At 33.7% G+C, this 144,179-nt stretch overlaps 2 protein-coding genes across 3 annotated transcripts in view; both read right to left on the bottom strand.

The window, feature by feature from the left end:
* The window catches only part of LOC140441347 (uncharacterized), a 278,993-nt gene extending 224,500 nt beyond the window's left edge, over positions 1-54,493 (bottom strand). Inside the window, exons 1-2 of the mRNA XM_072532010.1 lie at positions 54,207-54,493; positions 2,834-2,883 (exon numbers count right to left, since the gene is read on the bottom strand). The gene's annotated coding sequence lies outside the window, so the exon portion shown is untranslated. The remainder of the gene's footprint in view (positions 1-2,833; positions 2,884-54,206) is intronic.
* Positions 54,494-86,447: 31,954 nt separating this feature from the next.
* Positions 86,448-141,344, bottom strand: Amnionless (amnion associated transmembrane protein). 2 transcript variants are annotated; one of them, XM_072531012.1, is made up of 9 exons: positions 141,209-141,344; positions 127,277-127,519; positions 109,956-110,222; positions 105,273-105,455; positions 101,426-101,629; positions 101,191-101,371; positions 96,911-97,112; positions 87,099-87,262; positions 86,448-87,058 (listed from the first exon to the last, which is right to left on the bottom strand). In XM_072531012.1, exons 1-8 carry the CDS (start codon positions 141,255-141,257, stop codon positions 87,119-87,121), a joined length of 1,473 nt encoding a protein of 490 aa, XP_072387113.1. In that variant the 5' UTR covers positions 141,258-141,344; the 3' UTR covers positions 86,448-87,058; positions 87,099-87,118. The 2 variants fall into 2 exon arrangements, with proteins under 2 accessions (XP_072387113.1, XP_072387112.1); XM_072531011.1 differs by having other exon boundaries at positions 86,448-87,262.
* Positions 141,345-144,179: the final 2,835 nt, after the last annotated feature.

Raw genomic sequence — 144,179 nt, 5'->3', positions numbered from 1 at the left:
TACAGTTCCAAACATTTTAACACCATATTCACATAAAATTGTTAAACCACAGGTTTTTATATCTGTACCTCGGAGGACAACACTATGTCCATTTTTTCAATTTTGACAATTTTACAGACTAATAATTAACTTTTATAACTTTATTTAAAGGAATAGAGCACTAGGTCCTAAACCATTTGCTGATAAAGAAAGTGACCTTTAAAAGAACACCAAGTCCATTTTTTACTTTGAGGGATAAAACACCATGTGGACTTAATGTTTTGTCCCTCTACGCATGTGAATTACCGCCGCGCATATCTCTATGATGAGAGGTAGACTGTTAGTGATCTAATAATAATACTTTTGCTATTTATGGTGTGTTTACAGTGGTTTGTTACTAATAATAAGAACAATGAACCATAATTCTCTTAGGAGAAAGATTCTTGAAGTACCTACTAAAAAGTTCTGCGAATTCTTCTACTGCATTTACAGGTAAGCTACCTTTTTGCTCATTATTTTTAAATTATTAAAAAACATAACCTCAAAAGGATAATGTAGTGATTTGATACCAACCTTAGACTAGCAATATTATTAAATCTTTTACAACCAATATTATACGCCTTGTTTAATTTCAGAATCAAATAATACACCAAGCAATGATGTTTTAAATGAAGAGCATATTATTAGAGATGCCTTGAGTTGTGATAATGAAGATCAGTCTGATATAGAGAAAAGTTCTGATAAACTATTCGTAGTGGAAATGAAATAAGATCTGCATTACTAAAATGGGCAGATACCGTCATTCCTGACAGTAACATAGAAGAAATCATACTACGGTCTTACAAATGTTACGGCCAGAATAAAAATGTTGGCATTAATACTTGTTTAAAAAAGTAAAAATTATCATCCAGAAGTTTCTACTAAAGAGTAATACCCACATGGAGGCGGACACTGTCCATGCGCTGATAGAGCGAAAGAGAAAAAACTTAACATTTCTATTTACACGCCCTGGGACTGGCAGCCGTTAGTCAGATAAACCTCAATGAAATATACCGTACATACTATGGAATAGAAGAATTTAAAAATTTAAGGTCTTTTTTTAAGGACATTAACAAACAACAAGTTCTTCTGTCAAACTGTGTTTAACTGCAAGTTAAACAAAACAGCATTGGAACTATGTTTTTAAAAAGTAATTTTCATGACGAAAACCAGGAAATTGACCTTGTTAGGTTTCACCTAACATAAGGCGTTAAGGCGACACCTTACATTGCCAAAAGATTTGCAACTGGTATCACAAAGTCCAATACTTATATCACAACAAAAGTATAACGATCTATTGGCATTACTGTCAAATGTTCCTACATTTTGCCATGATTTTTATCAAAACTTAAAGCATACCTACTAGTAATACTAATAGTGACTATCGAGAAGGAGACTTACTTGAGGATGACTGAGTGGTTTGTACCTAAAATGTCATTTTTACATAAATATTTGTATTTGTAAAGGTAAATTGTATGGTTAAATAAATTTTGTCAGTAAAAGTCAAATAGGATTGTAGTTGTTATTGAATACCCAATACTAATTCTTACAGTACAATAACTTTATTAGATGGATACAACACCATGTCCGTTAAAAGAGTTAAAAAACACAGGAACAAATTTGTTTTTAATTCCAACAAATGTATTATGTAAATAACAATAAACAGAATGTTCTAGTAAAATATTGTTTCAATATCTTAATAAAGAGCTGCAGCAATAATACTTTTTGGTGAAAAAAAGTTTAAAACTGCTCTCCTGTAAAGTTTTAAAAATGAACATAGTGTTGATTCCTTCCGAGGTACAGATATTTGCATTTATTTTTTTTGTAACTTGCATAATAACTGCCTTTTCTAGGTTTTCTCTCTCTTTGTAGCAAACACTACTTATTTGGCTTCATTATCACTGCCTAATTACTTAAAGAGCTGGTTACACTTCGTAAATACGTATACACAACAAGTTGTCGATACGACTGTTGACGTCACACACCGTAGCCTCGCTGCGAGGAGCCGTTTTTCTAGCCTCCATCAAAATTAAAATTAAAAATTGATTTATCTTAAAAAATATATATTTTTAAACAATTTCATGTTTACTATATTTTTATGTATTTTATAATCTATTGAAATTATTTGAATTTAACTATATTTAAAAATTTGTGAACATCCCTATTAGCTGAAAATGAAATTGTCTCGGGCGTGCATGACACAACGATGAGCAGAGCATTTTCGGGAGGCTGGAACACACACAAGAACACCAGGAAAAGGACGATATAGAGCTACTTCCCAGGAAAATCATATTTTTTTGAGCTTCAATGATCCGTGAAACAGAACTTATAACAGCCGTAGTGTAAATGATTGGATTAGAAAAGCTTCAAGCTGTTATCATGGCTAGAGGGACAACACTCGATATTAGAAATATAGTCAAGTGCGTGGGACTGATGCATTTTTGTTTTGAGTCGAAGTTGAAATTCTTCAAAAAATGAAAATTCATTCGTAATAAAAAAAAATAAAAGTACTTTAACCCCGTTTTGTTAAATAAAATGTAATTTTTCGATTGTCCGATATAGTTAAAAGTAGATTTTCCCTTTTAATTTATTAAAAGTAGAGTTTTTCGTCCATTTTAAAAGTCATAAACACAACCCTTAAAACCAAATGGTATATTAGTTATTTACAGAAATTTAGTTAATAATTATTAATCAAGAATAAAATTGATCAAATTAAGGATATTGTAATACAGTCTATATAAATATCGTATTGAGATACTATCTGGAATATTATTTTTAACTAGAAGAATAAGCCTTTACTACTGTGAAAACTTACCTCGTCCAGATTTTCAAATCACAACCTTATGTTAGCAATTTTCTGCGGATCTGAAAAAAAATATGATAAATATAATATAAACATAAATAAAAGCATGTGGACAAAAATATACAATTTCTTATAACGTGGAACTTCCCTAGATTTAAATATCTGCAAATAATAATAGTCTCCCATTTTAGGGGATCTGCATATATGCATATCTGCAAATATTAAGTCTTAAAATTTAGCCATCGTTATGAATAAGTCACACTGTTAAGTAAAGCGATTTATGTGTATTAAGAAATCGGATAGGTGTAAACACTCCGCTGAGCTGAATTTGCAGGTGGATTGAGTAACTTACAAACTACCACACTCTCGTAAAAAGAACATTGCAAAAAACAACCGATGTACAGACTGAAAACCGAAGACGAACAATGTAAAAGAAACGGATAATGAATGTAACGGATACATAGAATGTACAGGGGATATTAAAAAAAATAAAAATCAATAGGTACATATGTGCAATATTCTACATGAAACTACATGAAACGTAATGGTCTAAGACATCTCCACAAGCGCAGAACATAAAATCGCATAGTCATGTGTAACACTGTGTGGTATGACACTTTTGTGCTGATACTTTACGGTGCGTCATGTGTATTGACACCGCGACAATAAAGTGTCATGACACAGTAACACCGTCGTAGCACCACGAGTGTTCCCAAGCAATGCAATTCACTGCAATAGTGCGATTTGATACAACAAAAAGAGACAGTGTGTTGCTTTGTGTCCTTTGTTCTCAAAAAGGTTTTATTTGTGAAAAGATCAACTCTCGGCCAGAGTCTCGCACAGCTATTAAGTAAATACAAAACAGATGTTACAGCTTCTTCATCTGTTTTTTACAATAGCTGACCTTATTTCGATGGTTTAGCAAAATATTGTTTTGTAAGAATATATCCAGTCTCTTTATTTAGATTATTTTTTATGGGCCACTCACTTGAATTAGTGAAATAAAATAACAGTTTATACTCAGGATTATTAATGTTTTGACCAAAATCAATTTTAAAAAGAACATTTTTATTGAAGCTTGAGATATTACAAAAGTTTGTAAAAATAAATTTAAATATAAGTAATTACTAAATAATTTTAAAGTATTTAATAATCACAGATCAGACATAGAATATCTTTGTAACTCATTTATTAAATTTAATATATTTGACATTTTCACTACAGATGTATAAGGTGTATCTAATTTCAATAAATTTTTATGCACAAATATCATGCTTCATATATTGTGGAATAGAGTACTTAGGTATTCCATTTAATAAAGGATTAACAATATAAACAGGTTAACACAATAAAAGAAAGATTTAATTTTTGAAATTATGATGGCTTATAGATTAGTATTTATAAATGAAAAGTTTTTAATCAAAAGTACTACACTCAAATATCAACAGCACCCTCATTTGCCAGTATTTCCAAGTTTTCTCTATTAACTACAATGTTATGTAAAACTGAACAACCTGTTAGGTATTATTCTTTGAACAAAAGGTAACTTGCATCTCATTCCACATGTTAAAATGGTAAATCTCTTTAAAATACCAAAAGCTCTGTCATTCACAATTCTTGACGCAATTTGTGATAGATTATACAGCACTTCGAACTGCTGTCTGAAGATTCTACAATGGTAGTTGAGAACTGGATATTCACTATTTCCTAATCATCAATAATTGTCCATAAATTCCCTATTTTATATACTCATAATATGCAAAAGTATTTAACAACTCATAAAATAGCTACTTCTAATAATTGCACTTTCATATTGTACGACAAGTATTATGGGTTATGGTGCCTATTCTTTAAATGAGAAAATAATTAAATTCAATGTTTTACTCTTTTCAATGATCTTATTTTAATTCTTATTATAGAATCCTATAATACTTAAGAAATACAATTTATAGTTTATAGATTATTTTTATATATACAAAATTATTTAATGTCATTCGTCAAAATAAAAGAATAAAATATGTGTTTGCACACACTGAGTTGATACAATAAGCTGCGCCAGTGTTGCTGTGTCAACATCCAAAAATTTAGTGTGTTACCCATGGTATCACTCGCATATAAACCATATGACTCTGAGTTATCAAGGAAAACATGGGCACATCCAAATAGGATCCGTACATGCCATGGCAAATGTGTGGATCTGCTACACAAATAAGGGAAGCTAATATCTCCCATCTGCAAATCAGACGGTACAACATGTATTTAAGGAGTGCTAAATCAGAGCCTATGAAGGCAGTCGCGAGAATTTACTGTTAACTAGGAAACAGGCTATTGAATATCTAAATAAGTTAAATTTTTGTTTGTGAATTTTACTTTTTAGTTTTTTATATACCTATTAGAAGTTTATGAGGTGAATATAAAGCCATACGATAAACAAAATAAATACGTAAAAATTCCAAAAATTCTGCATTCGATCTTGACAAATGCACCAACTTTCTTAAATATATAAACAGCTAAAATAGATAAAAAGAAATAAGTATAGTGAATTACCAACAAGGGAACACCAACCACATTTTTGTGATCCGTGTTACTCTAATCCGTGTAACACAAATTCAATTTCAAGTATAACAGAAATCCATAAGTCAAAATTTATGGTAACACCAACTACCGAAACCGCTAGAAATCATCCTCTAGACACATTCAAAGACAAAATTTCTTACAATAACTGATGCATATTCAAAATATGAGCCGGGACGGGACTGACGCCTTATCCCGCGGGATGTCCCGCAAAAATTGCACTTTTATTATTATCCGAATGATTTGGTAAAGTTATTATCTGCATTAAGTTATGTAACGTAACAATATTTAACGAAATTAAAAGGTTTTCTGTATTAATATTTCATTTTGATAAAACATAAGTTTGATTTATTGCGATACACGCCTGGTATGCAAAAAATTTATTCGGTTTATGTAGGTCCTCCTAATAAACCGCCACCCGACTTTACAGCGCTACCACCCTAAACAAGAAAAAGAGACAATTATATAAAAAATATGAAAAAACAGCCTCAACCTGAAAGCAACAAACAAGGAAGTTGGATCTTCTTCTAGGTCCTTAGTAGCGAGGATGATCTCAAAATTTGTCACTACAAAAAACGGGTGGGCCTTGACGACGAAGTGGATCGATCTAGTAGAAGTACGAGAAGATAGAAACGTGGACATCTTATCTTGGTGGAAAGACAACCACGATAAATTTCCTAGCATGGTTTGTTTGTTTGATGAAATAACAAATTATTTGTCAACTTTATCAACTTCAGATACTACAAAATCCTTCACACGTTTTCAATGCAGATGAGACTGCATTATTTCTGAACCCAAAAGGCGAAAAGGTACTGGCTCGTAAAGTGAAAAAAGTAAAGTTCATGAAAAAAGTGATTGCCAACAGGTTAATGCTGATGAAAAAGAATGCATGACTGTTTTGATAATTGCAAATGCTGATGGCAATTTTACTCCTGCTATGATTGTATATAAATATAAAAAAATCCCCACAGAGGTTGCCTATAAAGTGTTAACAGGTTGGTCGATGGGCAAATCTGATAGTGGCCGGATGAATGGAGAGCTATTCTTCGAATACATAGCAAATATCTTTCATCCTTGGCTACAAACACAAAACATACAGACACCTTGTTGTATTATTTATTGACGGTCATACTAGTCATTTAACACTGTATATATACCAGTGAATTTTGCAGTAAAAATGGAATAATACTCATAGCATGACACCCCAATTCAACTCATATTCTCCAGCCACTTGACGTAGGATTTTTTAAGCCTACTATGGAAACAAGGTGGAAAGCAAGAGTTCACCAGTGGCGTGTAGATAATATTCAATCAACTAATTTAAGAAAAGCTGATTTACTTGAAAATTCTACAGCATCAACAACTGAAGATGCAGTAATAGCTTGTTCCACGCCAATAAAAGCTCCAGTGAACAGTAAGAAAACGAATAAATATTTTGTTGGCCATATAATCAATATTTCTGGTGACGAGGAAGATTCAGATAATGTTGATTATGAGATCTCCTTTCCTCAAACACGAAGAGGATGGAAAATTTAAGTGGCCTACAAATGATATAATATTTAAGCTACCGCAATCTCAGTTAGATAGCAGAGAACGAATATATTTTAACTTTGACTTTATCGAATATAATATGTAGACTTAGTGTGATTTGTGTTATTATTCTTCATATTTTTATATTAGTTTAAGTATTCAATGTTAGGAAATCTAGTAAATCATGATGATTTACTCTTCTTTAAAAATGTATTTGAAATTTAATAACCATTTTTATTTATATGTCTAATACATTTCTTAATAAATAATAATATACTTACTTAACTTTGAAAAATATAATTTCTATTATATGATGTCAACTACTATAACTTCTAATTATCTGTTATCTACAACTTTACATGTCATTTATTAGAACACTTGTCAACTATTGAACCCCATGCATTTATTTTCTAAGAACCTAATAAAAAAAATTCAATTATAACTAATGATATCTGATAGTTCTAGAAAAAAGTATTTTGTCTGAAGAATATCTTGGTAAAAAATTAACAAAGAGATTGGAATTTTGTTTAAATTATATGTATTTCAAGTTGTGTAATTTATTTAAGTGTCAATTACTCCACATTTACCTTGTACTTTTTTGTTCAAGTTTAACTTATGACTACAGTGTCTGTCCAATTAAGGCGGTACCAATAGGACTTTTTTTATTTTTATTTTTATGAAAAAAATTCTTTAAAAACTTCTGTATTTTCTAAAATTTAAAATACAATCATCAAATATTATTTTTTTTTTCAGTCATGTACGCAGTTTATTAGAAAATATAAATTTAATGAAGAGTAAAGTACATAAATTTATTTTTAACATTATCGACAATCGTTATGCAGACAATTTTATTTTAATTACAAACTACGGTTTATATTATCCACAGTTGGCACATAAGTTAAAGGAAAAAGATTATGATAAACAGTCTGAATTGTGTGTTGATAGATGTGTCATTTATTTTATTTGATAAATTCTAATTACCGATTAGAAGTTTGGTGTTAAAAATTCATTGGTTTGTCAGTGCATCCTAGATTAAATATCGATGTATAGACAAATTGTAAATTAATAGGAAATTAAAGAATATATAAAAATAATAAACACATTATCAGTAATATAATTTAACAAGAGCTGTAGAGGTCCACCTGATACAACTCAACAAAACCTGAAAAAGAAAATAATGAATGTAAACTCTGAAATATTACCCCCCATAACCGGAGAAGAAATCGAAAAAGCAATTAGAGATATGAAAAGAAATATGGCTCCGGGAGACGATGAAATTCTAATTGAAATGTTAAAAGAAGGAGGGGAAAAGATAAAAGGCTACCTAAAGATACCTTTCAATAAATGTTTGTTTGATGGACAAATAACGCAAGAGTGGAACAAGGAAAATACAATTCTGATATATAAGAAAGGAAATATGTAGATCAAAATTAGCTAACAATAGACCAATATCTCTCTTGTCACAAATCTATAAAACTTTCACTAAGGTGATCACAACTAGATTAAACAACAAAGTTAATGCATACCAACCAGTTGAACAGGCAGGATTTAGAAAGGGGTACAGCACAACCGACCACCTTCACACCCTTAAAATATTGATAGAAAAGACCAATGAATACAACCTTCCAATATACCTAGCGTTTGTTGACTATGAAAAAGCGTTTGACAGCATAGAACTATGGGCAGTGGAAGAAGCGCTAGTTAATTGCCGAATAGATTCACGGTACAGGATGTTAATCCACAATATATATCAAAATGCCACTATGAGAATTCAGCTAGAGAGAGATTTACAAACTCCATTAATTAGAATTTGTAGAGGTGTCAGACAAGGGGATACAATCTCACCCAAACTATTTACTCTGGCGTTGGAAGACATTTTTAAATCTATAGACTGGGACAATAAAGGGATTTGTATAAACGGGAAATATTTAAATCATCTAAGATTCGCCGATGATGTACTCCTGATAGCAACAACTATGGAACAACTACGAATAATGATTTCAGACCTAGAAAAAACATCTCTTGAGAAAGAACTAAAAATGAATCTAAAGAAAACTAAAATAATGACTAATACAGAAGACAGATCAGTAATTACCATAGGTGGAACAAACATAGAACACGTCCAAGAATATATTTACTTAGGACAAGCTATCAGAGCAGACAAAAGTAACCAGACTAAAGAAATAACCAGAAGAATAAGAATGAGGTGGGCTGCATTCGGAAAACTCTCATATACTATCAAAAACCAAAAAATACCTTTAAAATTAAGAACGAAGGTATTTAATGCATGCGTCCTACCTGTTCTGACATATGGCATATGACATATGTCCACGTCCAGACGTAGACGTGTACCAAGAGCAACTTAGATAGAATAAAGAAAACTCAAAGAGCTATGGAAAGACAAATGTTGGATGAATATCGTTGGGAGATAAAAAGAGGAACGAGTGGATAAGATGCAAAACCGAAACAACAGACGCTGTCGAACATGCATTGAAATTAAAATGGGCTGGGCATAACGCAAGATATCAGGATAAAAGATGGAATAAAGAAATTGGCCGCTGGAGATCATATACTGCAAAAAGGTCGAGAGGTCGACCGCAAATGAGATGGAAAGATGACATTGAGCAAAGCGCAGGTCCAAACAGAAGACAGAGACAAATGGGAGAGGCCTATATTCAACACATGAATAGATTTTGGGCTATAGATAGAGATAGAAAATTTAATAATATTACTCAAAAATTACGCATAGAATTCCAACATTCCATTTGAAATAAAAAAGCTTACCGCCATTTGTAGTCTAACCAAAAGTAATAAATAATAAAAAATATTAAATTAAAAGGTGGAGCCTCTTTTACCTCCTCCTCCTGGTCTAAATTTTCAGAAATATTCGACAATAAAATATTGGAAACTTCTAATTGAATTGTCGAGTGAATGATCCTGTATAATATATCGTCTGAAACAGTATAAACGGGAGAAACTCAAAACAAATAGAAATTTTTAGGAAATGGTGCCACATGTTTAATTGTTTGTGGGACAGCGGGACGTCCCGCGGAGCACTGAACGGGACAGATAGAAAAGTGCGGGGCATTGGGCGGGACAGATGGAAAAATGCGGGACACGGGAGTCCCTCTGTCCCTGAAACCCTAGATCAGACCAATGACTTCATACAAATTCTTCAATTAATCAATGCTGTCCAATGTCAAAGTGTTCCCGTTACTGGCACTATGATTATCCAGAAGATAACAGATGCACAATACATTGCTATCCTCTCAAAGGCTACCACCTTTTAAAAGATTAACTACTAAAGAAAAACTAATATTACCAAAAGTTAAAGCTACTACTCTCCCCAAAAGACATTTAATAGTCAAACCTTTGAAATTTGACAGAATTCCTTTAGACGAACTAAACAAGTGAACACAAGACGAAGAAAGATTCCAGTCTATCCTTCCAAAAAAAACGGGCAAGGCTGCATGGGCTCCTTCAATATATATCCTGGTTGCAATTTATAAATTAAACATAAAAAAGTCAAAGAAAAGACGAGCAGTTTGTTAAGACAGCCGAGTCTGCAAAAATGATCTACTTTTGGAATGGAGAATTCGAATAAGAGTCATCGAATATATTATACAGGTTAGGAGCCGTTCAAGTATTACGTAAGCAGATTTATTTATCCCCCAGCCCCGTGTCAGCAAAAGTAAGCAAAGCTCTTACCCTTCCCCCAATGTTACGTAAACATTGTTATATGCATTTTTCTTTTAATTACTTTAAACATGACGATGATACAGAGACAGTTTTTGGTTATTTCTAATATTTCTGGTAGGTACTCATACCTAAAATGGCTTTATCACTTACCTTGGGAAAAACGTAGTGGATCGGATTTATTCTCAATTAATAATATCAAGTTCTTTGTCGGCCACACTTCGTTAACTAACTTCTGTATATTTTTTACTTTCATATTTGCATGAGCTTTTTTAAAACTTTCGAATTGTTGGTATAACTTGAATTTGTCTAGTTGAAACCATATCTTAATTAAACAATTCAACTTTGGCGAAAGTGGATAAATGGTAGCACAAATATTAACTTGCTTTGCTTGCAATGCAATACGTCAAATCGTCAATCGTATCGAAACGGAACGAACAATAGATTGACGGAAACAATTTATACTAGTGATACTAGTGAGTAGAGTGCGGTAATTCCCCTACTTTGTTCTAAGCGATTATTATGTTATGCAGACGACGCCGCATTAATCGCCGAGACAGAAGACGAGCTCCAAAGATTAACACACATCTTCAATACAACAGCCACGAAATAAAATATATGATAATATCAGCAGAAAAAACCAAATGTATGACAACGTCTAAATACCCACTACAATGTAAAATTGAAATTGATGGGAAAATAATAAAGCAGGAAGCAAGGTTTAGATATCTGGGAATAGATATAATTAGTTACGGAGATGTTGAAGAAAAAGTACGACAACAAAGTTTAAAAGCAAGTAGGACTGCGGGATCTCCTAATGACACAATCTGAAAGAACAAACACCTAAGACAAGACACAAAAATAAGAATCTATAAAGAAGCAATTCGACCTATATTAACAATACATTAGTAGAATGGCAGAGGATAGGGTAGTACGAATAGCACGAGATAAGTCACCAAATGGACGAAGAAGTATTGTCATACCAAGAAAAAGATGGTGCGATAATTTTAAACAATTTTTGAGGCTAATATTGGAGAAGAATCAGGCTTTAAAGCCTACATACAAGAAGGAAAAAGGAAGAAAGGTACTAAGTGAGTACCTAAAAGAATATTATTTGTGCATGAATTCCCAAAAATGCGTTTCGTTTTTTCAAGCATAGACAATGTTGGGTTGCAATATGTGTAAAAAAGTAAATAACTACTCCTGATGTAATCACCATCTCGACCACCCGCCCCCATGTCATCAAAAATAAAGACTCCCGCCCCCATTTAGTGCTTACATAATAATTAAACAGCTCCTTAGTAGTAGGAAAACAAAAAAATACTATTAGCATTGATAGCACAATGTTCATGAGACAGACAGCTCATTTACATTTTATGTTGTTTTATTGTATTCGCAGTTTGTTAAGATGGTCATATTGTTTTTATAAATCATTGTAAAAAACTGACTCAAGAAGGTATCAAAATTTATAATTTTTCTGCTTTGAACAGTCCTGTATAAAGGCCGTTGTAATCTTCTGCCATAAAAACTGTGGTATAATGCATTTCCAAACCGAATATGATTTATTTCTCTGTATAAATTCTGTGCCCAATAACATCGTATAACGGGATTAAGCAAAGCCAATCTTTTTGAAAGTTAATAACTTACGTCAACAGTCCGGTTGCTTCGTCGAAATCTTGAGAATCTCCTGATATTGTTCTCGTCTTGTTAAATACCCGATAGAGAGGTATAAATACATCTTACGGTTCGTGCATCGTGCATCTCGACCAACCGGCTAGAAACCATGCAATGCGGTGGTAGGTACAATGAAGATTTTTTATGTAATGGGGAGAGAAATCTTTTACTTTCTACAGTGTATATTCTGTTAAATAAAAGGATTGAAACAAATAATCTTTATACATTTTGTTATAAATCATAGATCCAAAACGCAGTCGTGTCCCAAAATATATAACTAGATGTTTCAAAATTGTCTCTAACTTACAAAATTATAGGTACTTATAGTCTTTCACAGAACTGTAGATGCTATGGGGCAAATTCGATACATCTTTTTGCGAAACATTTCTGATTTCTACCACCATTTTTTCTCCTTGACTGAATATAAATGGTTTTAGCCATCTTTTATATCTTTATCTCCCTATATAAATAAACTTTTATGAAAATAATACCAGAGGATCTTAACAATAAGTTTTGAAAAGTAAGTGGTATTACACCTGTTGATTATAAAAAGTTATTCAGTTCGAACTTCGTAAATGGGTTAGCAATGATTCAAACATAGTACAGAGATTTAATGTAAACAAACAATTTAGTTCAAGTATAATAACCCTCGGAAACGATCAACAAAACAAAACCTTCGGAGTACTTCGGAAGACAGTTATCGATTTTCTTTACTACTACTAAGATCAAATATGGATCAAATCAATAATAACACCTGAATTAATAATTCCAGAAATATGTAACAACAAGTTGGTGGTTAGAACTCAGGTACAGAACTCTTCACACTTAGCATGCGCAAAATCAAGAGCAAATTTCTAAACGTGCATTTAAATCAAAGCCAACATAAACGAACGAACGAATTCGTAGGTGTTTGTTTGGTCATTTATTCTCAAAGTAGGAGCACAGCATAAGGAACAATTTGGAACATTTTTGCTGTGGTATGATTATGATTGATGATGCGTCAGCAATGTCTGATATAGATGAAGATGTAATTATTAGCACTGCTAGTTTAACAGTAATTGCAGGACTTCCCGAAAAAAAGAAGAAGAGAATGTGGTGTTTAATTTTCTTAAAAAAGAGAAAAAAGAGGGGATGATGCCTTGTTAAGTGATTTAACGACTACCAATTTGTTCCAAGAAATTTTGTTCCAAGCATCAGTTTTTTTGTTTATTGTTTTATATAATTTCGACTTCGAATTCTATAGACATTCTTGTTTCTAGATAACTCTATTAATTAAAGCGTCTTTTCATTCGTCCATTTCATATTGCTACAAAATTATTTACGCATACGAGTTCTCAGTACTACACAACCAATAGCCCTCTCAAACTAATTTGTAAATAAATTAGTATTATCATTCGCTACAGTACATTCAACCAACTTACACCTCTAAACGATTAATCCAATTCGCTGAAAACCTTTCGTTGTAGTAAAAGGCACGGTAAACTGCACTGGAGTTCTCTATAATCTTTTTAATTACTTACTTTGTTTAGAATATTTTTGCCTGTATTATCAGTTAGAGTAAACTTGTGTAAAATGAGGAACAAAAATTCAAATGGAATTTTAAATATTATTGTTTATTTGGCTAATAATGAATGTATAAATATAATGGTTAACCTGCTGTACAATTATTTTGTAAATAACATTATCATAGTGTACTTACTGATTATTTAAATTTATAAATCACCATCATCGTTACTAAATGCACTACCGCTATCATTATGTAAATCTATAATCACTGGATTAATTTCACTAATTTTATTTTCTCGGATCCGCCACTCTTCTATTAATTTTTCACATTTATTTACAGTTTTGGCCCATATTTCTTAAGTTGCAGTTTTAAGAACTTCTTGACACATTTCCCTAACTGCATCGTCACTGTATCCACTGCATCCAACGTGATTATGATAATACGTTTTACATATACCCCAGATGTGTTCGATGGGATTAAACTGAAGTGATGCGGCGGTAACCGTAGTACATACTTGATGTCCATATCTTGATACAATTTGGTCAACTATATAAACTGTTGGTTTTTCATTGCGTTTCGAACTTTCCAGTAACTCTGATTTGAAGGCGTATTCCGGAAAGTTATTATTTTTAACTAATCAATTTTTTATGCTCGGTACGTTCCACGACTGTTTTGGTTGATTCTCCAAAATCTCCGAATGGTAAGGTGCATTATCTAAAACTATAACTGATAGTTCGCTCAGATTAGGTAACAATTTCTCCTCAAGCAATTTAACAAACATATCTGCATTCATGTTTTCATTGTAATCAGCAGATTTTGATTTTGAAGAAAAAATCAAATCTACGTTTTCTATAAAGCCTTCTTTCCCTGCTGCATGAAAAATGTGTTTGTTGCTTTCACTATCTGTGTGTTTTATTGATTTTATGTTGTCGTCTGGCCAAATTCTTTTAATTCCACCCTTTGCAAATATCCATGTCTCATCTAAGTATAGGAATGTTACATTTTCAGATTAAAGTCTAGTATATTCTCTCAAAAATTTAATTCTTTTGTGAACCACACTACTCCTTTCGCATAAAAGTAACCTATTATTTTCTTTTTTGAATTTAAATCCTAAATCTCTCAACACTTTCCAAAGGCTAGTCCTCTTAATTTCAGAAACTTGTCTTTCTCTTAGTTTGGCCAGTAAAGTATATAAACTGACATGTTGATTGTTTTCACGTATTCGATACAAAATATTGAGAATTTCAAATTTTTAATTGACATATGGTCAATCTAACCAGCACTATTTAAATTAACAAAATGTTCAAGTTTACTCCGAAGTATTTAAAAAAAAATTAAAAGTGATATTTTAGTACTTTGTATATCTACTTTGAATATAAATTATCCTTAGCACGGTAGTATTTGTTTCAGAAAAAAATTATTAAACAAGTAGGTGAAAGAAATTTAAGTTATACAACAACATTATGCAAAAATACTATTTATTACAAAAATGTAACAAAATATGCAAAACTATGAACAACGGGTTAATGACACATATATTTATTTTATACCTAAAATTTAGCAAGTTAAACATTATGGAGAACACCAGTGCAGTTTGCCGTGCCTTTTACGGCAACGAAAGGTTTTCTGCGAATTCCGTTAATTGTTTAGAGGTGTAAGTTGGTTGAATGTACTGTACGTTATATCCACTATTCCCACCGAACACCGATTTCTTTTGATGATTCGCTGATTTACCGACATCGGTTGGAACATGTCCGAACACGAATAGCTTCGTTCGGTCGTGTTTTTTTTTAACGAACGAATTCTTTCGTTCGTTTGTGTTCGGTTTGATTTAAATGCACCTTAATATAACAAGTGACGCTACCAAGAAATGAATTGTGTGGAACGGTGCTGCTTGCGCAATTGTCAAAGAAGATAATAGATTAATTGCAACTAAAATTTAATCAACAGTACTTCTGGTCTGATTCAACAATTACTTGATAACTAATTACTACATAATAGTTTTGTTCGCGGAGACAGTCTCTGACTGGTTTCCGACTGATTCGCATGCGCAGTTCTATTTTCAAGCGTTCGCGGTGTTAAAAATCCGAGTCCCTGACAGAGAGTACGATGTTCGCGGGGTGTTTCTAACTGGTTCATAATCGGTTCATGATCAGTCCATTTGGTTCATGAATTAGAGTGTGGATTTTTAGTTGGCGCAAGCGCAAACGCTATAGAAACTGAAATTGTCAGATTTTTGGTTTGTTTTTCTTTCGGTCAATCCTCAATACCAATAAATTTTTTTTTGTTGAAACGTGGGAATAGAGTCTTTACGTTCTACTTCTTTAAATAAATATAACGAAAACTTTCATATTTTAGCGATAAAATAAATAAGATTAAAAAGTAAGTATTTAACATTTGATTACTAATATAAAAAATATACATACAATATATAAATAATAATAAATATGGAACTAAAAACAGTACACATATTTATCGGCTTTAAAATAAAATTGTGTTGAAACTTCTGTATTCTCCTTGTTACTCCTGTAAATATAAACAACAACAAAACAACGTATTAATTTTTGGGGTTACAAACAGTCAGAAGCGTCCGGAAATCGTTCGCGGAGAATTGACAGTTTAAAACTAGTATCTAATCGCGCCAGCGCACAACATTAAACCCGGATCGGTCCGAAATTTATCCAAAACTAGTTAGGGACTATCTCCGCGAACAAAACTAATATATAGCTGTGGTGGCACCGTTCAGAGTGACTAGAACGGGACTCACTCAATAGTCAGCAAAATACATTGTATAAAATCAAAATTTACCTAAACAAAGAACGGTTGCAAGTGAGTGAGTTGTACAACAATCAGTCAAATTATAACTTATTTACACATTTTGCATACACTTACAAAGACCAGATATTCTTCGTTTCATAAGAAATTACAAAATATCAAAAAAAAACCAACAGCACAAATGGGAAACTTAATCCCTCCAGAATGATATAAACACGCATGCTATCAAAATAATAAAAAGATCTGAATTTCCAAGTGAATATGCCAATTTCCGGGAAAATAAATCAATACTTAATAAATTTACGTTATTATCACTGAAACCCTTTCTGTATAATGAAGGCATAATAAGGTCGAATAATGAATTCGAACTTTAATTTAGACAAAAAATCCAGTATTCTTACAATTCATATTTAGAGTTGAATGCCTTTGAAGGCAACTAAGAAAGATTGACAATATCATTTTAAAGTAATCTACTTTAAAATGTATAATATAGGTATGGTTCTTCTCAGAGCCTTCTTTCAGTACGTCATTAATTATGACGCCATATAATGTATTGGATGTTTCGAGAATTATTTCATGTAATTGTTTATTAATTTTATTGTTTATTTATAATCGTATATAATACAGGCCAGTAGCGCACCTAGAATTTGTCTCTGGGGGGAGGGGTTTTGGTTGGTCACCAAAATTTTTTTTATGAGGTTACCTCCATTTTGAGTCCTTAAAATGTGTAAGTAACAGTGTCGGAATAGGGTCCTGGGGGGGTTAACCCCCAAAATCCCCCCCTCGGTGCGCCACTGATACAGGCACAGTTAGTTCGTTTTCTAGTTATACAATTAAATAATTTGCCGTAATTTTTTGTAAAACACAAAAAAAGACTGTTTTCAAAAATGTTTATTAGGTAACTAATATAATTATTTCAGGAATATCAAGTAATGATATAATTGAAACAAAAAAAACGGGATGTGGCACTCTGGGAGTGACCGAGGAGAGGAAGAATAGCTTTCTTATCGTCTAAGCAAGGAGCGTTTTAATTTACTTTAATTGATTTTCCATTTCTATTCGATTTGATAATCGACTTCTTTCAATAATCGATTCGATAATCAATTCGATATTTTTTAATCTGAATTGTCAATAGGAATAAGTCAGATAAAATTAAATTATTTTAATTTTACAAAATGTCTTTAATTTATTAAAGTTTTTTAATTTGGGAAAAATTTCCGATATGGAAATCACAACGTCAAAATAAACTTAATATAAAGTAAAATAATTGTGGCTTATTCCCAATACAAATAGTAAATTGAATTTTAATTAAAATAATTAGGGTGTTTTCCAAATACCTAATATAAAATATTTATTGTGAAACATGCAAAAAAATAGTTTCAGCACCATATTAGTGAAACGATTGTATATGCAACTATGTGGTATGGAATTGCAAAATTGAATAAATATTAATGAAAAATGGTATTTCCATGACGATCTAGTTAAGTACTGATATACGCAGTTTGTTTGAAATAGCATAAAGAATCTTTTTTTTTTTTGATGAATAATTATTGGCTTTTTACTGGTAACGAGGTATCATTTTTGGTAATTACTGTTTTTATGGAAATAAGTCACAATGGAAGTTTAAAATAAGTTTATTGACGTTTCAATTTCCACTTCGGAAATAGTTCTCAAAATACAAACAATACATTAAAAAAAATTGTTTTTTGTTACTTGGTGAAAAATTCTTCTAATAATTTAATTTTATCTGACTCATTTATATTGACAATTCAGACATCCTAAGGTGTCAAAAAAGTGGGATTCAAAAATGAGTTCATTGAAATGTGGGTAATATTATTGCTCAGAATATCATAAGCGCAGCGTATTTCTAATGAAACCGTTTTAAGATCAATGGATACAAATAGAAAAATGTTCAAAATTGTTAAAAGTCGAGTTATTATTAATAATGGAGAGTACTGGGTAAGATCGAAGAAAAAAGGGTTCCAGGCAGGAGATATTATTCCTGCCTCAAAAATGTGAAAGTGGACCGATTTAAATTAACAATAACTTTTAAGGATCGCTCATAACCACGAAAGATTTGCCGAAATTGTAGCCATCGTTCTATGAAGAAGACGGCGTCACAAGAAGACGCCCTTTGCGCCTGTAAATTTTCTTATTATTTGTGCCTATCTTATTATTTGTTTGACGTTTGGACCTCCGCATTAGACGACGTTTAAAATTTTAAAAGTATTTTGAAAACGGCTTACTTTAGAAGTTGGCATGTCAAAAAATATTTTACTCGAAAGATTATAATAGATATATATTCTTGTGGAATAAATTCTTTAACCACCTAGAAGTTATGATCGTTTATAGCAATATTTTGTCTGTCTTCATTTTCTTTTAGACCGATATTTAATACAGCTTCTTCAAAGCTCAAGAAAATATCCTTAACTTCTAATGTTGATTGTGCTACTGCATCTACGTCATCGGCAAAGGCGAGAATGATCTTTGGTTCTTCAGCAGCTCTAGTTTCTTCTATTTCCTTATATTCGTTCAGCATATTATTTTAGTCACATGTTTAATATGATCGCTAGAACTTTGTACGCAGATACTATTTAAAAGAGTTATTGCTCTGTAATTTGTGCACTCATCTCGATCGTCTTTATTATAAATAGACACTGGTTGTAAACTGATTTTGTTTACAACCCTGTAATTTTCAAAACAGTATATTTCCCTTTGTTCATAACTGTACTCCACCCTGTGTGTCATTCCATCAATAAACTGTAACGGTACTTACTAAACCCCGTTAAAAATGACCTGTTCCCGACATCGGCGACCGACGGTCCGAAGAAAAACCCTCGGCTTGTCTGTTAGAAACTCTCGCGGAAGAAACTTTGTGCTTGAATAACAAAATTTGTGATTTGATTTTGAGAGCGTGTCTCTCTCTCAAGTGTTTAGGAATAAGAAAATTTGTCTCCGCGATTGTGAAACTAATAAATTTGTGTAACCACGTATATTGTCACATATAGTACTCACTAGGTTGTGTTACCTATAATACGTTAAGAAATAAAAGTTAGTTGTAAGTTACTAGTATTCTTTATGTACCATAGAAAAATAATACAGTCCACTTAAAAACCCAAAGAATACCGGCGGTATAAGTTAGTTGAAGATTGAAAGCACGTGGAATCACACATAATTCCACCCCTAACGCGTATTTTCTCCAGACACTATAGTTTCTCTGTTTCATTCGTCTAATAATATATTCTGTGCTCCTATTTGTTTCATTCAGCAAGTTCATTTCTTTTGTGTAATTGTGGATCTCCACATTTTATTAATTCCGCTGCTACTTCATCTTGTCCCGCTGTCTTTCCGTTTCAAGGTCTTTAATTTCTTTTTATACGTCTTCTTCTGTAGGACTTTCAATTTCTTCATTTTGTTGTATTTTTGATCGTTCTTCATCGTCATAGTATGTTTCTTCTCTTGTATATAACATTCATAACATTAAAATAACTTTGGTTCCTCTTTTTTTGTTCTTAAGTCCTGTTTTGATGCTAGGATTGTTTTTTGTTGGTTTTACTTTTTTGTAGGTAGCACTGTTTACTTTATAATTTTTTCTCTCTTTTTTAATATCCCGTAGCTTCTCATTTAACAGTCATTTTTTTTTCTTTTCACTTATTACATTGGCTTTGCTTCTGGTTTTTTCATATTCTCCTCTTTTTGGAATGTCACTCTCGAGCAATGTTTTATTGCTTTCGCTGTTTAGCACTACTTTGCATGCTGTTTCGTTTATTTTGCTTTTTAACTCTTGCCATATTTTGTTTATGTTGTTCAAATTCTTCTCTTATTTTAGGCGCTTCTAATGCTTCTAGGTTCTATTTCTTAGAGTTTGTTTTGGCTTGTTATCTTTTTTCCATCTGAGCTTATTCATTTTTATTGTGACAAAGAAGTGGTATGTGTACTCATAAGATCTTGTGTCTAGCGTTTCTGAAATAATTCTTTTGTTGATTTGGTCGATTGGATTTTCACTGCTCTTAGATGGATATCTCCAGGTTGCGTTATGTGTTTTTAGAAACTCCAATTTTATTGATAGAAATGTCATGTTTACCGTTTCCTCGAGTCGACAGATTATATGCCGTTGTCATTTATTCTTTGGTATATAGGTCCTTTTCCATTTTCGACTACGAGTAGATATTTGAGGTATTCTCATTTCGCCAGTTGGGCGTTGGCATCTCCTACTATTATAAGCATTTCTTTCTTTAGTATTTCGTCAAATACATTACTTTTTTACTAACAAAATAAACATGTAATTTTAATTACAATAGAGGTAGTTTATTGTAGTTGTAGTATTGTAGAATAATAAAAATGATTCAACTGCGTCACTTTAAAAAGAGTTATTGTAGTTAAAGTTTTGATATTGATAACAAATATACATTCTTCTTCACTAAAAATCAGTTTCATGATAGCATGAAATTAACTCGTATATCTAGGTAATATTTTATAGAAGAAGATATGCTACCAACTGCTTTCACCTCGTTTAGGAGCATTCATGTTCGTTGCGTTTACTTCGTTCACCCTGTACATTATAAAAAGTGTAGGTGAATGTAAAATGTTAAGTAACTTATGCATTTGAAATTCCAATAGGTTTCATCCTTATCGTCCTCTAACATTTCAAATGCCGCGAGCTCCAAGCAACAACGATGTTGTGACATATTTATTGCGCCAATATACACTGCAAAAACAGTGATAAACTGATACATAAAATTATTTTATGTGACCTAGATGTTTTTGTTTCAGGAATGACCTGCAGAGAGACATTAAACCTAAACATAGCGATTAACGCAACAAATGGTTTTGTTACTTTTAATAACACTAAACTCATCAATAGAAAATAAAGCAGGTATCACTATAAATCAAGTGAAAGCTCCAAAGAGATCAACAAGAATTTATGAGCTCTTATTAGAAATACGTATAATAGGCGAGCTAAACATTTAATCAATGTGTTATTTTCCAATAAAATAACTAAAGAGGTTTTAATTAAGTAAATTCGAGAATCGAATTTATTTAATTAAAACACAACACTTACCAAGAAGATTTACCGTTTTACACATTGAAATTTTAAGCGACGTCATACAACAGGATGAGTCATCATCTTTCCTTTTATCTGCTGCAATGCAAAATTAAAATTAAAATTCCCTGAAATTATTAGTGTCAAACAAACAATGAAATGAGTTATCCAAAATTCTGCGGCTACACTGACCAAAAGTAATCGAAATCACGTGCTGTTCAGGCAGGGGTTATTCGACTTTCGGAAATAGTGCATTCGGTCAGTAGCGGCGAACAGAATATATTTCTACTTATAATATTAAAAATAATATATTCAGAACTTTAGTTTCTAAAATATGTTTTTCGTTACCATTAAAATAATTCATTCATTTCAACAAATATTTTATAGTATTAATGCCTAATATATTCCTTCTCAATAAACATCATAATAATTTATAGACTTTACGTTATAATGTTTTAAGTTAATGTGTTTTTTTAGGCTTTGAAAATTTTTGTATTGTTTTCATCGTTTACTACAAAGTGTAAAGATTGTATATTTATTTATATACTGTTTATAAAAATGATAAGACGTCACCGCGCTTTGGAATACACGTAAAGGCGTCGGTTCCCCTGAGCTAGTGTGCATCGATACCACAAACCAAACTTTCGCCTAGCTATAGGCTCTTTTTTACCTTCATTACTAGCAGATCTATTCACAGAAGAATTTGAAACAAATAATGATTACAAACAAGATCTAGAGCCCACAATATGATGGATTTATGTAGATGATGTGTTAATCACAAAGGAGGATGCAGGATATGTATCCTCAGACTACAGAAAACAAACACATACCAAGAGATAATTGAATTATGATTTATATCATAATACAAACATTAAAAACGAGATCATCAAATCATTATGACAGAGCCCATAATACTTATGTGTTCCAGAGAGAAGGCTATTCTAATCATCTATATAATAAAATGATTATCCTTGTCACTTATAAATGAGGAATATCATAAAACAGAAATAAAACAACAGAACATTAAAAAAGATTAAAATTACGATTTAGAGTGCCATTTATGTTTTTTATGTGCTTTATTATTGTACTTCGACCGATGTCATGACTAAAGGCTAAAGTTCTATACTAAAATCGCAATCAAGATGCATTATAAATAAAAAAAACCAAGACACTTGAATGTTACGAGAAACATTCCCGAATCATGATTTACAATGTATAAACTTTGTAAATCATGATTTGGGATTTTACAATGCATATCCGTTGTAAATCATTATTTGAGAGTGCTCCTTATAACATTTAACGTGTCTTGGTTTGTTTGTTTCTAGTGCATCTTGATTGTGATTTTAGTATAGAACTTACATATGGATTGTCTTGCGTATTTATTAGCATGTCTAGTTGTAAATTTGCTGACACTCTTTTTCGCATAAAAAAAGCGATTTGTAATATTTTCAAATTGATTAAATATTGAATATATAGCATGCCTCGTTAAATATTCGAATCATCAAATCACATCCAATAAAAATTAAAATTTTAAAATTTGTTTTATCACTTTATTTTCTTGTCATTGCTTAATTCACTTGCTATGAATAAACTATATGTCAAACAGTAAGTAAGTATTCGTAACTATCAACTTCGCATGAATATCTAGATAATAACCTAAAAATAAATTAAATTGTGCTAATGATTATATTTTTGAGTTTATAATTCAAAATAGTATATTAAAGTATAAGTGGATATTGAGGTCTTTAAAACACGCGCGATTTTCAAATAGAGCAAGTGTTTTAAAGACCAGTTATCCACGAATACTTTACGCGATTTTTTTTTATTGGTACACTTTGAAATCATGAAATCATCACTACAAACAATTAAAATAAGAGCTAATAATGTAAAATGGTTAAATTTGTGATGTACATGTACATTAGTATACCTTTCGTTATTATGCAAATAAGAAAAACAAAAATTAATTTGCAATCTGTCACATCAGATTAATTGTTATTACGGTTGTATATTGCTTAAAAGAAGAATGAGAGGAATGTTTCAAACATTATTGGGAATGCCATTAATGATAGTATTGTACAACCCCATTGGCTTCCGAGAATGTCGGTAGTAGTAGTAAGTATTAATTTGAACAGCATTTCCTCTGATTTAAAAAACGGAAGTATAAATATTTCAAACATACCAACTGTACTTTTCACATTCATTTAAAAGATTAAGATTTCCAAATATTTGAATAAAGCTTTTGAAATATTAATTTGTTTTAATATTTTATTTGTTTGACGTTACAAGTTATATACTCCTGTCAGGTGAGATAAATATTTAAAACTGTTGATGTTGCCATGGTAACTTTAAAACAGGCGCATTTTTGAGTTGAGTTGAATTTAAACACGCTACGGCGTACTTTAAATAAGCAAAATGGGATACAAATAAAAAAGCCATTATTTATTATAAACTAGTATTTATTTACTATTTATTAAACTTAATTTAATATTTGGTTCTAATATGGACGAAGAAACTTGGTGGTGGCACAATGAAGTTCAACAGAAGGTTAGGGAGAAGGGAGAGATATGACAGGTCTAAAAGAGACGATAACATGGATATGTTAGCAAAGAAAGAAACAAAGGGCGCTGTAGCTTCTGCCGAGGAAATATCGTCTGCACAGATTTATGAAGAGTTGAAAACACCCGAAGGGATTAAAAGGTTATACAGCATCACTAAAAGCAAGGGACAAGTCATCAAAGGACTTGACACGTGCGGTAAATTATGAGAGCTGATGGAAGAAAGTTTAAAAATGAAGAAAATGAAGAACACCAGATAGCCCAGAGAAACAAGGTATCTCCGTGATTTTGACCCGGCCAGGTATCTTTATAATTTTTTGAGTTTTATGGACATCGATAATCCAAAACTCTATGTCTCCTGCAGTGGGTTCGGTGGACTTTTTACATTATTAATAATTTAAGGCCAAAAATGAATCAATTTAAGAATTGGAACCAATTTTCGTCTACCAGTAAAAAGTATAGCGTTTGGAACAAAGTTGGAAGTAATTATTTGATAAAACACGTTTAAAGCGTCGATTTTTGAATATTAATTTACTAATTTGTTGCTTATAAAACTAAGAAGAACCTTAGAATTATTAATTTTCAATATTAATAACTACTATTGTAAAAATAAACCTACAGTCGTCATATTATGTGAAAAGATCTTATAGTGTTAAAATGTGGTTAAAAAAGTGACTCATCTAGTACTTTAAAAGTTAGTTCATTTGTTTATCGCAAACACTTTTTTGCAATAGCATGACTCAGAAAAAAATGAACCTACAATGATTCTACGGATAACATAAGCAAAAGTTATTCTATAAATTTTTACCATTAGAAAAAACCATTTCCAACATTACTTACTTACTTACTCCGTGGTGTTACAACCCTTCTTGGGTTTTAGCCGACTCGACAACATGCCTCCACTGTTTTCTGTCTTGAGCAACCACCATCCAATTCTCCACGCCCATAGTGCTTAGGTCTCCTGCTATATAATCTCGCCAACCGGAGACGAGGGCGTCCGCGTGGTCTCCTTCCAGTTGGGACTTCCTCCCACACCAGTCTTACTGTTCGTTCGTCAGAATGTCTTCTGAGGTGTCCTGCCCATTGGAGTCTTCTGGACTTTATTTCGTTTATGATGTTGGCGTCTGGGTAAAGTTCTTCGAGCTCTTTGTTAGTTCTTATCCTATATTGTCCTGGTGCTTCATCCAGCACAGGGCCAAAGATCTTCCTTAGGATTTTTCTTTCCCAAACACATAGTCTCTCTTCGTTTGCCTTTGTTATCGTCCACGTTTCGCTTCCATACATCACAACGGGTCGTATGATTGTTTTATAGACCTGTATCTTCGTACGTCTTGTTGTTTCGAATTTATAAGGTTTTGGAGGGCAAAAAGACATCTGTTGCCGGCCTGGATCCTGTTGTTTATTTCTTGTGATCCGTTATTGTCTTCAGTTATTGTTGTTCCAAGATACTTGAATTCTCTAACGCGCTCAAAGTTAAAGTCATCGATGGTGATGTTCTGACCGAATCTCGCGAAAGTCTCCTTTATCCTTAATCGTGTGTTTCCTATTAGATCGATATCGTCTGCAAATGCCAGTAGTAAGTTTGGTCCTTCTCGATAAAATACATTATTCGGTTTTTCGATTCTTGCACTTCTGATTATGTGTTCCAGAGCTACAGAGCTAAGTTGAAGAGTTGTGGTGAAAGTGCATCTCCCTGTTTTAGTCCATTGTTTATTTCAAATGTCTCCGAGTATTGTTGTCCAACTCTCACCTTACATCGTAACCGTTCCATACACATCCGTATTAACCTGACTAGTTTTTTTGGAAAGCCAAGTTCCTGCATCGCTGTCCACAGTCTGACCCTGCATACTCTATCAAATGCTTGTTTAAAATCTATGAACATCTGATGAAGCTTACAATCAAACTCCCAGCATTTTTCCATTATCTGTTTTATTGTGAATATCTGGTCAATGGTAGAGCGGCCGGTCTAAATCCGCATTGATAATCTCCAACGATTCCTTCTGTGTATGTTTTGGTTCTTTCTAGCAGGATGTTTGCAAGAATTTTGTAGGTAGTGTTTAGGAGTGTTATTCCCCAGGAGTTAGTACATTGCTTTTTGTTTCCTTTTTTGTGTATTGGTGCAATAACCCCTTCTTTCCATTCATCTGGCATTGTTTCTTCTCGCCAAATGTCTTGAATTAGCTTGTATATAGAAATGTACAACACTTCTCCTCCATGTTTTTTAGCACTCTGCGGGTATACCATCGCTACCTGGTAAGTTTTTTATCGGGTATTGGTCTTCTATTTCAGCTGTATGTACCTATATGTTTGATGTATTTCTTCTAGATTGGTCGTTCAATAGTTGATAGAAGTATTCCTTCCAGGTTTTTAGGATTCCCTTATCATCAGCGATAAGCTGCCCGCTGTCGTTTTGAAGGAAGTTTCCTGTTCTTGCTTGGTACCCGGTCTTGATATCTGAAACTCCTTTGAAGAACTGGCTAGCTTGTTTGTTCTTTCTTTTTTCTTCTATATCTCTGATTATTTGTTCCTGTTACTCCCTCTTCTTCCTTTTCATTAGTTTTCTTGTCTCTGTTTTTCTTTGTCTATACATTTCATTGTTGTTGTGCGAGGGGTTTTGTAGCATGTTCTTTCTAGCCATATTTCTTGCTGTTATGGAGTTCAGGCATTCATCATCGAACCATTTTTTTGTTGTTTTCTTTTTGTATCCTAGTATTTCATCTGATACGCTTGTCAGAGCTAATTTGATATTTTTCCAAGCTGAGTCTATGTTGTTATAGTCTTCTGTCTGTGTTAGAGCGATTTTTATAGCCTTTTGAAATTTCTGTTCTGTCTTCTTATTACGTAGAACTTCGGTATTCCATAATTGTGTTGGTGTATTCTTGTGTGTTTTTTTGGACGCTATTCTTGTCCTTATCTTCGCTTTTACCAGAAAATGATCCGTGTCTCCATCAGCTCCTCTTAGGCTTTTTACGTCTAGACAGTTACTACCCCTCCTGACATCTACTAGAACATGATCGATCTGATTTCTTGTGACGCCGTCGTTGGAGACCCATGTTTGGACCCATTTCCAACATTACAGAACTTAATTCCAAAAACATTGCAATTGTGTGCTTTTAAACATTTAGTATAACTTTTTCGCTATTGTCCGGGAAAAATTATTCTTTCATAGGGACCCTTCACTGAGTCCCTACCTGTTTAATCTTGATATAGATGTACTGACAGAGAAGGTAAGGGAGGGGGCTCCTTGGTCAATGTACTTTGCTGATTATACTGTAATAATGGAGAAAAGCAAAGAAATGTTGGAGGGTTCGAGAAGAGCTATTGAAGAGGAAGGAGTGGAAAAAAACTAGGACGAGTAGGAGAATTTAAATACCTTGGCTACTAAATAACGAAAAATGGAACACTAGATCGAGTAATTACCACAGCATATAGGCTGGTTGGTTTAACTGGAAGCGAATGTGCGGGGTACCCTGTGATCGAAAAATCGGGTAAGGGTTGAAAGGACAGATATACCAGAGTGTGGTGAAGGCTGCATTGATGTCCAGAGATGTGAAGTGTGTCCTGAAAAATAGATTCAGAAATAGAAGATGAAAATAGCTGAAATGAAAATGTTACGGTGGATGTTGAGTAATACCAGAAGGGACAGAATCAGGAACTAGGCGATTAATTAACGAGCCGAAGTGACTAATCTCAAGAGGTTTAAGAACAAAGACTGCAATGGTTTGGTCACGTCAGACGTAGAAATGAAAACTATGTGAGTGTTTGAAGTTGGGGGACAGAGAGGTAGAGGAAAACCGAGGAGGAGATGGAAGGACTGTGTGGCAGAAGACTTGAGAGAAAAAGGTTTAAATGAAGAAGTTACGATGAACAGAAATAAGTAGTGAAGAACAGTAAGAAATAGCGACCCCTGAAAAGGAAAAAGCTGAGGAAGAAGAATTAGAGTAATAATTGGCGCTAAGTGGAATAAGGTGTTGACATGTGCTAAAAAAGTAGGCAACGCAATTAATGCTATTCGACCCGAAACTCTTGAAAACGTGCTGCGTGAATTTAAGCATGGTTAACGTATTGCTAAGAAGTGAGCGGATCTCAATATGAGAATCTTATTTAAATCGTTTTTTTATTTAAACAACTAATAGTTTTTTTCTGCTGTTAAAAATTATACTTAGTTTTTTGAAATTATACTTAGTTTATTAACGGCTCTTTTGTACTTTTTGAATATAGGTACGTTTTGCAATATATGTTTTTTCTTTTTTATAAATCAATATGATTTTTTGATTTGCTTCTAATATAATTTTTGAGGCGTAAACAATAGAAAAAAAAAATTAAAAAAGCGTTTGAAAGTTTACAAATGTCTAACAAAATTTATTTGAAATTCATATTTTAGCGTTTTTTTACATTGCAACCATATACTTAGAGGTACACAAGTAATATTATTTTTTTACAATTACATTTAGTTTTACTAGATCTTTTACATTTTATTTCAAGAACGATTTCTGAAGTGGAAATCTAAAAGTCAAAATAAATAAAATTTTAAAAGTTTTTGTACGTTTTCATTGTTGAATCAGTTCATCTGATAATGGATTTTTTTAATTAGTATAATTTTAATTTTTTAATATTGTTCGAAAGCTATTTTTCTTGTGGCATCTTAATACAATTTATTATTTTTACTAACAATATGCCACGATTTTACGTTAAAATAAGTTTAGTTTGACATTTCGATTTACACTTCGGACATCGTTCTCAAAATACGAAGTGAAAATCAAACGTCAAAATAAACTTATTTTAAAGCAAAATTGTGGCTTATTCCCAGTAAAATTAGTAAATTATTTTTTTAATAATAATTTTTTGACAGAAATGTAGATAATAATACTTAAACCTGCTGCATCTACCACATAACAAAAATCTTTAAAATTCAAAACCTAATATTTTGTATATCCCGTAGTTTCTTAGAGAAAACAAACTCGCCAACGAAATAATGATAATCATTTAAAAATTTGCATGTGGAACGTAAGACGCCTTTATCAGCCTGAAGCCACGGCTCTACTCATACACGAAATGAATAAAACAAAAGCAGATATCATTACTTTACAGGAAATGAGGTGTACTAGGGTACTCCTGGAAAAAAATAACTGCAATATTTACTACAGTGGACATCCTACCCGAAACGAATTTGGCACCGGATTTATTGTAAGCAGAAAGGTCAAACATAGTGTAATTGATTTTAAAGCTATTGATCATAGAATATCTCGAATAAGACTAAAAGGAAAGTTTGCTAACATTAGCATTATTAGCATCCATCCTCCAACGGAAGAAAAAGAGGATGATGAAAAAGACGTATTCTATGAGGCACTAGACTAAGAGTACAATGAGTACTCAAAAAATGACATCAAAATAATAGCAGGAGACACGATTCTCCCGTAAAGATATACATATGGCACATAGAGCAGTGACTATACCGTTCTGACGAGACCTAAAGAGGTCGAAATACGTATCAGCGGTTGTCGCTGCCCTGTATCAAAACAAAAATCTAGTACCGTCATTATGTTTTATTACTTACTTCGTTTGGAGTACAAGAAACTGAATTCACTACGAAATTTGACCAGGATGAACGGCATGTGGAATGCAATTTTAGATTCCCTTGCCGAGTAATTTATCCAGCTGTTTGTTTCGCAAATTTTAGGAAACACAGTGGTAAAAATTTGAATTCGGTTTCGCTAGGCAGAAATCGTTTGATTTCTCTTTTTGTTTTATATACATATGGATTCATTATCAGTAAATCTCCTGATAATGAAACGATTACCCAAATAGATCATATAATCATCGATGTAAGATACTGCTCTAACTTATTAGATGTTAGGTCTTTTAGAGTAGCAAATATAGATAGAGATCACTATCTAGTTAAAGCACGATTTAAAGAGAGAATATCCAACTTAAAAACGAGATCCGGAAAAGGACAGAAAAAATCGACATTAATAAACTAAAAGATCCCGACATTGCAAATGTATACAGACAGCAAATAGAAGATCAAATAAGGACAGAAACCTTAGAAGAAGAAGAAGACATTAACCTATGGGCAAATATACAGAATACATCAATGTTACAGAAATCCTTTGAAATATTAGACATAACCAAGCCAGAAAAAAGAAATCAATGGTTTGATCATGAGTGCGAAATGGCCACAAATAGAAAAACGCAGCATATCAAAAAACCATCGACGCAGGTTGTACACGGAGAAGAAAAGAAGAGTATAGATGTCTTAGAAGACAGGAAAAACGTATCCATCGACGTAAGAAGAGGGAATATAAACAGAACACTCTCAATGAGATACAAAGTTTATTCGATAAAAATGAAACAAGGAAATACTACAAATCCTTAAATAATAGACGTCGAGAATTTAAACCAAGATTAAAAATTTGTAAAGACAAATTTGTAAACGGTGAAATTTTACATGATAAAAACTCTTAGCTTAGAACTCTTATAAAAACAGTTCTTAACAGATGGGCAAAACATTTCAGCGAACATCTAAATATAAACGATATTGAAGGAGGTTAGACAATCAACAAAATCTACGTCAACTACCCAGTGAAGACCCAACAAGAGAAGAAGTGTCAAATGCCATCCTAATATTCAGACAATAAAGCCCCAGGAATCGATGAAATCTGTTCGGAAATGTATAAAAAAGGTGCTGATCAACTTATTGCAGAAATCCATAAACTAATAGTACTTATATGGCAGAATGAATTGGTACCAGAAGAGTGGTTAAAGGGAATAATATGGCCATTGCATAAAAGGGTAATCAACTGGAGTGTAAGAACTATAGAGGCATTACTCTGTTAGCATCTGCGTATAAAATCTTCGGCAATGTATTGTTTGAAAGACTTAAATAGTTTGGCAGATTCTAGAAAAGTCAATAGAATATTACATAGATAAGTACACGCCATCTCTTCGTCGACTTTAAAGCAACTTATGACAGTGTGAAAAGAACTGCATGATATAATGCAATAATAGACTTTGGGGTCCCCCTAAGTTAGTTAAGTTGATCCAACTAACAATGCAAAACGTAATCTCATGCGTTAGAATTGAAGGAGAAAACTTTACGTTCTTTGACAATAATAATTGGCTAAGACAGGTGAACGCGCTGGCGTGTCTCCTCTTGGAGAAGGCAATCAGACAATTAAATATTAGAATGAATGGAACTATTTTTAATAGATCGACGCAAATTCTTGCATTCGCTGACGATATTATAGTTATCGTGGGCAGAAGTATGAGAGGCATGGTGCAGTGTTTTACAAGGCTTGCAGACGCGGCAAGTGAATTAGGACTTGTGGTAAACGAGGAAAAAACCAAATATATGTTGGTTTCTAAAAACCCCCGAAATATCCAACTCAGAATTCAAATTAACAACCACACCTTTGATCAAGTCAAGTAATTCACATATCTTTGATCGCTAGTAGGCGCAACAAACACGACAAGCGACGAAATAAAAAGACGCATAGCAATAGCAAACAGCACTGTTCACGGTTTCCAGAAACATTTAAAAAATAAAAATATAAAACGTACAGTAAAGCTTAATATATACAAGACCTTAATAAGACCGATTTTGATATATGGTGCTTAAACGTGGACCTTATCTCAAAATAATGAGCTCTCAAGACTTCTTGGTATTTTTGAGAAAACAATTCTTAGAAAGATTTTTGGAGCCGTAAATAAAAATGGGCTATGGCGTCGAAGATACAACTTTGAACTATATCAGTTATACGCCGATCCAGATATTGTGAAATTCGTTAAAGTGCAGAGACTTAGATGGGCTAGACACATTGCTTGGATGTCAAATCACGAATACACGAAGAGATTAACATTTTCAACTACAAGGAGTAGAGGACGACCACGCAGGAGATGGATTGATGATGTAGAAGAAGACCTACAGATTCTAAGGATCATAAGATGGTGGGAAGTTGCCAGGAATCGACAGGAGTGGCGACTTCTTTGTGAGCAGGCCAAGATCCACAACGGATTGTCGAGCCACTTATGACGATGATGATGAAATTCAATGTTTGCGCCCTGTTTTCTACAAAGCTGAAAAATCTAGCTTTATATAAAAAAGGTGTCAAAACCGGCTTAAAATATATTTTTTATTTATATCTTATTCATTATACATTTTTTACTTTTAAAGGGGTATAAAGCTAGTTCGCGTCCGCTGTAAAATACTGCACGTGCACCCTGGGTAATCTAAATGAATTAGCACAAGAGGCGCCAGAAAATCTTTCACAAGTTCTCCTGGCAGAGAGAAATCGCAGTTTTTAAAGTTGTTAAAGGTGACACTGCCAACAAATGGACCTTGTAAAGACCAATCGACAAAGAAACTTGGACCCAGTGTACGAGTTTGCCAACCAAATTGACCTGATCGCAATACAAGAAACACAAACAGAAAACGAAGTCCAATTGGGCTCTAGAGGAAAAGTCCCAGGGGATGACCTACTTGGGGCTACCTAAAATGCAGCCTTAATTTGCACTTCTACCAAGAACAACATCCACGAGGTAACTGAAAATCGGCGATATCAGAATAGCTAATATTTATTTACCCTGTGTAATGTATTATCCTGTAACATAGACGGATGCTAAAGTTAGCTTAGACAGCAAGAAAAACTAATGAGGAAGTACGAAGGAGGGTCAACAAAGATAGAGAATTACTAAAGACTGTTAAACACCGGAAAATATCCTATCTGGGACATATAGTGAGGGAAAATCGATATATTACAACTGATCTTAAAGGCAAAATTGAAAGCCGTAGAGGTGTAGGAAGAAAACAGGTTTCTTGGTTAAAAAACATTCGTGAATGGACTGAGAAATCAAATGCAGGACAATTATTCCATGTGGCCGAAGATCGAGAAGCCTTCGCAATGGTTAATCGTTAACGTCGGATAACTTTGATATGGCAAGTAAAAAAGAAGAACATAACTCCTTTTTCCTCCTGTCCTCATTACTTATACACAAAACTTAACTGTGATAAATAAATAAATCCAGCTTCATAGACAATTTTCGAATGTTTTAGTCTATAAAGCTAAAATCTTCAGTTTCTTAGAGTAGCGTCATATAATTGACCCGCCTCTTTTCTATAAAGCTGAAACCGGACCAGATATATAAGTGTTGGAAATTTTGTCTAAATAGCCGAAATTGTCAATCTATTGGGTATAACGCTAAACTAGTATTTTTTCTCCATATGAATTTTACTATCCTATTAAATTAGTGTTACAAAAGATATATTTAATTATATGATATAGAATTATCTATACAAAATGATCCGGAAGTGCCTTCGGTAAAAGAAGTAGCAAGTTACAGTGTCAAATATGGTGAATGGATAAAAGTGCATCCTAATGTACTCGCGAAGCGGTTATTCGATGACAATAATGAAGTGCGTAGGCTCAAACGTTTTAAAACAAATGATCTACCAAACAGATCTAATGTTTATGCAAAACCATTTGTTTTTTAAATTCTACCTTAATTATGTGATAATAATATGTATTTGTGGTTGTGTTTCATTATTTTATTGCTTTTAACTTACATATATAATAATATTAAACTATTCATAACATTTACAGTTCCTAAATAAGAAAGCTACATAAATAAAGAAAATGAACTCTCCACTGTAAGATGCTCCTACACGCTATGTAAACAAACATATTAATAATTATTATTCTTTAATTTTGGATATATAATAATATAAAGATTAAATATCGAATATTTAAAATAGTAAGATCCTAAAAACTTTAAAACCCTGTACTTTCCCAATATTATAACGAGCATTAATAAAATCTATTTTTAATTGTAAGAAAATAAATTTGCTTATTTTAACTTCTTTAAGTATACGTTATTTGAATCATAAAAAATGAATTATTAAATTTATTTATTTATTTACTTATTAGACCGGGGGAATTGGGCGCACATATCAATGTAAAGTTTGTTGCTTACGCCGCGCTAATGTAGGTATAGGTACGTTAGAAATTACGATATTTCGCAATTTTTCGTTGAGTTTCAATTTCAATGTACATCCACTAATAATTTTCCAACATAAACATGTCTTATTCTGGTATCAAAGAGACCGCCTTTCAAATCAAGGTTGTCAGACATATTTCCTAAAATTCCTAAGGTTATATTTAAAAAATATTCTCTATTCTCTATTCGTTATTATTCAATTGCTAGTCAACGAACGACACTCTTAAAAAATAATATGAACTTATTCTCAAAAATATATATATAAATTAATTAACTAGGTACTAATATTTACATGGACTCTTCACTAATGAATTAAAGCAACCGTGAACTTTGTATATATTACTTATATTCTAAGTAATTTTCGAATATTGGCAACATTGTAGTCTGGAGAGAATTTGAACGTTCGACGTTGCCCTGTTGGTGAATTTAGCGGTAATACTTTTATAGATATAATGATCGACTTTTAAGAAATCAGACAACTTTTAAGAATCCAAGTTCTCAAAAACGGTTTCAAGAATTGTATTATTTTTTTCCAAATTTCATTGATTTTATACCTTACCTGGAAACATGAAAAATTGCAGATATATTAATAATGGTATTAAGGTTATATTCACTAATTTTAAACTCATGCATTATGGCAACAGCGCGAAGCGCAAAGCCATAAATTCTAATGAACACCTGTTGTCTGGCTATGCGATACCCTAAAATATTTCCTATTGCAGAGGCGGAGGCTTATAAGGTATAGGTAATATAAGTTATAAGTAATATTATATTTTTCTAGGATGGCATTTTTTAAGATGCATCAACTTCTGTGTTATCAATAAATAATGACAATTATGTTAATGACAGCTCTGAATTAAAAAATAAAGATTTGCACGTACAATCCCAAAGAATAGTTTTAAATATGTATGAGTGTTTGAAAAAAGAAAATATTGGGATGGCTGATAATGCAATTGTTTCGAGAATTCATGTATTAAAAAAATCGGGTATAAGACGATATATACAATTATTAAATTAGGCACAGTTACAGATCATTCCTTAAAACGAAAGCGACCAAATAAAAAATTGGGTAGGATTGACACTGCTGCAAAAGACGTTATTCAGCGAACAGTTTACAATTTTACAGGCACACTGACGATTCTTTTCAGTCCTTCTAATTAATTTCTTTACAGCTATCGCGATGCATCTTGAACACTAGTATTCATTATTATACAGTGTGTCGCATTTAAGATGAAGACAACTCTATATATCAGCTACTAAAATACATACAGATTTGACATTTTGCACAGTCATACATGTTGTTAGTGCACATTTTTTTAAGATAGTCATCTGAAATTTAAATTTTAAACGCGGCTTACTGCGAATCCACAAACAGGGTAAATTTTCGATATTTTGCTTCGCGTTAGAGAAATCGGAAAAACTTATTTGGAAAAGTTGTTCCACTTATTGTAAACGCACATACCAAATTTCATGACAAAATTCGCAATTTTAGTTTTTCAGTATTATTTGTAATCTCGATCCTAAATCTACAATTGGCTGTCTAAAGATGCATCTCGGGACAGCCAACTGTCCGTTTTAGAATCCTGACTACAATTGAAGAGCTTATTTCCAAAGTGTCTTACATCCATATAATGAAATCCATGAAATTACAGATTTTCATACAAATTTAACATACAAATTATACAATTTTACAATTTTCATATGCACTTTTAAATGGTAAATAAGAAGTTGTTTTGGTACATATAACTTTATTCTAGACTTGAAGAAATCTATAAAGTTTAAAAAAAGAAAATTTAAAAAATCGAAATTTTGGATTTAAGACACTGGAAATAAGCTCTTCAATTAATGAAAAAAGTAAAAGTGCGAATTTTGACATAAAACTTTGTTATGTGGGGTTAAAATAATATTTGGAACATCTTTTCCAAATAACTTTTTCAGATATCTCTAACTCGAAGCAAAATATTGAAGATTCACCCTGTTTGTGCATTAACAGTAGGCCGTGTTTAAAAATTAAATTTCAGTTGACTATCTTAATTGCTGGATAGACAATGTTTTAAAATTTTCTTACAGAATGAGCCATTATTTACAGATAATTGTAAAAAAATATTATGGTTTATGTAAAAACTAAATAATAAGTCCAATATTCTTATAAATCACTAAAATTAACAAGCTTTAATTTGAAAGAATTAATTTGTTATTTATTCGGTGTTGTGAGCCCGCTCCCATTTGAAAAAAAAACTGATTCTGTCCTTTGAAGAGTCCTATTCAAAAATGCCCCGTTTAAACAAATCGAAGGTTGAAGGGTGCCGGACATTTTTGCCGGAAACAATTCCAATTCAAAAGATCACCTTTTTCTGCTACGGAAAATATTGCTCCGATTTCTCACCAAAATCAATGTTGATACTTTAGTTTAGATACTCTTGAATCTCAAAAATACTCATTTACATATTTTTCAAGCCTCGAAAATGCATATTAGGTATCGCATTTTTCGGATTTTAAATCGCTTATATCTCCAAAACTATTAACTTTTGAGAAAAATGACATAGATCTTATTTAGAGTCACCCAAAAACCTAAAAAATATTTTTTGGAGCACAAAAGGTGATATTTTGAATTTGTTTAAAAAATTGTTTAAACAATTTCTGCCCAAAAATTGAGAAATTTTCCTGAATATAATTATGTAAAAATTAATAAAAATTATATGATTTTTCTTGAAATATGCGTTTGATAACTGATCCCTTTTCTTAATTTCCACGCCAATACTCATTTACATATTTTTCAAGCCTCGAAAATGCATATTAGGTATCGCATTTTTCGGATTTTAAATCGCTTATATCTCCAAAACTATTAACTTTTGAGAAAAATGACATAGATCTTATTTAGAGTCACCCAAAAACCTAAAAAATATTTTTTGGAGCACAAAAGGTGATATTTTGAATTTGTTTAAAAAATTGTTTAAACAATTTCTGCCCAAAAATTGAGAAATTTTCCTGAATATAATTATGTAAAAATTAATAAAAATTATATGATTTTTCTTGAAATATGCGTTTGATAACTGATCCCTTTTCTTAATTTCCACGCCAATGGTCGGCATCGACATCAAAGAACCTCAAAAGCCGACGCTTGGCAAATTGACAATGGAAAAAGTATAGAACTTGCATGCCATCTAGAATTACACTTCAAGACACCTATTGCTTTGGCATTGTACTTTTGATGCTTGCCGCAAAGTATGACTTGCATTTTTAGGTACATCATCAATTCAGATCACATTCAGATCCAGAAACTGTTGAGGCATTTCTTGAAAACCGCTGATTTATAATACCATAAACTGTTTGGTGTAAATCACGCATGACTGCCATTGTGACACCAAATATATTATTGTGATCTAAATGATTGCGGCCAACTTTATCTATTCTGAGTAATACTGTTTTACTTACTTGGAGAAAGTGTTGAAAATTGATCATCACAATCTTTGAGCATTTTGGTAGCTTTTATTTTTTGTCGTTTGTAACGTTCATTTTACACTTCTAAAAATGTTTTCCTCTCATACAAAGGTGACATATGAATTAATTTTCGATTGAAAGTGTACCGCATGTTGGATCAATCATCATCATCGTGGTTACTACAAATGCCGCAAAATACTTGGTAATCAGTGTTGAAGATCTTATGACCTATTTCATGCCAACAAATAGCTGCATATTGCTAAACTTCAATGACGTTACCTTCGTTGGTGTTTTGGTTAATTTCATTACACGACAACGTCGTGGTCGTTAGTAGCATCTTTTCTACACTGAGTATTGCATAGATAAATGTCCGTTCTCTTTAACATTGCTATTTACTTCTGATGTAATAACTTCTTCATATTCCATAGAAGTAAAAGCTGCGAGATATATACTGCGCAGATAAAGATGTACCTTGTTTGTTGACATCTGCAGTAGCATCTACTTCATCCTGTATCAAGGTAAAACTCGCCTTGGTAGTTTGATGTGATAACACATTTTGCTTCATATCGTTGCTAGCAGTTCCTGGTAAAATATTGTCTTCAGTTGTGAAAAATACATCGTCGGTGCTCACAATTTCATTGTCTAGCTGCTGCAGAAATATATTCGGACGATGACGTAATAATGTAATAGAGACCAGTTTTTCAAGGAATAGATTTATTGTAAGCCATTTAGTTTCTCCATTTAGAGAATTATTTAGATCCTGACGGAATGGACTTGCAATAGGTAAATCATTTAGGAATTGATTTCCTTCAACTTCACGTTCTAAGGATAGAGCATTAATAACAATATTTTGACTGTTTAATGATGTAACGGATTAGTAGAATTTCCTGAAGGTATTGAAGCTTCAGGTACTAACTCAATAGATTGCGAGTTTGGAAGTTGCTCGGTGATAATTTCTTCATCTGAAGATAATAAATCCAATTCAATGATGTAAATCTTAAGTACTCGTTACAAATTGTCCTTATCAACCAAATTGTTGATCAATCGTTGATTACTTCATGTCGTAATGACGTGATATGTATCCCAGTTTTTACGGCACTCAGTACAGCCTCATATAGAGTTCTTCTGATCACCCTATGATAAGATCGATTTTTGGCAAAGAAAATAAACATAAGTAATTAAATACGAGTATTAATTTTTTAATTTTAAGTAAGTAATTTTAGATTGATAGATTTTAATGTTTAATCAGTTTTGTAAGATTTAAAATTATATTTCAGTATACTTTTCATGGCTTCAAGATATTAACAATAAGGGAAACGTGATAACAATTTCGGCTTTTTAGACAAATGTTTTCCAAAACTGATCCGCTTTCAGCTTTATATAAAAAGGCGGGTCAATTATATGACGCTAGTCTAAGAAACTGAAGATTTTAGCTTTATAAACTAAAACGTTGTCTATAAAGCTGCATTTTTCAGCTTTATAGACAATAAAAAGAGGACAGAGACATTTAATTTCATTCGTGTAAGAAGCGCCACTTAGCTACGTATTTAGCCGGTTTCTTAGCTAAAAAGCTGATTTTCTAAGAAACTACGAGAAATAAATGGCATTTCTTCATACATAAGTTTACACTAAAGATCTCAATGCACGAATTTAAAAGTATCAGATGTGCATAGGATATTTCCCAAATATTAACAAATAAAAAACAATGTTTTAAAACAAAACAAGCCCAAAATACTCTTCGGGAACTGATAGAATGTTTGAACTTGAATTTAAGCTCTTATTGTTGCAAAAATCGTTATTTTTCGTTTTTTTTTTTCAGTTTTAAATTATTTACAATTTTGTCCGAGACGAAAAAGTTGATTTTTATAATTTGTTTAAAAAATTGTTTAAATAAATTAGAACCACTTTTCACATGGTCCTTCCTAAACCTTATTCGGGGTGTCTCACGGGAGTGATTATGCAAAAATATCTCATCGGAATATTTTTTCGAACGAACCCGAGCTTTTGGTCTTGTCTAAGCAGTATCATTCGTTTTACTTCTTTTTATGTGTTGTTATCGATTGTTATGAGGTTATAGTCTAAACAGATATCTAAGAGAGTCATGAATACTCAGGTCAACGGGGTGCTATTGTTCCGGAGGTGTGAAATTCCATAAACAAGGGATCTCAGTATCTGTTTTATGAAAGGATCCCTTGTTTATGTAATTTCACACGTCTAACAATAGCGCTACGCTGAGCAGATTAATGAGCCCCTTAGATGTCTTGTTAGACTTTACCAAGGTAGGTAAACTTGTTTACTACTTCAAAATTATAGTGGTCTACACTGAAGTTTTGTTCGGCGTTTATAGCTCTATCTCTGTTGTTCGGGATCGATGCCATCACTTTGGTTGTTTCCTCGTTTATTGTGAGGCCCATATTTTGTGCTGCCGTTGAGAAGGTGGAAACCACCTCTTCATGTCTTCGTGTGGTAGATGCGATCAAATCCAAATTGTAAGCGTAAGTCACAATTTGCATTGACCTATTAAAGATTATTTCCATATTGTGTAACTCGGCATCTGTTATAGTCGTTTTTAACGCTATATTGAAGACAAGAGAGGCTAGCGTGTCTCCCTGTCGTAATCTCGCATGTTTCAAAAGCTTGCAGCTTTTGCAAAACGGGGCAGGTTGCCTTTTATTTGCACTATACAAATCACTTAACTCAAAATTTATTTTTATAGGTCTTTGGTGATATTAATATTAATGTTAAAAACATGGCACCAAATTCTTCCGCGTATTTAAGTATATCGAGTGAAGATATTTACTTGGACCATGATTATTTTTGCAAAATGTGCTTACACGTAAGTTCTAATTTTGACCTTTCTGTCACGTTTATCATCAGTCTTTATTTGTAAACCACTTTTTGATACTCATAATTTTAGACTGTTGTGCATAATGAAATATGAAGTTCAGTGACTGAAGTCAGTTTGGTTTCAAAAATGGACTTGGCAAGAAGGAGGCGATCTTTAGTATGCAAGCATTAATACAGAATTGTTTAGATCAAAAAAGGACGTTTTCCTCTGTTTCATCGATTATGAGAAAGCATTAGATAATATTATAAATGAAGACAACGATAGCTCAGCAGAAATCAAAATAAGAATAGTAAAAGCCAGATCCATATTCACTAAAATGAAGAGAGTGTTCTGCGGAAGAGATTTGAGTCTTGAAATGAAACTTCGCCTGATGAGATGTTACGTACTTTCTGTTCTGTTCTACGGAATGGAGTCATGGACGTTGAAAAATATTGATACCAAAAAATTAGAGGCATTTGAACTGTGGATGTATCGCAGAATCCTGAGAATATTATGGACCGAGAGAGTCACAAATGTCGAGGTCTTGAGAAGAATGAATAAAGAAAAGGAAGTCATATTTACGATCAAAAAACGAAAACTGCAATACTTGGGACACATTACAAGAGGCGAAATATATGAACTGCTTCGAATAATTATGCAAGGGAAAATAGCAGGAAAAAGGTCCATAGGAAGAAGACGAAACTCCTGGCTAAAGAATCTACGGGAATGGTATAGCTGTAGCAGCAACGAATTGTTTCGGTCAGCAGTTTCGAAAATACGTATAGCCCTGATGATCGTCAACCTTCGGAACGAAGATGGCACTTGAAGAAGAAGAATTCGATAATATAAAACACGAACTAATGATACAATATCTACAAGAGTTGGGACTGGATCCCAATGATATAAGCATTGTCGCCAATCTGTATTGGAACCAAACAGCAACAGTACGTCTTCAAAATTTCAACGAAACGGAAGATTTGTCAATAAAAAAGGGAGTAATGCAAGTTTGTATACTTTCTCCAATGTTGTTTAACATATACGTAGAAAAAGCATTTGCAGAATCAGTGGCAGACTCCAAGAATGGCATTACTCTAAGGTGTGCCGATGATACAGCTATAGTGGTAGATAACATCTAAGATCTTCAATTTTCGGAGTTTTAAATAATCTAACTCTGACAAGTGAATCTTTGGGTTTGAAGATAAATATCAAGAAGACACAAACAATGATTATTAGTAGAAATAATGACCCAAATGCAAATATTTCAAAAAAGTCAGACAGTTTAAATATCAGGGTTATCTTAAACGATATTGGAACCCTGAGACTAAAACAGTGAGCACAGTAGAACAAGCCAGACATGCTTTTTTGGAAACTTCGTAAATTCGAGTGATTGTCAGTTGGATTTCAAACTGAAATACAAGATGCTAAGGTGTTATGTTTGGCCTCCTCTCTTGTACAAAATGGAAGCAAGGACGTTAAAGACCAGATCCATTAACAAACTTGGAAGTTTTTGAAATGTGGCGCCTGTGCCGAATGCTTAGAATATCATGGAAGGAATATCATGTAAAAACTAAGAAGACTGCATGTTTAGGGCACATGTTACGACGAGAACTATACACTCTTCAGAAACTAGTACTAGAAGGAAAGATAGGGAGTAAGATAACTCTAGGTCATAAAAGATGTCAGGTTGCATAATACTAGCCAGTGGATAGGAATCCACAGTTATGAAACTATTCGCAACGCTGCAATAATTTAATTCTGACTATTTAACATCTCACCCGACAAGATAATGTACAGTGAAGGTCTACGCAGACATACAGGGCACGTTAAGAAGAATGCAAAAAAGATAATGAAAACCAAAAAATAATGAAAGAAGATAATGAAAAAAAGTCGAATTTTGATAAAAACTGGCTTTTCGTAACTGTTTGAAGTGGCAAAAAGTATGAAATCATGTCATAAACAATCTATTGGTGCCACAATAATAATTTAATTAAAACAAATGGAACTTTGGGATGTTGAACAGTCTACATATTATTTTTTCCTGAGGTATAGGAAAAGATCGATTCTAATTCTGCAACTTCAAACTTGCCCAAACTTTTTTGAGCACAGGAAGTTAGGTTCGATCAAACTATTTTTGGCTCCAAAATATGTGATTTAATTTATGACCTACCATTTTGTTACAATGTATCGTAATGTGTTTCTTTTGATTGTTGCAATGTAGTTGTATCTATTGGTTATTTTTCGGATTATAAGTGGAAACTGAATTTACAAATTGGCTTTAAATTAACGTGAACAGCAATTTCTATCTAATTAATAATAATAACATAGTTCCGTCTATTGAAATATCTGATATGCAGTTATCAAATAACTAGGAACGTTATGTTGGAATAATTTACGTCAATCTATTAATTGTGTGGGAAACTATAATAGTACTCTTCTCTTTGTATTGTTTCTTTTTATTATGGCAGTCTTGGGATAATGGCCATAACGAATAATTGGAGAGAGGAATTATGTTGTTTTGAAGATTCGAACAGGGTGATTATAAAAAGTCAGTATATTTAAAACTAGGTAGTAGAAATAAATGACATACTTACTTACAATCTGTTTATTTAGTAAGCGACGACCGGTTTTAACCACTACAGTTTTCGGGTCATCATCAGGTCATCAGATCACACTTTTTTTGCTGATTAAGAGCTATATTACATTATATCATTTAGAAATAGGTTATTAACTTACCTTAAAATTAAATAATTAAATAAATAATACACATCTTCATAAATATATCTCTAGAATAAAAGTAAATAATTTCTTTAATACAACATCATTGACACAGTTACAAACAATAACGTCCTTTCTGTTTTCTTTTTTCTGTCTACGATCAATCACAACACAAAGTAGCTTCTAGACTAGCTCCTCAAGAAAAGGCCCTTTTTTAGATCGATGTATACTAGCAAAAATGAGCATTTGAAACACGTTATCTTAACAATAGACCTTGTACCGGAATGTAAATACTGCTTATATTATCTTTATACTAACGTCACCTTTACATTCAATAAAAAACCACCCACATCCTCAATTTTAACTAACATAAATAAATAATAGTGCATATTTTGTACCATATCTGATGTAAGGCTTGGTTAAATTCGTAGTATTACAATATGTATGTTTTTTTAGCTTTGTAAAGATTGTACTTACCGTTGACCTGATGATGACCAAAAACTATAGTGGTCCGGTGGTAGCTTACTAAATAAATAGATTGTGAGCGAATCTGTCATTTATTTCTACTACCCAGTTTAAAATGGACCCACACGAGCAAACAATTCATTATTTCAATATATTTAATGTGTATTGAATTGGAAACATTTATTTTAAGTCATTGTAAGTCTGGTACTAGTACTGGTAGTCCGTAAATGCTTCCTAGGGGAGCTAGAGCTCTTAAAAGATAGCGCCTTGTAATTCGTTTTTTGTAAATACCTCCAGAACGCTTCTGTTTAGAAAAACGAAAACTGGTAAGATTTTTTTATCCTCTAGAGTTAAATCGATTTTATCAATTGTGAATTTCTAGTACCGATCATAGGCGTCCGTTTTGAGTAGGTCAACGGTTATTTTAACGCATAACTTTTTTGTCTGTACCTTTTAAGCATTCGTGACACTAGATTATTAAATTTTCAGTTATTCTAGTACTAAAAGGTACTCTTACTCGATAGGATACACCGTTTCCAGAAAAATCGATCTGAAAATTTTTCGTTTTTTTTTTTCATGAAAGTTAAATTAATATTTTTTGCACTACTTGGCCGTGACCTGTGAACATAAGTATAACTTACGTTTTTCATTGTCAAATTGTGATCAGTTCGTGAAGTTTATCTTTAAGTTTTTAACTTTGCGGCATTTAAATATAATAATTTCAATTCAACAAAAATGGTTTGATGTGCTTTAGTTTATGGCAAAATAAGGTGTCACGCTCCAGAAGCACAACGTAGATACCCTGAAAAATTTCTAAATCGTGATCGCACGTACTCAACATTGACAGCTTTTCATCAACGATTAAGAGAAACAGGTTGAGTGATAACAAAAAAATAATGAAAGGGGGGACCTGATTATGTAACAGCATCACATGAAGATGTTATTTTAATGAAGTTAAGAAAAATCCAGAAATTAGCTTTCGAAGACTATGTGCCATATATCCCACAATTTCAAAATCTTCCGTAGGAAATATCTTACACAACGACAATTTATATCCTTTTCATTTTACAAAGGTACAAGCACTGCTACAAGGAGATTTTGCAGCTGGTGAAGAATCAGGTAAATGGAAACAAAATCAGAAAAATCAAAATGAAGATTTTTTCAGATACGTTTTGTTTTGCGACAACGCTACATTCACAAAAAATAAAATTTTTAAAGTGCATAATGCACAATATCACTCGTACGTTGGTGACAATCCCCACGTTGTTCAATCGTTTAATCATCAACATAGGTGTGGGGAATTAACAAAGAAATGTACTATTACGAATTAATAGTAATTAAATTAACACGAACTATTCCTTCGATAGCTCTGGTAAGATAAATGAACTTTAATTCATAGGTGCAAATAATTATCAAAATTTAAATGGTTGCAATAAACAATTTAAAGGTTGAGGTAAAACTAGGTGAAGAACTTACTGCTAACTACCATGATTTGCACTACTTTACGAAACAACGAACAAAACCAATTCAATATGAATGCATCGATGCACTAGCGGGTGCGCCTGTCCCTCTTAACGACTAAAACTCTTCTGTCTTTAAGCGAGATGTATTCCCGAGCCTCAGCGGTACTATTACGATCGAATGAATACAGGGGAGGAAAAATGTAATGATTAATTTATAAAACCAAAATGTTTTATCTGATTCTTACATGATGTGCCTTTAAATATTCCACAAAACTTATGGTTTGTATGTGATGGTTGTCAGGCCTACTTTAGCAGGAATATACGAGACTTTCTTGAAAATAACTACGAAGACCACTGGATTGGAAGAGGCGGTCCAGTTGCTTAGCCAACAAGGTTGCCGGATTTTAATCCTTGCGATTATTGTGTTTGGGGATACATAAAAGCATTTGTTTATTCCATTTCGATACAAAATCGTGCACAACTCGAGCTAAGGATACAAGATGCTAACAACTTTGTAATTTTTGCAAGAATTCGGCGATTTCTAAGCAAAACGGCAAATTTATGCATAGAGACTAATGGTCATCAATTTCGCGCATCTTTTGTAACTATCTACTTATGATACATATTCTTTTGTATTAGTTTCGTTCCATCGTAATAAATAGTTTGTTTTTAAAACATTTTAAATAAAATTTTGTTTCAATTTAATTTTTTTGCTACTTTTCCTAAACTTTTTTTACGAATTGTATGCCGCATTCATTGAAACAAAAGATAATTTATAAAATTAATTAAGATACCTATTAATTTAACTTTCATGAAGAAAAAATGAAAAATTTTCAAATCGATTTTTCTAGAAAACGGTGTATCCTACCGACTTAAGGCAAGAGTATCTTTTAGTACTAGAATACCTGAAAATTTAATAATCTACCATCACGAATGCTTAGAAGTTAACGACAAAAAAGTTATGCATTAAAATAACCGTTGACCTACCCAAAACGGACGCCTATGGCCAAAACGGACATTAATTTTGAAAAAATCCATTTTGACATCCCAATTATTGACATGATAAAATCCCATAAAAGTAATTATTAATGATACTTTAATTACTAATAAAATTGAAATGGTCTATTAAAAAAGAAAACAAACTTAAATGAGAAAATAGTAAAAAAAATACACTTAATACATAGTAGTTATTTCAAATACATCGATAGGCTTACTATCTCCTGGACTAGGCCTATCTCCTGGAGTTACTGAAATTATCTTAGTAGTGTGCGACTTACCGATTATGTCTAAAAAAATTTATAGTTGAAACGTCAATTTTGTTAGTTTTAAATTGAGTTTTTTCATCTGTGGTTGTTTTAAGGCACATAACTTCTACATCACTTTCTTCGTTAAATATGTTTTGAGCAACACAAGCGTTTATACAGCTTTTCTTTTTTCTCCCGAAACTTAACAAGTAAATGGTCTCCTGCAGCAACTGTACGAACAGAATCTACTTTTAAAAATTCACTTATAAATCTTGTATATTGATTTCTATGTCATCTAAGCTATCACCACTTTTCATACAGTCTTCAGAACTTTCAGATTCAGAGGTTTTTTTCTATTCTTAAATTGATCTTAATTTTGCTCTCTTAGAAAAGCTCTCTTTTCTGTGTCTAAGTTTTTTGGTTTTCTCATCTTCTTTATTTTTATGATAGTTTTGCCACGCTTCTGAAGTAACACCTGATCATATTATCTCCTTACTTTTTCTTCTTTGTTTCCTCTGGGAGTCAGATTTGGTCAAAATAACGCTCTTTTAAGGGCGATGACACATCTAAAGGAAAGGTACTGTTTGAAACAGTTTCTCCAGCATAAATTTCAGTAGTTAAATGTTTATAGGTTACTAGATTCCAAGGTTTTTAAAAGAATTCTAGAAAATTCTAGCATCCACTGGACCAAAATGTTTTATTCAATTTTCGTTGAACTACATTAATACATTAAATAAAAATCATGTATGAAATGGTCTTAATTACTAAATTACTAAATACTTATTACTAAATACTTATTACTAAATATTTACAGTGATTGAGTTTGTATACACGACCTAATATTCCCTATAGTTTGTGTGGATAAATATATGTGATCACTTAGATAATAACTAACATAGATTAGAGTATATTTTATGGTTTCTCAAAAACCTGTAACCCTTTTTGTTGCCCAGATATAGATACAGATATGATAGATAGCTTTACCGTAAAGTTAGCATAGCCATCGTTTCTAGGAAACGGTTAGAGCAATATATTGTTTCTTGGCGTAAAATTTTAACAAGGAATTAACAATTAATTCGTGGTGGTTCAGTTTTCTAATTTCATCGTTTTTTCCGATTTTTATAGAGATGAGTTTTGCGCTAGGGGATGATGGGGTAGTTTTTGAGGATTGTTCAATATACAAATCAACAGCAATTAATTAGCAATTAAATAAGCCGCCAAAGTGGGTTCTTTAGCCTTTTTCATTGTCGAGATATAACCATGGCTATGTTAGCTTTACAGTAAAGTCAGCACAACCATTATTTCTCAAAAACGATTGCAGAAATAAATTGTTTCTTAGCGTAAAACTTCAGTAATAAATTAGCAATAAATTCCTAGCGGTTCACTTTATTGGTTTCAACGTTTTTGTCCGATATATCGATTTTTCCGAGAATGAGTTGTGCGCTTTTGGATGATGGGATAGTTTTTGGGGATTGGTCAATGTAACAATCAATAGCCATGAATTAGCTATAAAATATACCGCCGAGATGGGCCCTGTAGCCTTATTTATTGCCGAGATATAGCTATGACTATGCTAGCTTTACCGTAAAGTTAGCATAGTCATAGCTATAACAATGATTTCTCGGAAACGGTTGCAGCAATAAATTGTTTCTTGGCGTAAAACTTCGGCAATAATTTATCAATCAATTTTTGGCCGATATCTCGGTTTTTCCGATATGTTTTGAGCTAGGGGATGATGGGGTAGGTTGGTTAATAGATGGGGTAGATTGGTTAATATACCAATCAACAGCAATTAATTAGCAATAAAATATGTCGCCAAGACGGGCCGTGTATTCTTTTTCCTTGCCGAGAAATAGTTATGGCTATGTCTTTATCTTAAAATTAGCATACCCACTGTTTCTCGGAAACGGCCACAGCAATAATTTTTTTTCTTTCCGTAATAAATTTGCAATAGATTACTTATATTGTTGGTCTGAATTTAGCCTTACAAAATGGAGATAATATTTCTTAAGGAAATGATCAACATTAGTATTTTCCTTAAAAATTTGATTAAATTCCAAGTATTCAACCTTCTACAGAACAATACCCATAAATATCAGGTGTAAAATAATTGCTTTCGAACCGTATAATTTCATTTTTTATCGTTCTTAATCCAATCACATTAATTAGATGATGGGTAACAAAATTTACTTAAAATATTGCCATTTCGCCATGATGTTAGATAAGTTTTCTGTAAAATTAAAGTTAAAACTAATATTTGTATTGATGTTATGTAGTAATCTACGTGGTACTTAAAGAAAGTTAATTGGTTTTTTAGATTAAGTAGGTATATACCTAACTTACAAATAGAATTGCACATTTACACAGTAGGTATTTTCTGAAAATAGCCTTATTGATTTGTCTATACAGTTATTGAAAGCAAATATTCTGAGAATTTTAGTACAAAATGATTTAACGCTAAAACGAGGGCAGAATTCTTTTAATGCATATTGAAACATAGCTTTTAATACTTTTGATTTCATTAATCTCCCTTTCTGCAATATCCCCTCTGACTTTTTACTGCTAATCTCATTATACAAGCGATTTGACCCCCATCACATTTATTAACGTAAACGATATCAAATTGCGGAAAGATCATAATATTTACATTAATCTCATATTGCTGTAATTGTTACATAAAATGCAAATTTTGAATATTCATATAAACTTTGTAATAGAAATCGTGCTTGGTATAATTCTTTAGTTTAGAGCTTTCTTTCAATCGTGACGTATTCTTGCGTTATTATTAAATTTTTGTCGCGGGGGCGCATAAAACCTGCTGAAATTTTACGTTCGCTGAAAAAACGCTTATGGCCGAAACCCATACAGACCAACCACGGACAATCACCAATGTCACGAATATTCTTGCGACCCGTGAGATTATTGAAGGAGAGACCACCTTCCAATATGGAAAATTGATGATCACATCGGAATATCGTATGGGGGTGCCCAATCAATCATTTCAGATGATTTTGGATAGCGAAAAGTGTCGGCAAGGTTGGTTCCTCGCCTATTGGCGAGGAAAACGACTTGCCGTATGTGAAAGACTTTTCGCACACTATCGAACAGAGGAGGTTGACTTCTTGATGTACATTGTAACCTGTGGTATTACGTGGGTACATCATTATACCACCGAATCTAAGCAAACAGCACGACGGAAAACCTGGAGAAGCAGCACGACGGAAAACCTGGAGAAGCAGCACGACGGAAAACCAATATCCGTCTTTCCGCTGGGAACGTTTTCGCAATTATTTTTTAGAATTGCTTGCCTACTGCTTGTTGATTTCCTTCATGAAGTGTATACTTAAGTAATCTGCGTACTACTGCTAATTTCTTAATGAAGTTAAATTGGCTTATCCACGAAAAAGACGAGAGTCAAAGTGTAATTCTGTTCCATGACAATGCTCGACCATACACAGCTGCATTAATTCAAGAAATATTTCCAATAAAAACAATATTCATTGGAAAACACTGAAACAACCGCCCTACAGTCCGGATCTATCTCCGTGTAACTATCACATGTTTGAATCACTCAATTGGTTAGAGACGCGATCAGATTCATTGTTTGGTGATGGGATTAAAAAACTTCCAATTCCGTATGAAAAATGTGTGAATAATAGCGGATTATATAAACTATTGTAAATTGGCTTATTTAGTAATAATCAGTTAATTATTCCATTAATTTATTCCATTCCGGAAAGGGTAGATATGATTTCGTTCTACTTTAAAAACAATAAATGTGCATAAACAATGTCTGTAAAGTTAGAATTTCCATTTTATAAGGCCGAATTCAGACCAACACTATAATTTATTGCTACTTAAATAATTTATTACGGAAAGAAAAAAATTATTGCTATAGCCGTTTCCAAGAAACATTGGGTATGCTAACGTTATGGTAAAGCAAGCATAGCCATAGCTAGTTTGGCAAGGAAAAGGGGTACAGCGTCCATCTTGGCGGCATATTTTATTGCTAATTAATTGCTGTTGATTGGTATATTAACCCATCCCCAAAGGCTACCCCAACATTCGCTAGATCAAAACACACCCCCTGAAAACCGAGATACCGGCCGAAAAGCGAACCGCTTTGGCGGCATATTTTATTGCTAATTAATTGCTGTTGATTGGTATATTAGCCAATCCCAAAAAAATAACCCCATCATCTCCTATCTTAAAACACACCCCCAGAAAAACCGAGATATCAGCGAAAAAGTGATCCACAAGAAAATTGATTGCTAATTTATTTCCGAAGTTTTACGCCAAGAAACAATTTATTGCTGCAACGGTTTCCGAGAAACAATGATTATGCTAACTTTATGGTAAAGCAAGCATAGCTTTAACTATCTCGGCAAGGAAAATGGGTACAGGGCTTATATTGATTGCATATTTATTGCTAATATATGGTTATGCATATTTTATTGCTAATTAATTGCTGTTGATTGGTACTTATAATAACCAATCCCCAAAAACTACTCCATCATCTCCTAGCTTAACACATCCAGAAAAACAGAGTTATCGGCCAAATAGCAAACCGCAAGCAATTGATTACTAATTTATTGCCGAAGTTTTACGCCAAGAAACAATTTATTGCTGCAACCGTTTACTAGAAACTCGTAGCTCGGCAATGAAAAGGGTTATAGGATCTATCTTGGCAGCATATTTTATTGCTAATTAACTGCTGTTAATTGGTATATTGACCAATCCGCAAAAACTACCCCATCATCTCCCAAGCGCAAAACTCATTCCTGGAAAAATCAAGATATCGGCAAAAAACGTTGAAACCAGAAAAGTGAACCGCTATGAATTAATCGCTAATTTATTGCTGAAGTTTTAGGTCAAGAAACGTTTTAGTGCTGCATTCGTTTCCCATAAATAATGATCAATAAACCTATCTTAGCTTCATATCATCCTTCAATGCAAATCTTGGCGAAATGGTGCTGATACTGTTGATAAAAAATAATATACGTATCATTTGACCCTCGCTTTCAGCTTGAAAAGCTTTTTGCTATATTCTTTGCATACACCAGACAATATTTATCTTAAGCTACAATATCCATATATAATATGACAGCTACGAGATATAGTCCATATTTCATTGCTAATTTAAAGTACCCCTCACACCATGTGCTACCGATCTCACTCCCTTAAATTCACAAAAAATGGAAATAAACTAGTTTTAAGAAAAGTACACACATGCGTCATTCATTGTTAATTTATTGTCGTAGTTCTGACCTTTTTATTAATTCACCATCTTTCGTTTAAGTATGAATTATACAATAATTATATAAGGTAGTTTTTACCTGGCAATTTGACTGGCGAAATGTATTTACAATTACTGAAAAACGTGATTAATCCTGCCTTGATTTATATTAGTGAAAATTATCAACAATATCATGAAGACCATTTGACTTAGCAATAGGACGATGCTCCTTCGCATAATGTTTTATTTGCTTGTCAATCTCTAGACCAACATTTTCCACGACATTGAATTGGTAGAAGAGGCAGCATTGAGTGGCCTTCTTTATCACCAGATTTTTCTGCTAGATTTCTTTTTGTGGCGACACTTAGAACACCACCCGCATCTTTAGAAGATTTACGTCAACGAATTGTCAAAGAATGTTGACGAATCATTCCGCAAATACATAGGAATGTGAGAGAACTTTTCAAAAAAATTTTATCATTGTGTGAACGCCAAGTGTCGTCAGTTTCAACATTTGGTGAACTAAGAAGTAAGTAATCAGATATTGTAAAATATTAATTTTTTTTTTTTTAATAAATCAAATTAAATAAGTAAGTATTGCATAAAATTTAACAATTTAAAGGCCAATGTAAGTATAGGTAATCGCAATGGCTTTAAACTAAACTTAACTTTATGGTAAAGCTAGCATAGACATAGCTAAGTATATCTCGACAATGAAAAGTGCTATATGGCCCATCTTGGCGGCATATTTTATTGCTAATTAATTGCTGTTGATTAGTATATTGACCAATCCCCAAAAATATCCCATCATTCCCTGGTGCAAAACTCATCCACAGAAAAATCGGGATATCGACCAAAAAACAATGAAACTACAGAAGTGAAATGAACAAGGTTACAGAGCCCATCTTGGCTTCATATTTGGTTGCTAATTAATTGTTGATGATTGGTACATTATCCAATCATCATAAACTACCCCATTATCCCGCAGCGAAATACTCACTCCGAAAAAATCTAGATAGACCAAAAACGTTGAAACCAGAAAAGTCAACCGCTAGGAATTAATTGCTAATTTACTGGTAATCTTGCGTGACAAACTAATTTAATTCTGGTTATGAACGTCAAAAAATATTCCTTGACAACCGTATGATTTGAATTGAAGACATTCCAAAAATGAACAACAAGAATAAAAACATCGAAACAAGAACAAAAAATTGTATCTTGGCGTAAAATTTCAGCATTAAATTAGCAATTAATTCCTTGTGGTTCACTTTTCTAGTGTCGGCGTTTTTCTCATAATCTAGATGTTTTCGGGGGATGAGTTTTGCGCCTAGGGGATGATGGGGTAGTTTTTGGGAATTGGTCAACGTACCAATCAACAGAAATTAATTAGCAATGAAATATGCCGCCAAGATGGGCCCTGCAGTCCTTTTCCTTGCCGAGATATAGCTATGGCTGTGTTAGCTTTAGCCTAAAGTTAGCATACTCATTGTTTCTCAGAAACGGCTATAGTAATATTTTTTTTCGTTCCGTAATAAATTGGCAATAAATTATAGTCTTAGTCTGAATTTGGCCTTATAAAATGGATATGCTAACTTGTACAGACATATTATGATTCAGGCAATAAAGAAAAATAGATGAAGAAGTAATGCAGCATGTGAGCTAATGTAAGAGCTGAAAGAATTTTGAATGATGCATTTAAACAGAAAATGGCATCACGTAAACAAAAAAATCAGAATTGTAATTAGCAAAACAGTGGGTTAAAACATTATTTATACAGAGTAATGAATGAAGAATAAGAAATGTATGCACAATAGAAAGGATTATGTATAAAACAATAAAGTAAGTAAAACACCCACCACCCACATCATTATAGTGACATAATTTGGTATAACATGGGTGAAAATTAACAGAGGGGGTAACCTCTAGTTGCGTTTCAAAAATGACCATGTCATGCCATACCTCCAATTTAATAATTTTTATCGTTAAATTGATAGTACATAATTGTCATCAATTTTCGTCAACCTTTATCAAGTTTTTAACTATAAAACAATCATAATCCGTCGATGGTCAATGTAAACAGTAAACATGACCCCATGGTCAAGTAATTATTATTTTTAGCTAGTAATGTTTGTAAATGGAAACCTTCAGATTTCAAATTATTCTGTATACTTAATTCGTTATAAAAATAAACATCACAACGATTGCTCAAATTTATTTTCTAATTAAACAAAAGAATTACAAATTGATGATACTGTTTTTTAATATGTAAAATAAATGATTATCTCTTCAGAAGGCTTCAAGAACCTTATAACCTCCAAAACATTTCCAAAGCCCTTTTTGCAGTAATAAAGAAATATCCATAAAAGCATTCGTTTTACTAAACTTTTTAAATAAATAAGTTAAAAATAGGCGATAGGGTAGGTAGTATAGAGAACTTTTTATTTTGTGTCGTGAAATAAAAAGCTCTCAAAATTTCACGTTTTTAAATATTTATCATCTAGGTCCTTTTTTAAAATTTGGTCTAATATAGTACAGGTTATAGTGAAGCACCCAAATATTATTACTAATATCAATTAATATTTGAGTAAACTATGCAAAATAAAATCAATCGAGGGAATAAATTAACAAAAGTTGAGTACATCTCACCTCGTATCATTGACCATATCCTTTAAAGAACAATATCACATAACTTCCAAGAAAAAATCACAAAACTTAGTTCTGTATAACATAAGAAACATCACAAACTTCACATATGTACGCCACTATTCACACATATTGTTATCTATACAAACCTACAGTTTTCAAGACTTTTTCTTTTTAGTTTTGTTGTACGACCGGTTCACAGAAATCCTACCGTCACTCGACCTCACATATCATACTTGCCTGCCAAACGGTTTACTAGTGACTACTATTTATTTGGGTTTGCTTTGCTGTTGTGAGTGGTTGCGGTTGGTTGTGTTGTGATACCGAACTATCCCAGAACTAAGTTGCGCAGTCGCGAGGTTTTCAAAGCTGTTGCGCTACGTATGGATGCTATCTTGGGACTATTAAATAAAATCTTTTAATAAACGGGGAAATTAGAAGATTTGACGAAAATACCTTAGGAATAAATATTATTTATTAAACTATGTAAAACATAGTGGTTGTCTTGAAGTCGTGAAATTTTCGGAATTCATTTTTCATGGATATTTTTATGACGGTGATGCCAATTTTACATTACAAACACTTTTAGGTTGGATCGTAAATACAAAACCAAACTAATGTTGGACAAACAAAATTCCTACCAAAAACTGACTGTAGACAAATTTTTTCAAATTATAACGAACAAATGCATAATAGTGAAAGGGTAATTAAATTTTTGTACATTTTTGCCCTAGATTATGGAGTTCAACTATTTATGAATGTAATTTTTCTTACATTTCACAAGTAATTATCTAAATATTATATTTTACAAAAACAATTTAATGGTGGTATGAATATTCCATCAATATTTAATTCAAATGTCAACAAAGAGTTCTACATCTCAGTTGTAATATTATACAAAATTAAATATTTAAAAAACTTACTAAGTAAAAACTTCTAGTGTATAATGCTATATTATTTTATTAAAAAATAATTAAAATTTATCCAAAAGGATTACATTTATTCCAAAACGTTTTCGGTCCAGTTGGACCATCATCAGTGAAACCTGAAAGTATATTTCCATTTTATATCTGCTCTGTGTTGACAGAAACAGAAGCACAGGTATGTATTCAGGGACAGATCACTGATGCGTTTACGATAACGCAAGGACTGAAACAAGGCGACGGACTAGCTCCAACGCTCTTTAATCTTGTTCTGGAATATGTAATTAGACGGTTGACGGTGAGCGGAAATAACATACTTACAAACAAGTCTACCCAATTAGCAGCATACGCAGATGACATAAACATAATGAGCAGAACAATGAATGCAGCGGAAGAAACCTACGTTGTGTTGAAACAGAGTGCAGAAGCAGTAGGGCTAGCAATAAATACAAATAAAACAAAACTACTCATACAAACCAGATCAAATAGACCGGTGCAACAACACTTTATTGACGATATAGAACATGTAAATAGATTCACATACCTAGGAATGGATCTGGTCGCAAGCAATGAAGAAGAACCGGAAATAAATAGAAGGCTTGTGCTGGCAAATAAAGCCTATTTCGCGATGGGCCACATATTCAAATCGCGAGACGTACACCGGAAAACAAAACTCCGGGTCTATAAAACAATAATCAGGCCCATAGTAAGTTATGGTTGCGAAACATGGGTGGTGACACAGAAATCTGCCAATGCATTAGATGTGTTTGAAAGAAAAATATTACGTAGGATCCTGGGCCCAATAAGTGAAAACAACAACTGGCGAATTAGGTACAATAGAGAAATATACGAGCAATATAGCGAACCACCTCTAGCACAACATACTAAACTGCAGAGATTACGATGGGCAGGGCACGTGGTCCGCATGCATGAGAATAGAATCCCCAGAAAATTATTAAATGCAAGAATGCAGGGAAAAAGACCTGTTGGAAGACCTAAAAAGAGATGGGAAGATGAAGTCGATGAGGATGCCAGGAACTGCCTGGGAACGCGTTCATGGAAAAGAACAGCGGTAAATAGAGATGGTTGGAGAAGCCTGTTGAAGGAGGCCAAGGCCCGATTTGGGCTGTAGCGCCATTGGATGGATGGATGGATATCTGCTCTGTGTTCTGTGAAATACATAGAGAATAAAATTTATTTATGTAGTTTGTTAAATAAAAATCGTTAAGCACATTAAAAACGGTAAAGTCGGCAACCCTGCTTCTGTCACATTTAAAACTTGGTTATAAAATGAAAATGTTTTATGCAGGTAACTTAACTGTCGTATCAAGGAAGGACTACGAACAACTACGAATAATACCGAAAGCTAAAAACAAAGAATTGCAATAATTTTTAGGAAGAACAAAAAAATGTACATAGTGGTTCATTTCCCAAATTTAAATAATTTAAGTAGGGGAAGAGGGGGCACAGTGTTACACGGGGTACAATGTTAAATTCTCCGCCATCTTCTTAAAGTTGAACTTAAAACCGTACCGTCGTCGTCGTAGTTACTTTCCGTTATTTGTTAACAGTAGGTGTGTTTGTAGACCGTCACTGTACATTTGAGTGAAAATATAAGTGTTTTTCTGTTTTTGTACCACCAAAGTAAGTAAATGATACGTATTAAAAACTGTTTTAACTCTTAGTAAATAAATATTACACATTGTATTGATATATATTACTATAAATGCGTCTTGTAGCTACACACTCGTAGGACTAACATAACCCCAAAAATTCGTGACTCGGCAAAAATATTATTTGAATGTAAAAACGTCGTTCGGGGCACAGAGTTACAACTTATGAAGGGGTACAGTATTACACTACTTAGGCGTGGGGAACAGTGTGATATTTCATTTTTTGCTAGAAAAACAATGAAAATATGCATGATGTACAATACTAATTTTGTACTAAATTGCATATGGTAGTAGTAAGATGTTTTATTTACTTTTGTATTTTTATTTCAGAATCAAAATGGTTCGTAACAGAAAATCCATCAGAAAAATAGCCTCATTTACCCATGATACAATGAAAACGGCCGTTCTTAATGTAGTTAATAACGGATGGTCAGTAAGGGCAGCAGCCATTCAAGCTAATATAATTCATATGACTCTAAAAAGATATGTTGATAAATACAAAGCTTTGTCTGAAGAAGAGCGAGTAAATTTCAGATTTACGCCAAACTATGAAATAAATCAAGTTTTCTCGAAAGAGCTAGAAGATCAACTAAGAGATTATTTGATTATAGCTTGTAAAATGCACCATGGCTTAACCAGAAAGAATGTAATGCAGTTTGCATATGAATTGGCTGTGAAAAATAATCTTAAGTTTCCAAATTCATGGAACGAAAATAAACAGGCTGGAGTAGACTGGTTGTACGGTTATATGAAACGATACTCCCAGCTATCCATAAGAAAACCTGAGGCGACTAGTCTGAGTCGTGCAACCAGTTTCAACAAAACAAATATTAACGAATTTTTTGACAATTTGGTAAGTGCTTTTAAAAAATTTCGCAATGGTCCAAGTCCAGAAAATATCTACAATTTGGATGAGACAGCACTTACCACTGTTCACAATCCTCCAAATGTAGTAGGTCCGAAAGGCTTAAAACAAATTGGACAAGTAACTTCAGGTGAAAGAGGGGTATTGGTGACGGTATGCTGTTTTATTAATGCAATAGGTAATTCTGTACCGCCCTTCCTTGTATTTCCCAGAGTTCATTTTAAGGACAGAATGTTGAAGGGAGCACCTCCTGGATCTGCAGGAGCAGCAGTAAAAACAGGTTGGGTCAACGGAGAAGTCTTCATCGACATATTGAGACATCTCCATCATTTTACAAAATCATCTTCAGAATCTCCCATACTACTAATTTTGGATAACCATGAGTCGCACATTACAATTGCTTCATTGGAATTTTGTAAGTCTAACGGAATTATACTTTTAACTTTACCCCCACACACAAGCGGAAAACTTCAACCTTTAGATAAAGCATTATATAAGTCATTAAAAACTCACTTTAATAAAGCCTGCAATGATTGGATGATAACTAATCCTGGCAAAACAATAACTATCTATGAAATAGCTGAACTCTTGGGCAAAGCATATCCACTTGCGTTTATTCCAAACAACATTATTAGTGGATTTAAGTCAACTGGAATTTGGCCATTGAATCGGCAGATCTTCTCTGAAGACGATTTTCTAGCATCTGCAGTAACTGACCGACCGTTTCCCGTAGAGCAGATGACAAATGAAACAGCTACGTTACCAATAAAACAAGTCGTTACTGAAACGCCTGATATGGCACCACAGCTAGTCAATAATGAAACTGCTGAGATAAAAACACATCAAATACCTGAGATAATGCCTGTGGCAACTGCATCATTTCAGCTGCCTTCATGTTCGGCAATATCCTCAGAAGTTCCGTCAACTTCATCATGGTTGTCATCGCTAGTCTCTCCAGAACAAGTTCGCCCTTTTCCTCGAGCAGAAGATAGAAAAGAAGGAAGAGGAAAGAACCGAAAACGTAAAAGTCAAATATTAACAAATACACCTATTAAAGACGCACTAATTGCTGATCTAAAAGTAAGGCATGAGAAGAACGCAACTAGAAAACGGGGTGAAATAAACACGTCAAAAAAATGTGGTAAAACAAAAATGTCTGTCTTACATAAAAGGATTCAGAAACAGACATCAGCGTCAGAAGACGAAGAGTCGCCTAATAAAGATGAAAATGACAGAAAGCGAAAAGAAGTTGTAAAAAGAAACGTTTTTCAATCAAATACACGTAAACTTCAAGATATGGAAGATTCTTCTGACTCAGAGAAATCGGAAGAATCTTTCTCTTGTGCTGATAGTGAATCAAGTATGGGATCGTTTATAAGTCATGACGAAGAGATATCCCAAATGGATTACGACGATAATAAAGAAATAAACGTTGGCGATTATGTTCTCATTAAAGAAGGTATCTCAAAAGGCATAGAAATATTGTCTATAGGACATATTATTGGCAAAACTGAAACTACAGTGAAAGTTACCTATATCCGTCGTTTATTTCCCAAGTTCACATTTATTTCCTCCAATGAAAACTACGTATTTAATGTCTCCCAAGTTGTTTTAAAATTACCAACTCCCAAACCTTCAGGCCAGACAGCACGCAGAAGTGAAATGCTGGTGTTTCCCGTAGATTTTCAAAATTATTATAATGTATTAAAATAAATTTTATATTATTTGTATGTAGAGTTACGACAAATAAATGGTATTTAATATAAAATTCTCATTAATCACTTCAGTATTCCTTGTGTAACAGTGTACCCCATAGTATATAACACTGTTCCCCACTAGTGGGGCACAATGTTACAATTGTATTTTCTCTACAAAATCGTTTTTACCGACTAGTCATGTAAGTTTTTCCTATAGTTGATTATATAATAGTATGCGTCAAATCCAAACGAGTTCTAAAATATTAAAAATTTTATTTTTAATGAAATCCTGTCAAAATGACATCAAATAAAAACATTTATGTAACACTGTGCCCCCTCTTCCCCTACATACCTACTTACCTACTTTTAATTTTTAATATACAGGATGCGGCAGTAGTTCGTCGAAATGAAATAGAAAAAATACAGTATTTTAATTTTTTTACTTTATACCCATAGATTGTTAGCAAAATCGCAAAAAGGTACAAAATCATTATTGTCGAGTCAATAATTAGTTAATATGTTTAGTTAAAATATTCCTAATCAGCGCACCGTCTCTCCAACCGATGACTGGTATCCTGGTGTGGTTTAATTAAATTTTACGACTTTTTCGTCTAGGAATATAGGGAGTATCATAAAATTAATATTAAGGTTGCGTAGATACATACAGTCGAATTTGCAACACCAAAGTAAACTGTATTGAAATAAAATTTTAAAGCCACACTTGTGTATTTTAATAAGAAAATAATTTTGTTTACCTACTTGAAATTTTTACTTCTCGTATTACATATTTAAAATCCAGAGAACTCCGTGGAAAGTAAACTGCGTGACTTCTCAAACGTAACATTTGGCGACCGTGACGGCACTTATATACAGGTGTGCTTAAAAGTTAGTTGTTGTCGCTTATTTTAGTACACTCTTTCTTCCGGCGAATAATTTTGTTTTTGTCGTGAGCCTCGGCCAAAGTTAACCTTTTTAAGCAAAAAATGGAATCAAATAAAAACGCAGAACGGAAAAGTTGCTAATGTTTTTTACAGTTTGTTAACTGAATAAACTGAACAAATTAGCGTACAGTGGAAACTGTTACAAGTAAAGTACAATGAGTTGTGTGAAGTGGAAAATGCGGTACTTGAAATTATATTCGAAGAAGCTTCCGAAGAAGAGTTAATCAGTGATATGGGGGCGAGGGATAAATACAGTGCAAGGTACTTTGAACTTAAGTACAAATATGATGACAGACCAGGTTCAGTAAGTTCAGAGTCATCAAGTGTAAAAGTTACGCGCAAATTTAAATTACCTACCTCCAATCGACTTCAAAAAATTTAATGGAGACTTGAAAGATTGCCTTCTCTTTTGGTCGCAGTTCAAAGTATTGCATGACGAGATATCTTATTTGAGATAAGGCACTGTAGATGCTAGTAAGGCAAGACGATTAGTGGAGAGTTCTCGTGCAGTAACTGACAATTACTCAAAAATTATTGAGAGTTTGCAGTCTAGATTTAGCAGAGAGGATCTCCAGATTGAAGTTTACATTAGAGAGCTCTTAAAGTTAATTTTGAGTCAAGTTTCTGGTAGTCCTTGTGATATTTCTGCACTTAATGATATGATTGAGAGTCAACTTCGTTCCTTGAGACCGTAGACATAACCGCTGACAAGTATGTGGCGATATTGTATCCTCTTATTAAGTCATGTTTACTAGAAGATGATCCGACTATGGCATAGATCTTCACAGTTTTTATGGCCTTATATTTCCGTATCCATGGAATATCGGAGAAACTGCTGAAGTTACAGCACTAATGTGTCCTCATTTGCCGATTAATAAAATTGATACATCGACCTCAAGTATTACCCGTTCGTAATTGCGAGTGAAGGAACCTGCTCTTATTTATTTGATGTCTTAGATCAACCAAAAATTTGTCCAGAAGTCTCTTTTATTTATGACGGCCCTTGGATTAAGGAACTCAGTGACATGAATATTTCACTCAGCGATGTCGGACAGACAGCACCAATTGAGATTTTGTTTGGAGCTGATATTGTAGGCAAATTGTATACAGGGAGGAAATATCAGTTACAGTGTGGTCTTGTAGCAGTTAAAACTTTGTTAGGTTGGACTCTTACGGGCAAGGTGCCGGTAGTCGCTTTTAATATTTTAGTACAAGTATAATTACATTTTCGTTGTTTGTTGATAATTCTTCTGTAGCGAAATGTGGCGGTCAAAGAGGCTAAGAATTTTTTCTATAAAGCTGTCCAATATGACAGCGAATTCATGTATAGGGTTATTTACCTTGGTTGAACGAGCATCTTTTAATTTCAGATAATTTAGTTGTCCCTAGGAGAACATTAGATAATTTGAAAAGGTCTAATTTGTTTGAATCGTATAATTTTATATTCAATGAGTGGTTTGTGGTTGAACGAGGGTGTGATTAAAATGATTAATTATCCCGAAGAGAATAATTGCATGCATTATTTACCTCACAGACCCGTCCTTCTTTGAACCAGTGTTTGGAGGTAGTGCCTAATATTACTAAACTTATTTTTTCTGTTCTATTACGATTCAGACAACAAAAGGTAGGAGTTGTGTCAGATATTCGAAAGGATTTTCTTCAAAATTCTATAGATTCAAATGACAGAGATTTTTTGTGGTTCCTATCTGTGTATTCTGTGGTTTCAGAAGCAACCGCTCTTGTGGAGGAAGCTAAGATTGACTTAAGAGGATGGGAGGCTTTTGGTAATACAAAAACAGTTGTCCCTGTTCTTGGTTTTCTCTGAAACACCTCAAGAGACACTCTAAAAATCAATAGTGAAACTTTTCAAGGAATGGAATGGAAATGACCCATAAATAAGAGACTGATGATTTCTATAGCTCAGAGTATATTTGACCCCGTTGGTTTTACCTGTGCAGTATATCTTTTCCCAAAACTATTGCTACAGAAACTTTGGGAGAAGTGTCAGGTATGGGATGCTTCAGTTAAAAATGATATGCATGAGGAATTTTGTAAATGGATTACTCATCTTCCTGAACTGTCAAGTAATCAGATTCCACGCTGGATTCTGGAAGCTGGTCATTTTAGCTTAGGCTGTAGTATTTTTAAGGGTTGTTCGGAATGATGGTGTCTCAATTTTCCTTGTAGCAGCTAAGAGTCGAGTGGCCCCTTTGAAGAAGATTTCTATACCTAGATTGAAACTGTTGGCAGCCACTTTTGGTGCAGGACTTTATCAATTAGTAAAAAGTTTTATTTTTGGAGTAATTCCACTACTGTTCTTTCTTGGATTCAACGTAAGGATGACTGGTCCGTTTTTGTTTTTAATAGAGTTCAGGATATTAGAAATTTAGCCAATCCAGAGCGTTAGAAATATGTACCCGGTTCTGTCAATCTGTCAAAGAGGCTGTGGTGTTCGGCAATTGTTCGAATCTCGATGGTGGGAGGGCCCGGTTACAGAAAAGAAAATGATTGGTACCAACAAAAACTAGAAGTTGATGAAGAAGAAGTCTGTACACAGAAAAAGAAAAAAGCCGGTTCGTCACTATTGAATATGACGTCCTACGATTGGCATCTGCATTACTTTTCTCAGTATATAAAGCTTTTAAAAATGATAGCTTGGGCGCTACCATTTTGTTATAATACAAGAAATTCAAACGCAAAACGTACAGGTGAATTGGTCACTGAGGAAATCGGTAAAGCCGAAATGTTTGTATTTAAGCTAGTTCAGAACGAAGCGTTCGGTTCAGATACGAAACGAATTTCCTTACTACCTTTGTTGATGAATTTGGACTTTACGTTTAAAAACTCGTGTTACTGGGAGACTTGAAACGGAAGATTTTCGTCCGGCTTTCTTACATCCGGTTAAACATTTTATAGTGTGAAGTTAATTTTGAGCCTACACAACAGCACTTGTCCTGTAGGCACACAAGGATTATTTAGTTTGAGCCGCGAAAAATATTGGACTTTAGGGGGTAGACGGATTGTGCGGTCCATTTTAAAATAATGTGGTGAAAGCTGAGCAACTCTTTAGAATAGCTCAAGACAGAGACAGTTTCGCCATGTTAATCGCCAACGTCAAGGGGACTTGATAGGGCACGTTAAGAAGAAGGTGTATGCAAGAAGAGAAATCTTTCGAAGTATAAACGCTTTCATTGCCGGTCGATAGGGTTCGGGATGCTACAGTCTTTGAAATTTCCGGAGTGGACTTAGCTGGACCTTTTTACTTGAACTCGGGCGAGAAAGCATGGGTTTGCTTATTTACTTGTGCAGTTTATCGTGCAATCCATCTGGAACTCGTTACTCGTTGTCAGCAAATGCCTTTATTTAAGTTTACGTCGTTTCGTTGCAAGGCAAACATGATCGAGAATGGTTTATAGTGACAATGAAACAAATTTTACGGGATTAGAAAATGTGTTTAAGCAATTGGACTGGAATACTATCGCGGAATATAGTTCTGCACAACGTAATAAGTGGCGTTTCAAGTCGCCGAGGCAGTTATTACTGGCGAGAATATCCAAGGTAATAATCCACCCTGTGGAAGTGAGGCGGTTCCAGAGAGGTTGCCGCAAGAGAATGTTTTTATACTCCAGGTTAAGGAAGAACCAAGTGAAAAGAGTGCGTGAAGTAGCCGGGTGGTGAGAACTCCTTTAAGATTTAAGTGATATTTTTTTCTAACTTTTTCTACTTCTAACTTTTCTTGACTCTCTGTATTATTATGTCAAATTTCTCAATGTGGAAGAATGTCGAGTCAATAACTAGTTAATATGTTTACTTAAAAATTCCCTAATTAGCGCATCGTCTCTCCAGCCAATGGTTGGTGTGAGGTAGGGAGTATCATAATATCAATATTAAGGTTGCGTAGATAAAAACAGTCGAATTTGTACCACCAAAGCAAACTGTATTGAAATGAAACTTGAAAGCTACACTTTGTATTTTAATAAAAAAGTAATTTTTTGGACTGAAATTTAATTTTCGTATTATTTCGAATCCAGAGAACTACGTGAAAAGTATACTGCGTGACTTCTCAAACGTAACAATTATTTTTTTAAATTTTATATTTTTTATGTGGGATTCTTGGACGTAAATGATTGTTGATAATCAAATTTGTTGAAAATAGGTCGAACCTTTTTAGTGATTTTGATTAGAAAATATGAGGCAAGTATTATTTTTGCGTATTTAATATTGTTACTTTTGTTTAAATTGATAATTTCAACCGAATAAGAAAAAACGGAATTGAATAATTCAAAGTACTACAAGTACATTTGCAAAACAGATAATAAGCCAACTAACTTGTAACGTACCTAATGCTTCTGTTTTGACGAAAGCTCAGAATTATAAACAATTTAAATTTAAAGGACAAACTAAAACTAAATGTCAACGTATTTTCCTCACTTTTCTACCTTTCCTAAATCTTTTGATAAAGGAATCTGGACGTTAGAAAATATGTTCTTACCCTTATATAATTAGCACTATTTTATATTTTTCTAAAGAGTTAGTCATGAATTTATCATCATTTGCTAGGACTAAGGACACTAAGGACTTCATATGTCCCAAAAATAAAAATTAAGCGAAGTATATTTAGGACTTCTTGGTAGCCATTCACAAGCACTTCCACAGCCAGTTCATCGTTTATAAAGTGTTTCGTTTGCATTCGTTACAGCGAAGATGACCATATCACTACCTTTGTTAACATATTCACATTATTTACTGACGAAGTTACAATATTTCACATTGATATGAGTCGCAAAAGCTTTGGATAATATTGGTGGCTGTGTCCCAATCAACGATTTTCTACATCAAAATCTTGTCCTTTTATCTTGACAACTACCGATCGCCTATTGCCCGCAACTGACCGCCGACGATGATACAATGGGTATCCATCATTTCCCGTGATGGTTTCAGCAATCAGGTCTCTCGCTTGGAATAATTCCTGTCTACCACACAGGGTGAGTTAATGTTGAAAACTCTGCAAGGTCCGTGTATCATGTGTTTAGTCATTACACTATTTTATCAGAAATTTCAGCTGAAATTTGGTGTCCAGTTACCTCAATGTGTAATTTGTCCGGAGGTATTAAGTAATGAGGCAATTAAGGCGGCAAAATTAAATAGACAAAAGGTGAAAGAAATAATAAGTTAGACTTACTCACAATCAATTTAATTTAACTAATCGGACGACCGGTTTCGCTTTCTATAATATGCAAAGCATCATCAGGTCACGATACAAAGTTAAAATGCTGAAAACAATAATCCCATATTAGGGTGTTGTCTAATAAAGATAAAAAAAACATAGGTAGGTGATATAAATTATATAAATTACAGTAATTATGCCAATATTACATGTCTGTGGTTTTATAAATGAATAAAAATAATAATAATAAAATGTTTAAGCAGACAAGGTAAGACCCACAAATTGGTAACATCGTCTATTAAACTGTAATGAATCAATAAATAAATAAACAACTAAATAAACATTACTTACATGCCGGTACTCTATTAATTGATGGTTGAAAGAACATGGTTCAAACTATCTTGGATTGTTGATTGGAGAATTCAGGTTAACTATTGTAATTGTTTAACAGTAAACTGGGAAGTTCTTGAGGAGACAGATTTTATCCAATGAAGTAGAGATAGGTGGAATGTATTGTTTGTTTTATGAAAGTAATGTTCTATACCATTAATTTCTTTAAAGTTATTTAAGTTTATTCTGGAGATATATTTATGAAATGTGTGTTATTTATTGAGATTTTATGTTTTGTTCTGGAAGGTGACAGTTGTAAGACAATGAATAGGAATGGATGTACAGATTGTGTGGGTGTGCAATTGTATAATCATGTAGTTATCAAAATTTCTTTGATAAAGTTGTTGAAATATCTGGCAAATTACTGCAAAGTCCAGAGATTTTTATGTTAAAATTAAATTAAGACACTTTTACACACACAGAAACACACAGAAAACACTTTAAAAAACGGGGGACGAAACAAACATTTAATTTAAAATAAAAGGAGAGGATTTCCAAAAGAACTACATTTCTTACTAGGAGACAATGAGTTTTTTATGTGCTGTATATCAGATTTTAGAGGTAAACTTGACAAATGTAGGTTAAAGTGTGACAGTTCTTCTTCTATTTTAAATGCTGTAAGTTAAGTTATCCAGTTTATGAAGCAAGCTGATATTAATAAAAATCTAAAATTTTTTAATTTTAGATATCAAAGTTATTTGATGTGTTAATATTGGCATACTTTAACAAACTTTAAATAATTGATTTCAATGTAACAATATAAATAATTGTAATACTTATTCTATGATAACTAACTCAGCTTAGTCAAAGTTACAGAACAAACTTAAGTGATTATTTGTTAATTAAATTAAAATATGTACATTTGTATTGAAATGTATAATGTATAACTAAATTACAAACTTTCTTTGAAAATAATTGTTGGTGTGAGTCATCTGTCATGGTGTGTATAAGTATTTTTAAATATTTATTCCAATTCTGATATGTTAATATGGAAATGAAATAATAAGCTAATAAACCATTGTTGATAAAATTATTGATAAATTAAAGAAAATTAAAGAAATTGACTGAAATTAAGTATTCAAAGGTTAGTTGGTAATTTTAATATCTGACAGTTGGGACCGGAAATTGGTTATACCGACAGGTAAAAGGTTCTCTATTTAAACCGGTGTAAAGTAAAATTATTCTTATTTCAATTTTCCAATACCATGAAGAGGTATCATCACACCGACACGAACATTGGTGAGTTTGTACAATAATTTATGTGACACTTTAACAATTTTAAATTTAAAACAGTTTATAGTTAAAATATAATATTTCTATTAGAAAATGTAGATTTGCTAATTATTAGGATTAACAAAATTCTATTTAATTAATACTGCCAGTCTGAACGACTTTACCATGTTGTGTTGGGAACAATCAAACCACGTGTTAATTTGAAATTAAATATTTTGTAAAATGAGTGTATGTCGCAACCGGATGGGGTGTAATAATAATTTTGGGTTAAATAAGTTGAGGTACCATACCAGTTCAATACTGATGTTTTATATAGTTTTAGGAAAATGTAGTTTAAAGTAATATGTAAATGAATCCAGTGAACAAAAAACTTAATCAATGGGGACCGTATTTTAAACTTTATGTAGAAATTCAAATAATCTGAGGAGTATATCAAATGTATTTGAATGTATATGGGATACTGGAATAAAAAGTTTGACCATGATGTTGAAGTTAATTCCAGAAAATGTGCATGAAGATAATGGATACTGTATGGAAAACCTCATATAAAAGAAGATATTGGGTAATCAATTATATAAGTATATGGATTTTGGTGTGGAAAGCAGAAATGGAGTGAGATCAGGTAAAATTATTAATATTAAGTTTATATCAATACTGAGTATACTGGTGTGTACTCTAGTTCTAACTGTGCATTTAAAGTTTCAGCTGTGTGATTTTTTAGAGATTTTAATATTTCTAAATGTTCCAGGTTATTGAGTAATAAGCCTTTGTTACAAGTATGGAGGATTGTGAAATCTGTTTGTGGATCAAAGTTATGGTTTTTATGTCGGATATGTTGGGAGAAGTGTGATTGACCCGATGTTGGACGTTCTATATATCTAAGATGTTCTCTTAGTCTAATATTGAAGGATCTGAAGGTTCTACCAATATATGTGGCGTACAAAACCGAATCTATATAAAAAAATTACAGAATGTACCAAATATAAATCAGACGTACACCCGGAAAGAAAAGTACTATACGGTGACAGTCTGGGAATGGCTCGCGGCTAGACAAAACAGTGGAGATGGTCGTGCGGTCCACAAAACAAAAAAAATCCGAAGTTATATCAGGGGCGCCAGGTAAATTGGCCCACAGCCTTCCCTACGTTGCTATTCAATAAACCACCAACTTACCAATAGGTTTACTACTAAAATACTAAGTAACAGTATACAACCTGAATAAATAAAAAAATAAATGAAATTGTCAGATTAGAATTTAGTCAATTTTAATAAATAGATTCCCAAGATAGTTGAAAATAAATACATACATATTACATATTACAATATTATTTAACTTTACCATAGGCTTAATAAAAAAATAATATAAAAATGCGGCTTCTGCTTGCCTAACAAAAATTCATAAGTTATTTCTATTTAACAGAACAAAATGAAAGGTAGGACGTATCAAAAGTACCGGACGCTAAGGGGTGTGCGGTTCAATACCAACCAAAAAAAATAATTAACGCAAATAGGACACCACGTGAGCTCAAGTGCGTGCGCAGAAAATAATATAAAAAAATAAATCTCAAATATATAACCCCCCCTTAGACGCAGTTTACAAAATTAAAATAGGTATGTGTAAATATTGAATTAATAAAATAAACCGCAAATTATCTTTAAAAAAAAATCTGTAAAGTATTTGTAAATATGAAAATAAAAACTAACAGCAAATAATCTTTAAAAAAACTATTGTATTCCGCAAACCAAATTAGACGGCGCTTAAATCTTCCGTTGAAAATTAATTATCGATCCATACCTCGAATTTTCATATACTTCACCGCGTGGAATTCCAGTTATAGTTCAGCGTGTCTTCAATCCAAAATCCCATACGCTTGTCGCTGTACATAGACTTGTGTGACAATGTTGAAAAGTTAAAAATTACAGCCAGACGGAAAAATACGAAGAAGAAAAAGCAGAAAAAAACAAACAAACCAACCAACCCTGAAGCAAGAAAACATTAATTACCATCTGTGTCTAAAATAATTATTTGGAAATAAATATATTGATTTTAACACTTTGTTTATCTGCCTTTTGGCGATAATGGAGCAATACAAAAAAAAACTTGTCTCCGAACTTGAATGTATGAAAACTGATAAAAATGTGAATAGCTTTTTAGAGATGGGATAAAAAAATAACTACAACTTTTTAATTAATTAAAAACGAAATGTTCTAACACTCACCCTTCTTAGCCAGATTAGGGGTTTGAAATATCCCAAATTGGACCGAAGCGTAGCCGGCTATTTGGACTCGTGATTAAGGCTAATTTCTTGATCTAAATACGACTCCCGGTATTCACGTGTACTGTAGATCCGCTTTTTTTAGCGAAATTGTGGATATTCCAAAAAAACCCTTCCACGAAGGCAGCAAATCCCCTTGAATATCCACACGGTTCGGACTAGTCCAGATCCCACATGGAACAGCAGCAAAAGCAAAAAAACAAAATGCCGTTTTTAATCTAGCCCAACCTTTCAGTAACACCGTCAAATCTGGAATCACTTTCTTTCCGTCGTCTTTCCGAACACTTGACAACTTGACACACGGAGGTCACCGAATAATACCGAGATTCAAAAATTTCAATTTTATGATCCCAATTCTTCCAAGATAACTCTAGAAAGAACGATCTAAATTAGTTTCTTCACAAAAAAGAGGACGTGTTCCCTTAACTTCAGCACAATTTGCCAGACATTACCCCTATTTAAAAATTACTAATTTTATTTTCGCCACCTTGCTTATAATATATTATAGGCAACCGCTCTTACACGTCCTGAATTATTTAAATTTTGATAAAATAGAGGTGGGACTTTCTACTTTAAATTTGGAACGTAACAACACCTCCCTTTCCCAGAGGAAAATTTACGAGGAAAAACTAGACGAAGAAAATTTTCCCTCGCGCTAGCGACGCACTACCTAAACTCCGAGCGAAGTCCACAACACAATCATCATCCACACCGTCTTCACCGTGCGCAAGTACTTGGACAACGAAAGACATACCAATCTCAAACCACACGCACAAAGCAACAACTTACTTACAACACTTACTCCACTTCCACACAACAGTCATCTCTCATCGTATGAGATCAAGTAGAATAGTTTCAAATTCCAACGTCAATCTGACAACACTGATTAGGTCGGTTACTGGATGTTGCCCTTATTCGCGACCTCCCAGCTCTGGGGCATCGCTAGTACTTCACTATACCTCGCATAACATGAGTCCATAAGAAACTCTCCACCATTCCACTCTTACTGATACTGCGAGGAACATCTACCGAAACAGTAGTGTAATTCCAATTGTTCATTAAAATAAAAATGAGATAGGTCTTTCAGAATTTAAATCCGTATACAACGAAATTTAGTGAATCATCCAAAACTAAGCTATTATCCAACAAGATTCACCAAAACATAATTATGTGGCTTCGAAAAAATCCCAATTAAATAGAATGGCTTACTAACATCAAAACAAATCCCAACGCCATATCATCGAAGACAACATATTTCTGACCAAACCTAAGTGACATTCAATTCCATAAATCAAAAGAAATTAAGGCTACCGCAACCCTACGACTTCGTATTGGCTACCTAACACAAAAAAAAACGAATCGGTTGACCATCCAAATACATCCTAAGAACAGATCATAGCCAACACTCAGTCATCCTTCACGGACACAACAAAAAAAATAAATACAACCAATTTCAAAAGACTAACTAAATTTACTTAGACTAGACAAAACTTTTGCTAGTCCGTTCTACTCCGACCTAAATCCTATCGGGATCACCAGTCGGGTTACTAATCCTTAAATCCTTAATATTCCAAATACCTTGATCCTTGCCATTTTCATCCTCTAAACTATATGTCCAGGGGGAAACTTTCTTCTTCACGAAGTAGGGTCCTATCCATCTAGGAGCTAACTTTTTCGTGAAATATTTAGCGGCATCTGACAACACAAAATTTCTCCGCCATACTGACTGATGGGGCTGAAATTCCTCTGGACGTCTCCGTAGATTATAGGTCTTCTCACACTTAGCCGAAGCTTTATCTAAACGTTTTCTAACATCAACAAATAATTCCTGGAGTCCACGCGATCGATTATATCCCATTTTAGCTACTTCGTCCTCCGGGTCTCCGAGTTTGTCCTTTCGGGAAAAATCTCGTCCATCCACTACCATCTTCCGACCGAAATTTATGAAGTAGGGATCTTGACCAGTCGACTCGTGGTATGCAGTGCGCGTAGCACATGCTAGTTTGGCCAAATTTTCATCCCACTTCCTATGGTTGTCAGCTATATAAGTTGCCATCATTGTTTTAAGGGTTCGGTTATAGCGTTCAGATGGATTGCACTGTGGATGATACAACGCATTATAACGAACTGAGACACCATAGGTTTCCATCATTTTCTTGAAAATACCCGAAGTATACTGGACACCATTATCACATAGTAACAGACGTGGAACTCCAAATACGAGAAAAACTTCTTCTTCTATTTTCTTAACGACATGCACGGCTTTTGAGGATCGCAACGGAAATACCAAAGAAAATTTACTAAACACATCCATTACCACTAAGATAAACTTATAGCCTTGAGTTGATCTTGGGAAAGGTCCCATAAGATCGGTTGCTACTATCTCCCATGGTTGAGTAGCTTTAGGTTGAGGAGTCATAAAGCCTTTGGGCTTACCTTGTTCCACCTTATGCATGGCACACAGTGAGCAACGTCCAACGTAACGAGACACATCACTCCGCAGTTTCGGCCAAAAATACTTCTCGTTAATACGCTTATAAGTTTTCAGGATCCCCATATGACCTGCTAAAGGACTATCATGACACAACTTCAGCACTTCCAATCGTTGACCCTTAGGAACGACTTCCTTCCAATTGTCCACTTCCTCGACCAAAAATCCATGGCTGGGACGGATGTATTTATAAAGTTTGCCACCAGACATTCTCCACTGAGGATACTTCAAGGGATTAGACTCGATTTTTCTACAAAGTTTATCATACCAACTATCACCACTAGGAAGCGGTACAACCTCTTCAACCATATCAAGCACGGGAACTGACCGAGATAACAAATCGGGGACAACATGTTCTTTTCCTTTCCGATGCACAATCTTAAAGTCATATTGTTGCAATCTTACCGCCCATCGAGCTAATCTTCCAGTAGGATCCTTCAAATTTTGAAGCCATACGAGGGATGCGTGATCAGTCACGACCGTAAACGGAACACCCTCCAAATAAGGACGCAGTTTTTCGACTGCCCATAACACAGCTAAACATTCCCGTTCCGTCGTGGAAAAATTCCTTTCTTGACGCGTTAGTGATCTGCTCAGGAAACTAATTACTTCGTCACCATCCGGGCCTGGCTGCAATAACACGGCGCCCACTCCATATCCTGAGGCATCACATTGGACAACAAAAGGCAAATTGTAGTCAGGACAATTAAGTATCGGAGCAGAAACTAGACATTCTTTTATTTTCTGAAAAGATTCTTCACAACTCGGGGTCCAATTGAATTTTCTTCCTTTCTTCAATATCGCTGTAATTGGAGCTAGTAGTGTCGCAAAGGAAGGAATAAATCTTCGATACCAGGAAAATGTGCCTATGATGCTACGAACTTCCTTGACGGATGTGGGTGTTGGGATACGTAGCATAGCCTTGACCTTATCACCATCAACATGTAGTCCATTCCTATCAACCACATGACCCAAATACTTTAGTTCCGGTCTACAAAATTGACATTTATCCCAGCTAACGGTTAACTTAGCTTCTCTCAAGCGTCTAAAGACTTCCTCTAAGATCCTTACATGTTCTTCAATAGACTTTGTCACGATGACCACGTCATCCAAGTAAGTAAAAACATAGGGTTCCAACTCCGGACCGAGGACACGATCTATCAACCTCTGCCATGTAGCCGGGGCATTATGTAATCCAAAAGGCATTCTGCAAAACTGAAAAAGACCTCGACCAGGAACCGTAAAAGCAGTATAAGGCCTGGAAGCCTTAGCAACAGGTACCTGCCAATACGCCGACTTAATGTCTATGGTGGAAAGATAATGCGCGTTCTTTAATTTATTTAAAATATTAGAGATGTACGGTAATGGGTAGCCATCCCTCTCTGTTACGGCATTAAGCTTTCGATAGTCTACGCAGAACCTCCATTTTGGTTCTTCACCTTCTGGAACCTTTTTCTTCACCAAGAGAATCGGGGACGACCAAGCACTATTCGATCGCTCCACTACTCCTTTCGCCAACATATCTTCTAGCTCTTTATCAATATGGCTTTGGATTACTGGGGATACAGGATAGTAACGTTGTTTTATGGGTGCAGATTTACAAACAATCACATGCTCAGTGACATCAGTACAACCAAGAGAAGTGCCCATTAGTTCACGACTTCTATTAATAACTTCCTCCAATTGCGACTTCTCTGCATCGGTCAAAATAGTTTGACCTCGGAGATGATCCACTGAACCTACCATTGCTGGAGCGTCCGAAAAATACCATTCGTTATGCCTCAAATCTGGAACGATACCCATAACACGCCAAAAATCAGATCCTAAAATCAGAATGTGCGGTACGTCCAAAATAACTAATACTGGCAAGACACGCAAGCGATCCCTAACCATGAAAGGTACTAAACATTCCCCCAACGATTCACACATCTGACCATTCGCCACTCTACAAACGGTCTTCTTCGAAGTATCCAACTCTAAACCCAAGTTTTGTAAAAATTTCCAACCAGTTCTTCCTACAATGGTCTTTGAAGCACCAGAATCCAATAATCCCAAAATTTCCTTTCCTAAGACTTTAACTTTCAAATATGGACGTTCATCTCCTTCGGAATGATGTAAAATAAAGTCTAAAATAGGACGTAGGTTGGTCGAGTCAACGTCGGCAACACCTCTTCGACCAGTTAGGTGCGCTTCCTTCCGTTTCCCGAATTACACGAAGGACAAGTTCTGACTGTAAACCCTTCTTTCTTACACTTAAAACAGTGAACAGCCTCCTTCTTCATTAGACACCCTACTGCCTTATGGCCTGACTGATTACAACGATAACAGATTAAAGTCCTAAACTTTCCTCTAGCGGACTCCGATTCGGATGAAACAACAGGACCCTCACTAACACTACTACAACTTTCAGCATCCACACTGATATAAGCTAGGTCCTTTTCCAAAGTATTCATTTTCCTACTATTCGGTTCAACATAGTTCCTAATACAATCACGTCTTTCCTCCATACTGCGACATAGAACACGAAGTTCCTCCAAGGTAGCTGGCAAAGGATCACGTAATCTATCTTGATAGAACGGATGCAAATTCCTAATAACTATAGACAATTTAACTTCCTCTGGAACATGACAACGCAAGCGATTAAAGTAACTATTCATTATTGCCAAGTAAACTCCAATAGTCTCAGACGAATGCTGAGTTCTCCTCCGAAGCTCTTCAAAAAGCGCTTCCCCATGGTGAGCTGACAGGTACTCCCTACGAAACTCTTCAACTAATTCAGCCCAACTCCCTACACGTAGACGAACATCTTTATAAAACTGATAGGCTTTATCCGAAAATAAATCTATACCTGATTCCAAAAGTATACTATCTGGTACATGACGAGCGAGACTCAATTCATTCACCATCTCAAAAAATGCAGAAATAGACATACCCCTAGCAGAACCTGAAAACTTTTCTATTCCCCATTTATGAGGAAGTATCATCCCAGAAGAAAAACTAGAGACAGACCCTGAAAAAACATTATTACCAGCTTGTGACATCGCTCCAGGAGAAGAAGCATGAACTTGTCCTACCCCTGCCTGAAAAGACTGATTTAAAACCGAAATCACATCGAGCGCTACTGGTACCGAACCAGATCCGATTGGATGCTGCTTATCATGTAAATCCTGTGACAACTTCAAAATCTCAGCAAGAAAGTCTGACTTAACAACCTGGGCTGCGTCTGCATCGTCACCTGTTGGCAATACCATAAGATCAATTCTCCCCAAGACATGGTTAATCTGTGTCCGCAATCTCAAGGACTCAGCACAAGTAGGAGTTCCGGCAAACTTTCCAACAGCCGTATTCAGCTCCGCAAGTTTAGTCTCGATTGCAGTTTTATCCTGTGAAAAGGTGAATGGGTGCTCAGGATATCTAAAGCTTTCATTTGCTGCCTCACGACTAAGTGCATCAGACAGACTAGACCTCATAGACTCAACAGTGCCAGTAGACACTCCACGAATTTTGAGTTCATATTCCAGTTCCTCTTTCCTTAAGTAGTTGGGTACAAGTTTTCGCACCATCTTGCCAAAGTTCAAAATTTAAAAAAAATGTATCAACCGAAAGGAGCAAATATTCAAACAAAATCAAGATATAAGTAAAAATATTAACACACAGGTACAGTTTACTTTATTAATGGGAGCAAACCAAAAGCAAAATAAAAGTAATAGTCGCTTTATTCAATCTATAAAATTTCACAAAAGATTTTCAAAATTTCATTGTTTCAGAACAAATTACAAGTCACAACATAATCTCAAAAAAAGATTTTACATTCCCTAACATAACTAAGTTAAACCACAATGTAGAATTTCGAAGTCCAACTTCTCAAAAAAATAAATTTGAACTCCAACTGAAATAGAAATATTTCAAAGTCCTAATATATCCATAATTCTTCTAAGTTCCACAACACCACTTCAAAGTATCTTCTTTTAAGTTCCATTTTTGGCTTCTTCCAACTTCACGTCACACAAAAAAAAAACTAGTAAGCACTTCTTGGCATACACTTCCACTAAACACGAAGTTCTAAGACTACTACTAAGTGCAAAACCAGTGGTAAAGTAAATAAATCAAAGTTAGTCAATTAAAGCCCAAACACGTTAGGTTAACTAATTAAAAGGAATCTACACAAGGGGTTGACAAAAAAAAGGTTAATTAATTAAGGGCCCCACGTTGGGCGCCAAAATATGTGGCGTACAAAACCGAATCTATATAAAAAAATTACAGAATGTACCAAATATAAATCAGACGTACACCCGGAAAGAAAAGTACTATACGGTGACAGTCTGGGAATGGCTCGCGGCTAGACAAAACAGTGGAGATGGTCGTGCGGTCCACAAAACAAAAAAAATAATTAACGCAAATAGGACACCACGTGAGCTCAAGTGCGTGCGCAGAAAATAATATAAAAAAATAAATCTCAAATATATAACCCCCCCTTAGACGCAGTTTACAAAATTAAAATAGGTATGTGTAAATATTGAATTAATAAAATAAACCGCAAATTATCTTTAAAAAAAAATCTGTAAAGTATTTGTAAATATGAAAATAAAAACTAACAGCAAATAATCTTTAAAAAAACTATTGTATTCCGCAAACCAAATTAGACGGCGCTTAAATCTTCCGTTGAAAATTAATTATCGATCCATACCTCGAATTTTCATATACTTCACCGCGTGGAATTCCAGTTATAGTTCAGCGTGTCTTCAATCCAAAATCCCATACGCTTGTCGCTGTACATAGACTTGTGTGACAATGTTGAAAAGTTAAAAATTACAGCCAGACGGAAAAATACGAAGAAGAAAAAGCAGAAAAAAACAAACAAACCAACCAACCCTGAAGCAAGAAAACATTAATTACCATCTGTGTCTAAAATAATTATTTGGAAATAAATATATTGATTTTAACACTTTGTTTATCTGCCTTTTGGCGATAATGGAGCAATACAAAAAAAAACTTGTCTCCGAACTTGAATGTATGAAAACTGATAAAAATGTGAATAGCTTTTTAGAGATGGGATAAAAAAATAACTACAACTTTTTAATTAATTAAAAACGAAATGTTCTAACACTCACCCTTCTTAGCCAGATTAGGGGTTTGAAATATCCCAAATTGGACCGAAGCGTAGCCGGCTATTTGGACTCGTGATTAAGGCTAATTTCTTGATCTAAATACGACTCCCGGTATTCACGTGTACTGTAGATCCGCTTTTTTTAGCGAAATTGTGGATATTCCAAAAAAACCCTTCCACGAAGGCAGCAAATCCCCTTGAATATCCACACGGTTCGGACTAGTCCAGATCCCACATGGAACAGCAGCAAAAGCAAAAAAACAAAATGCCGTTTTTAATCTAGCCCAACCTTTCAGTAACACCGTCAAATCTGGAATCACTTTCTTTCCGTCGTCTTTCCGAACACTTGACAACTTGACACACGGAGGTCACCGAATAATACCGAGATTCAAAAATTTCAATTTTATGATCCCAATTCTTCCAAGATAACTCTAGAAAGAACGATCTAAATTAGTTTCTTCACAAAAAAGAGGACGTGTTCCCTTAACTTCAGCACAATTTGCCAGACATTACCCCTATTTAAAAATTACTAATTTTATTTTCGCCACCTTGCTTATAATATATTATAGGCAACCGCTCTTACACGTCCTGAATTATTTAAATTTTGATAAAATAGAGGTGGGACTTTCTACTTTAAATTTGGAACGTAACATATAGCATGCATTGCAGGTATGGCAGCTCAACTTATACACTCCGCTATACTCAAGTGAGTTACGTTTATCCTTGTTATTCAAGAAAGTCAATCCTAAGTTAGAGGCAGTTTTAAAAGAGATGTTTATGTAGTCATCAAAGACTTTTGCTATTTTATAAGAAAGATCACCTATGTATGTTAAAGATCTGTAAGGTTTTTGTTCCACCATTTCATTAGAATGTTGTGTATATACTTGGTGTTCTAACATTCTATTAGTCTTTTTATGTAAAATTTTATTCACTAGATTAATTGAATAACCATTATTTATAGCTATTTGTTGAATAATTTTTAATTCTTTATTGAATGATGTTAAAGTTAATGGTAACGATATTAAACGATTAATGTAACTGTAGAATGCTGCCATTTTGTGTTGAATAGGATGGTGTGAGTCAGCTGGTATAACTGTACCAGTATGCGTTGGCTTTCTATAAATATCAAGGATAATCGTGCTATTATTTAATGTTAATGTTAAATCTAAGAAAATTAAAAAATTTTAGATTTTTATTAATATCAGCTTGCTTCATAAACTGGATAACTTAACTTACAGCATTTAAAATAGAAGAAGAACTGTCACACTTTAACCTACATTTGTCAAGTTTACCTCTAAAATCTGATATACAGCACATAAAAAACTCATTGTCTCCTAGTAAGAAATGTAGTTCTTTTGGAAATCCTCTCCTTTTATTTTAAATTAAATGTTTGTTTCGTCCCCCGTTTTTTAAAGTGTTTTCTGTGTGTTTCTGTGTGTGTAAAAGTGTCTTAATTTAATTTTAACATAAAAATCTCTGGACTTTGCAGTAATTTGCCAGATATTTCAACAACTTTATCAAAGAAATTTTGATAACTACATGATTATACAATTGCACACCCACACAATCTGTACATCCATTCCTATTCATTGTCTTACAACTGTCACCTTCCAGAACAAAACATAAAATCTCAATAAATAACACACATTTCATAAATATATCTCCAGAATAAACTTAAATAACTTTAAAGAAATTAATGGTATAGAACATTACTTTCATAAAACAAACAATACATTCCACCTATCTCTACTTCATTGGATAAAATCTGTCTCCTCAAGAACTTCCCAGTTTACTGTTAAACAATTACAATAGTTAACCTGAATTCTCCAATCAACAATCCAAGATAGTTTGAACCATGTTCTTTCAACCATCAATTAATAGAGTACCGGCATGTAAGTAATGTTTATTTAGTTGTTTATTTATTTATTGATTCATTACAGTTTAATAGACGATGTTACCAATTTGTGGGTCTTACCTTGTCTGCTTAAACATTTTATTATTATTATTTTTATTCATTTATAAAACCACAGACATGTAATATTGGCATAATTACTGTAATTTATATAATTTATATCACCTACCTATGTTTTTTATCTTTATTAGACAACACCCTAATATGGGATTATTGTTTTCAGCATTTTAACTTTGTATCGTGACCTGATGATGCTTTGCATATTATAGAAAGCGAAACCGGTCGTCCGATTAGTTAAATTAAATTGATTGTGAGTAAGTCTAACTTATTATTTCTTTCACCTTTTGAAATGGACTCACACAAGCAACACATTCATGAATTAAATAGACACTTTGAAACAAAGCATAAAAATTTTGCCGGAAAACATGTAGATTTCTTTAAGAGGAAGGAGACGGAACTGAAATCGTCAAAAAATATCCTTAAGTCATACTCAACTTATGATAAAGCTACTTTGAAGGCGCCATATCAACTTTCACTTAGAATTGCAAAAACCAAAAAACCCTTTACTGTTGGTGAGGAATTAGTTTTACCATGTTTCGTAGATGCAACTAAAGCAATTTTAGGTGATAAATACGCTAAACAAATGCAAAATATTGCTCTTTCCAATGGCACCGTTAGTAGGAGAATTGAAGATCATCAGATGTTGAAACCCAACTTCTAAAGAAAATTCATTCCTCAAGATTTTTGCTGTACAACTTGATGAATCTACAGATATTACCAATAAAGCTATTCTTCTTGTCTATATACGATTCATAGATAAAGCCAACAAAAAATTTTCTGAGAAGTTCCTGACCTCGATTGAGTTGCAAGGTAACACAACCGGAAAAGACATTTTTAAAGCCATTGACGGATATTTCACACTTTCTTGGACACAAAAATCTTTCTTGGAAATACTGTGTAGGACTTTGCTCTGATGGTGCCGCGGCAATGACAGGTCACAAAACAGGCTTGCCAAGTTTTGTAAGGAAAGAAGGAAACCGTGATATTGTTTTAACACACTGTATTATTCATCGCGAAATGCTTGCTGTCAAAAGATTAAGACCCGACCTAAACAAGGTTTTTACTACTGTGGTAAAGGCCGTGAACTTTATAAAAAGGAAATGCTCTTAGTTCGAGATTGTTTGCTTTGTTATGCGAGGACATGGGATCCATCCATTCCAATCTCCTTCTACATACCGAAGTTCGGTGGCTGTCCAGGGGCCGGGTTTTAGCCAGATTTTATGAACTTCGAGAAGAATTATGTATGTATCTTGATGAAAAAAAAAACCTGATTTAGCGGAAACACTGCGTGACGGAGAATTTATGGCCCAGTTAGCTTTTTTAGCAGATATTTTTGAACAGCTCGACATATTGAATCTAGGCCTGCAGGGACCATCTAAAACCGCATTTGACCTTTGAAAAAAAATTTATTCATTTAAGAAAAAATTGTTGCTATGGGAGTCCGAAGCTGGAAAATAATCGTTTGAACTGTTCAACTTGTTTTCAGATTTTATCTCTGAAAATAAAGGCTTAAATGATGATCTTTTACATTCACTGGTTAAGTACTACATTAAATCACTTCAAGATTACTTTGAGAAGTACTTTCCTGCTGATACAGATGTGAGGAAAAATAATGTGTGAGCGATTGACCCTTTTTTAACTACCCACGATAATAGTCTGTCTATTCAGGAAAATGAACAGCTTATTGAAATTTCATCCGATGATTATTTAAAAGTGATAAAATCTCACTGCGAAAATGTTGCAGATTTTTGGATAGGATTACTTGATGAAAGTCCACTGCTAAGTGAAAAAGCTTTGAAACTTCTTCCTTTTCATTCAACTTATCTCTGTGGGGCATCATTCTCAACATTATATGTCATCAAGAATAAACACAGAAATAGGTTGCTAAATTTGAATGCTCCTATGAGACTGGCGTTAACTTCTTTCGAGCCAAATATTGAGAAACTTTCAAGTGAGAAGCAAGCCCAAGGGTGTCATTAACGTCTTAATTTGGCGCTATCTATGACTTTTTATTTTGTTTTTTATATTTCTTTTGTCTTTCACTATGTATTTTCTTTTTTTATTTTGTAAATAATAAATTCATTAGTAAAACTTCAGTGTTCTTCTCATTATACCTATTATTGGGAAATATTACTAATAATATCTAAGTGGTCCGCAAAGAATTCTGAAAGGTACAAGTGGTCCTCAGTGGTGAAAAGGTTGAGAACCACTGGTCTATAATATGTCTACTTGAATTAAGTGCATGTGGACAGTGGATTACTAAGGTTTTTTTAATCCATAAACATAACCTTCATAACAGGTGATAATTTGCCTAATATCAGATGGTCGCACTGTCTTAATATCAGATATCCGATATTAGGACAAAATATTTCTTAATTGTTTTTATATAGAATATCTACTATCATTTCTACGTAGTTAAGGTCGTGTTAACAATTACATTTTAATGTTTTCGTCGACAAAAAGAAAGAATTGTGCTACGATTTTTGCACTATGTCTGCTTATTTTATCTTATTTCTTACGCTTTTTTTTAATTTCAGAAATAAAATGTCATCGAAATCCAAACACAAACGAAATAAATGTGATTAGTGAATCCATGCATTCAGCTTTTACTGCAGTTAAAAACAAAGAAATTGGGTACTTGCGAGCTTCAAAAACTTTTAAAGTACTCAAGAACACGTTGGAAGACTACGCAAAAAATAAAATCAAGTCACCTGAAGAACTTATTCCAATCAATATGGGACGTCCACCAGTGTTTTCCAAAGAAATTGAAGCGGATTTGGTCGATTATTGCGTACAAATTGATAGAAGATTTTACGGACTGCCATCTTTTGATATTCGAAGATTAGCATTTCAATTAGCTAGTCGGAAGAAATTAAAACATCCGTTTTCAACTAATCAGAAAAAAGGAGGTTACAAATGGTTGCGTTCATTTTTAAATAGGCATCCTGAACTAACGTTTAGGAGATCACAGGGTTTATCAACTGCCAGAATTAAAGGATTCACAGAAGAAAACGTTAATATGTTTTTTTGAAATTTTGGAACCTGTGATGGAGATGGTGAAATTTAATCCCTGTCGAATCTATAATGTAGATGAGACAGGTATATCGTCTGTACAATCAAAGCATACCAAAATAATCACCTTAAAAGGCAAAAAGCAGGACTGTGGTTAACTGTATGAATGCGGCTGGTGGTTTTGTGCCCCCGATGGTCATATTTCCCTGAAAAAATATGAAGGCAGAAATGCTTAACGGCGCTCCACCAGGGACAATAGCTGCCTGCCATGTGTCTGGCTGGATTCAGAGTCACATTTTCACCAATTGGTTACAACATTTTATTAGCCACGGTCAACCAAGTGAAGCTAATTTAGTTGTATTAATATTGGATGGTCACTACTCCCACACGCGGAACATTGACTCGATAAATTTGTCGCACCAAAACCATGTGGTTATTCGTAGTCTGCCGCCGCATTCTACTCACAAAATTCAGCCGCTGGTCCTGCTTTCATAGGGCCTCTTAATACCTACTACTTGCAGGAAATTGAAAATTGGCTAAGGAACAACCCTGGAAGAGTAGTCACCTGCTATCAAGTTTGCGAATTGCTTGGAAGAGCTTATGTAAGATGTGCTATAGCTGAAATCGCTATAAATTGTTTTCGAAATAGCGGTATCTGCCCATTTAATAAACACATTTTTCGAGAACACGACTTTGCCATTCACCATCAAGCCGAAGGTGACCGAGTTCCAGTTCCAAATCTACCAGAGGCTGAACAAGAAAACCAAGTAACTCCTCCAGAAGCATGTAACTCCTCCAAGAAGTATTGATGCGACCAAATGTGTGGAAGATTTATCATGTAGGAACATTGCTAATAATACAGATTCAATAGTGCGGCCATAATAGCCCTTTACCCACCACTTCATTTTACAAGTCTAGTATTAAAGAAAAAAAGTCCAGAAAAGGAATGCCTTGATTACGGGTACATCATACGAAGATGCCTTAGAAATTAGTTTGTCAGAGCAGAAGAGAAATAAAAGTATTTCAAATTGAACTCCGAAATTAAAAATAGACAAATGTGAGCCTTTTAAGAAAACAAATAAAAATAAAGGAAAATCTATTGCTAAGAAGAAATGACAACTAAGGTTAAAAAAAAAGTGCTAAGAAAGAGGAAGCTCTTAGTTCATCTGAAGAAGATGAAGAATTCATTTTAGATGATGATTCTGACATGGAGTGTGACATTGGGGAAGAGGAAGCAGAATGTATGTTTTGTACTGGAGTCTTCTCTGAAGATACCTCGGGCGAATAATGGATTCAGTGCTAAAAGTGTTTTAAGTGGGCTCACACCGACTGCACCACTGTAGACAAAAAGACACATATATTTGTGATTTCTGCCTCGATGGCTAGTTTTTTCCCGTTATCCTAATATCCGGTATTAGGAACATTTTTTTTGTCAGTCTAAATTTACCGTTTTTTATAAAAATTTAAATTTTATTTTTTACTTCGTAGAAATGATTTATTTATGTTCAATAAATGATTTTCTATAGTTTATTACCTGTTTTGCTCTAAAATATTCATAAATTAATTGACGTATTAAAATATTAGGGTTCAAAAAAAAGTATCCGATATTAGGGCACTTTACCATACCATTAGAAAAATTATATACCAAACCAGAAAATTTCCATGTTATTCAGGTATATATGCCCACAACAGATGTCACAGATTTACAACAACATCTTAGAAAACATCTTAAAGACAATCCCAAAAAGGAGTATATATTATGGAAAATTTTAACGTCAAGCTGGAAAAAACTGAAAATTAACCACATTTGAGAGATAGGAGCCGTTCAAGTATTACGTAAGCAGATTTATTACAATTATTTACCCACTATCCCCCTTGTCAGCAAACGTAAGCAATTATTGTAGCATTTCAAATCACCTTGTAAATGTTAAAACACCGAAATATTTTCTCAATCCTTTTGCGTCATTGGGATTGATAATATAAATATTTCTGGTTTGTCTATAATAATTTTAATGGTATTTCTTTGATCGTGAAGCCGCCTGATATCGCGCGTCAAATAAACATCCACTTAGATTGCTGAGAAAGTTATGCGGGGACGCGAACGATTTTTGAGAATGATGTCACTCTACAATGAATCGTTAAAGTGTACAGTTCATTGTGGGTTCGGATTTTTCATCAAATTCGTTATTGTTTTTCGTTATTCGTTTTGTTATCGGAAATTAATTAGTGAGCAGTTAAATGTGTAGTTTAAGAATAAAGTTGGAATTGAGATCTTGAAGGGGATAAACCACGGCGTGGTAGTCTAAAAAAACCGGCATTTTTTTTTGTGGAGAGGTGAATCTAATCAAATATAAATGTGGCAGTTTTGATGATTTAATCACCGATTTGTTGTATGTGTTGTGTCCCATTTGGGAGATTTATAAGCAGTGTTACAACGATTTGAGAGGTCCACATGGTTTCAAGAAGGAGTATTTGAAAAGCCAAGCTTTGAAAATTGCAGTTTGTTAACCCAAAGTCCGAATCAGTTCCAACTTCTTAAAAACCAATTTGCAGCTTATGGGACACAGTTGTATATTTTTTTGCAGTGATTTCGTCCAATTTAGATCCCAAAAACTTTCTTAAAGGAAATACATCAGCCAGTGATACAGGGTACTGTTTGTTAAAATTGTACTAAGTAAAAATAGACATTTTTCATTAAAATAAAAAAATTTTGCTTTCATGACAACAAAAGTTGAAAAATTGTAATAAATAAAATTATAAGTTTAATGGATTGGCTAAGTATCATATTATTCTTCTTTTAAATGCAAATAATTTTAAAATTTAATTAATGTTTCAAAAAGTTTTATTATTTAATTTGAACATATGACAGTTAGTTTTCTTTTCTTTTCTAGACATCTCTTTCGGACATTTTGTACATAACTATAAATTTTGAATTGTTTTTTTTTGTATTTGAAGGTTAACCTCAATGCAAGCTCCATTTAAATAGATATTTTTGATTTATAATAATCATTTAAATAGTAACAACTAGTTGTTGGAACTGCTACAAAATGTCGCCCAAATAGTGTTCCCAACATCTGGAGCTTATTGTAAATTGTTATAAATAGCACCATTGTAAGTTTTGTTTTTAATTTTGTTCATATTATTTGTGATAACTGTTTATGGTGAAGTAATAATAAATATGATGATTATACACTGGAGACCATATAGTTACAAATGAAAAAGAGGAAGGCCACAAATGAGAAGTCAGATGACTTGAAGAAACACGCAGGCCCGAAGTGAATACAAACTGTCTACAATAGAGAGACGTGGAAGAAGGAAGAGGAGGCCTATGTCCAAAATTGGACAGCATGGGCTGTATAGATAGATAGAATAATAAATATGTAATGTTTCTCTCTAAACCAAGTATAGTATTATTTCCTTTAAAAAGATTCTCACTCTTTTAATATTTTTTTTTAGGAAAGAAAAGCCTTTCTTTCCATACAGAAGGAAGATTCTTGTAAACGGCGTAAAATTTAAATAGTTTAGGAATCTTCTTATGTTGTGTTGCGCAGGAGATCAATGTAAGTACTTTTTGATTTTCTTCCTTTGTACTTGTTACTTACGACCCAGCTCTCCAACCAAACCAAGAGTAGCCGTTCGCAAACATTCTGGTTTATTTGCTTTCCCTATCCCCAGCCCAGTTATTGTTTAGTCCCAATTTTCAACCCCCTATAAGTGATAGGTACCCAATGTGGCAGGCAATATAACCGCTACAAGCTCTTACCCCCCTGTTACGTAGACATTGTTATATGCATTTTTCTTTTAATGTATTCTGTTTTTTTATTGATTCATGAGAGCAACAAGTATAATTCTAGAAATAAGAAAAACAAATATTATAATCTTAAGCAATATTTCAAAAAACAAACTTCTTTTAAATTTTTGGTATACATATTAATTCCAATTAACAGTCTTCAGTCCATGACACCCGAATCCATGATTCTAATTTTTCGATGATATTAGATGTTTGCTACTTAATGTTGTATTTGGAATGTCTAAGTCGTTCTCTTCGAGTCATTCAACATCGTGGTACTTTAAATTTTGAATAATGTATATCAGTTGATTAGCACTACGAGCCGCGACTCTTACAGGCCTTACTTTCATATCACTGTGTGTGTTAACTTAAAGTTAAAGTTTAATAAGAGTACCGTACCAACATTATTCCAAGATAAATTTTTTGGTAATGTAAAGAAATAAACAAACCTAATAGACCTTCACAGATCTGCTCTATCAGAAGTTGGCTGATAGTGTCGACCAGGCTGAATATGATGCAGATACAGTCATCATCCGTTCTGCGCTGGCTGCATTAAAATCATATGAATAATAATCATTGAGGCAACGATCATTAAGGAAAAATACAAAGGAGAGGACATCTTGATCCCTCGTATACCGATGATTCCAACGAACATACCATTTAATTTGTTTAATACATACAGAAATAGAAAGTAGATCTCTAGTTGTTTTAGTTTTTTATTAAATAGTTACAAATCGGGCTTCTACATCAAAAAATAAAATTTAAGTTAGATGAATTATAAAAGTGATTTTACAATAATTTTGTAATGATTATACTATGAATATGTAATTCAAACAACTTTATCAACTCCCACTTAAGTGGAAAAATATACAGATATGTCTTGTCGGTCTATGGATTTGAGTTGGTACTCAACCGTATATATACATGTCTGATGATTGCCAATAACATTGAAATGGCGATAACGTACCGGTATTTACGAATTCAAATACAAATACCGACAAATATTATAATTGTGACGTTGATACATAGAGTGCATTGCATACATTTGAGCTAGAGAAAGCTTTTCGGGGATTTATTTGATCCATTTCGACTACCACAAAAGACAGATAAAAATAATTAATAAATTGTTTCCGATTACGGCCGTAACAGTAGATGTTACTTTTATAAGCTGCCGCTTAAGTAAATATGCAACTATGTCTTGTTGGTCTCTGAACAGTTGCATTTAAAAACGGGAAAATGAAAAGTTTAGTCTTATATAAACTATTAGTGATTGATCGGTTCACTACATGAAGGTGTCATTTAAATAAGACAAACTAATTATAATTACTTTTTTGAACATTGTCTTAAGTTACTAAAATATATGAATATTTTACTTAATTTAGCCATTTAGAGTACTTAAGTCCACTAATTCTCCTTCCTCAGCTACTGCATTAATTAGTTGATAATTTTTGAGGTCTTGATTTGTCGTTTCTTCTTCTGGATCTACTTGATCGTTTTGTTCTTCAGTTTCCTTAGTTAATTCCTAAAAACACATTTGTTATTGCATAAACTTAGATAAGAAAAACCTGTTTTGTTCTTCATTTTCACAATTCGTTGATTAATTTCACAGTTTTTACAATTTATTCTGTTAGATTTATTGAAGTATAGTATGTGAAGTATAATTATTATTATATAATTTAATACATAATATAATTAATAAGAATAAAATTTGTGTAACTCTGAATTCATTTGAAATGTTTTACTTATAATAATTTTCTCTAATATAAATTGTTTTTGGTAGATATAGTCTGGTAGTGTTTGGTATGAATGATATCTGTTAACAGTTTTTGATGCATACGAATTAATCATTAAATATGGAGAGCGGATTCTGCGTATCATCGATAAGTTTAAAGTTTGTTTTAAGTTCTTTTATAATAATAAAAATAATAATAATTTGTGATGCGCTAAGGGCTCCATGGGCTGCAAAGAACAACTTATTATCGACTCAGTCATTTCTAACCAGGCATACACCAAAAAAAGAAACCTTTTTACTGCCTTCATTGACTACAAGAAGGCTTTTGATTCAGTGCCGCATGAATGGCTTATAGATATATTGAAAATATATAAAGTCGATGATAATCTCGTGACCTTTTTGAAGAATATAATGGCAGAGTGGAAGACTAAAATTCACCTTCAAATACCGGGTGAAATTAATATCGAAACTGAAAATATCCCTATTAACCGGGGGCTTTTCCAGGGGGACTCGTTGAGCCCACTTTGGTTCTGCCTAGCAATGAACCCACTATCTCAGCTGCTGAACTCTACTGACTCAGGTTTTAGCATCAAAAATAACAACACTGTTGTAGCGAAGCTTAATCATCTGTTGTATATGGATGATTTAAAATTAATGGCTTCCACTCGAAACCACCTAGATGAGATGCTAAAAACTGTAGAAAATTTCTCAAATGATATCAGTATGAATTTTGGACTAGACAAGTGCCGTATACTAAATATAGTCAGAGGAAAGATTCAGCCCGGAGGTTTCGATATGCAAGATGGCCAAAACATCGAGGCAATGGGTGAAAATGATATGTACAAATATTTCGGAGAATAAACAAATGAAAACTGAACTAACTTCGGAGTTCGTACGAAGAGTAAGACAACTAAATCGGTCATATCTTAATAGTAAAAATTTGTTTAAGGCATTAAATACGTACGCCTGTTCCGCGCTGAGCTACTCATTTGGTATTATAAAGTGGTCAAAAACAGATATAGAGGGTCTTCAGCGGAAAGTAAGAACACTTCTCACAAAGGCGCAAAAACATCACCCACGCAGTGCAGTAGAGAGAACAACATTACCGCGGTATCAAGGGGGAAGAGGACTTATGGATATAGGTGAGCAATTGGATAAACAAATTGCTAATTTAAGAACTTATTTTCAGGTACAGGCTGAGACATCTACTTTACATCGAGCAATTTGCGCAGTAGATGATACGACGCCGCTTAAACTGAGGGAACAAGAAATGCGCATAAACCACCTGACTAAAGAAGACAAAATGCGCACCTGGATGAGTAAACCTCTGCATGGGCGACATCTCAATGAGATCAGCCAAGAATATGTCGACAATACAGCGTCGAACTATTGGTTGACATCAGGAAAGATGTTTCCCGAGACTGAGGGTTTCCTACTTGCCATTCAGGATCAGGTTATTCCAACTAAAAATTACCTGAAATATATTGTTAAAGATCCTCAAGTCCAAAATGACAAATGCCGATATGGATGCCAAGCCCAAGAAACCATCCAACATCTTACCGGTGGCTGCCAGGCATTTGTCGGTACTGATTATAAAGAACGCCATGACTCAGTAGGAAAGATTATCCACCAAGAACTAGCTGACAAACTGGGACTTCTCCAAACCGACCATCTTCCTTATTATCAATACGTCCCTGATCGAATGCTTGAAAATGACAACTACAAGCTATACTGGGACCGCACTGTGCTTACAGACCAACCAGTGGCCCATAATAGACCCGATCTCATACTAGTTAATAAAATTACTAGGCAAACAACACTTATTGATGTGGCGATACCCAACACCAATAATTTACGTGTTAAATACAACGAAAAGATCGCCAAGTACAGAGATCTAGAAATACAAATCAGGAGACAATGGAGAATGGAAAGTACCCAGACGATACCCATTATTCTTTCTACCACTGGAGTCATCCCAAAGAGCCTCCTAGAAAACATAAAAAAGCTGAGTCTAAACGAACATCTATATAAGATTATGCAGAAAGCTGTGTTACTTTCGACGTCCAGATGCGTACGAAAATTTTTGGGAGATACACCGACATACCAAGTCACCTAGGACTCGATAACATGGAAAGAGTCCCACCAGAGCTCAATCCTTTTGATACCGTAGGTATCTGGGATGAGTGAATTTTCCCCTTAGAGGGAGTGTGAGCCGTATGGCTAAATCTGGATTTGTGATTCCATCTAAACTTATAACACACAAAGGCGCCCATCCATTTTTATTTATGACGTTACTGAATCTGATCAAAGACTATGAACAGGCATTTTTAATTTAGTTTTCAAGTATTCTAAAATTAATAATGTAAATTTATTATAATATAACAAAATATGCGGCACTTCCTTCTAACTAAAACGAATATTTTGAGGATTTCTGGCTGAAACTGATAACATCGTAGCTACAATTGAAAATAACTTGAAATTAGTTTTCAAATGAAGTATTAGGTACTTTTATTAGTGTATTCATCATTCAATCTTAGCTTGTCCACTGCTGGACAGATATCTCCCTCATAATTTTTCGTTTGTTCTGTTTGAATCTTGTGCCTCTTGCATCCAAGATGCAGGAGGTCCTATAGGTCGCAACAATCTTATATGTATAATGCAGTTAAGGAGCGCAGAAAATTGCACATGTATTTTAGGACAATTGTGAGATGTACCACTCTTATATTATAACAGAAACAGCGGATATTGATACCTACTAAACCCAAATCGTAAAAATGGTCTTTGAGAGCGCCACATGTTGCATCTATTCTATTATAATAACTTAGATGCGACGTATGTTATAACATAATACAAAACCCTGGGTGCCATTATGTCCGCAGGCTTTGATTTTTTGATTATCTGATATCTGATACTAGTTGTATTTTTCAGAAACATTATACTAATTGATCCTTGTACCAATGAATCAATCAAACCGCAAAATCGGAAACAAGTAACAGAATTTTTTAGGGGAATGGTAGCTGCGTCATCTTTGGGTAAAAGTTAAAAAGAGAACAATCAATATATGATATGTTTAAAAGTAAGGCCAGAAAAAGGTTACAGAGTCTAATTCAAGTAAGTTACAGAGACTAAATAACAGGCAGAAAAGAAGAGAAGCCAAATATACGCACCAGAAATCATAGAGAAAGAGCTTGAGATATTCTATTCTGAGATTAAGAGAGTAATTCTATTAAGAAACATCGAAGGTATGAGGGATACATTCAAAAACACGATTGTGGATGCAGAAGTTCAAAACATAAGCAAGTACATCCTCAAACGGAGAAAATCGTGGATAACAAGCGGAATACTGCTACTGAGGGACAGAAGACGGTTGGTAAAAAAACAAAAACGTGTCAAGATATAAAGGGGTGAATAGGAAAATTGGAAGACAAATAATATCTGCCACGGAAAAGGGATACAAGAAAAATATAAAGAGAAATACAAGATTTGCAAATGAAACATAAAGACAGAGTATAACGTGTAAACGTCAAAGAAGTAGACTTAGGAGATGTAAACATTTATTTGTAGTAATAATTAACAATAACGTAATATAATTGGACATATAAGAAAAATATGGAAACGATATTTGAAATATCTATGATGATCACAGAACAGAAGTAGAGCCACACAGGACAAAGATCAGAATACACTTATCGACGAAGTTAATCAAGATAGATAAATATCAGAAATATACTTATAGAAGAAGTTAAGCAAGCTATCTTAGCAACAAAAAGCAACAAATAAGCTTTACAGTTTGCAGGGCCGTATTTGACCTATTAGAAGCCTTGGGCACATTAGGAAAATGGGGCCCCTGGCCTATAACAAAACACTATTTTGTTAGAATAGAAAAAGAACATAGATAGATATGCACAGTATAAGCTTTATTTTTATTCCTGTACAGTAACATTAGATATTATGTATTATAAATAGATAATTAAAATAATGTAATACACACAAAGTAATTAGCGTCCACAATTAGTCCTTATAAGTACATACCTATAAAAAAATCGTTTACCACATCTTCAAAATCTATGTTTTTGAGCTATCACATTCCATCGACATTAGCGACAAACTTTTTAATCTGTATTGAAGCATTGTTCTTCGTAATCCATTTTTATTCGTCTTAATTTGGAGAAGGAGCGTTCTCCACTACAGTTTGTTACCATCACGCTTAAAAAGATTCTCACTGCCATTTCTACATTAGGAAAGACATCTTCAATTTTATTCTCTTTTAAAAGATAATATATTTACATAATTCTATTAGTTCCTTTATTTTTACTGTGATTAATTTTCAAGTATTATGTTAAATGCAGACATTTCATTTCTAACTCTTTCTCGTTTACGTCTTAGATTTAAGCAAATTCTTTGCAACGTTGTCTCAACTCTTCAGAATTCAGAGTTTTCAAGCGAAAAAAATAATCCAAAGTATTGACTAATGTTCTTATACGAACTTAATCGCTGTTTTAGATAAACGCTCAGTTTATCAATTATGGGGATAAAGGTTTTGCCTCTGAATTTTTTTTCCATTCAGTTTGGACTGATGGTGCAGTCATTAAAAAAATCTGGCGTGAGCTTCTACGTCTGGTTCTTTGAAATAGGTCTTTATAGTCAGATTCCGGGTATTTTTCTTTGGCGGACGATTCTAAGTAATCAAATTAATCCCTGAGGCTAATTATATAATCATCGAGTGCAGTAAAAAAACAAATTAGTTAAAAGGTCTACTGTTATTGTTTGTTTCTGAAGATAATTGCTTGTTTTATTTATTCTTTCCAACACAGAGCTCCAAATTTCTGTTGGTATAACAAATTGTAGTTTTTCAATTTTTTTGGAGAGACTAAATGATTCTGCTGTAGTTTCTTGTACCTGTTCTATAACTGTGGCGATGGATATCAAAAAGTCTGTAATTTTGTTATGACCACCATGTAAGGCGGTCACAGTATCAGCTCTGGCGAACCATCTTGTTTGTGAACAGTTTGAAACAGCTTTGTTTAATTCTAAATGTTTTGTCAGTATATTCCATTAGTAAGTAGACCCCGAAAAAAAAGTTATACACATTCTGAATCATTTCAAAGAACTGTGTCACCACTGATACACAACCAGCGACCCAGCAGCATGAATACCTACGGAGTTTGGTGAATGTCCCGCACATGGTACAAAGGTGGCAAATTCGCATTTCTCCTTGATTCTTGCTTGCAGACCAGGATATTTTACCGACATATTTGAATCATTGTCTTAGCTTTGTTCTCTACATGACTATCTAAAAAATTAAAGATGGTTTCAGCTAAATAATTGGTCTGAAAAACAATTGGCCTCATTTAGTATAATTAGAACCGCTTCTTCGATTTGTTTTTTTTTTAAGATAAATAAAGTCGTCCCAGGAACGCAACTTAGCAATATTGGTAATATCATTTTAAAGTAGTCTACTTTAAAATGTATAATATATGTCTCAATTGTCAATACAAATGAGCTATTAGAATTATTAGAAAATTTTTTCATCAAGTAACAAAAAACAAATGTTTTTATTTTAATAACGATTTCCGAGGTGGAAATTGAAACGTAAATAAACTTATTTTAAACTTCAATTGTGGCTTATTCCCATTAAAATAGTAATTACTCTAAAATATATATTTTTTTATATTTCACCTAAATTTTTTTCCGTGCTTTGATAACCGATCCGGTTATTATTTAGTAATTGAGTAGAGACTAGGTGGCCCCAATCGATTGCGAGGCACTGGGCACGTGCCCAGTGTATCCAGTGGTGAAGAAGGGCTTGACAGTTTGATGGACTGTCATTAGGACATGTTTGATGGGCTGGATGGACATGATATTATATTATCATTAGTAACCGCTTACCATGGAACAATGGAACCACATAGAATATGTTAGAATATAAAACAGCAACACCAATTACATAAATATTAAGTGAGGTATTCGCCAGGGTTGAATTTTGTCTCTATTGATATTTAATTTGTGTACCGAACACATCTTGAGAGTATACCTTCATGAGCATTTAGGTGTCAAAATAAATTGAGTTATTAATAAAAAATTATACTTTAACATTGAATTACAAGAACAACTAACAGCATTAATGAATAGAATATACTATCAAAAGAAAACGATAAGACGAGCTTGGAAACCAATACTTTGAAAACTAAAATTATGTTTATTTTTTTTTTCAAAAATACTCAAGAGCTAATTACAACCGATATAAATATAGATAGTATCATTAATCGAAATGCGTCAAAATAGCAAGATCTGGCTTTATGAGCATGCGTAAAATGCTCTGTAATCCAAAAATATGCATACTGTTAAATAATATTCTTATGCAAGAATCTTATATGCTTATCTCTGAAGCAAGATGACGTCTATCTTGTGTCTTCTTCTTCGCGTGCCATATCAGAATTATCCGACGTTAGCGATCACCATTGCGAAGGCTTCTCGATCTTCTGCAATATGGAATAATTGTCCTGCATTTGATATCTGTGTCCATTCACGAATGTTTTTTAACCAAGAAACTTGTTTTATTCCTACACCTCTACGGTCGTGTATTTTGCCTTTAAGGATCAGTTGTAATATTTTATATCGACTTCCCCTTACTATATGTCCCAGATAAGACATTTTTCGATGTCTAACAGTCTTTAACAGTTCTCTATCTTTGTTGACGCTCCTTAGTACTTCTTCATTAGTTTTCCTTGCTGTCCAAGGTAACTTTAGCATTCGCCTATGAACCCACATTTCCAATGCTTCAATTTTGTTCATGATCGATACTTTTAACGTCCACACTTCTGCACTATAAAAAAGTACGAACCAAACATAACACTTAACCATTCTTTGTCTTAGATCTAAACTGAGATGATTATTGCAAAGTAATGAATTCCCAAATATGTCATTTTGTGAAATTTCTCAACTTGGACTCCGTATAATTGAAGCTTTGCATCGGGATGTGGGTCACGATTAAACACTAAAAATTTGGTTTTGTTTGAGTTTATTTTAATACCCATTTCCTCTCCCACCTCGTGAATACGATCAAGCAGAATTTGAAGACCTTCAATATTATCTGACAGAATTACTGTATCGTCTGCATATCTAATCACATTAAATAGTTCCCCGTTGATTATTATTCTATATGGTTGTCTCTCAAGTGTCTTCTTGTGTATCTAATGTAAAATAGAGATTTTGAACAAGTTAAAAATTATTAAATTATTTTTATATTAATCATTTTCGAAACGTCAAATATTAGTTAAAATTATAATTTTCATTACAATCAATTGTGGCTTAAATTCCATGTAAGCATAAAATTAAACTAAGTCATGTTGATCTCCATGATCAATTAAGAAAATAAGGTGCAATATCACCATCTGCAGGTTTTCAGCACGAAGGATTGTGGAACTCCAATAGTCTCCTGGTCAAATCTGGGTCCTTATACAATTGGCTATAATTAAGGGTTCCTTGCTTCAACTTTGCCATAGTGGTTGCAGTCTTCTGGACAAGATCGTCTACTCAGGGTATCGGCATTATAATGTTAAGTACCTTTACGATGTTTAATATTAAAATCATACATCTGCAATTTTCCAGCCAGCGAGCAACCTGTCTTAGGGGTTCTTGAATGATAGCATCCATTGAAGCGAAGCGTTATCTGTCCCAATAAGGAACTTCCGTCCATATAAAATGGAACTCTCTCTCTCTCTCTCTCTCTCTCTCTCTCTCTCTCTCTTCGTGTTATACAATAATTTCTCTCGGGTTGGAAGAAGACTTTCCTAAAGTATCCAATAACTTGTTCTGTCCTATCGATGTTGTGCGAAAGAACGCCACAAAGACCCACGTTGCTAGCATCAGTGTCGACTATAAAACTTGCCTTGGAATGTGGTGATGACAGTATTGGTGCAGTGGTGTGGGAGTCTTTCAGTCTATCAAAAGTTTTTTGGCACTGTTCATTCCAGTTAAATTGTTGGTCCGCTTCCGTTAACTTATGTAAAGGTTTTGTAATGTCAGCAAATCCTCTTACGAAGCGACGATAGTACGAACACAATCCCAAAAAAGATCTCAAATTATCCTTGCCTACAGGGACTGGCCAGCTCATGGCGGTTTTTATTTTCTCAGGATTGGTGCTCACTCCCTCAGATGAAATCACATATCCAAGAAACGTCACTTTCGAACACTGTAATCGTTTAGATTCATTATTCGGGCAGGAAACAAGTTGCCGTGCATTCTAACTAGATTTCTTGCTTAAGGGATGCCTTTAGCGAGTTGTTGGATAGCTGGTTTGAAAATTCTGAGAACAGTAGTCGGTAGGACTGGTTCTGGTTTCTCAACAATAGGTATTATGATCTCGGATCGGGCTAGTAATGGAACATCTTCTTTAACACAGATGTGGCATATTGTTTCACAACATTCTGTTGATATCAACACTACTTCTTCATCTTCAATTTAAAGAATATTTGCTTTGAAATCTAAGTTAACATTATGATGAAGCAAGAAGTCTAGACCAACAATGACATCATCCATGATATCAGCTAGCAGCACACGATGTATAATTTTCTGCCTCCGAGCTGCAACTCCAGGTCGGTATAACCATGGATAGGAGCTACGTTCCCGTTGCGATTGTTAAAGTATAACTTTTCTCGCATCGACGAATCTCCGAAACAGATATCATACTTGGGTGGACTATAGTGTGAGTAACGGCAGTATCAATGGTTGACAAATTTTTCTATTAAGCTTACTAGAAATCATAAGCTTTTTCCGTTGTGCTGAAGTTGTGAAACTCTAACTACTCGGACATTGTAGGAGTCACCAGCTGTCGCCCCTTACGGCTGATTTCTCCTCGACATTAATTTCTACGATGACCTAGTTTTCCACACTGCCAACATCTAAGTGTGGTTGGAAGACTGTTGCGGCTCCTATTTTCTAATCGCTTGAGAAACCCTTTGTTGGTGGCCGGAACCTGGCAAATTCGTATGTAACTTTTAAGGGTGGTTTTGGCTGCCCCGTACTCTAATGCACAAGCTAAGACGTCTCTTAGTGTTTTATTTTTAGCCATTCACATAACCTGCTGCATTTCGACACACGGTGGTTCCGGGAAGTCATCTGGGACAGTAGGAGAGGCTAGTCTGATAAAGCTTGCTATATCGACTTCGAATTTTTGTAAAGATTTACCGGATTTCTGCTTCCTGGACCTTAACTGAGTTTGGTACACTTGCTGCAGATATTTGTCACCATATCGCTTTTCCAATTGAAACACCTAGCTGGAAAAGTTATTTTGATCTTCAACAGAGGTGGTCTGCAAAACATTTAGGAACTGTTCACCAGCTATAACAAACTGCTACCAAAACAACATTAGTTACACTTTTGCACAGACTTCTATAACATTTTCCGATTATTTACACTTAAATCATATAAACTTACCTCAGTTGAGCTGGCAATAGAACTGGAAATTCCAAATGTTCTCTTTATTTCTGAAAATAAAGGCGTTTCTAAAGATTTTGGTATATTCTGTAATGATCCTGCAATTGATTGTCCTTCTCCTATTAAACCAGTGCCTTCACTAACACTACTTCTTGAAAAGAATATTGATCTATAAGTAAGAGGCGCTGAACTAATGCCCAATCTAAAAAAAATAATTACGATTAGTATATATATATATATATATATATATATATATATATATATATATATATATATATATATATATATATATATATATACAGTACAGCAACAGTGTAGTGAAATGATCTGAGACTCAGAGAGGAAGTCGAAAACTCGGTGCAGTGAAATTCGACGCGTTTCAACCCAAAAATTAAATGAGTTTGATGGTGAATAATAGTATTAACTTTATTAGCTTTAGGTTTATATTGTGTATATACAGGGTGACTAGAAAATCTCCTAACAAACGAATACTGGAGATTCCTCAGATAATTTTAAGACAATTTAACCCAATCCACCTAGTCTGAAAATGCTCTTTCTAAGTGAGCTAGAGCTTTTTGAAAATGGAGCCTTGTAATTAATTTTTTTTAATACCTCCAAAACGCTTCTAGTTATAAAAACGAAAACTGGTACAATTATTTATCATCCAGAGTTGAATCGATTCCATCAATTGCGAATTTCTAGTACCGGTCATAGGCGTCCGTTTTGGGTAGGTCAACGGTTATTTTAATGCATAAATTTTTTGTCTTTAACTTTTAAGCATTCGTTATATTAGATTAGATTATATTATTAAATTTTCAAATATTCTAGTATTAAAAGGTACTCCTACTTTAAGTCGGTAGAATACACCATTTTCTAGAAAAATCGATATGAAAATTTTTCATTTTTTCGTCTTGAAAGTAAAAATAATAGGTACCTTAATTAATTTTATAAATTATCTTTTGTTTCAATAAATGCAGAACACAATAATTCGTAAATAAAGTTTGGAAAAAGAAGTAAAAAATCAAATTGAAATAAAATTTTATTTAAAGGGTTTGTTCAATTTTTTCGCATGCGAAAAATCATGTCATTTTTTCGCTGTATTATTAACTATCCACAATTTTACAATCATTACCTTAGTCCAACCCTTGAGAACCCTTCCTATTCCAGTTCAACCTCCCCTCCTACCGTATACTCTCTCTTGCCTGTTACCTATCGCTTGGTAAAGACGTACCTCTCTTGCCTGTTGTCTATCGATGAGAATTGACGCTCTCTCTCCCCTGTTGACTGTCGTTTGATGACAGGGGTGTTCTCTTTACTGTTGACTGCCGCTAACTAATTATCTTTCTCCTGTTTAGTTACGCGAAAAATACCGCAAATACTATTTTAAATCGTGTACAGATGCAAAATGTGCTCTATCTCGTGATCTCATTGTTAGTACCGCGAAACAAGTGTTCAGAAACCGGTACCCGGACAGATGCCCCGTATGAAAAACAACCGCGAGTGTAAGCCTGTCAATACCGCGAGTGTGTGCAGCAGAAAAATTGGTAAGACTTTGTATAAACTTAATTTGCTATTGTCTGTATAACCTTTTACCACATATCCGAATTTATTTGAACCAGCCCTATGTAATACAGTCCTCATTAGCTGAAATTATATTTATAATTTCACATATGTACACCCTTTTTGTACATATTGTGGTCAACAATCAAGAGAGAGTCTTTCTTCTTGCTATTTTAAAACTGTATTTCTAAAGGAAGGGAGGTTAAACTAGAATAGGGAGGGTTATCAAGGGTTGGACTAAGGTAATGATTGTAAAATTGTGGTAGACGGATAGTTAATAATACAGCGAAAAAATGACATGATTTTTCGCATGTGAAAAAATTGAACAGGGTTTTAAAGACAAAGTATTTATTACGATAGAACAAAACTAACACAAAAGAACAAGTATCAAAAGTAAATAGTTACAAAAGATGCTCGATGTGCGCTTTTGCTTTTGCGAAAATTTGTATCTTGTATCCTTATATTGTATTTGTATATTATATTGTATTTGCATTGTATATGATGTATTTGCATCTTGTATCCTTAGCTAGAGTTGTGCACGATTTTGTATCGGAACGAAATAAACAAATGCTTTTATGTATCATCAAACACAATAATCTCAAGGATTAAAATCCGGCAACCTTGCTGGTCAAGCAACTGGACCGCTTCTTCCAATACAGTGGTCTTCGTAGTGATTATCAAGAAAGTCTCGTACATTCCTGCTAAAGTGGGCCTGACAGCCGTCATGTAAAAACCATAAGTTTTGCCGAATATTTAAGGGTACATCACCTAACGAATCAGGTAAAACACTTTGCAGGAAATGTAAGTAATCAGCACCATTTAAACAAGCAGGCAATTCCACAGGCCCAAGTAGATAATCGTTAATTACTCAAATCCAGACGTTTATGCTAAAACTATGCTGATGCTTAAATTCTTGAATAATCTGGGGATTGTCACCAACATACGAATCGTATTGTTTATTATCCACATTAAAAATTCCATTGTTTGTAAATGTAGCTTTGTCGAAAACAAAATGTACCTGAAAAAATTAAAACTTATTTTTTTTATTTTGTAACCATCTAGCGAATTCTTCACGAGCAAGAAAATCTCCTTGTACCAGTACTTGTACCTTTGTAAAATGAAAAGGATATAAATTTTCGTTGTGTAAGATATTTCCTACTGAAGATTTTAAAATTGTGGGATCCATGACAGATAGTCTTCGAACGCTAATTTCTGGATTTTCCTCAACTTCCATTAAAATAACATCTCCATGTGCTGCTGCTAGATAATCATGTCGTCCTCTTTCATTATTTTTTGGTACCACTGAACCTGTTTCTCTTAATCGTTGATGAAGAGATCTAAATATTGAGTGAATGGGATCATGATTGGAACATTTTTCAGGGTATCTACGTTGTGCTGCTCGAGCGTTACACCTCATTTCGCCATAAAATTAAGAACACCAGCGTATTCCTCATTAATAAAAACCATTTTTATTGAATAGAAATTGTTATATTTTAATGCCGCAAATTAAAAAAGTAAAAGATAAATTTCCCGAGCCGACCACAATTTGACAATGAAAAACGTAGGTTATACTTCTGTTGACAGGTCAAAGCCAACTAGTGCAAAAAATATTAATTTAACTTTTATGACTAAAAAACAAAAAAATTTCAAATAGATTTTTCTTGACAACGCCGTATCCTATCTACTTAGAGTAGGAGTACCTTTTAGTACTAGAATACCTAAAAATTTAATAATCTAGTGATTATCATGATCAATCACGAATACTGAATAGGTAAAGACAAAAAAGTTATGCATTAAAATAACCGTTGACCTATCCAAAACGTACGCATATAATGGGTACTAGAAATTAGCAATTTATAAAATCGGTTCAACTCTGGAAGATAAAACTCTCGTTTTTCTAAATAGAAGCGTTCAGGAGATATTTAAAAAAAAAAACTAATTACAAGGCACCACCTTCAAAGAGCTATAGCTAAGGAAGCATTTCCGGACTAGGTGAATTGAGTTTTTTTTTTTTTAATGACATAGACATTAGTCATTCAGCCAGTTGCAATAGTTCTCCAATCAGACAAATGCACAACCCTATCCCTAATAGAAAACTAACGGATAATTAATAGAAGAATATACGACAAGGAAACTTACAGGGTCACTTGCTTCTCGTCTAGGGGCCCATATGTGAATTGAATTAAATTGTCTTAAAATTTCCTGAGGAATTTCTGGTCTGTATATGCAGTGAGCACGTAAAGGTTGGAATAAATTAGTTTAAACGCTTGATTTAACCATTGGTTAAAAAAGCTCAGACACGTCGATTTTATTTTTCTGTTGCGCATTTTTTGCTGAACTCATATTTTTGATGACGTCATCACTGTTTGAGTTATTATCATTTTTTTAAAATGTTTATACCTTATTTTGACACTATTATCGAAAAGAGCGCATCTTTTTGTATACGAATGCCATAATTTTTTCTTATATGGCTTATGTTACGTAACCATATGTTCGAATTTTTGCATTTTTATGTAAAAAGTAAATTTGCCTTTTGACAATATGCAAGACTATGTTGAAATATGACGGTGTTTCATACTCCTAGAGTTTAGTCTATTTAGTAAAATTGGTAAATTTATTATAAACATACATTTAAATATTTTTACATACATATTAGGAATAATAAATAATATGATTGTTAATATTAAATTAACCCGTAATATCTCAGAATTATGACTTACCTGTCTCTTAAGCGTGCAGAAGTTGGATGTTCTCCAAAAAGTAAAATTATAAAACCAAACACTAAACATACTGCTAACAATGAACCAAAAATGACAACAAAAGCATTTTGGACTCTTTTTCCTGGATTGTAATAAAGGGAGGAACTCAAAAATTGAGAAGCGTTTACTTCCAATATGTTTTCTACAAATATAATATTTTGATTGTAATATTAACAAAATTAGAATAGTTACTAACCGTTCTGTAATATTTGATACAAATGTTTTGCTTCTTCCAAACTATTTCCAGTAAACTGTTTTTCTGTGAAAATTATTTGAATGATAGGTTTTCCATTTCCATCTCTTACCTTGCTAACATAAGTATCTGAAGTGTATTCTTTAAACTTTTGGTCTATAGAGTTTATTTTAAAATTTGGCTTTGAATTAAATGTAATACTCGCACCTATAAATTAAACAACTAGTTAACAAGCTAACAATATCTACTTAAAAAATATTTTAGGTTATAGATTTGTTTCTAGGTATTAGTTTTATAAAGGTTTTTACTAGATCAAACCAATACAATAATTATTGGTGATTTCAAATCGAAAATATGCTTAAAAGAAGACGAATAAGAACCAAACTACAAGTAACCACCTAACAAGATTTGATTCAAATACCAAAGTAAGTATTATTATTTATATTTTGATTTTTTGTTTTAGCAAAATATAAAATAAAACTCAAGTGTTTGCTCAAACTCAAACTCAAACATCAAAACTCTTCGAAATCTTCGAAAAAAAGAACGATTTCCGAAGTGGAAATTGAAACGTCAATAAACGTATTTTAACCTTTAATTGTGGCTTATTCCCATTTAAATATAAATTAATTTAAAATGCCACAAGAAAATAGCTTCAGAACAATAATAAAAAGTCCATTACCACTGTATTATTACCAGGTAGACATGAGTCACGGCGGAACCAAATCCAATAGCGGTGAAAAGAAGAGGATGGTTTGTAGATACGACCGGGAGGGCTGCTGTACGAATCTACAATAGGAAACTGCGAGTGTATGAAATTAAGCCGAAAGAAGGATATGTGATTTTTCGGATGGAGGGGGTGCGGCTGGTCTGCTGTTATATTTCTCCAAACGTGACGGTGGGCGAGTACGAGATGAAGATAGACGAGATCATGCAGGAAGTGGGAAACACAGGAGGAGAATACGTAGTGCTGGGAGATTTTAACGCAAAAGCAGCGGAGTGGGGATCTCCCATCACCGATACTCGTGGCAGGATACTAACTGACTGGGTGGGTGCTCTAGACATAGTGGTTCTGAACACAGGTCTGGAACCTACGTTTGTTAGGAGATGTACAGGTACGTACATCGACGTGACCATGGCGACACAAGAAATAGCGGCGAAAGCAAGAGGCTGGAAAGTTTTGCCAGACTACACTGGAACTGAATATCAGTACATTGAGTTCTCGATAACTGGAACGGGGACCACTAACACGGTCCGTGCATCCGGGACGTCGGTGGGCAGATGCGACGATGGGAATGACTGGAAAGTATACGAGGAGCTAATGAAATGGAGAGTGAGCATAATGCAGGGTTAATCACCGACAGTGGAAAGCCTGGAGAGAGTCATTAAAGAAGCGATGGAAGGAAGCAAGCTTGGTCGCCAAGATGTCAACAGGATGCTATATTGGTGGAATGCGGACATCGAGGCACTAAAAAATGTATGTATAGCAATGAGAAGAAGGTTAACAAGAGCAAGAGGTAGAGCAGGAATCAACCCTGAAGTCATCGAGGAGATCGAGGAAGAGTACCGCGCAAGGAAGAGGGAACTGTATAGGAAAATCCGTACAGAAAAAAGAATGCACTGGAAAGAGTTGTGTGAAAAGCTGGATGAGGACATCTGGGGTCAGGGATATAAGATCGTCATGCGTATTCTCCTTACGAAATACCTATGGACAAGAAGCTTGAGGTAACAAGAGAGCTCTTTCCGGACGGCAGATGTCATGGTGTATGGAGGGATGAAGGAGCTGAGCGGGATGTACCCTTTACCATGGATGAACTTATCGAAGCATTGGGTTCACTGAAGACTCGTAGATCCCCCGGACTAGATCAGATACCACCTGAGGCGGTGAAGGGTCTAGGACGGGTGGAACCTGCGTGGCTTCTGGAACACATGAATGCACTGCTGGAAGCACAAACCTTTCCTGAGCCTTGGAGGACATCGAGGTTAATACTGCTTCCCAAAGCTAGGGAAAAGTCCAAAAGACCAGATCGCCCCATCTGTCTTCTTCCATGCATCAGTAAGCTGTATGAAAGGATGCTGCGAGTACGCATAGACGACATGATTGAGAGGTCAGGTGGTTTATCTCGGAGACAATTTGGTTTTTGTAAAGGGAAAATTGATGCAATCATGAGTGTACTCGAAGCATTGCACAACAGAGGGGATGAACATCGCTGGGCGGCCCTGCTGTTGTTTGATGTTAAGAATGCATTCAATACGTTGCAGTGGAACGAGGTAATCAAGGCAATGGAGGAGAGGGAATGTCCTGGTTACCTGATGAATGTGGTGCCGGAGTATCTGTCCGAGAGAAGGATTATGGTGGAAAAGGGCACGATCGTGGACGTGACGGCCGGGGTACCCCAGAGATCTGTCTTGGGCCCGACGCTATGGAATCTGGCATATGACGGGGTTATGCACTGTGAATACGGAGAGGGTATAACCCCCTTCGCATTCGCGGATGACCTCGCTGTACTGGTAGTGGTCCGGGATGAGCCAGATCTCAAATACCGGGTTCGAAACGCAGGCGGCGTCGTAAAGAAATGGATGACGCAGCACGGAATGAAACTTGCGACAGAGAAAACCGAAGCCATCATTCTGAAGGGGACAAGGAACAGGCAAAATATTCAATTAAATGTGCGGGAACATATCTAACACCCAAGAAACAAGTAAAGTATCTAGGAGTGACATTGCACCAGTATGGAAAACGGGGGGAGTACGTGCGGGAGGTGGTCCGGAAGGCTGCGAATAGTGCGGCTGCGTTGGGGAGGGTGATGCCGAACATTGGAGGACCCAAATCCGAAAGGAGGAGGGTTTTACATGGTGTTGTACAGTCGATCGTCCCCAAGCTACTAAATATCTTTACAACTTAAAAAGTTACATTTGTTATGTGTTACATTATTTTTGAAAATATGTTGTGATATTTAAGTATTTAACAGATACCCTGCATAGCAACGTAAACTCATGTATCCTGGTAATAAGGCACTTTACTCCGAAAACGTTTTGTGATGTAGCCCGAAATGGTCTTTTTATTTATATAACTTTTATAAAAGATTTTTAAATAAAACTTTTGTAATTCATGGTATACAGCCAACTACAGGAATTTCATTTTCCTTGTAAATTTTAAATTAGAAATAATTTAAACTATCATTAAGTCCCCGGCCTATATGGCATTACATATGAAACCGTCAAAATTATAGCAATGAACATAGCTCATTTAGTCTATTTAAGTAATTTGACAATTCAACAGTGTTTTCGCTACAATTTAAAGCATCTAGTGAAAAATCTGCAGCATCTAACTATAGATGTGATCAAATTTAGATAATAATATTTTCTAGATCAGAATAATTTAATTTAAAAACGCAATTTAGCTTTCAAAAAATCTTTGAATCTAGGACGCAATTCCGCAATCTTTAACGAAACGATTGTATTAAAGGATGGAAAACAAAAAGCCTGCAATAGCAATATTCCTTGGCGTAACAAAGGCTTTTGATACCGTTGATCATTAACAACTTTTGGGAATCCGGAAAGATTACGAAATAAGAGGAAATGCAAAAATTACAGATTTTGTACTTGGTTCAATACTTTTTATAATATATATCCATGATTTACTTCCAATTAATACTCAGGGGAAAATATTACGTTTGTAAGATGATACCGTTGTGTTTTATGCTAAAACGAATTGTAGAGAAAGAAAGAAATTACTATTTATTTATTTACTATATCAAACTATACTAAACCAAATATAATAAAGGTTATATAATATTAAGGATAAATATATTATTATTATGTAGCTCATTCATTTTTTAGTTACACTTACCGCATATTGCATGGCAAAATCCTTTAGGTTTGATTGGAGATTCACAGTTCAAATTTTTGGGGCTTTTGAAGTACCTACATGTATCCGAGTTTACTATCTCGTTGCCACAAAAACAACCACTGGGATCGTTACAAGCTGTGTTTCGAATATTTAAGACAACATCAAACATAAAAATTAAGAACACTAAAAAAGAAATGCATATTAGTTAATAAGTTAAAAGCTCTTAGGAAAATCATCGTAAATATAAATCACAAAATAGAATATTAAGAAATGAAAATATAATCGAGTGAATCACACAAAATTGTAAAAGTAATAAAAAAAAACGGAAAAAAATCGTCCGTCAGTTAACTGAGGAAATATAAAACAATATTGCTAGATGAGATGCGTAATATTTATGGGTTGTACAAAAAGGTTCCACAAAAGGGAAGCTAGGACAAGTTAACGAGACGTTTGAAAAAAGAAAAAAGAGTAACTGCTAATTAACACCCATTTCTTCTAAGCAGTCTCATTTCTTAGAATTTTAGTCTGTTTTTTGTTTGATTTTTTATTGGGGCGTAGTGGCTATTTATCTATTTACTATTTTATTAAGTTTTGTCCTAAGATTCTTAGCGGTCTTCTTCTTTTGGGGCCGTGTCGGGTGTCGATATTCAGACATTGGCCGACATCATTTTTACAAATTTCCCGAAATATTTCTTTATCGTCTGCTGCTCGAAATAATTATTCGACTGTGAGACCACACCACTGTCTGATATTACACAAATTGTCTTTTCACTTTTCTTTTATTTTAAGCCGAAGTAGATTGTATTTAGGTTCTCTAACTGAGTTTCCGAAGTATTTTATTTTCATTCTCTTTCTAATGTCTAAAACCAGTCGGTCGGTATTCATCATTCGAAGAATAGGTTCATTGGAGGTGTGCGGGGCTAACGTTATCTTTAGGAAGGCATCTGTTTGCAGGACTTTCTTCTTATAAGTGGAAATGGGCTCGGATGTACTCCTCTGCCCTAAATCTAACACACGCTAGCCATCCCTTCCTAGGGATGGGTTAACCTGGTACGGTTTTTAGAAATTTCCACCCTCAGAGAAAAAAAAAATGATCCTGCGGTAGCACCACAATCCTAATGCTTTTAATTTGTTTAGCAATGTGATTTTTAATGTCAATATCTCGCAGCCATATAATACAATACATAACACATAGCATCTCAGGATCCCCTCACGAACATACATTGACAGCTTTCTGTTCCTGGAGTTCTCAAATTCCTAGGATCCTAGATAAGAATAACTCCCTGCCTAGAGAAAAATAACAATTTGTTGAGGTCTGCTTGTTGGAATATACGACCATGGAGCAAGGGGGATAAACAAATAATAATTGAACTAAACACACACAAAATTAATATACGCGCCATATCAGAATCCAGACGCAAGTGAAAAGAAACTACAATATACGAAACCTATTTAATATATAACGGTAAGGAGAAATCTGACAAACAAATTCAGGAGTTGGACTACTATTACATTACACGATATATTCAAACCGTGCATAACTGGTGCAAGGTATGGGAATGGCAGAATACTAACTAATCATCAATGGCATTACAACTCTTCTAAATCTTTGTCGCGTTTATTATTGCCTTCCATGTTTGTCGGTCCAGTGCCACTATTTTCCATGATTTCACTCTCACTTTCTCCAGATCCTCTCTAACTGCATCTTTTTACCTTTTTCTAGGCCGTCCAATAGATATTCTCCCATCTGGTCTTTCCCAAAATACATTGTTTTTAAGGCGATTGTCATTACTGCGTATCACATATCCTGCCCATCTTAGTCTATTGGCCTTTATATATCTCACTAGATTTTCCTTTCCGAGGGGAGAACTTTTGACCTCATTAGATGTTGCATTTCAAAGAAAGATCTGTTTTTCGCCAATATTCGCGTTATACTTTGTTGTCATTGATGATTGCTGCTCCTATGTATTTAAATTATTTATTGGTCATGATCGTTTTATCATTTATAGTAATATTCATCGAAATTATGATCGTTTTTAGTAATATTACAAAATACTAATGCTTTACTGCATCTTATAGCCACTTATAGTACACTTATACTAAAATGGGAAAAGCTAGTGGTCCAGATACTTCTTCTTTATGTACTGCCTACCAATCCGAGATTGTAAATTATCATCACTATCTTTACTCTATATACCGATGCTCTGAAAAGTTCTACTGAACTGCATCTAAATTAGTCCCTTAAATTTTTCAACCACGACACTCCCCTTCTTACTTCTTCTTCATCTTTACCTGTATTATCAATCTCAGCATTTCATATTGCTGTTTCCCCATTACATTTCCCAGATATTGTAAATTTTTTATTTTTATTGTATTTATTATTTCGTATTATTGGTCATTTCTGGTAATACTTTCCTATTCTTCTTCATATGTATCCATGCTATTCTAAGCATCCTTCTGTAACACCACATATCAAATGTTTCTAGCTTATTTGTGTTTTCTTGCTTCAGTGTCCAGCTTCCAAGTCCATATTGTAATATCGAAAATACATAACATCCCAGAGCTCTTACTTTCAGTTTCAATCTAAGGTTTTTATTGCAGAGAAAATTGTTTTAGTTTTTACAAACGCATTTCTTGCTATTTCTATCCTGACCCTTATTTCTGTTGTTTGGTTATTATTTTCTGAAATTCAGCTTCCCAGGTTTTGTTTTTTTACATTCATTCTTAGTCCATATTTTTCACAGTAACTTTGGTCCAGATAAAGAGATATTCAAATTAATGAACGAAGAAACATCCCTACGTTGACGAGATTGTTCAGTGAAATCTATAAATCTGATAGGAATATATATTGACAAGGTTGGTTGAATGTGTTTTTATTCCTGTCCCAAAAAAAAATCAGCATCGCCAACAAATGCGAACAGTTTACGTTAATTAGCTTAATCATCCATGTTCCGAAAATTATGTTTAAAATAATTCATTATCGAATATATAGAATATGCGAAAGAGACTTGTATGACATACAGTTTGGTTTCCGAGAAGGGATGGAAACAAGATGTCGAGATCAACAGAAAGTAACAACTTAACAATATGAATGAACTATGAATGTAAATACCTGCGTTCCTGGCTAATATCGGATACTGATGACTAATATCGGATCCTGATTTAGATGTTTAATTTCGAATAGAAAAGGCAGGTACAGCATTTAAGCCTAGAAGCTTAGAAGCCTTTACAGTGTGGATATATAGAAGACTCAAATACCATGGAAGGATTATGTACGCAACGAGGAAGTTTTTCAGACTCACTAAACAAACATAAATTATTTGAAACATGAAAAGGAAAAAAACTTCATACTTTGACTAGGACATACCACGAAGTACAGCTAAGATTTTTAAGTTAATTATCAAATGGAAAATATAAGGCAAGAGAGGACTGGGAAGAAGCAAATATTCGTGGTTGAAAAACTTAGAGGTTGGACTGGTTTGAGCTAATATTTATTGCTTCGAGATACACAGTACTCTGTTGAGATTGTTGCCAATCTTCTATAGAAGATGGTAATATAAGAAGAAGATAACGACTTATGCACCTGATGCCGTCAAGCCAATTCAAGAATATCAAGTATTTTGAGAACAATTACAAAACGAGCTGGACAGCATACTATCCAATGATATAATAATCATTATGAGAGATATAAACACAAGAGTAGGAAATGCCTTTTTAGATGGAGTTAAAGCCATATTTAACGAAGATGTGGTAGAAGATGGCGGTGAAATGCTGATACAATTAGGTGCGTATAATGAATTAAGAATTAACAATACGTTTACCAACATAAACCCCAATATACATATATTTGGACAGACACAAGAGGGTGAAAATTAGTAGTAATATGTTGTATGTGCTATGTATTGTGCAGTATTATGAACATTGGAAGTCATCAATAACTTGCGATATGCGGACGACACAGTACTCCTAGCATCTACTCAAGATGATCTGCAAACATTACTTGACAGTGTCATGATGATGGTAACCATCGTTCTGAAAGGGCATGGTACATGAAGGAGAAGATTAACATGGATCATCAATCATCTGGTATTGTTCCTTCGTTGTAAATTTTATTAAATAAAGCAGTTAAATAGGTAATCCTTTCACATTTTTCTATCTCATTTTCACAAATAGTATGTGTATATGTAACGTTTCTCGAGGAGCATCGTCAAAAAAATTACTGATGTATCTCTCCCATATTTAAGTCTTTTTTGTTTTTTAAATCCGAAAGTATATTTAAGTTCCTTGTGGAGATTGAAACTGTCGAGTTTTTGTTGGAGTTCTTCTATTTTTTTACAGAAATTATTAAAGTTCTTTGCTTTACATATTTTCCATTTCGTAAATTTGTTGATTTCACGGTATTTGTTAGTGTTTTTATTTTTATATTTCCATTGTATGTCATATATTTTTTTGTGAATATTTTAGGTGTTTTCATAAACTCTCTTACTTATTCTTCTATCTTCTAAAATAGATTTAGAAATTCCGCTGATGCACCAGTACGAAACTTAGTACGCTACCAATAGGTACATGTAAGTTATACGCTAAAATATATCAACTATAAAATGAAATTCTAAAAATAATTGCATATTAAGTACTTATGGTGTATTTGCTTTTTAACTATAACAAATTGTTTTCAATACTTACATCCTAAAATTTCATCGTTTTTGGCTACAATTATGTCATTATTTGTCCAGTAATCGTGACCATACTTTAAACTTTTTACTGTTATTGGTTTATATATTTTAATACCTCCTGTTAATATTCCCTTTGGAAAAACCACATCATCGTATTCGCAAGGCAATCTTTCTATGTGAGGAACAGCTTCGTTGTCGTGGAGTCTACCTGGTAATAACCAATTGCCTGAATGATGCCACCGGTGCAAATTCATCTCTGTGCTGTTTGTGGCAACACCTTAAATTAACAACAAAAGTGTACAGGCCGAGTTTTTTTATTAAATGTATACAAATAAATAATAATAAAATAATTAAAACATTTTAAATTCAAAAAGTAATGCTGAAATTGTAGTATCTTAAGAAATACTTTGTGTAAACTTAGCTTTAAGAAATCTGACAGAAGTAAAATTAATGATTCCCGCCAAGCGACAGAATCAGAGGTTAGCTTGGCTCCTTATGTAGAAGCTTAGATCGTAGTCAGTTTTGTATTTTACAATTTAATAACATAGTGCCAAACGCTAATTTAGAGCCTATTTGTTTTCTGCTCCTCGGTCACAAGATAAATTATTGGCGACGAGTAAAACTCGTTATTTTTAAGTGTTTTTGTTTCTGAATATGTTAGACCACGAGGAAATGGCCCCAACCCAAGGGACAGCGAATTTGACGATAGTTAATGCGGGGAATATTTCAGCCCTAGCAGGCTTTAAGCAGGGCGATGATTTCGAAGTGTTCGAAGAAAGATTGGAGCAGTATTTGTTGGCGAATTTAATTGAAGCTGATAGAAAGGTAGCCGTGTTGAAAAACATTGGAATGAGATTTCGCAATATACTAATATTGACTTTCACTCATTCTAAGTAGCTATGTCATGGATGATGTTATCAGTGATTGTATCAACAATTGCACTTTTTTCATTCCTTTTATTAAAAGATATGTAGATGATTTAGTTTTGGCACTTCTTAAACACAAAATTCATGAAACAATTAACATTTTCAACAATCATAATCAACATATACAGTTTACAGTTGAGGAAGAGGTAGATATTTCTCTACCATTCCTTGACATGAGAATTGTAAGAACTGCAGACAATGTGTTGAAAACCAGATGGTTTAGAAAACCCATGTGTAGTAATAATTTATAAGCTATTACTGACATCATCCAAACAAGATGAAAATGAACCTTATAACAGGATTAAAAGAACGTGTTTTAAGGCTTTCTCATCCAGATTATCTACAAGAAAATCTTCAATTATTAGAAAATATTTTAATTGAGAACTCTTATCCTCCAGATATGCTACGTAGGATACTTTTTTCTAATATTGTTAATTTAAATAACTTAATTTTTTTTTGCTAAATCACAGAACATTGTATTCAACAATCAGAACATCTATTATATCATTCACTACCTTTTATACCATCATTAACACCTAAATTAATACAAACACTAAAGGTTATTGACAATATAAAAATAGCAACAAAGAACATCAAAACTATTTTATCTTTATATTTCAAAACTAAGTATCCTATAGACAAATTAGATAAAAAAAATGTAGTATACAGCATTGGTTGTACTCAGTGTGAAGCTGTGTATGTTGGTGAGACCGGAAGAAATCTGTCAAATCGTATTATTTCCCACAAAAGTGATTGTTGAATTAAAGAACCATCTTGTGTTTTAGCAGAGCATTAAAATTTTGTGTAATGAAAGTAATAAATTCAAAAGGACTTTTTTAGAAATGGTTTGTATTAGCAGAAGTGATAATAATTTAAAGTAAAGATCAGAAATTCAAAATCTAAGCAAAATTTATAATTATATTATTTCTCTATAGTTTATTTATAAAACCAGTAAAATATCACATTTTAATTAAATTTTCCATATACTTGTTACATTTTTTCAGGCATCTATCAATGATGAATAAATCTTCTTTTTTATTACTAAATAAAAAATAATTTTTAAACAAAATTTTATTTTCTGGCAATATAATTGTCAAAAATAAAAATTGTAAGTTGGCATTCATGACATTGAGGCTTATTTGTAATTGGTCGCTATTCTAACTTATTTATAAATTCAGTTGTTTTTGTGTTAAAAAAGTTTTTCAAAATTATGTTACAAAATTTAAGAGAAACATTTATTAGATAAGCTAATTTTTAAGATAGAGTTTCGAAATATGTAATTTTATTTGATGAGATAATATTGTTTTTTCTAGTTCCACTTTGTAAGATATTTTGTATTTTTTAGCAGCTCTTGAAAATGATTGTAAACACAATTGAAAGCTCGAGATAAAAAATAGTTACCTAATAGCCACTTTTATTGACTCCAACCCATCCTATACATATTTATATATACAAGTACTTTTTTTCTTATATATATATATATATATATATATATATATATATATATTAATGTGATATTAACAGTCAGAGATGCGCCAAGCAATTAATTAGCTAATTAATTAATTAATTAAACTTATTCAAATGATGCAATTATGATTTTATCACACTATTTAAATCTATTATCTCAGGGTTATATTCGTGCTTCAATATCTATGCTCTACATATGGTAGGTAAGGTCTGAGGAATACCGGAATAATAAACATATATGATACAAAATTATATATTGAAATAAAATTCACACTCAAATATCTTAAACAAAAAATATCTCATACAATGATTATCAAAATTTTGTTCTACGTACGTAAACCTTCAAAAATTAATGTTATATACTATATAAATTAAAATTTCAAATCAAAATTGTTGTTCTATATCTCCTGATAAATATTTCTATCTTTTCTGAAGCAACTAAAAAAAAACTTTGTTGATAAAGAAAAAACTGACGAATGAAAAAAAAAACTATCTCTCTGATGATGAGTTGTCCAAATCCTTGTTTCTTGTAGCCTACACTATCTATTCTTAGCAGTTCCCTAGGTAATCAGCAATCTTACAACAAATTATTGCGAGCCTCTCGTCTTCAATGGTCTCCTTCAGATGCACGTATCGTTCAAAAGATAATCTTCTTCTCCTCTCGATAAACTGAATCTCTCGTTTCGGCCTGAACAGTGACTCTTGGAATATATAAGCAGAAAAGTATGACTTACAATATTTTACTGGATCAGCTTCCGTCAGGATACACTTAGTCCACGAAAACTCACAAACATTCACTTCTAATGCTTACTATCACTTGGGAACCGCCAAAGAACTACGACTGTCCGCCTTGCACCCTTGGAAAACAACTGATGATCTTTTTTTTTTCCTCTAAAATCTAGCTAAACTCTCATTCATCTATCTCTCCCACTTTTTTTCACTCTTTGCCAATCAAAGTTCGTCATATTTATCCCCATTTAGATAACAAACAACAACCTTAACTACAATTATAACTTTCCTAAAAACTATTAACATGTTAATCGTTTCTACAAATTCTTAAAAACTAACGGGGAAATATAATTTCTAAATTCTACCCTATTGTCTTTATTCACTGTACAAGTCCATTTGGAAAACCCGGTCGTATTGTTCAATTCACTACGTTCACTCAAATATATTTTACAAAGAAAATAATTTATGCATATCTTAAATTTTGTTTACTACAGGTAATCTAAAGATAATGGACTTTCATTTCTTTGAAATATCTTTCATAGTTTATCAGTTGAAATATTTTGAATTATTATGTTTTATAATTTGAAATATATTAAGAGCAAACCAATATTATTTTTAATTTTACATAGCATAACAATATATATATATATATATATATATATATATATATATATATATATATATATATATATATATATATATATATATATAAAGAAAAGTTTCTTCAGGTGAATATAGAGCCAACTACGATTATGTTAAAAGTTTATCATGGCTCGGTAGTCAGTAAAGTAAGTAGGTTTAGCCCGATATTGAAAACAGCTTGTCAAAAACCTACTACATAAGATATTATAATTAAGTTTACAAATTTATTTAAGAATGAGTTAGGGATATTTAAATATGAAAAAATTAAATTAGAAATTGAAGAAGGACCTACACCTATTTTTCAGAAACCAGTTCCGATACCGTTTGCATTTAAAGAAAAGTAGTTAAAGAGATTGAGAAATTAAAAGAAAGTAAAGTGATAGATCAAGTGCCTAATGCAAACTGGGGAACACCGTTAGTACCAGTGTACAAGGCTAATGGCATAGATGTCAGGGTTTGTCGTAACTACAAACAAGTTACAATAAATAAATATTTGCAAAATGTTAACCACTCCATTCCCAGAATTGAAGATCTATTTGCAGCGTTGCAAGGAGGGAAACAGTTCAGCAAGCTAGATTTTTAAATGCGCATAATCAATTACAGGTGGAACCAGAGACAGCAGAACTTCTTGCGTGGAGTTCACCGCATGATATATTTAAAATTAACCGTTTACCCTGTGGTACCAAACCAGCTTGTGCAATTTTCCAGCGGACAGTAGAGAAGATGTTGCAAGATGTTTTAGATTAAATAGTAGTAACTGTAGTTTTTTTTTAAAGTAGCATCAAATATTTAGGCATATTATATCAGCAGAAGGGTTAAAGAAAAGTGAAGAGGAAATGAAAGCAATAGTAAAGATTCCAGTACCTAATAACATTACAGAGGTAAGAGCTTTTGTAGGAATGACAAATTATTATTCTAGGTTTATTCAAAATTTGTCACAAATTTTAAATCCTTTATATGAATTAACCAAAATACCAAAAAGGATACAAAATTTAAGTGTACAAAGGAATGCAATGAGGCATTCGAGGCTGCAAAGAGATATTTAGTGTCTGACAGAATTCTAATTCATTTTGACCTATATAAAAAATTAAGGCTAGTGTGTGATAGAAGTGAATATGGATTAGGAGCAGTGCTTTTGCACTAGATGTCTGATGGTAGTGAAAGATCAATTAGTCATATTTCAAGGCTACTAACAAAAACAGAGTTATTTTATAGTGTGGTACAGAAAGAAGCATTATGCATTTACTGGGCTGCTCACAAGTTATATGAATATTTAACAGGAAGACATTTTGAAATTTTAACAGATCACAAACCGTTAATTACAATATTTGGAGAGTTTAAAAGTTGAACAAAGCGGATATATTGGTTATTTTAAAAATTTGAATTTTTCGAAACATGTTACACCTATTGGCTCACTAAGGTTGAGAGCAGAAACACGGAGAGATCAGGTATTGGTTAAAGTAGTGAATTTAATTCGAATAATTTACAGTGGAACAGGGGATTGTAATGTGGGGCTATCGGGTAGTGGTTCCTACCAAATCAAAAATGCAATTGCTTAATGAGTTGCACAGTACCCATGAGGGAATTTCAAAAATAAAGTCAAACGCTCGAGCATATTTTTGGTGGCCATCTTTAGGTAGGGACATTGAGAAAATTATTAATAATTGCAGAGTTTGTTGTGCTTCAAGAGCAGAACCTATTCAGCGAACCTACCATGCGAAAATGATATTAATCATTAGATTCTTATTCAAAATGGTCAGAAGCATTCATAATGAATGTGGCAGACTGAAGAAAATGATATTAATCATTATAGATGATTATTCAAAATGGTCAGAAGCATTCATAATGAATGTGGCAGAATCGTTGGCAACAATAAGTAAATTAAGGGAAGTATTTGCTAGGTTTGGTCTACGAAAGATAGTTTGTACAGATGACGAACCTCAATTCACTTCGGTAGAATTTTCACAATATTTGTCTAATAATTTAATTAAACACATAACTTCTCCACCTTATTACCCTCAAACAAATGGTTTTGCTGAAAATGCAGTTAAGACAGTAAAGAGTAGTGTTTCAAATATTATTAAGGAGGATACTGCTAATAACATGTCATTGGACGTTGCATTACAAAGATATTTATTTCACTATAGAAACTCCATACATGTTTCCACAGGTGTTACACCTTCAGATGTTATTTTTAAACGTAAGATTAGAAACTGTTTTGATTTGTTATTGAAAAATAAAGCTCAGAAATGGTTCATGTAAAAATGAAAAGGGAAGAAAAATTTGTAAAAGGGGATAGAGTGTTAGTAAGAGATTATAGGTATCCTAATAAGAGGAAATGGGTAGAAGGAGTAATAAATGAGGTTTTAGGAGATAGGCATTATATTTGTGAAATTGTTAATCAAAATATATTTTGGAAGCATCATATCGATCAGACGATCAGATATTGAAACGAAAATTAGGAGAATTAAATAAATATAATATGACATAAATCAAACATCAATATAATAATCAATGTCATAATGAATTTATACAAAATTAAATAAAATTAAAATATTGTACTTACATAAATAGGTATATAATTTTAATAAGTTAAGTTTTAATGTTTTGTCAATTTAAAAATATAATGGATTAACCTTATGTAAGTTTTTATACTAGTTTTATACAATGTTATTTAATTCTAATTTCATTGTATTTACTGATACCATATTTTAGCATATCCTGAAGAAGCAAATAAATTTTGCGAAAGCTTGATATAAGAACAAAGAGTTTCACTTTCCTGCCCTATTAATGACTGCAACCTCAAAATAAAACTTTATTTTACATAACGTGTCAGTCAATAATACCTAACTACTTTATATATATATATATATATATATATATATATATATATATAAATATTAAACTTAGAGCTAAGATTAATACTATTATCAAAATTAATATTAAACTCACCAGTCTTCCGGGTTGAACCGCGTCGATATCCATTTTGCCGAGCTTTCGACATCCTCTCTGATGTCTTCTTCAGGGCTTCCGAGGTCTCAGTCTCCCGAGACCCCAGACACTACTACACTCACTAGTCACTTCTAGTTCACTCACTAGTTCACTCACTAGTTCACGACTACGACTGGGGCCAGGGGACGGTTCATTTATACCGTCGATGGTGACGTGGGCTAGGTGGGGGTTAGAGTGGGAACTGGCGCGAGAGTTGGCGCGAACATTTCCGACAGTGGGATTTTGATTCGAGGATGGAAGAGGCGATATTTTGTTTATGAGAGGTCTCCATGTAGAAGGTAACCGTATGGCGTCATCTCTTTTATTAAGGCAATTTGGTCTTTTTTCTATTTCTATGGCTTCTCGGATAATTCTTGGTTTTTTAAAAGCGGATGGGGGCTATGGTTCTGGAGTTTTCAAAATCAATTTTGTGACCTGTATGAAGATGGTGTTGACCGAGAGCTGAAATTGAATCGGAATTGCGAACAGAAATGGAATGTTCATAAATCCTATTTTGAATTCTACGATTTGTTTGGCCTATATAGGATCGGGGACAGTCAGCACAAGGAATTTCATAAACTCCGTGCTGTTCATTTGGAATATTGTCTTTGATTGAACGGACAAGAGATGAAAGTTTTTGTTGGGGGGTAAATATTGTTTTTATTCCTCTTGGTTTAAGAATTTTGTCGATTTTGTCAGAACACCTTTGATGTAAGGAAGAAAAGCTTTCGTATGATAAGGGTCTGAGTCTTTGGATTGAGTTTGAGTAGGAGATTGATGTCTGTGGATGCTCCTATTGATGTGATTTTCGCGGTAACCGTTTTGGATGAGGGCTTGTTTTAAACAAGAAAGCTCAGCGTATCTACTTGCATCATCGGAAAGGCGTAATGATCTGGATATAAGGGTATTAATGACTGAATTAATTTGTGAAGGTGGGTGGTGAGAGTTGGCATGCAAGTAACGATTGGTATGTGTGGGTTTTCGATAGACAGAGTAATGAAAACCTTGGGATTGGTGTTTCTTTATGAAAACATCGAGAAACGGTAGGAATGAATCAGTTTCCACCTCCATCGTGAACTGGATACTAGGATGTATACCATTCAGATGGGTTTGGAAAGACACCAAAGCATCCCTGCCATGGGGCCAAATGACGAATGTATCGTCAACATATCGTAGCCAACATGTGGGTTTGAGCATTGATGTGGATAGTGCTCGGGTCTCGAAGTCTTCCATAAAGATATTGGCAATCACTGGAGATAGAGGTGAGCCCATTGGGGCACCATTTATTTGTCTGTAGAATTGATTTTGGAAGATGAAATAGGTGTTGGACATACAATGTTTAATGAGAGATAAGGGGTCTTGTTGGATACTGTACTTAGTTTTCAGAATGTTTAGAGTTTCATCTATAGGAATGTTTGTAAAAAGTGAGACAATATCCAAATTTACTAGAATGTCTGACGGTGATATAGGGTATTGTTTAAGAAGTTCGATGAAATGAAAAGAGTTTTTGACGAAGGATGAAGCATTTTCGGCGAAAGGTTGTAGAGTTTTGGCCAAATACTTGGCCAATGGTTGTGTAGGGCAGTTGTATGCACTGACAATGGGACGTAGAGGAATATCGGGTTTGTGAATTTTGGGGAGGCCATATATTCGAGGTGTTCTTGAAGACTTTTCACGTGAATTGCAGAAGGTTTGATCGGTCACTTATTGGCAAATGAAATATGTCAACTACTTCATTTTATTATTTTTTAAAAGCATCCTTAGTTCTCTAAAAAAAGTAATGATATTAGAACATAAGTAAAAAATGAACAGGGTTCATACTTACAAAACAATTTGTAGATTTTTATGATGTTATGAAAATTATACGATAACTTAACAGACTAAACGAGAAAAAAAACACCAGAAAAACTGTATGCGAGCACTATTGTTCTTTTATTTAATTTTTAGGTGATTTTTTTTATTTTGACCGATGGCTTCATTTGGAGGTATTTTTAAAGCTCTTTTAAGGGTTAAACCACACTAGTATACTTTTGGTTGTTTGTGGCTTGCTTTCGTACACGAGTTTATTTGAAATGCAGTGAGGTACGATTATCGAGGGAATTGGCGAAAAGAAAAAAAAGTTTTTTAGAAAAGGATTTAAATTTTTTTTATATTATATTCGATGGCGAATGGACCAATTTAGACTATTAGTTAAATGGTACAGAACCAGAATGGTTACCTGGTACAGAAAAGAAATTGCTAGCAATCGTTTCTTAAATTACCATTCGACACACTCAGTTAGATATAAACTTAACCTTGTACAAGCCGTCAGCCTTAGATTACACACATTGCCATACCCTCTTTACAAAAAAGAATCTCTCAATCTACTGAAGTCCATTCTCATAGATAACTCGTATCCCGCATCCATCATCAATAAATTTCTATATTCCAAAAGCTATGGGCAGTCCATTACTGAAAACCCAACGGGCCAACATTAGCGTTGATTTCTAATAAAATACGGATGAATAATTCCTTGCTCACCCCTGAACAAACCACAAAATATGCTTCTCTCCTGTACTTTCCACAAATCACGAACAAGCTTACTAAACTTTTTAAAAACTTACCTGTTAAAATAGCCTTAAAAACACCAGAACCATAAAAAGTTATTTTTGAAGACTAAAACTCTATTGGCCGCTCTAAAACAAACTAATGTCGTCTATCATATACCCTGTGCAGAGTGCAACTCCTGCTACATTGGCCAAACCAGTCGCTCTCTTTAAGGTCGACTATTGTCCCACAAAAGCGACATTGGGATTTCTAAACCTAAACTAAACACAGTATGGATTTCAGCAATACCAAAATACTGTGCAAACAACAAAATTATCATAAGCGATCCATCCTTGAAATGTGCCCAATTATAAAACATCCAAATTTGCTAAATAAAAGAAACGACATCGATAACTTGAGCCAGATATATCACTCTCCGTCATACAGAATAAATAAAAAGCCACCTTATAGAACAAATAAGAACTTCTTATCCCTATTTTTCTTCTTTTTTTTTTAACTAATAGTCTAAATTGGTCCATTCTCCATCAAATATAATATAAAAAAAAATTAATTCTTTTCTAAAAGACTTCGGTTTCTTTTCTTTTCACCAATTCCCTCCATAATCGTACATCACTCCATTCCAAATAAACACATGTACGAAAGCAAGCCACATGTGGAACTACGACATTCAACAACGGATAGCAAACAACCGAAAGTATATTATATACCTTTTATAAAGAAAATCCACAAGGAAAATAATTCCTGCAGCTGGCTGTATACCACGTATCACAAAAAGAGGTTAATCTTTGTATATGGGTATATTTTATAAAGGATTTTTAAATAAATTTTTTGTGATACATGGTATACAGCCAGCTACACGAACTTAGTTTTCTTGTGGATTCGAAAGTGTATTAGTGCGGTTTGACCCTTGAAAGAGCTTTAACAATACATCCAAATGAAGCTATCGGTCAAAATAAAAAAATAACCTAAAAATTAAATAAATGGACGATAGTGCTCGCATACAGTTTTTCTTGTAGTTTTTTTTCTCGTTTAGTATGTTAAGTTTTAATGTTAAGTTATTGTAGTTTTCATTTTCATAACATCATAAAAATCTACAAATTGTTTTGTAAGTATGAACCTTGTTCGATTTTTATTTATATTCTAATATCATTACTTTTTGTAGAGAACTTAGTCGTCCCAGAATTCCTGGGACGACTTTATTGTAAGATAGTTCATTCGATTACATAAAATCAACTTTAACTTTAGAATATCCATCAGAGAAAATCATGGCATGTAATTCGTCTTTAAAAAGTCAACCACCTGCCATGATGACAGTAAAATACTCCTGTTAGTGATTCCATAGTAAATCATGAGGAAAAACTAGGAAAAAAACTCATAATACTATCCCGACATGGTAAGTATTTGGTCTTACATTTAGTTTAGTTTCAGTAAACACCAAATTCTAATTTTATATGTTTGTTATTTAAAAAATATAAATGATGTATCCTCGATATGTTACTGACTTACTAATACTGGTATTTTCTTTTTATTAACTTCCTCTTTTAATATGGGTAACTAGATCCTACTGCATTCTGCCGAGGAATTTGCTACACAATTGGTCTCATTTAGCATAATTTGAGCCGCTTCTTTGATTTTTCTCTTTTTATCATCGTTTCTGTTAGGAATGATTCAAGTATAGTCCTAAAGATGAATTACATTCTATAATTTTTTTTTGACGGATATTCTTAAGTTAAAGTTGATTTCATATAATCGAATGAACTATCTTACAATAAAGCCGTCCCAGAAACGCAACTCGGCAATATTGGCAATACCATTTTAAAGTCGTCTACTTTAAAAAAATGTATATATCTGACCTCTCTTTGCTAGCAAATTATTAGAATTCGAATTGAAATGGAATGCAATCTTTTACTTTCATTTAAACGTCTTTTCTCTGCGTGAAAAGTAAAAAAGATAGTGATTTTCAAGGGTGAACCGTAGATGCATGTCAGAGTAAAAGGTTCACCTAATTAGCTTTTAAAGAGAATCTCTAGACTTCTTGTTTTTTCATATATATATATATATATATATATATATATATATATATATATATATATATATATATATATATATTGCCGGTAAGAGCAAACCATTAAAATCTCCGGTAAATGCCTAACTGATAGTGTCGAATGGGCCACAGCTGATCTAAAAGGTCAGCCAGCTTTGCCAACAAATCCTACCTCCTACGTCCACGAAGGCATAAGTCGCGTAATCTTCGGCAATATATGGCGTATTATGGGAGTACGTTATATAACAGGAGGAGGGTGAAGGCGAATTTAGGGGCCTTATAATTGGAACACACTAGTGAATCCTTACCACCTGCACTGAGGCAGCATGGTAAGGTACGCCTCATAACCACTAACACGAAAGACATTTAAATTATGGCCCCTTACTCAAATGAACCTTAACTGGATAGCTTTCGGGATCAAGCCAGGAAGTCAAAGGGTGCTAAGAATCTGCTGAGTCTAAACCGCTACCCAAATAAAACAACAAGACAATTTAGCGGCATATAACTGCCGTTCGCTATTAAATCAATCCAGACTTGTAGAACTGGAAAAAGAAACTAAAAATATAAAATGAGACGTCAGAGGAATTAGCGAAGTAAGACGTGTTACGATAAATGTGAGTCATACCCTAAGCGGTAAACACGGGTCCCCGCTTATACAGTATACTCCCTTTATAGCGAACACGGTTATTACGAGATTTCGCTTACAACGAGGTACATTAGATGTCCCGTGAAATTTCTATTGAACTGTAACCCTCTATAGCGAGGCAAATTTGGTTATAACGAGAGAAAATAAGATCGAAAAACGTGTTTTTTACGATTTTGGCCCGGCTGTGGCTATAAATAAATACCCTTTTTAACTGCCACCAGCAATAAACTTCTTTGGAAATTTACAATTTATGATTCACAAGTGTCAGTGTAGGGTTGACCATACGCACCTAATAATAAGAAGGTTCTAACAGACAAGATGTGGAAAGTGCTTTAAACGTTGCGTTGTAAGAAACTGTATCCAAAGACAAAACGCAAATGAAGAATGCATACAATGCATTTACATACAACTGTTTCACATCTTTAGAAAATATGATAGATAGAAAAATGAACAATTTAACACAGTTAAAAATGACAGACTTCTTCCAATTGCAGAAGCAATAGTTTATGTTATCCTTGAAAATAGGCTTTATACAGATTTACAGAATACAGATTTTTTGTTTTAACGTATATCATTGACAATAAAAGTAAGCAACTCTTTTTTGTTTTAATGTATTTTATTGACAATAAAAGTAAACAACTTTTTTTCAAAAACGCCATTAAAACAATATTTAGCATCTTATATTGCTCCGAATGGCTTCACTATAGGAATTAATTGTTTTAGAAAACTACATATTCATATATATGCACAGCATTATTGTTGTCTGATATGACTAGATCGGCTTATAACGAGGCAATTAGTCTGCATTTCAGTTCTTGTTATAGAGGGAGTCTACTGTATCTACTATTGGAACTTTCCAGATGAGGATCGAATAATACACCAGCGTTCCGATCGAAGCCGGCAGAAACTTCTAGATAAACAAATCAGGTATAAAACGGATGGTTTGAGATTTAAAAGGACAGAAATCGGAATGACTCCAGAATCGCAGTTCGGATTCAGATCTAGACACTCCTGCGAACTACAGGTATTCAGGCTAACCGAATACATCACGAAAGGATACAACGACAAAATGTATACCGCAGCAGCCTTCCTGGACGTCAGTAAGGCCTTTGACAGAGTCTGGCATGAAGGACTGCTATACAAAATTAACCAAAACGGATATAGTGAGGCAATGACATGTCTCCTTGCGTCATACCTGACAAACCGGAGATTCAGAGTTCGTATAGGGTCCACCCTATCCGAGCTCGGAACTCTGGAGGCAGGAGTGCCACAGGGAGCAGTGTTATCACCATACCTATATACCATTTACACAGCGGACACACCTAGTGATCATAGAACACTGCTTAGCCTCTACGCAGACGACTCGGCGATTGCAACAAGCAACAGAAATGTAAACTTTGCCACAAGAGACCTACAAAGGTCTCTAAATCGATTACATGCGTGGTGCATAAAGTGGAAAATAGCACTCAACCCGGAAAAAACACAGGCCGTCATGTTTAGGAAAAGAAGAAGTATACCCAACATGAAAATAAGCTTAGCCAACGAACACATAGAATGGAGCAATCACGCTAAATATTTAGGAGTAACTCTTGATCATAAGCTCACATTCACTGAACATGTGAACCAAGCGGTATATAAAGCCAAAGTAATAAAGACTCAACTCGCCTCGCTAATAGGCAAGAAAAGTAAATTAAACTTCTACACGAAAATAAGAGTAACCAATAGCATAATCCTTCCAACGTTAACTTATGCATCAGCAGCTTGGGGGCACACCTGTAAATCCAACAGGAAAAAACTACAAGTAGCACAAAATCAGCGCTAATAAGAGATGCGCTAAATGTACCGAAATATGTACCATTGAGGTACCTATACAGAGATACACAACAGAAAAGAATCCTACAAACAATGAATGACAAAGCGTATGAGATATTCAATGAAATAAGAAACCACCCCAACAGAAAGCTGAGAGAGCTTTAGCTAAAGGGTAGGTTCAGGTGTTCTGGCATTTTAGAGTTCCGAACACCAGATCTTGCTCACCAAAAAAAAAATATAACATAAAAACCACTAAAACACCTTTTGTTTCCGAGAACGAACAGTTACATGTAATAGTAAATATTAATAGCTCCCGGGTCCTCAACCCAACAAGAATGTAGTGATACTGATCCTGTCACACATAGGCGCACCACGCGTAAATAACGCAAAGAGAACCATAAGTTCTCTTCGTGTAGCCAAACTTTTGACTTAGGCCCTTATGGCATGTCTATTTGGGAGACCATCTTCGCGAACTTCTGAGCATCGAGGTCATGTGCGGCAAGCATGGGCTCGATGGCCAGACCAGTCGGGTGCCCAGCTGTCGAGGAGAACAAATTAAATTTTGCCAATTCGGCAGTTGAGTGACCGACCACACACTATTCCTGTACGGAGGGGCATCAACTTAGGTCGATGCCTCTTCGTGCAGGACACACACTTTTTAGGGACTTCAGTCCAAAGTAATGCTAATTACAAAATTAAAATCAGTAAAGTAACTAGGGAGAAAAGCTTTTAGCTACCCCTAAAATTGAGGTGGCCTAACCACAACCAAGTCTATACGGAGGGTGTTGTTCATTACCCAAATCGCCCGACGTAAAGTTCATAAGCCTTCGCTGCGTATGTCAGACGTAGTGAAGGGGTGGTGGAAAAACCTGGGGGTCAGATAGGTACCGATCCAGAATGATTAGCTCTTCTGGAGCGAGACCGGTTTGATCTTCGGACATGTGGATCCCACTGACTAGCAGTGGTATACACATGTCACTAGGGGTTGGGTTGAACGCTTCGCGTTTGTGTGTGTGTAAAAGGACAGTCTGAAACAAGTGCCGATTAATAAATTGCTCGCGCGGCTATTTAAATTGTAACCGGTGTGAATGTCGTAAATAAATTATATAAGTGTAAATAAATTAATATTTAAGTGTTCCTATGTAGATTAAATAAATAAACTTGTAAAGTGTTGTAAAGTGTAGAACATTTTTTAATAAATAAAGTCAATAAATTAGATTTATAAAAACAGTTCACGGAAAGATGAAGAGCTATTAGAATTAACGTCAGGAAACACAATCTACTACCAAGGAACATCAACGGGCAGAACAGGCAGTATTGGATTCCTAGTCAACAAGAAATGGAAACGAAGAATGGTAGAAACAACTAGTATCTCAAATAGAGTAGCTAATTTAATCTTACAACTATCAAAGAGATACAATATACAAATTATACAAATATACATCACAATGATTACTCACAATGACGAAGAAATAGAGGGACTCTAAAGTGACAAGTTTTGGATAACTTGTGTCAATGATTTACAGAAGGCAATGCAACGTCTTAATGAATGCTGTCATGAATATGGACTAAGGATGAATTTGAAAAAAAACTAAATGCATGATCATTACTAAATCAGCAGATGCAAACATCCAAGTGATTGTTAAAGATACTGTAATTGAGAGTGTGAATACCTACAAATACTTAGAAACATGGATAACATTAAGTCAAAACTAAACCAAATAAATTAAGACACGTATTGAAATATCACGTGCATAATTCTTTAAACTCTTCTTTATGGATTGGAAGCATGGATATTAAGACAAGGGCATCTAAATAAGTTGGCTGCCTTTGAATTTTAGTGTTACAGCAAAATTATTTGAATACCATGGACTCAAAGAACGTCAAACGCAAAAGTTATTAGAAGAATAGGAAATGAAGATGAAGTAATATTGACTATCAAAAGACGCAAACTTGAGTACTTAGGCCATGGAATGAGAGGTCAAAGATACTCACTATTGCAACTTGCAAATTGCAATTTTTCGGGGCAAAATTCGAGAAAAAGCGAAATATGGGAAGACGAAGAATATTGTGGCTTAAGAACTTGAGGAAATGGTTTGAATGTAATAGTGCAGAATTATTTAGAGCGGCAGTCAATAGGCTCCGCATAGCCATGATGATTTCCAACATTCGATAGAAGATGCAACTTAAAGAAGAAGAAAGTAACATAACTAAAGCATTGAATAACCATAAAAGTCACATTCAATATTTAATTGGTGACTTTAATGCCAAACAAAGTGGGAAAGAAAAACGGTAAGGAACAAGTCATGAAAAAGTATGGAGTCGGTGAAAGAAATGAAAGGAGAGAAAGACTAGTTCAGTTTGCACAATACCAAAACATGCCTATTGCAAATACATTCTTTAAGAAAAAATCTAAAGAAAATGGAATTCTGTAGCACCAAATGGAACCGCTAAGAACGAAATTGACTTCATTCTAACCAACACCATTGCTGTAATAAAAAATGTCAGTGTAATAAATAAATTTCAAACAGGCAGCGACAATAGATTAATCAGTACAAAAATTATTCTACATAGATCTGAAACTAGAAAAAATAAAATTAATCACAAAGCCAACAGTAACCTGTATAAATAATACCAATCTAAAAGAAAACTCAGATCACTAAGAAAGGACAATTGATGAAATAACACATGACCAAATCGACAGCTGTCGATTAATGGTGCCAATGTCGATCATCATTGATAGTACCAAAGAAATCGGAGGACCTCAACAACAAAATGAACATATTAAACTGTCTAATAAAACCAAAATAGTGTTAAAACAAAGATGGGAAATGGAAGTAAGTGGCAACATACAGAGAATACAATACACAGAATTTTGAAAGACATTAAGGAAGACATAAGAAAATACAATAAAGGACTGGTAGAAAAAATAATAGAAAACAGAAAAACTATACGAAAACAGAAAAAGCATTCATTGGGAAGAAGCAAATCGTTGCTATAACAAACGAAAACAAATCATGCTATTTTCACCATAAAACAGATAATAAAAAAATAGAGGGGTAAAAATAAATGTTCATATGGTGTTCACTGATCTTGAAAAAGCATGTGGTAGAATCCCTACAGATGTTCTTTTGTAAGCACTTTTAAAAAAAGGATTCTTAGTTGGCTGATAATGTTGCAGAAGTTTTGTGCAACGAAATAAATGGTCAGAATATGTCAGATCATCTTAAACCTTTCTTCATGGACAACAAAATAGTTTTAAATAATATTAAATTAATAATTATGGTCTTGAAAAAGCATGTGATAGATTCCTTTGAGATGTCCTTTTGTAGGCACTGTATAAAAAGTATTCATAGTGGGCTGATGATGTTGCACAGGTTCTAAGCAACGAAACGAATGGTCAGAATATTTTTTAAAACATTAGGTTGTGAGTGTCAGATCATTTTAAACCTTCCTTCATGGGCAATAAAAGAGTTTAAATAATATTAAATTAATAGTTATGATAAATAAATCTAAAAATCACTTACAATTTATTTTATTTGCAGAATCAATATCCAGAATTATCTCAGTGTCGTTTTCAAATAAAATTTGAGCGTATTCTTCAAAAACTACTTGTTTTACGTCCAGTTTTCCAAAAGTAGTAAAACCCAAAAAGTTATTTATAACTAAACCGTTACATTCTTTTAAAACTTGGTGATTATTCCAGTTTCTCTTGTCGAACACGTCATAGTTTCTTTGATATGTCACTAGACGTCCAGTGCAACTTATGACTAAAACATAAAAAAATAAAATCAGCTAATAAAATTAAGAAGTAACAAAAATAAAACAAATAAACTGAATAAATAAAACTCCACATCTTTTTTCCTTTCACTCTTTTTTTTAAAGAGTATACCTATCGCTGCGTCTCCTTTAAATTTTCATTCTGTATACGTTTACCTTTTTAGTACTAACCTATTCTTAAGCTTTTTATCTCTTTCTACGTACAGTAACAGTAATTCCTGCCGAAGCTACCTTACTGTGCTGAAGGTTTACCTATAGGACCCTTATTTGGGCCATTAAGACTTACGTGGGACATAGGTAGAGTCTGCAACCGGGCTTGCTAATTCCCTATATATTTTTATTTGTAGACTCATTTCTCTCTCGTGCGCCTTATCCTTTTCCTTTTGTCTCCGTGTTCATTTTATTTCCACGAGTTTGGACTTTATGCTGTCAGAAATTTGAGTGCGATCATATTGTTCGAAGGCTGTTATCTACATAGGTCGCCAGCTTAATCGGCATCCAATGTACCATGCATCATCTGGGACATGGACATCGTGATTCACGATGATTCAGTATTCCAACACAAATGTCACCGTATGATGCGAAGATTGTGGTGCGTATGTCTGGTGATTTGCTGGGGTTGAGCATAGTTTAGAAAACTGTGGTTTAGGAGCGAAAATATAAACAAAAAAATGTTGTTACTAAATGCAAAACTAAATATACCGGACGGAACTTATAAAACCAACCCAAGACACGAAAGAAGGAAAATTATTTAAAAATCTTCACCTGAAATATACGAACATTCTATCAAAACGAAGAGTTAAGGATGCTTTGTGCACAGCTAACCAAATACAAGGTAGATATGGCAGCTACTCAGTAAGTGCGGTGGATAGGACAATGAATACAATACAAAAGACACCAAAATATATTATACTAAAATTGTTATAACACCACACACGAATTCGGAACTGCTTTCATAGTTAGAATACGATAAACAGTCCTTGACTTTGAATAGATCAGCCACAGAATAAGTATTCTAAGAATCAAGAGAAACTTCTTCAATCTGAGTATAATCAATGCACATGCACTAACTGAAGAAAAGGAAGAAAAACAAAAGGATGAATTTCATGAAAAATTGGAATCTGCTTATGACATATGCCCTCCCCTCGAAGTGACATCAAAATTGTAATTGGTGACCCAAGTGCCAAGATTGGCAAAGAAGACTACTTTCAAGCACGTGTTGGTAAATCTTAAGTTGGAATCATGCATATAGGCTTATGTAACAAAGGAAAGCAGGAACAACTGTTTAATCTTATAAGGAGTTTATAACAGATAGCCACAAGAGAAATAAAAGGAAATTTGGCACTAAGATGCTTGAATAACTGGAAACACTTAAGAGATGGATGGAACATTTCAAGGATTTGCTGTGCACTGGTGATGATAATGTTCCAGATATGCTGGAACTTTTATCTTAATGGAAATTAAGTCGATCCACCGATCTTACATGAAACTAACAAGGCAATCCAGAAACTAAATAATAACAAGGTGCGAGGAAATAATAAAATCCCCTACGACAAACTGTACATATATAGAGAAGAACATGTGCACATTAAATTACATAAAATATAGTAGGAGTAAGATTAGAAATATTGAAATAAGACGGCAAGCACAAGTCAGAGATGTCATGGTAGGCGAAGAAATGAAACACTATGAAGCACTAAACATACCAATTTTCCGCAGCAAGATGAATCGCTGTGATACTTCTGCATTCGATTCGGGAAAGTATCAGGAAAGTTTGCAAACAAAATTCGTGGTGGTACAATGAACATTGCATTTTGCGCATAAGGAATATGCATTTCCAAAGTACATAGAAAATGAAAAATTTGCAACTCAGATAATGTCATCAGAAATTAGCAATGTTTTAGAGGCTATAACTTCTACCTAAAAAGAAGCTTTTAGCTCTACCTAAAAAGACAACAGCAAAAACCTGTGCTGATTATAGAACCATCAGTTTGTTAAACCACTTATTAAAAAATTTTCTAAGGTAACACATGGTCGTATCTACAATAAATGCGAAGAATACCTGGATGACACACAGTTTGGTTTCCGTAACGGGTTTGGAACGAGAGAGGCACTGTTTGGAATGAACGTACTTGCTCAAAGATGTCGAAATATATCTGTAGACATATACTGTTGTTTTATTGACTTCCGAAAGGCATTTGATCGTGTTAAGCACTCTATATTGATCGAAACTCTAAAAGACATTGGCATGGACGGCAGAGATGTTCGAATAATTGCAAATTTATATTGAAATCAAACAACATCAGTCTTAGTAGATGGTGTAGAATTACAGGCTCTTAATATTAAAAGAGGAGTACAGCAGGGATGCCTCTTATCACCCCTGCTTTTCAACGGTTACTCCGAAAGAATTTTCAGAAAAGCACTTTCTGAAAAACAAGAAGGAATACTTGTGAACGGTGAAGTCATCAATAATTTGCGATATGCGGACGATACAGTACTCCTAGCTTCTAGTCAAGAAGATCTGCAAACACTACTTGATAGTGTCGTTGAGAGTTGTAGGGAGGCAGATCTGGATCTGAACATACGGAAAACCAAAATACTCGTAATAAGTAAACAACAGCATATAAACCGTGTATATATGTAAATAATACGAAACTAGAGCAAGTTGATAAAATCGTTTACCTTGGACAGCAATTAAATTGTAACGCAGAAAGTCACGGCGAAATTAGATTTAGGATAGAGCAGGCTAGAGCGGCTTTTAGAAGGATGTCCAAGGTGTTATGTAACAGAGACCTAAAATTGGCACTGAGGATCCGCCTAGTAGATCCATGTATCCTTCAAGTTAGATCCGTCAAGTTACATCCCATGCGATTATTTGTTAATTGTTTTTTCTTAGCATAAACATGTTTCTATTTATGTTCTAGACATCATATTTTAACTCTAATTTGATACCACACTTTCATACAAATCTTATGTAGTAAATTAACAAAAAACTTCAGGAGACGAGGTCCACGCTAGGCAGCAATTATCTTGGAAATCATCACCGTCGTAATATTCGTATTCAGCAACCCCAAATACTGCCGAGTAATGACTTTGGACTGATTTCGAATAAAAATAACATAAAGGAGACTAGGTTCACCCTGGGCACCAGGTAGCTCGAGGACCATCGTCGTTGTCATATTTTGTATTCAGCGACCTGAAAAACCCACGAATTATGACTGTCGATTAATTTGGAATGAAATTAACATAATCCATGAGACTAAAGTAGGTCCATCCTGGGCATATTTTCTTAGTTGCAAATTTTTCATTTTCTATGCACTTTGATGCATTTTCATTTTGCACAAAATGCAATTTTTATTTTACTACTATGAATTTTGTTCACAAACTTTCATGACAGCTCCCAAATCGAATGCAAAAACTTTCACAGCGATTAGTGCTGCGGAAAATTGGTAGGTTTAGTGCTTCGTTTCCTCGCCTATGGAGGAAAAGCTAAAAATTACATGCCTATGGGTCAACCACATAACCAGACACGATGATAATAGGTGAACAGAGAGAAACCTCTGCGGGAAAACAATGGATGAGATTGGCACAGAACAGTGTAAGATTGAAGCAATTGGAAGAGACCTTCATTCGAAAGGATATCGGTTTGCTGTGCCCATTACACGGAAAAGGTGATCAGTTTGAATGTAATAATTACAGAGGGTTTACCCCTTTTAAATATAATACATAGGGTGGACATCACTTATAGAATAAAATTATTTAAAATGCTAAGCCCCTCTAGTTTTATATATAAATATGCACTTTTTAAACATAAATTTAAATGTTCAGCGTGAGCTATATAAGCCTAGCATAGTCCATAAGCTTTATTTCTAATAGAACACCGTGTATATTTTTATATTTTTAAAAGCTCCTTAACAACCTGATCTCAACGAAATATATTATAAAATTACTATGTATATTATAAATATTACAGAGTGAAATTTTGAAATTATATAATGTGGAAATCACTTATGGAATAAAATTGTTTGTATTTTTATTTTAGAAAATTATAAAAAAGGCTAGGACACGTCAAATTTTAAATTTATATATGCGATTATTAAACATAAATTTAAATGTACAGGGTGATTCTCGCACCGCGAAGAGCACCGCAGTTGCAGCGGTGTCCGGATCTTCCCCTCGGACCTTGAAAATCCAGGAGAGGGCCACGTGGAGGATCGCGCTGGTTTGTACCCATATCCGCAGCAGGTCTCCAAGGTGAAGAGCCTCTAGTCGATAGAATAATGTAGGTAGGGGAAGTCGGCAAATTGGATCCGTAACTTCGGGATAAGGATTGGCTCTGAGGCCTGGGCGAGGTGAAGTGAGCCTAATTCTTACGAGTTGGGTTTCATGGATCCGAGTTCGGTCCCGTGCCTTGGCCTCCCGCGGAACCGTCTTGCTGCGAGACTCTGAGTTACTTTCGGGTGCTTAGATGTCCATTCAAAGGTCAGCTCAGAACTGGCACGGACTAGGGGAATCCGACTGTCTAATTAAAACAAAGCATTGCGATGGCCCCAGCGGGTGTTGACACAATGTGATTTCGCCCAGTACTCTAATTTCTCGAACGATATACAATCTGGCCGAACATCGGGCCATAAAGGGCCATACGCTGTTGGTCTGTTGATTTCCGGATCGGAACGGGGAGGAACAGACCAACAGGATCAGGTCGGTTTTCGGATGGCGAGGGTTTGGTTGCGTGATGATCGTAGCCACCCAGCCGGCATTGCCCGGCCTGCAAACTAAAAGAGGTTATGGCTCCACTCTGATAGCCAAATGCCTCGTCATCTAATTAGTGCCGCACATGAATGGATTAACGAGATTTCCACTATCCCTACCCACCATCTAGCGAAACCACGAAAAACCACCGATGTGTTCCTACACATCTCACGGAACACAATGTATATTTTTATGTTTTTAAAAGCTCCCTAATTACTTGATCTTAATAAACTATATTAGGTATTTAGGGTCTGTTATGAATAATACAAGGTGAAATTTTGAAATTATATTCTTATATAAGCAAAACCGCCTAAGTAGCAAAATATACATTTTGAGAAATAAAGCATCAAAGTTTTTCCTCCTTTAAAAATTCTGGATGTTCAAAATTAAAAATTTTAAAGTGCTAAACAATTCAAAATAAGTATCAAATTTTAAAGATACTTCTGGTGAAATATTTTTTTTATTTTTTTGCCTTTTTCGACAAAAAAATGCACTTAGGTTGTTTTACCTTTAAGCAAAATGGCTTTATAATACACAAAAAGAACTAAACAAAAGCTTAATTTTCAATTAATATTTATTTTTTCTTAAAAAAAAACGAAAATGTTACTCTTTTAGAACACTAGAGTTACTCATAATTTGAGAAAAATCTATGTAGTCGTCTTGTTCGTCGTTGGCATCTTCTTTGGAAGACTTGACAGCAGTGCTTCCTTTTTTCCTTGTTTTTTTGCTGCTTTGACTCATGCGGCAAATCATTATAAAATTGATGGAAAATGGGGTGTATGAACTCTAGCAGCTGTTGTAAATTTTCTCATTTTTGATACCTAACTTGTCTCGCACTTCTTTTTTTTCGTCTTCAGTTGATGATGAGATTAAGTTTACCAATCTATTGCATTTATTACAAGGGTATGAATTAGGATGGTGAAATTTTAAATTTTATTGAAAATATGACGGTGATATAATTCCTCAACTTGGGGTTCATCGTTATCAGTGCAATTATCCTTTTCCATGCATGTATGTTACGCTTTCTTTTTCGGGTAGTTTTAGGAGTTACAGAAAAGAAGAAATATGTTAACCCCTTAAGTTGAACTTAACTTTGAAATTTCTTCTTCTTCAGGTGCCATCTCCGCTACGGAGGTTGGCAATCATCATAGCTATTTTAATTTTTGAGGCAGTAGCTCTAAATAGTTGTTTTGAGCTGCGTCCAAACCATTCTCTCAGGTTCTTGAGCCATGAAATTCGTCTTCTTCCGATGCTTCTTCTGCCATTTATCTTTCCTTGCATTATGAGTCGCAGGATGCCATACTTCTCGCCCCGCATCACATGTCCGAGGTACTGTAGCTTTCTTTCTTTAATTGTAAGTTCAACTTCCTTCTCTTTACCTATTCTTCTCAGTACTTCATTGTTCGTAACTCTATCTACCCAGGAAACCCTCATAATTCTTCTATAGGTCCACATTTCAAAGGCGTTAAGTCGTCTCATTGTGTCTAGATTTAACGTCAATGATTCCATAGTATAGTACACTGTATACGTAACATTTTGTTAGGCGCACTTTAAGAGCTAATGTTAAATCTTTACCACATAGGACCTTTTTCATTTTCATAAAATTAGAACGTGCTTTTTCGATTCTGACTTTGATTTCTGCAGTGTAGTCATTATTTTCTGTTAAGTTCTGTTAATAAGTGTTCCTAGTAAGTGTACTTTTTACACTTTCGATCTGCTGGCCTTCTACTGTCAAGATTTCGTTAGTATTATGGTTGTTTTTACAAATTTTCATAAACTTCGTCTTTTTGATATTGAGCGAGAGTCTGTACTCCTTACTACACATTACTATTTTACTTATGATATCGGCTATATCAAAATTTCTAAAAGTACATAACTGTAATAGGTACTAAATTTACCAGTATCTACAAGTTTAATATTTACATAATAAATTAATTTTTGTTAGGGATATCACGCTTAAACTGAAACTAACAAGCTAAAACACACACTTTTACTACTCAAATATTATACTCCACATGTGTGCTTGTAGTTGCTTCCTCGGTAGATATTATGGAATTATCGCTGTCGTTATCTTCTTCATATTCACTCGGAATAAAATCAGAATCTCCATCTGTAGCGTATGGATCACTATCTGACTCTAAAAATAATATAACATTAAAATTATTTAACTAATAGATTCTTATTTTATTTTTTTTTCCAAAAATCATTATAACTTACTTGACTCAAAAAACATGATCGAAATAGTATAATCACAAAATATATAATTTCTGCAAACAATAGTATTACGTAAAACACTGCTATTAATCCAATAAAGAAGTATAACCTTTACACCATAAACAAATCCAAACCGTTGAGTGGAACCCAAACAACATAAGTAATAAAAATATATATATTTCCAGTCGCTTGTTTGGAAGTAAAACAGCATAGGTGCGCTAAGGCGATTTCTGCTCTTAACGGTTGGTGAATTTCATTTTGGTTGTTTTTTCTATTCATCAAAAGATGGCGATAAAGTAGGGTTGGAGCATAGTCGATTTTACTACCAAACAATATATAATATTCAGAACGTGGAACATCACTAAAGTTGTTTTCGTGAAAATTGGACTTAGGTGGTTTTACTTCTAATCCCTTTATATAATCTTCATCAAGAAATTAAATACAAAACCCAACATATTGATACTTAGTTCAGGAATACATAATATAGTTCGTTGAGGTCAGCTTGTTAAGGAGCTTTTAAAAATATAAAAATATACAGGGTGTTCCATTAAAAACAAAGCTTATAGACTATGCTTGGCATGCATGAGTCACCCTGTACATTTAAATTTATGTTTAAAAAGTGCATATGTATATAAAAAAGACGACGGATCTCAGCGTTTTTTAATTTTTTAAAACACGGACAGAAATAATTTTATTTCATAAGTGGCTTCCACCCTGTATAAAATACTCTCTAGTATAAATTATACACGGCTAAGCAGATACTCTGAATAAATTATGGGAGGATATCAAAATGGATTTACACGTGGTCGGTCAACAAAAATAGATCAGATATTCGTTTTAAGACAGATCTTTAAAAACCAGAGAATTTGATGTCACCACCTTTTACCTATTCATAAATTTAAAAGCAGCGTATGATAGAGTAATACGAAACAAGTTATATATAGTAACTAATAAGGTTGGTGAAGATGTCAATGTCAAAAGACATCTGTAATGTAAAAATTCCCAAATATTAGTCTGAATAAGTCGACACCAAAAGAGAACAGAAAACCAATCTGGCTGGAATTAACGGAAACATTTGTTATAAGTTAGACATTGAAACCTCAGAATCCTGAAAAAAATATTAACTATTTAAAACAGTAAACTGCATATTATATCAGTTTACGTTCCAGATATAAGCAAACCGAAAAATTAAACCAAAGATGGCTATAATAGTCTCTAAGATACAATTGATAGGACACATAGAAATAAAAAAAATTTGCAAGTGTGCAAAATACAGATTGCCATGATTGTCGCCAACATCCGAAACGGTATGTACTATAAGAAGAAGAAGAAGGTTAAACTGTTGATTTAAAACTACAGAAAAATCTACGAGAGGTAGTAATGGGGATAGAAATTTTATCCGTCTCAAAAATGAAATCACGCATTCAAAATAGCGACAAAATTTCAATTATCTCGGCTTCGAGTGAACCAATTGTGATCATATTTTTTAAACTGAGGTACCTCTCCAATGGCGCTACAGCAGAAATCGATGCTTCCAACCTTGTCGGTTCCGCTCCGATCTTCTCCAGGTGAGACGTCTAGCAAATTTTGCGCGTCCACTGCTACTTAATCCTTCTACCTTTTCCGTGGCCTTTCTTTTGGTCGTGCGCCCTGCATTTCACTATCTAGGTCTCTTTTTGGTAATATTTCAGTCTCCATGTTAACTGCATGACCAGCCCATCGAAGTCTCTGAAGTTTAACGAATTCTCAGAATTTGTCTCTTTGAACAGTTGGTAAAGTTCATTGTTTTACCTGGATCTCCATACTCCGTTTTCGTTAATAGGTCCAAATGTCTTTCTTATTACTTTTCTTTCAGAAGACTTACAGCTTTCGTTTTGTGTCTTCTGTCATCACCCATGTCTCGCATCCATAACATACTATTGGTCTGATAATAGTTTTGTAGTCCCTGATTTTCGATCTCCAGTGTATGTTTTTGGAGCGGAACACACGGGCGAGTGAAAAGTAAGCTTTGATTCCCTTTACTATTCTTCTTTGAATTTCTGGTTCTTCTGTTCCATCCGTGTTAAATGTAACTCCCAGATATGTGAAACTCTCTACAGTTTCAATATCGTCCTCTGATTCAACTGTGCGTATGTTTTCCCTAGCTCTGGCCTTTGTTAATTTCTTTGTCTTATGAATAGTTATTTCTAATCCGGACTCTTCTGCCCCTATTTTTAATTGTGAATATATTTCTGCCGCTTCTTCTGTTCTACGAGATATGATGCTAATGTCATCGGCATGGGCGGCAATCTGTATTGATTTGTTTGTTAGGAGATTATCTCTTCCTATATTCAGCTGGCTTATCACATATTCAAAGGTCAGGTTGAATAGTGTCTGTGCCAGCCCGTGTCCTCGTTTTAATCATTTGACTATTTCTCAGTGAGCTCATTTTGTACTCTGACAGTTGCTGTTGACGAGTCCATTGTGGCTTTTAATAGTCGGATATATTTTTGGGGGATGTTAAAGCTATGCAATATTGATATAATTTTTTTCTACTAATTGAGTCGTATGCCTGTTTGATTCTATGAGTATATTGTGGACGTCAATGTCGTATTCCCACGATTTGATTAGAATGTGTTTCACTGTAAATAGCTGGTTGTACATCCTTGACGGAAATCGGTTTAATATTCTCCGACAATATTTTCAGTTAGTTGTTGTAGTCCTTTATTTAGTATATAAGTAAAAACTTTGTACGCTGTGCACAAGAGGGTTATGCTGCGATAATTTTCGGATTTCAGTTTATTACCCTTTTTATAGATTGGGCATATAATCCCCGTTTTCCAGTCACTAGGGATCTGTTTCTTATTCCAAATCTTGTTCATAATGCATTTATCCTACTAGGTATTCGCCACCTAATTTATATAGCTCAGATGGGACGTTTTCAATACCTGGAGCCATCGTCGGAATTCTATATTTTCGGCGTTTCCCTCAATGTGATGCATGTCAATATGCTCTTAATTTTCTTGCGTCCCTAGGAGAGTTTGGAAATAGGTTTTCCAGACTGATTTTATTTCTGTTCGCGTAGATATCTATACGCTTTCGTTATATCGTTGCTTTGAAGATTTTCTTCCATTTTCTGTATATTACCTACCGTTCTCGTATTTTCATTTCTTTATTCGGCATATTCTATGGGCCCTCCGTCTTGCATCTTCGTAGTTTTTCTCTTCTTTCTCTGGTTCTTCTTTCCATATATTTCTTCATTTTTTTTATGGCCTTTTTACACTCGTCATTGAACCATTCTATTTTTGTTTTTTCTTTTTTTTTCGTCTATGATTTTTCTTGCTGCAAACAGAACTATGAGACAGAAATAAGACAAATATTAACAAATACAGGCAGTCTAGGCACAGAAGAACATTGGGAAGAAATTAAAACAAACTGGGGTCCTGTAAGTTAAAAATTCAAATATTATACTTTTAAAAGCCTATAATAATTTATTTTCCATGTTTTTACGTATAAATGAATATCCACTTGCAAAATACGTCATTTTTTCTTTTTTGTTTCACTCATTAAGGTTAAAATATTATTGTTAACTGTAGTATTTTTATCAACTAATCTAAATGTAAATATTAATCTTAATTAAATAATAGTTTTATAAATAATTAATTTAATAAATACCGGATCGATTATTTGTTAGTTAGGTAAGTCTCATGTTAAGTCATAAATATTTTTTCTCTTAAAATACTCGTCTTTTGCTGAACTTTCGACATAGTTTTAGAAAAAAAAAGTGAATTGAAAATTCAAAAAGTGATTGTATTTGTTTATTAGCTTAAAAATTGTACAGTTGTTTGGAAAAATCCCTAGGCTCTCCTATTTAATTGATTTCAATGGTATTACTTTTATTTATAAGCTTAAATGCCCTTTTATATTACAAAAAATATTTCAAGTATTTAAAACTTTTTTGATTGGCTCTGCATAAATTAGAAAAAAATTTTTTTCAAAAATTTAGATTGTAAAATTATTTTGCATAGAATCGATTGTGCTGAAATTTTGTATAGTTTATATATTTTAAAGATTTTCTGGGTAAATATTGAAAGTTCTACTTCGCATGAATACATGAAAAGAATTATTAAAAAATCATTGATTTTTGAGCCTTTTTAATTTGGTTTTGCTAATTTTGCAATAATACTAATTATTTTTTAAATAAAGATTACAGCAAAAAACTAGGATCATATAAGATTAACCCAACTCAAAACAGATGCCGCCTGGTCTATATTGTAAATACAATTAATTAGTTAACAAAAATACCACCCAAATACTCTGAAAAACTAAACATAGACTCTCTAGAAGAGTAAAATATAAAATGGTTAAAGTTAAAATGGCATAAAAGCGCTTAGTGAAACGTTTAAGAAAAGCTCAATGACACGGGAAGCAAATATAAACAAGATGTGTGTGAAAATACAATCTAACATAATATAAGCTGCAAAAAAAGTATAGGAGTCAGGAATATTATTCTAAACATAATAAAAATATAAAAGCCTTGGATTAACACTGAAATCAAAGATTTGGCATACGAGAAAAGGAAAACATACCTACAGTACTATAGCAATACAACAAAATAACACCTATCAGCAATACAAAGACACAAAAAACAACATCAATTCTAAGATTTTTCGTCTTAATGTGCCTACTAGTAACTAATGTTAGCAATCACCATGGCAATCTTTATCTTGTTTGCAGCAGCGCGGAAAAGCTGCATATATTGAGTTGAACCCAATTCTGAGGTTCTTTAACCACAATGTTCTACTTGTTGCTGCTCTTTGCTTTCCAAATATTTTTCCTGGCAGGATTGCTTGAAGGAGAGCATATCTGGTTTCATCTTCTATTATGTGTCTGAGGTATTGGAGCTTTCGAGATTTGATAGTGGTTAGTACCTCTCGGTTCTTCGTCATTCTTCTGAAATCTTCCTCAGTTGTGACTCGGTTAGTCTACGGACTCTTAAAGGTTCTCCGATATTGCTTCATCTCAAATGCTTCCAATCTTCTGCACATATCTTCGTTTAATGCCTCTCATTTAACACCATAAAAACTAAGTGAGAGGTTGTAGCTCTTAAAGAAGGTTAAAGGTATATCTACTTCATTCTTAATTTATTATGGTGCTGAGGTAGTTGAAGTGAGTCAGTCTTTCTACTGAGGTTTGGTTGACGTAGAGGTAACGTTCTGTTATCTTTTTCTTGTTAATTATGATGAGCTTCTTCTTCTTTACATGTATATTGGGTCCATATTGTTGACTTTAATATGTGATTTTGTTCATAAGGACTTGTAGATCTTTTAAGTTGTCCGCAAATACTATGGTCTCATCTGCATATCTGATTTTGTTTAGCCGGTAACCATTTAGTAGAACGCCTTTTTTAGTTTCGTGCAAGGCTTCGCTAAATATTCTTTCAGGGTAGATATTGGAGATTAGAGGAGACACCAGTGCAACGTTGTTAACAAAGTAAAATGAAAATAAATTCGATAATTAACTAACATCGGAAGTAGATATCAATTCCGGAATCATGTTGGCGCGAACACATCTGACAGTAGGATTTTGATTGACGGGTGGAGCAGACAATATTTTTTTTATGAGAGGTCTCCAAGTAGAAGGTAATCGTATGCTGTCATCTGTTTTATTGAGACAATTTGGCCTTTTTTCAATTTCTATGGCTTCTCGGATAATTCTTGGTTTATAGAAGCGGATGGGGCTATGATTATGGAGTTTCAAAGTCAATTTTGTGACCTGTATGAAGATTATGTTGACCTATAGCTGAAATTGAATCGGAATTGCGAACAGAAATGGAATGTTCATAAATCCTATTTTGGATTCTACCATTTGTTTGGCCTATATAGGATCGGGGACAGTCTGCACAAGTAATTTCGTAAACTCCGTGTTGTTCATTTGGAATGTTGTCTTTGATTGATCAGACAAGAGATGAAAGTTTTTTGTGGAGTAAATATTGTCTTTATTCCTTTTGATCATGTATACGACTAATAATCATGTATAAGATCAATAATACCCTATGCAATAGAAACGGGAACAAATACAGCAGAAACAAAAAGAATACTTAGAATCTCAAAAACGAGAAAATTAAGATTAGTTGCTGGAAAAAATTACCAAATAAACAAATAAGAGATCTCTGTACGATGAGGAAGACAGAGAAGACAGGAATGGAAACAGCCTGTTTAGCAAGAGATTTAAGACCGACAGGCACCACACTATAAGAAAGACCCTTTAAAAGACCCCACAAATACGACTCTAGCCTTAAGATCGGACAAGTTTAAGGCCTATTATAAAAAGAAGCACATTTTAAGTGTAAACATTGCTCCCCTCGTATAATTAATTGATGGGGGGCTAATTAATAACCAGTGCCAATAGATTTTATTAATTAAAACACAGCCAAAAGAATTTTCGAAATATTTCTCATGTATTTAATATAAAATATTTTATACAACACGAATGTATAAAGAGTGATCTTAAAGGTGATGCAAAAACTGCATTTTCCGTAGTTTTTGCAGTGTTTTTACATAAGGAAATCGAAAACATTAAATTCATCCCTAACGATGATAAGAAAGTAAATGTTTAGTTATTATGCACTTACACGCACTTACTACTATATCGGATAAGACCAATGCCTTATCTACCTATTTCGTTCTCAGTTTCAAATAATTATATATAAATAAAAATAGGTCTAAACTTACCTAAATATGACATGCAAATTACAAAACAAATTATCATTTTTACCAACATGTTTTAATATAAATTCTGTTCTACCACAACTAGAAGATTACGTCGTTTAGATATTTTTGTTACACTAAATTAATCTCACAACTATCGAGAAACATAATCCCTCGTTAAATGGGTGTGAACTTATTTTTTGTTAAATCTATATGGGATTCATGATATGTGCATACATGTACAGCGTGGCTCATCAAAAACGTACCTGAAAGCCTTATTGTCAGAAGAATATCTTATCGAAAAAAACATAAAACAGTAAATTTCTTTTTTTTTTCAGGGGTGCATTTTTTACGCAAAACAATATAGCATAATGTTTTTTCTCATCCTTCTATATTTTTTAAATGAACATGTGGTCAAGTGAGAGTTTTTTGAAAATTTTTGATTAATTACACTGTTTTGATTTTAAAATTCAGTTCAGTCGTTAAGAAGAAAAACAAAGCGTAATGCTCACAAATCAAGTTGATCGATTTTAGTTTGTTGGATAAAAATTAGAGTGAGAACTTTCCTTTCAATAAAGTTGATCAACTTTGTTGCTGATTATCAAAAGATGGATTCAGTAAGGTTTTTGTAGTTTAGGTTCAAAGTTCCCTTGAAACATTTGCACTAGGTAGTCAACTTGTCGTTCTTCTACTCCAAATATCAATAGAGCATTTAATAGCACACAGTTTTTATTTTGATATCAACAGCCGTCACTTATGATGTTGTCTCCGAAGCCGTTTATTGTTAAAATCATATTTATACTTCAGCAAATTGGATTATTCTACATAATCTTACATTGGTTTAACCTTCTAGCTCAGATGTTATTGTTAACGAGTAGTCTGTCAGCATAGTTGTAAAAATACTTGACTGAAGACCACCATGAGTTTCATCACGAATGTGACGAGTAACATTCCCATTGAACAGATTATAAATTATGTAATTCTAAACGCAAGGTTTTGTTTTATAGTAGATTGCATCAGCATAGCTTTATTCCTTGTACGTCTACAACACTAACTTATTTTCTTGACTTTATAAGCATAACCTATTTTCTTAGCATATTCTTCTTTCGATAATCATGCAATCTATTTTTGCTGTTTGTGGGCTATCTATGTTCCCAATTGTGAGATCAATAAAATTTCACGCTGGTCTGTCCTAGGTCTATAAAGCTTTATGTTGTTTTGCTCTAACTAATTGATTAGTACATATTTTTTCGGAAAAATGGTTCCTAATTGCATTATTGGCAGTAACTTTTATATTTTCGATAAAGATCCTATTTAGTTTATCTCTTTACCTATATTCTATGCTCTTGTCTATCAGTTAAATTCATTCCAAAGTGTTTACTGCAATACTTTCTAACTTTTTATTCTTTAACACCTATAGAAGAGAAATATATATTTTCTTACAGATACATAGCTTTTTAGTTTTTAGTATCATTTCTTCTGGAGTTCGCAGCTTTTATTTTCGCTGGTACCGAATTTTATGTAAGAGTTAACAATATCCACAATTCATATTTTTTGACAAACCGCGTATAGAACTAAAAAAAAATTAATATTTGATGATTGTATCTTAGGTTTTAGAACATGCAGAACTTCTTATATAGGTATATATACAATATGTAGTTCACTAAGATAATGAGGGTTTCGGTTAAAATTTGGAGAATATGAATGATGAGAGAAATAGAAATTTTCGAGATGTGGCTTTACAGAAGAATATCTTACGTAGACAAAGTCACGAATAAAGAAGTCTTGCGAAGACTTTAAACAAAACAGAACTGAATAATGAAATAAAGAAAAATACCTTAAAACATTAAATACCTTGATACCTTAATACGAAAACTAAAATACCTTGGCCATGTGATGAGAAGAACAAAATACCAACTTCTGCAGAATATCTGCAAGAAAAGATTTTAGGAAAGCAATATTACGTTCGGCATTGACCTAAATTCAATTCGAACGCATGTAAAACAATTTACTTTGAATTTATTGAGATTTATTAAGAATTCTAGAGATTTTGTTTCTTTACGTTATTCAAAGTTACAAGATTTCGGGATTTTTGTGATTTCGATACATACAAGGTTGTAGATATGTATAAATAAATATTGCTACCGAAATTAACCGTTTGATTGATTTGTATCATGTATAACCAACAAATTAAGCGAATGACCCAGATTCCTAAAAATTCTGTAAATAAATATTTTCTTAAAATATGTCACTAACTCAATGGTGGTGCATTCGTAGAATCGTCAACATGATTTACTGTAGTTGTCACTCGACACTGAGGAGTAGGCAGATTGAGACCTCAGTGCCGAGAGATAGTTCTTGCAATATAGAACACGATACTGGTACGTCTCGAGTGAGGGGAGTAGGCAGATTGAGACCCCGAACTCGAACCGAACCGTATCACTCTTGATAATGGCTCCAAAATGGGTGCCGAAACGTCGAGTTTTAAATTCTCAACGCGGTTCTTCCCGAGAACTCAGTAATTTTCATATATATATATATATATATATATATATATATATATATATATATATATATATATATATATACATATATATATATATATATATATATATATATATATATATACATATAGATAGATGAGAACGATAAAAGTACGCAAGACTGCATACCTTGGACACATACTAAGAAATAATAAATATAGTCTTCTGCAGGTCATCATGCAGGGTAGTCAGGGAGTCAGGGTAGAGTAAAAAGGGAATAGGTAGAAAGAGGAAGTCATGGCTGCGAAATATTCGAGACTGGACAAACATGACTGTAGACGAATTATTCCACGTTGCAAAAGACAGAGAAGCTTTTAAAAATGTGGTCGCCAACCTCTGTTAATGGGGACGGCATAGGAAGAAGAAGATATATGTATATATATATATATATATATATATATATATATATATATATATATATAATGTTTCACCTGAATAAAAATGATCGCATT

This window comes from Diabrotica undecimpunctata, chromosome 5 (genome assembly GCF_040954645.1).
Source record: "Diabrotica undecimpunctata isolate CICGRU chromosome 5, icDiaUnde3, whole genome shotgun sequence".
Classification (NCBI taxonomy): domain Eukaryota; kingdom Metazoa; phylum Arthropoda; class Insecta; order Coleoptera; family Chrysomelidae; genus Diabrotica; species Diabrotica undecimpunctata.
This window is presented reverse-complemented; position numbering and strand designations above follow the sequence as displayed.

Coding starts and splice junctions, on each gene's coding strand:
- Amnionless (XM_072531011.1), bottom strand. CDS start 141,257: ATGTTGGTAAAAATGATAATTTGTTTTGTAATTTGCATGTCATATTTA. Junction 101,372..101,425: donor GTATCAAATATTACAGAACG/GTTAGTAACTAT, acceptor TTATATTTGTAG/AAAACATATTGGAAGTAAAC. Junction 87,263..96,910: donor CTATTGCCAGCTCAACTGAG/GTAAGTTTATAT, acceptor ATGTGTTTTTAG/GAATTAACTAAGGAAACTGA.